The sequence below is a fragment of the Panicum virgatum genome, chromosome 2K, assembly GCF_016808335.1.
Source record: "Panicum virgatum strain AP13 chromosome 2K, P.virgatum_v5, whole genome shotgun sequence".
NCBI lineage: Eukaryota > Viridiplantae > Streptophyta > Magnoliopsida > Poales > Poaceae > Panicum > Panicum virgatum.
This window is the reverse complement of record NC_053137.1, coordinates 53,774,320-53,901,306: the sequence shown is the minus strand read 5'-3', so window position 1 is coordinate 53,901,306 and position 126,987 is coordinate 53,774,320. Positions and strand designations below refer to the sequence as shown.

The window sequence follows — 126,987 nt, the reverse complement described above, 5'->3', positions numbered from 1 at the left end:
TGATGATACCAGTAATGCTGCCGCTTCACAGGATGAACCATGCACTATTCCTTACTGCAACTGCCCTTATCACAAGAAGGGCCCTGCCCCTCCGGCACCACCGCCTGCACCACCTGCAATGGGTGGATACTGCGGATAAGGCTCAACGCAGTTTGCTATGTGGGGGTACGGCTACTAGGACTACCTATTGCTAGTCACATGCTGCATCGTTGTGTTTGTTGTATTTTTCTAAATTACCTAAGGCATGTTAGCTTAGTTTAGAATCTGTTTACCGTAGTTGCAACGGGTTCTGCCATGCCACTGCATGTCTGATGTGTATTTCATTAACGTTGCTGCATGTCTGATGTGTATTTCATTAACGTTGTATTATGATATAATTCCTATGGTTTATATTGTGTAATGCAGTTTTTAGTTATTAATTCTTACCGTTATATTTGATGTGTGGTTCACAATATTCTAGTCTCCTGAAAATATCCGAAAATATTAAAGGCAAGTTCGAAGACTCACTAAATTGCTTGTGCGTGCGTGGCACCTAGGCGCCGTGATCTGTGGCGCCAAGACGTGTTATCTCGGTGCCACATATTACAGCGCCCACCCAGGGTCTATTTCTGCAAAAAGTTACAAAAATGGCATATATGTGAAATTATTTCGCGAAAATGGCTAAATTGCAAAAAAAATGCCGGCCGCCCCACAGCCGGGCGGCCGGTTCCCAGGGACCTGTCTGCACTTTGTTTTCGTCTTTTTTTTCATGTAAGCCCCTGCCGCCCGGCAGCCGGGCGGCCAGGTCCCGGCCGCCCGGCAGCGGGGCGGCCGGGGTATATTTCTGTAAATTTCCAAATCGAAAATATATTTTTGTAAAAAACGAAAATAAAAAATAAAAAAATAAAAAAACCGCGTGCTAATTTATTATGAGAGAAAAATATTATTGATTGGTTGGTGATTAATGCTAGTTTGGTGTGAGAGAAAAACACTGTTGGCTAGATGCAGCGAACAGAGTAAAGATATCTCCTTACAAAAAAAAAGAGAAAAGCCAAGATTCAAAAGTATTAGTTGTGACGATATGATTGGTCTTTTAATTGTTCTTGAATATTTGGCCAGCGCTGGTTTTGGTGTTTGTACATATCACCAGCACTTCAGCACTATAAGCAGGACTAAGAGTCAGTTTAGTTGGACTGCGACTGCGGAAAAAAGGCGTCGTGAGCTGTGAGTTGTGAAAAAAATTGAAAGCCATTTGATTTAGCACCTGTAGCTTTTTAGAAAAACTCATGTCCACGGATTCCACATGTCATCCGACCCTACCTGTCAATATACTCTCTCTCTCTTCTTCTTCTCCTACATCTTGGTCCTCTCCTCCCACTCCCGCCCGCGCTCCCGGCTGCAGCCCCCTCGCCTCCTCCTGCGTGCCAACGATGGTGGCAACGAGCTTCGACCCCCTCTCCTCCGACGGAGGCACGCGCGCCGGAGACTCGCGCACGCAGCGGGGGCCTGCGCGGCTGCGCTGCTGCAGGCGGGGAGGGGCCACGGTGACAGGCCGCCGGGGACCCGTGCGCCATCGTCGTCGTTCTGTTCGCAAGGGTGGAGGGTGTCGCGAGTGGGAGAGAATGGAAAACAAGCGAATCGGTACCCATAATCATTGGTAGTGGCCAATTTTGCGAACTTACCGATCCCACCGCCAGTCGCAGCACATCCTGGCCTGCTTCGAGCTGCTGCGAGATTTCAACTAGCGAAAAAAAAGGTGCTTCGAGGATAAGTCGGACATGCGAACTGATCTGTTTGGTTTGTCTTTTGGCTTTCATCCGCAGCCAAACACACCCTAACTATACTCGAACTCTCTAATCATGTTCTCTCGTACAGGCTCCAGTTATCCAAAGCAATTGCGTGCCAGTGCCGGCGTGTACAGTAAGAGAGCGAAAGAAAGAGGCCAAGAGAGGTCATGGAAAAGAGTTCCTTTAGATTCATTTAGCGGTCATCTGGTTGCGAAGCCTACACCGGACGTTGGCGCGCCACTGCATCCTGCAGCTGCGCTCGGCCTGGATTTCTATCGTCCAGACAGTTCGGGCCCGACGTCGTTTTCGGAGGCTCGCCCGACGCCCGGCCTTGCCCTGCCGACACCGGACGAACGGACCCAAGACAGTTGCCGCAGTGAGATAGACTGGCGGACAGCGAGACCCAGCTCAGTTCTTGTCTCGCGTGAAACCAATCAAGACACCGGCCAAGCATCCACGCAGCGTGCAGCGGTCAAACGGAGGCGTTAATTCCGTTGGGGGAAAACCTCAGGTCTCGGTTGTCGCTGTGCGCGGGAGGCGACACGCGAGCGCGCTGTCAACTGTGCGTGGCGAATGGCGACGGAGCAACGCCTTGATTTGATTGGAGCGTGGCGGACGAATCATGGAGACATGCGTGGCTGCCAATCCTGTTCGGCATTCGGCAACGCCAAGCCATGCAACACCAGGCACACAACCTTCCTCTCGCAGTCTCGCTCAGGTGAACTGTTGGCCTGTTGCAGCAGCAGCAGCTTCTTGTTCTCGAGTCCGCCGAAAATAGGATGGCTCTGTACGGGAATCTTTCACGGCGTTCGGGTGAATTTTCCGTGGTACTATTCGAATTTGTTTCAGTTTTTTCACTCGCCTCTTTTTTTTTTAAAAAAAAGAGTTTTCACTCGCCTTTTGGCATTCGAACTTGCAGACCATCCTCTTCCTCTCGCTGTCGGTCTCGTGACTCTTGACGCAAGTGGCAGTACGGTACGGGCCACCCGGGCCCCACCCGCTGCTGCCACGTCCAGGAGGAAGAGGAAGCGGACACCGGCCTGGCCCGCGTGTCAGCGTCGCCGGGGACGCGCCCGCTTGCCCGCAGGGCAGTGGCGAGGATCCCCTTCGGGCCCACGCACACTTGTTTAGTGGCCCTTAATTAGGCGCTTGTGCGATCAGAAATAATTAAATTAAATTAGGCGCTTGCTTCGCCCGAAATTATTGCCACCCCTTCCTTGGATCGCGGCCGCCGCGTGCGTGACCGGCAACGTGGGCAGCGGCAGAGACGAACCCCACCCCCTCCTCGGTTCCTGCCACCAAAAACCATTCGATTCCTCCGCCCCCGCCGGCCCAAGTCGAATCCAGCTCCGACAAAAAATTCGCCGCCGCCCGCACCGGAGCCCCGACCCCGACGAGCGTTCCATGGACTCGCCCCCCGAATCCGCGAGGGATTAGCCAGCGTCGCGATCGCCCCGCCCCGCCCAGACACCTCGGTGGTTCGTATTGTCTCTCACTCCCCTCTTCGATTCGGTCCCCCCGACGAGTTCGCGCGATCCAGGTTCTCCGTGGTTCGGAGTTTACGACCTTGATGGGTTCGTAGGATCGACGCTTTTCAGTTTTCGGGGTTCCCTCCCGGCGTTCCTTCCGTGGATTTCTGCAGGTTTGTGGCGAGAACGAGGCGCAGGAGGGGCGACAGATAAAGCGTATTTCCTCGCTTTGGTTCTGCATTTCTGTGCGTTTTCCGGGGAAATTTTGTGATGCGTCGATGTGGTAACACAAACGCGTGGTTCGGATGTTAAGTGATGCAGTTCTCTGCGTTTTTTTTTAATTTTTTTCCAGAGGCGTCGTAACTTCGATTTCAACACAGTGATCGTCATATTTAGCTAGTATAGGCATGAACAAATGTATGCGCTGCATCTGTTTCGTTGTCCGTTTCAGCGAGTTTTTTTAACTGTAATTTTCTTTTTGATGAGTGCATGCAACCTGTTACTCCTGAATTCTTCCATCTTAAAAAGTGGTAACCTGATTCCTGTTTTGGGTCCTTCAACTGGATTGGGTCCAACATTTTTGTTTCGGAAACATACTTAAATTTCAGTTATGCCTTCCATTCTATTGAATTCAACCCTGAACTGTTACACCCCCTTTCTTATATTTTTAGTCCACCAGACCACCACTCTTGATTTGATCCAATCCGAAACCTGCCTCAAAAGCGAAGATTAAAGCACCGAGGCGACCCGCAAGCCAAAACAACATTAAAGATGTCAGAATGCCAGCCTTCACATCTTTTCCTCCACTAGTTGTATTCACCTTTTGTCTTCTCAATCAATATATAATAGCGTACAGTAATGTGCTGCTGCTGCATTATTTTGATACCTGCCTGATCAGCTCGAAAGTTACAAGTATTCTCCTTGCCCCCAAGGTCCCAATAGTCGTGTTGTTGAACTATTCCTATCATCAACAAAGCCTTTTAATCCCAAGCAAGTTGGGGTAGGCTAGAGTTGAAACCCAACAAAGACCATTATTCATGGTTCTGGCACGTGAATCGTGGCTTTCCAAGCACTCCTATCCAAGGACAAATCTCTAGGTATACTCCAGTCTTTCAAGTCTCTTCTAATTGTTTCTTCCCATGTCAACTTCAGGCCGGCCCCTGCCTCTCCTCATATTACCGTCGTGCTTTAGGATATCACTATGCACTGGTGCCTCTGGTGGTCTCCGTTGTACATGTCCAAACCATCTCAGCCGGTGTTGGATAAGCTTTTCTTCAATTGGTGCTATCCCTAGCCTATCCCGTATATCATCATTTCGAACTCGATCCATCCTTGTATGCCCACAAATCCAACGCAACATGCGTATTTCTGCAACACTTAATTGTTGGACGTGCCGTCTTTTTGTAGGCCAACATTCCGCACCATACAACATTGCCGGTCTAATCGCCGTTCTATAAAACTTGCCTTTTAACTTCTGAGGTACCTTCTTGTCACAAAGGACGCCAGATGCTTGGCGCCACTTCATCCATCCCGCTTTGATTCTATGACTAACATCCTCATCAATATTTCCATCTCCCTGTAGCATCGATCCCAAATATCGAAAGGTATCCCTCTTGGGCACTACTTGGCCTTCCAAAGTAACATCTCCCTCCTCATGAGTGACGCCGAAGTCACACCTCATATACTCAGTTTTAGTCCTGCCAAGTCTAAAACCTTTGGACTCTAGCGTTTGCCGCCACAACTCCAGCTTCCTATTCACTCCCGCACTTCTTTCATCAACTAACACGACATCATCAGCGAAAAGCATACACCAAGGAATATCACCTTGTATGTCTCTTGTGACCTCATCCATCACTAGGGCAAAAAGATACGGGCTCTGTTGAACTATTCCTATCGCTCTCACTAAATTTTTATACACTTCAAGTGCTATTCTTGTGTGATTTGGTCTAAAGCATTACTTTCATAGCTGGCGAAAGCCTTGATTACTGGGTCCCTCCAGTTTCTAATGTGGGAAATTGCCTTTTGCTTCTGGGGGAGAATTCATATAAATATGTTTGACTAAGGATGTACGATCTTGGTGTTTGTTTTATCTGGTGTTGTGCAGCATATTGAATAGGATCTTTGCATCGTTAGGAAGTCGGATTAGTCTAGTTGTTCCCTTGCAATTTAGCAGAGTGAAGTGCTTTTGGTTTATTGTTTTTCATGAGTGCAAATTTCAATTGATTATATCCTTTTTTATGTTTGTTTTGCAACTTTTGGTTGAAAGCTGTTTTGTATCTGAAGGTTTTGGACGGAATCCGAGATGGGTGTAATTAGCACAGTGCTTGGTTTCTCTGGATTTGGCTTTGGGTTTTCAGCTGGTATTGTTATTGGGTACTTCCTCTTCATCTACGTCCAGCCAAATGATGTCAAGGTGCGGACTTTCCTTTTGTACTTCATTCATTCTTAGAGTATGATTTCTATTGGCTGTTATATGATGAATAGTTTGATTGTGGAATGTGGATAGCTGCTTTGCCAATGTGCTTCTGGAATAGTTTTAACCAAATGATGTGGGGGTAATTTGAGATCTTGCAGTTAAGATGAAACAAAAAGGCCTGTGGTTGATGTTGAACATATTTGCTTTTTCTGCATATCCCATGTCTATTCTGTCCTTTCTGACTAGCATTGTTGACATAAGCTGTGAGTATTATATTGTTTTTTTATTATATTTTGTTGTGATGTATGCCATCAAACTCTACATTTGCATGTCCAATTTACCTTTGATGCCTTATGAACTGATGAAGTAGCACTGGCAAATGTTGCATCCACCTGCAAAGGGTCATTTCGTGAAGGAGTTGCAAACCTAGAGAAATCATATAATCCATTGTTTGCAGAATCATGTGATCTCAAGTTCATATTGTCCCTTACTCCTTTGTGCAATTTCTAGTGTCCTATTAAATTTGCAGCATTCTGGTTTGAGTAATAATGGCAAGGATGAGTCAAAGTGGTTTAGTCTAATACAACATATGCCTTTTCTCTTGCTTATGCTTGTAAAGGATCTTCAATGTTTGAGGTTGAATTCAATAATATGGGTTCATGGATAAGTTTCATTCTCCCTACTTGCTTGTCAGGATGTCAAAGTTCGTCCGCTTGTGGAATATGATTCAAAATCTTTGGAATCCATCCTTCCCGAAATTCCTTTGTGGGTCAAGAATCCTGACTATGATAGAGTATGCTTCTTCTTCAATAATAAGATAGCAAGAAATAATAATTCTAATTGTACATTTAGATCCTCATTTTCTTCCTCGTCTATAGATTGATTGGCTGAACAGGTTTTTGGAGTTGATGTGGCCCTATCTTAACAAGGTACTGTATCTTCTCGTAATCTCATTTGCTCTCAGCATGAATTTATTATCTCTGATTGACATTGAATGCTTTGTGTTTTTATCCTGTAGGCTATCTGCAAAACTGCACAGGAAATCGCTAAGCCAATTATTGCCGAGAATACTGCAAAATATAAGATAGACTCGGTTGAGTTCGAAACTCTTACTTTGGGTAGCTTACCGCCAACCTTTCAAGGTCAGTGATGTTGCATTCTTATGTTTGAACTAGAATTTTCGTTACGTGCAACATACTGTGCATGACTTTACAGCAAACAATTGCGCATCCTTTATGCTGTTTTTGTATTCTATATCTTGAGTTAGCATTGGGATGTTCACAAGGAGCCAATTAGCCATTTAGCCCTTATTGTAAAATTGTTGTGGCTCAAAATTTTGTATTCTGATGATATGGGATGTGGTCATACGGGGAGACGGTGTTACATCTGTGTTCCAACTGAGTATAACTGAACAATTCATTCACTGGTGATACATGAAAGTTGGCATGTCATCTGGCTGGATATGTAGTACTGGTGACGTTTATACATAAACTTTTCCATGTAGAGCATGTAATAATGTGAGCAACCTCTGTTTACACTGGCTTACATTAGATATGTATGTGATGCTGATTCTCTTACAACTTGTGTTGCAAAAATGAATCTTTAAACAATCCATGTCTTTCCCTCACAGGGATGAAAGTATACGTCACAGAGGAGCAAGAGCTGATAATGGAACCATGTCTTAAATGGGCTGCAAATCCAAATGTCACTGTTGCTGTAAAAGCTTATGGTTTGAAAGCAACTATCCAGGTATAAACTGTACTGTCATCAGTTAGATTCTGTTCAAGCGAACTAACTGAGATCTGTGTTTCCCCTGAGATATTCAGATTGTGGATCTACAAGTCTTTGCTTTACCTCGTATTACTCTGAAGCCATTGGTGCCTACATTTCCTTGCTTTGCTAAAATCCTTGTCTCTCTCATGGAGAAGGTATGACAACTTTTACTCGTGTTTGCATTATTTTGATGCACCACACTTTGCTAATTGGGATTGTTTTTTCAGCCACATGTTGACTTTGGGCTAAAACTTCTTGGAGCAGATGTAATGGCTATTCCTGGTCTTTACAGATTTGTTCAGGTATTCTGGACTCCTGTTCTGAACATTCTCATGTGAAAGTTTTCTTATTTGTCACACTATGTTGCGAACTAAATGCTGAATTTTCATTTTTTTTTTCTTTCTGAAATTGGTAATGGCTAAAGTTTCATGCTGAAGCTGAGTACATCCCTTCTATTTCTCTATATTCACATCAATCTTGTAAAACAATTTTTTGGCTTGTTGCGTTTATTGGCCTGCATGTGTTCAAATGCATTGCTGCATAGGCATTTGTGTAAAGCATCCTTGCTGTAATGTGATGGTTGATCACTTGGATTTAGACTTTAGTGTCATTCTTCTGCAGTATCTAGCTTGCTCTTTGCAGTGGATGTGTAGTGTTGTATCTAATTCACTCCTTTCGGTACAGTTAGCTCATTTTGTTATGCTTTGTTTCCTCTATTTTCAGGAGACCATCAAGAAGCAAGTAGCGAGCATGTATTTGTGGCCGAAGACATTAGAAGTACCTATAATGGATCCCTCAAAGTAAATTTTTATCACCTTTTCAATTTTGGGTTGTTAACTTGTTATACATCACAACAGACCTGATAAGAAATGAGTATTGCTAATGGTTTCCAAAATCCCCAGAGCATCGAAAAAACCTGTTGGAATTCTACTTGTGAAGGTTGTAAGAGCCCAGAATCTGCGGAAGAAGGATCTGCTGGGTAAATCAGACCCATATGTGAAACTTAAGATGTCAGATGACAAGCTTCCATCCAAAAAAACAACTGTAAAGCGCAGCAATCTTAATCCGGAGTGGAATGAAGATTTCAAATTTGTTGTGACAGATCCAGAAACTCAGGCTCTTGAAGTTAATGTCTTTGACTGGGAACAGGTATGGCCGCTTTCTTTTTAAAATCTGCAGTACCTTTTCTGGTGATATACTTTTACCCAAGAATATGCAGTTACTTTTTTGTTTGATATATATAGGTTGGAAAACATGAAAAGATGGGAATGAATAGTGTCCTATTAAAAGACCTCCCAGCAGATGAGACTAAAGTTACTACCCTCGACTTGCTTAAGACCATGGATCCAAATGATGTACAAAATGAGAAGTCTCGTGGCCAGCTTACTCTAGAGCTTACATACAAGCCTTTCAAGGAAGAAGATATGGAGAAAGAAGGCACAGAGGGTGCCGATGTGGTAGAGAAAGCTCCAGATGGTACTCCAGCTGGTGGTGGTCTGCTTCATGTTATTGTTCATGAAGCTCAAGATCTTGAGGGGAAGCACCATACAAACCCATATGCGAAAATAATTTTCAAAGGCGAGGAGAAGAAAACAAAGGTATTAGGGATATAAATTATGCTTTTTCTGTATAACTTCATGGAATGGCTATGCTTGATTGATCTCTCTTTATTTACACCCCTGTGCTAGGTCATCAAGAAGAATAGGGATCCACGATGGGAGGATGAATTCGAGTTTGTGTGTGAGGAACCACCTGTAAATGATAAGCTACATGTTGAAGTCCTAAGTAAAGCCCCGAAGAAAGGGCTGATACATGGCAAGGTACATCCTCTTGATTGGAGAATGGTGTAGTAATGTACATGTTTACCGTTAGCCGCTGCCTCCATTTTAACAATATGACATTCAGGACTAGTGTCGTATATTTTAAAAAGGAGGGAGTATAAAGTCGCTACTAGTTGCATTAGATTTTTTGGGACCTCTGCTTTCCAGTAGTATGTAAAATTCATTGCAAGGTGGATTATGCGATGAGACCAATATTAAATTTCTTGTATCCTGATGCCTGTATTTTCTTGATTCAGGAAACTTTGGGCTACATTGATATCAGCCTTGCAGACGTGATCAGCAACAAGCGGATTAATGAGAAGTACCATCTCATAGACTCAAAAAATGGCCAGATACAGATTGAGATGCAATGGAGAACTTCCTAGACAGCAGAAAGAACTTGAATGCCTGAATGTAGTACAGGAATGAGATATGGATGTCGATGTTCCTATTACTCAGTTTGCGGAATTCTGTAATTGAGCTCTAGTCGATATTTGCTCCGTTTCTAGACATCTGTTGTTGAGATTTTTTTTTTCTTTGGTCTTATGGAACTTATTCTGTGAGTAATACAGATCATACAAGTATACTCAGCATTCTGTCAATGATTTTAGCGTGTTTCCTGTCACAAGTATACTCAGCATTCTGTCACAAGTATACCAAGCATGTTTCCTTTTATTCTTAAATAAATAGCTCAAAATATTTGTTTTGACGGTATGTTTGCACGCCATTTAGCGTGTGGCATGCTTAACGCTGGACGTACAAAGATTTTTTTTTTTTTGAGAGAGAGAACGCTGAACGTACAAAGTTGCAATAGCCAATTAGAATTACCATATCACAAGGCCCAGGAAAACAAGAATCGCGACAGGGCCGGCCCATTTCTGGATTGCAGAGACGGCTGTTCAAAAAAAAACATTTTTTCTTTCGAAACACGCAAATCATCCTAGAAATTCTGGACTAAATTAACAAAAAAATAAATAACCATAGTTGTCCCTATTTAATACCCAAATTTAGCACTTATTGATTCTAGCATATACATACACTTTCTAAATAGTGTATTTTAGGACAATATTTTGAATTCTAGAATGACTTGTTTTTAAGGATAGAGGGAGTATTTTTGAATCCGCCGCAATTCGATTCCTACATCAGAACAAGAACTTATGCTACCAAAAAGAAAGAAAGAACAAAACCTCAAAAGTTCATTCACATCAAGTAAATGAGCTGGACGGCATATTTGCTCCTACTAGTGTGCCATTAGAACCTGATAACAGCCACACAAAGGTTGCAAGGTAAACTCTCTTCCACCCTACTATTGTTACTAGAAGTCTAGAACTGTATACATTTTATACAGTGAGGCAACATCGCTTCAGGTCAGCAGCCTCTTCGCATCGAGGATCCGGTCTGAGCTTCTCTTGAAGTTGTACACCAACTCGAACGCCTCCGTGCAGACACTGGCGAAGCCCGTCATTGCCTGGAAAACATTAGGCAAGCCAGTCTGCAGGTTATTCAAGGTCATTGCTCTTGTGACTCCAATGCTCTTCTCATACTTGCTCTTCTCCTCATCAGCGCGGCTCCTCAGGGCCTCCACCTTTGCCCGCTTGTCAGCTACAGGTGATTTTCGCGACATTTCTCTATAACCTTCAGCACCTATATATGGCCCGTATTTTGACTCCAAGGATCTCAGCTCCTCTGACTTCTTCTCGAATTCTTTGAATGCAGACTCTGACCTTTTCTTCAGCTTCTGTTCCTCAGCTTGTTGAATCACAACAGCGTGGATTACTGTTAGGAAAGTCTTGATCCCTTCTGAGGCCACCTTATCTGGGATTCGATCGATGGCTAGCTGCCATTCCTCACACAAGCCATAAATATCAGAGTTCTGAGCTTTGGTCAGTGGGTCGTGGTGGCAGAACAGTGATAGGCGAAGCCAACCAGTCAGTGAATACACATAATCCCTCTGGGACTTCACAAGGTTACAGAAGGCTGAATACCATCTGTCAACCTCTATTTCAAGCTGAAGAGCTGCTTGCCGGTGGACATTGGAAGTTGGGTTCATATTTCGAGCTTTGAGATACTCAAGCTGTTGCACGATGTGGGTCTGAACTTGATGACACTCGTACATGCCCCTCCACATGCTCATCAAGCTGAAATTCACAAACAGAAGCATGCATAAGTACGGTAAAAACACTAAATTCTGAATAAAGAAAGTGTACTACCAGAAATAACACTGGTTTACAAAAAGAAGTATCCATGAGAATGATGAAAACAAAAAAAATCTATAGAAAGGAGACCTGCTGCCCGAAAATAATAATGGTATTGACATTTTGTGCTAATATTTATTGGGAGCCCCCTTGAAAGTTGAAGCTACCTTTAGCCACAACCAGTTTGAAACAATCGGCCCCGATAAACCAATGGGAAATTTGTCCACAGGACACTGCGAAAGTATGATTTTGTGTAGAACACACCGCCAAAGTCGATTTTGTTTCCAGCACACTGCGAAAGCACCATTTGGTCTACCACACATTACATCCCATAAACTATTCATTTTCAGCTGAGAGGTTAAATAAAAGGACTGTTTTACTCTTTGCTGGAGCCTACTTATCATCTTCATCCCCACATCTCTTCTTCTCTCTTCCACACCGTCCTTTGTCTGCTGGGCATCTCCCATTCCATCTCCTCTCTCCATGATGGTTTGGAGATAATGTGCTTGCATGCAGCATGCTAGCCGGCACCTGGCGCCGCACTAGCACATCTCTTGCAGCACCAGCCGTGAGCAGCTCGCACGGGCAGCACGATGCATCAGCAATCGTGGGGCTTGTGCGGGTAGTGTCGGCGCAGCTCGCGCCGAGGCATAGGCGGGCAGAGACGGCGGGTAGCGCGACACGTAGCGAAGTATATATAGGCAGGTAGCGATGGCATGGAGCTCAAGCGGCACAACTCGCAGCTGCTTGAGCGAGCAGCAGAGGGAACAGAGCAGAAGCTCTGCCAGCTCTTGAGGTTGGGAAACAGGAGATAAACATTAAATATAATGGCTGGGGGGGATGAGAAGATACAGAAGAGAGAAGATAAGGGAGCTGCAGCGAATGCAGCGCAGGGTAAACTTGTCTATTTATCGATCTCCTTATCAGATATAGTTATTTTATTTGATGTTGTGTGTTACAAACCAAATAGCATTTTCACGGTGTGCTGGAAACAAAATTGACTTTGACGATGTGTTCTGCACAAGACCGTGCTTTCGCAGTGTGCTGTGGATAAATTTCCCTAAACCAATAGACAGACAACACAACTAGCAATTGATAGTTCACGTCACCAGTGCCCCCTAGTTGATCAGACAATGAAGCCAAAGATCTCCCGGCCAGGTCTAGTCTGACCATATCAATGATCAGAAGATTCAGTCAGCACAGTCCAAATTCTAAGATCCCACTAGCTCTGCACCACTTCATAGCCTCCAAACTTCACTACTTTAAGGGCGTCCGCAATGAGGCTGAAATCGCTAGCTATTTGCCTACGTGGATGGAGAGAGAAAGAGAATAGCTATGTTGCCAGCGACGAACTCGTCGCCTATCTCGCACGTTCCCCAACGAGCTCACAGTCACTGACTTCTCTTCCACTCCTGTCAGTACTGTCCTGCTGTGCATTATTTTTCTTTTTTAAATTTCTAATCGCTAGCGATTTCCAGCTCCTCATTGCGGACGCCCTAAATGTTAGCTCACTTCAGTAAAAAGTGCCTTGTACAGTGACAAAGTTACTTTTACAAAAGTATAATAGAAAAAAAGCTTCATGGTGTGAGGTAGCAGCTGCAAGCCAGCAAGAACCCAAAAGAGTAAAGAACAAACATCACTACTGTTTTCCATAGCTAGCATACACTTGACTACTTGAGCATGGGTAGAAGGCAGTCCGTGGCCCATACGTCCATCCTTACTCTGATCTCATATGCAATGCAAAACGACAGGTACAAGTGGAAGTAGCGAACATGTGAAGCACCCTACATTAGAATATTACAACTACTAGATGCAGACGGGAAGGATGAAGGGAGCATTTGTACTAACCCAGCAACCAGCTCAAGAAGTTGGGGAAACAGCTCTGATTCTCTGAGCCTGATTATCTCAGAAGTGGTGGTCTCGATGGACTGGTTGGCAACCAGCATTTTGGACTCCAGGCTTTCAATCTCCATCTTATTCTTTTCCATCTTCAAGTAATCCACGCCCTTCACCTCCTGCTTTCTCAACAGACTGACCTTCTTATCATGCTCTTGCTTATACCCCTCATAACTCTGCATGCAGTAAAAGAAAAGGGATAGTCCTATCAAAAGGAGCACGAATATGCCATACTTAAAGCTGCAGAGAAAGCTACAATAACATGATTTTTAACAGATGCGAATACATGATCAAAGGAGTATAAATATCCCACTTTTACAATGACAAAGAAATAAGAAAAGCAGAATTCAGAACTCATCTGATCGAGGATTATGGATAGCAATGGTTTTCACTGCAATATAGTTGAAGATGAAATCAAATATTCTCGGCCCCATTCAGATTTAGCCTAGCATGTTTGTACAGCGAGGTTAAAATAAAGAAGCATGAAGGTGATCTACTGATCTTTCTACTTCGGAGAATCGAGATGCATGCTGAGAATCTTTACAGAAGCTCCTGACAGAGGGGAGAAACAAACTGAAGACAGTGTAAGAAGCAGCATCCATGTGCACTACGCACTACACGTCCTTGTGTCCACTACAACCTTTCTTCAGACGAAGCCAATTGCCACCCCACTGAATGTCTGAATCCTTGTTATATCCATCCCCCAACACAGGTCACAGGACAACAGATCAAACCACGAGCAACAAAACAAAAGGACCCTCAAAAGCACCACGCCACTCCCTTACAGAGTCACACTCGAGATCTGAAGAATCAAGCGGTTTGTTTCGATCATTCTGTATGTTCGCGCTAATACTAAATGAGAAAGCAAAGTGAAACCCACTGTCACTGCTAAAGTTAAAGCGCAAAGAAAGCACTACTCTCACGGTCTCACCTTGACCTCAAGAAACAGCTTCTTCTCCCATGCGTAGAGCTTCTCCACGGTGGATGAATGGCTGAGCATTCCACCGCCTCCGGCACTGCCCAGGACCATCCCCCCGTCACCTCTACCGAACCTTGTGAAGCCATTGCTACCTTTCCCATACCCTCCTGCGCCACCCCAGGTCCATCCCATGGGCGTCAAGTTCTTGCTGTAACTCAATACCTTCCCTGCAGCAGAAGTTAACAAAAGGGAAGGATTCGCATCAATAAGCAAAATGTGGTCAAGAACAAGCAATTGATTAGTGAGCTGATTTATTGGAGTCTTAAGAAATGGCTTACCTGGGAGGCTGCTGTTGGTGGCGCTGGGCTCGGGGGGCTCGCAGATGGGGGCCTCGAGCAGCGCAGCGACACGGGCGCCGGCGTCGGCCGCCTTGAGGAAGTACTCGTCGAGTTCGGTGGCGATCTCGGCGAGGTCCTTGTTCCCCGCGCCGCCGCCGCGGGGCACGGCGACGACGGTGAGCTCGCTAGGTGTGGTCGAGGTGGTGGTTGCGGTGACGATGGACGGGGGCGCGGCCACCGCGGCGGCGGCCGTGACGACGGGAGGCGCGGGCGCGATGGGGGCGTCGACGACGGTGGTGGCGGCGTCGTCCCAGTCGGCGTCCTCGGTGACGGAGCGGGAGGAGGAAGGCGCGAAGGGGTCCCAGAAGTCCCAGCTGGACGTCACTGGCGGCGGCGGCGGCGGCGGGGGCAGGATGGCGGACGCGGAGATCGAGGAGGAGTTCGTCGTCCAGGACCTGGCGGTCGGGGTCGGGCTGAGCGGCGGCGGGGGCGGTGGGGGAGGAGGCGGCGGCGGCGTCGGGGGCGGTGGCGGGGAGGGCGGCGGCGGGTGGTGGCGGTGGTGGTGGCGGGCCGCGGACGAGTGCGGGTGCGGGTGCTCCGCCTCGGCGCTGGAGAAGTGCAGCAGCGAGGCGCCCGTGGCCCGCAGCGCGCGCAGGTAGAGCGCGTGCGCCGCCGCCATGTCGCGCCGCGCCTGCACCAGCTGCTTGGTGTAGCGCCGCCGCGCCTTGCACCGCGACACCGCCTCCAGCCGCTCCAGCCGCGACTGGCAGCAGCCCATCGCCGCTCCGGCGATCGCGCGCGCGCACCACGCCTCGGTACCTCACCAACCTCACTCTCTCTCCCCTAGCTAGTAACCGTTGTGCGGCCCGAGCGAGCGGCTGGCTGGAGCAGCAGTACGCCAGCACCCACTACCCAACAATGCCTCTCTCGGTCTCTCGCCCCCTGCGGCGGCGTCCTCTTCTTCACATCTCACGCAGCCCACACGCCCTCCTCGCCGGCTCGCCCCCTGCTTTGTACGCGTGCTGCCTGCGACAGCAGGTGTGCCGCCCCGCCGCAGCAGAGCCCCCCGGCACGGCACCGCGGCCCACCAGACCAGAGCTAGCAACCGGCTCGGTCGCGTCGCATGCAACCAGAGCGGCGCGGCACGCAGCCAGGGGCCCGAGTGCGTGAGGTCTCGGGCAGCGTGCGCGGCCTTGGTCTTTCTCGGGCTCCCCGAACCACCCCCGCCTGGCCGCCTTTGCGCCGCGCCCGTCGGCCGGCCCGGGGGCAGCGCGGGGAAATCCCCCTCTCCTCTCCAACGGTCGCGCTGCGCCACTGGGGAGAGGGGTTTCGGCTCGGGGGTTTTGGTGCGGAACGGGCCGGCTTGCGTGCCGTAGCCGCGTGTGCTCCCGAGTGTCGTCGGCTCGGCGTGGCGCGGGCGGGCGGGCGGGGAGGCTTTTTGGTGGGCCGCGGAGGCGTTTCGGGGCTCGGTCTCGCTGTTTTTGAGCCGCGCCACGCCACTTTTGCAGAAAGCGTTTTGAAACCGAGCGAGCCGAGGCGAGTGGGTCGGGTTGGGGGTATTCAATGCCCTGCGCGATTGGCAGTTGCTCGCGGCGGGTGCGGGCTCCGGTGTGGCAACGGCATCTGATGATTCGCTCACTCAAACAGACCGCTCCGGTTGGGATTTGAACATGGGGACGGGCTGCTGAGTGCTGACGGCTCGGTGGTTCGAATTCGGGAGGATTTGGCTTTGTGGCGTTGGGCAGAGTGAATGCCTTGCGCTCCGCATGGTAAAGACATGGCCCTAGCCCGGCCCGGCACGGGCTTTTCCTTCTCCTGCTTTTTTTTTCCACCGAAGTGATGCTGAATGCTGCGATCATTTCCAAACTCTTACTACCAAAATTTGCTAAAAACACATTGAAGCTACGGATGGCCGACCCCCAAACATTTCAAGGGAAAAAATTTCTGGGTCGCCCATCTGCAGTGAACAAGTCAAAATAACAGAAGAGTCAAAATAAATAGCTAGGTAGTTCGGCATTACCCACCTATCTTTATATTTTTTTAGTAATGTAAATAATTACAAGCTATTGTAGCGACAAAGCTAGTGGCTACACCAAGTACACAAAGCTAATGGCTACCTAGCTATTTATTCTCTTAAAAATACTGAAATAGCATGCTATGATTATTATTACCAATCCAAAAGTCAAACAAGTCAATTGTTGGTGTAACGACATTGTTTAAAGAACGCCCGCTCACCCATGCTGACTTAGAGAATTGAACGTAAGAGAACATGGACATGTTCTACCGCGAGAAATCTAACCTTACATAGTACTGTTAATGCGTGGACTAAAAAAAAAAGTAATTTCAGATCACAATGATGTTTTAGGACATGAGATCACAAAAACGTGCAAAAGTACCACATGTCCGGCATGAATCATGACACCGACTTTAGATGGAGGTTTTTTTTTTAGAATTTTAGATGGAGTAATTGTGAAGGTTCTCGTAGATCTGCAAAATTTGGTTCTGGGCTAGCGGACTAGAGCTGCAGCCAGTGGGCCTACAAGGGTAAGATAAGCCACATAGCCCACCCCACGACATGAATCATGACACAATTAGCCCACCCCACGTGCAAAAGTACCACATGTCCGGCATGAATCATGGCCTGTTTGGTTGGTAGTAGTACTAGTAGCACAAAAATTTTGACCAATAATTAGGGATACTAAATAAAGTCAATTTGCAAAACTAACTCCACAGCCCTGTTTTACTTCACGAGACGAACCTAATGAGGTCTTTGACCGCGCGATTAGAGGTTGGTTACTATAGCATCACTGTATCCAATCATCGATTAATTACTATAATTAGATTCGTCGTGAAAAGTTACACACATCCGTGAAAAAGTTTTGCAAATAAACTTCGTTTAGTACTTCATGCATGCGAGATTCTTTTTTCGGAAATGGTGTGCTATGATATGTTAAGGGAACCAAACAGGGCCCATGACACCGACTTTAATGGAGTTTTTTTTTTTAGAATTTTAGATGGAGTAATTGTGAAGGTTCTCGTAGATGTGCAAAATTTGGTTCTGGGCTAGCGGACTAGAGCTGCAGCCAGTGGGCCTACAAAGGTAAGATAAGCCACATAGCCCACCCCACGACCGCCGTGTCCGCCCATTAGTACCTGGGCTCTGATCTTAGCCCAAAACTCGACGCTGTCCAAAATCAGGGAGAGTGGGTCATGAACCGAATAGAACGAGCCTGGCATTTTACGATTCTGTGATCTTCAATTTTATTGGCTTCGATCGAATTCGTTTTCTATTGATAAAACGCAATTTTTTTTGAAAACAGCAACTTGCTTCCGTAAATTAACGGACGCAGAAAAATTGCCCTCACAGTCACCATTTGCACATTTGCAGGAAGAATTCAAGTACCCCCTGCATTCACGGTTGCACAGTGAACAAGTCAAAATAACAGAAGAGTCAAAATAAATGAGCTTTGTTATTCAAGTGTTTAACCTAACATAATTAGAACACGATGCGGTCCACTTCTATTACAAGGAGAAGCCTTATGGCAAAGAAGCAGTAAACAGACGCTTCCTGAAGTGCCCAAGCTGAAGAAGCGAACAAAAGAATCATCTGTTATTTTGGTGTGTTAAAATCGAATTGGAAATCAAATTAACTCGAATCGAATCGAAGTCCTGATTAACTTAGTTGCCAGACAGGAGCTTCCCAGGAGAACAAGCCTATCTCCTCCGCGGCGTTCACCACCTCGAGCCTGCCTGTTGTGAGTAGGAAAGTGAAGAAAACCGAAACGAATCAGAAGTTGTTCACTGTCTGTGTGATGTCCTGGAAGATCCTCAGCCTCTTGCCGATCTTCTCCTTCACCACTGGGCTCGTGTCGCAGCTTGCCGGCAGCTTGCCGTGGCCATTCCTCCCTTCGGTGGCTGCTGGCTCGTCGTCGAGCACCGGGGCCAGGACAGCCGCGACGAGTGCCTCGTCGAACGCGCTGTGGTCAGGCAGCTCCGGCCATCTGTCCTCAGCCGAGAGCGACTTCCTCCGGCCGCGGTTCTCGTCGGTGCTGTGCTCCTTGTCCGCCACTGCTCCTGCCTTGTCCATGCAATTTCCGGACCGTGTCCTCTTCAGGTTGCCCAAGGGATCATGGACCGGAGCTGGCTTCTGCTGCGGCTGCTGCTGCTGAAGCAGTGTGTTCTGTGTCTTCTGCTGCGACTGCTGCTGCTGAAGCAGTGTGTTCTGTGGCTTCGCTGCAAGTGACGGCATCCGCAGGGAGTAGAAGGGCTGCGCGTCCACATTGAGCATGTTCGCCTGGAGCGCCGCCAGTTTCTTGCTCATGACGGCGTTTTCATCGGCGAAGTGGTCGCGCCTCGCCGGCGCCGAGACGGGAGCTGGAGCCGGAGGTGGCAGCAAGTGGTCGATGCACGGCTGCGGCTGCCAGATACTTGATGAAGATCCCAGCAGCAGCGCGTCGAAGAGCCAGCTCGTGTCGAGCTGGTCGGCGCGCGGGCGGCCGACGAGCTTGGCCTCGAGGTCCCGCAGCATTTCCTGCGCGCGCTCGTAGGCCTTGAGGTGCGAGTCGGCGCCGCGCAGGCCGTCGACCGCGGCGGGGCGCACCTGCTTGAGCACGTCCTTGGCCTCGAGCATGCGGCCCTGCTTCATGAGGCAGATGCCCAGGTTGCACATCTTGTTGTTGTCCGGCCCGATGAGCAGCGCCCGCCGGTACGCCCCCTCCGCCTCCGTGTAGTTCTCCTTCTGCATCAGCGCCCATCCTAGGTTACCCTGCACAACCACACGATGGCAAGATTGATCAGCGAACAAAGATTTAGCATCTGAGTTGAAGATATGGATTGCGGCTTTGATTTGAATTGAAGAAATCAATTGAAGGTTTGATTTGAGTTTAAGATACTAGTCGAAGGTTTCATTTGAGTTGAAGATAAGTATCAAAGCCTTAATCTGCAAAAAAACCACAAGAAATTCGTGCACTTACAAGGAGCCTGGTGGCTTCTTGCTCGAGGGTGACCTGGAACTTGCGTCCCTGCGACCGCGATGTCTTGGTGCGCTTGCCGTTGAATGCGTGGCCCTGATGAATCAGCTGCAGCTTGTGCTTGAGCAGCGAGATCTGGTCGTCCAGCCGCCCGCATCTCTGCGCATCGCGACAACAGCAAGAACGCACTCAAATTCAGTACCATCTCAGGTGCACAAATCGGATACATACATGCACACACACACACCCACAAGGTTCGATCGAAGAAGAAGGACGCGAACCTTGTAGAGGTCGAGGAGGATGTTGTCAAGCGACTCCTGCGCCTGGTCGGAGCACCGGCTGCGGAGCGACTTGATGGCCTCGATGGCCTCCTCGGCGCGGTTCTGCTGCTTCATCACGATGGCCATGTCCTTGAGCGCGCTGTCCACGCGGTCGCCGGCGTTGATCGCCGACCAGAACAGCGCGATAGCCTTCTCCGGGTCCTTGTCCACTAGCTGCATCACCGACGCCGGCCGGCCGGGGGCACGGCAGAATCCGATCAGATCGAGCCCAATCCGTCCGCGCCACACGGCGTCGTCATCCACCCAAGGAAACTAACCTGGACGCGCTTGGCGCGCACGTAGGGCGTGTCGCCGACGGGCACCTTGTGCGCGACGTGGAAGGAGTCGGAGTGGGTCCGGGCCATGGCCGCCGCCGCCGGCTTGATGGGCGAGCACGGCGCCGACTTGGTCGGCCGGAGGAGCCCCGCGGCGGCGGCGTTCCACGGCTCCTGCTGCATCTGCTGCATCATCGTGGCCTCGGTCTCCTCCTCCTCCTCGCTTGCGATCCGAGGTGATCCAAGAACGGAGCTGAGCGAGAGGAGGGGAAAGCGGAGCGGTGGCAGTAGGCTGGTAGCGGGGACATCGGATTCCGCAGGAGATATATGAATCGGGTCGAGGAGGGGGTCCGACCGTTGGAGGAGCTAGCCGTTTGGGGAACTAGCCGTTGGGAACCTCCTGGGCCTCGGCCCCTTCCGTTCTGACTTCTGATTACAGCTGTCACGGCCCACCAGCTCTTCCTGGGCCTGGCCCCTAATCGAATGGGCCGAGCCATCCATCGAGGAGTGCCCGCGCCCGTCTGTTTCCTCGCCGTCGCCGCCGGCATGGCACGTTGATCCCGTCGTGCTGTCGCTGTCGACGCCGGCCTCGCTTCCTCGTGACGGCGCGGGCGGCCGCCGCTGGGTGTCCGACGAAATGCTGGAGCGCTGCTGGACGAAAGGGATCTAGGGCGAAGCTACGGTGCAGTGGCAGGAGAACGTGTCGTCAGATGGGCAGTGGCGCCGGCCGGAATGGGCTGGTCACGCGATCTGTCCCGGAATTGGGGCGGCGGCGGCCATTGGCGAGAAGGGGCCCCGACACCAGGGCGCTCAACTCACGGCGTTGTGAGTGGTCAAGATCCGAAACCTCGGCGATGCTTACATCTCTCGTTCCGAGAGAGAGAGAGAGAGAGAGAGAGAGAGAGAGAGACCTGTAGTTCTTGTGCTGCTTTCCCGAATATTGTTAACTTGTCAGAATGAATGAGGTGCGGTTGCCTTTGCAAGGTCCACATTGTTTACTTCGATTTACTCTGTTAATTGATCGAATAGGCTGCTGTTGTAATCTGTTGGACAAGTGTGCTGTGGATTCCCATCATGCTCTACCACAGCAATTTATAAGATGAGATTAATCGTCACTTGTCTGTCCACACGTTTTTTATCTGTGTGAAGCAAATTTCTGAGCAGGTTCCATGGGTAGTGATTGTCTTGCAACTGTACGTATCAGCTGAGAGTGGCGTATTTGCAGAAATTACCCCCCCCCCCTCTGGTAATAAACTAGATATGTCAAGTCATTGTTTTTTGTTTTAGTTTGAAGGTAATTCTGTGGGAGACAAACTGAATCAGGGTACATGGTGGAGTCTTTGGTTGTTTCTTTCTTTGCAGAAATCCACTGATTCAGACAGAGTCAAAGGAGCATTGAAAGCATTTTATGTCATCTGTTAGTGGATCCACAGGAAAAAAGGAACTCAAGGGACACGGTACGCATGATATTGTGTTGGATTTAAGCACTGTTGGAGCATTACTTTTGAATATAACAAACTGTTGGAGCATAAAAAGGTTACCACCTTCACCAAACAAATTAAGCCTCTTTCAGATAAACAAATCAAACTTTTGAAATTTGATTTTGAAGGAAAAAAAACCATGTTGGAATGCCAATTTTTAGAACAGTATTTTTCTTTCACGGGTCCAAGTTCATGCAATGCTTTCTCTTTACGTTCTCATTCCAATGAAAAAGTATTATTTCAACACCGACTTCTGATTGACCTCTGATTTGGAATTATGCACATAAGTCTAGGGCATAATCCTCATGTTTGCTTTATCTGCATGAAAGTAGTGAAAGTCTCTGGTTGTCAGGCAGTGTACTAGTGATGAAGGTTTTCTAGTCAATTTCCTAATGAAGTAGGAACAATGCCTGTTGAAGCGGGAATAACACAAATTTGATGTTCTGACGAATTCGGGTTGAAGTCATGGAGTATCACCACACCTAACCCAATAATAGCCAATTGCACAGAAGAATGCGGGGACTGGTAGGTAGAGAGAAGATTAAGAGCATGAAAGGATGATGCCTGCTAGGAGAGCTTTATGCAGGCCTATAGGGGGCATGTAGGCAGGAGGAACAAAGAGGGAGTTAGGACAAAGGAGTTATGTATAAGTACCGTTTGTGTTTGTGCCGTGTGGTAGGGAAGGCAAATTCGCCCATGACTCCCTTGAAGGGACGACAGCAAAAGAGCTCCTTGACCAACCTCTATCCTTACCTTCTTTCTCCTCCCCCCTAACCCAAAACAGCCCAGCTTGCACAAGGAGGCTTGCACAACAAGCGTGTGGCTAAGAAGTGGAAGGTAGAACTAATGCACATAAGCGACACCACATCTCAACTACAAATCATTTCCCTACCTTCTTGCCTGACTTCATGCTTTCTAGAACTGGTGCCTACCATTTAACTACAAAAAGCTGTGATGCTAGTGCGTTTAGTTCAGTGATTGCACTCCTTTTGCTAGTTAGGGTGGTGATTAGGGTACAACCGAAGTGATTTACTAGATATAATTAATTGCACAAAAGGGAGCTATTAAGAATGTATAAAATCAGTAGGTAACAAACTGGCAGGACTTATGCTCGATTTATAGCTTGTTCCTGCTTGGTAATAAGAATTAAATACAAGTTTTTCATATCTAATTAGCTGTGCGACAAAGCAGTTTGGTGTGTAGTCTAACACTCCGACTCATAGCTGCTGCCTGCACTTTATTGAAATGCTTGGTTTTCAAATACACCTCTTGTCATAGATGTTCTGTAAACCTGTACTGCCAAACGATATATATGAACTGTTTATACATCTGTTATGAAATGCTCAATTTTTCATTGATATTTGCTTGAATAAACCCATATCCGCATGTATCAAACTAGTAAGAAATCTCAGATACAAAATCAAGTTGGCCTGCCCGTCAGCTAAAAAGAACAAAATTTAGAGTTAGATCTGGAGCTATGCTAACTCAATGACAACAAGAAAGAAATAAGGGGAGACACCAGAAACATAAACAGTGCAGACCATTGTGGAGTGTGGAGTCCCAATCATTCTGGCCCCAACCAAAACTAATGGTTAGGGATATTTCCTCTCCTTGCACCCAACCAACTATGGTCCATAGTTTGGTAACCACCCCGAAACGAATATGTTAGGTAGACAAAAATAATGTAGCCCGTCTGGATTTTGTCACAGATATGTAAGTTCCTCCTAACAAGTAACAATTAATGGTCCACCTCGCGAACTCATAATTTCATCTGCTTCCCATCTTCCGCACAATGCAATGCCCACAGCCTTTACTAATGCAGAAAAGGTCCTAATTTTGTAGGAAATTCAATGCCTTGATAAATTCAGTATTCAGAAATAGCTGATGAGCAATAGATGTAACACTCAGGTGTTAATCCACTAGTTAATTAGATTAATCTCCGGCCATTAGTTTCCAAACCACGCGACAAAGCACCAAAATCATTTCTGTCAGCCTGGGCCAGTTCAGCCCGGACCGGTCTGACCGGTATGGACGACCGGTCTGACCCGAGCTGGGTGTTTTGGGTCCCACAGTATTTAAATCTCACTCTCTCTTCTCTCCACCCTCTCCCTCACACTCCCCGTGCCCAGCCCGAGCTCGGGCTCTCTTTTCCTCCTTCCCTCTCCCCAAACCCTAGAACCCAAATCCTTTCTCTCCATCGGATTCCAAGGCCGGGGAAGGATCAAATCAGCGTGGGGGATCATCTTCTCCTTGATTCCATCCTTGGGGAGCAAGAGATTCAAGTTCTTCACGGGAAAGGGACTCATTCAAGGTAATTTAGGAATTTGGATCGATCTCTTGTTCTAGAAGGTTTTAGGTGGTTTCGTCTGGTCAAAAGCGCCCCCATGAACCCTTGAACTAGATCCTAGAAGGTATTTGGAGTTGGTGGGCGATTTTCGCCGCGCCAAGGAATACTAGGTTTTCACTAGGTAGGACCGGTCTGACCGGTCGGAGGGACCGGTCTGACTGGTGTCACGGTAGATTCAGTAGGACCGGTCTGACCGGTCTGATGGACCGGTCTGACCGGTGGGGTGTGGGCTGAGAAGGTGAAAGTCGGGGTAGTTGGTACAATTGGTTAGAAATTATTATGGCTATTAGTTACTTATTATTTTTATAACTCATGCATGCATTTTCATGTCATATGCATATGCATACGAGGTGGTTGCGGAGCCACAGGAGCCCCAGGGGCAAGCCCCACAGCAGGAGGGTCGCGAGGAGTCGGCCCAAGGCCCAACTCACCCCAGTCAGCAGACGCAAGGCAAGCCCCGGTGCATGTCCTATGATTTTAAATTATGATTCACTATGCATATGTTTTATCTATTACTTGCGCATTACGTATTAGGAGTTGATTGGAACCCTAGCTGCATGATCCCTAGGTTTCCATGAGTTTTTACTAGTATGTATAGGTCGATAGCGGTGCCAGGTTAAATAAGTCCGGTAGAAGTCGGGTGACTTTGTGTCACTCGCGAGACACAGGAAACTTTAGAAGCCAAGTAATTTCCGGTTACTCGCGAGATACATTATTATCTTTAAATACTTCAGTATTTGAGAAATGGTTTGAAATGGATATGGAGATGTGAGACCGGGGGGGATGATGATATTAGGTTTGACAGCAGGACAGGGTTCCTGGGTGCCTTAGCCCCGCCCGTGTCGATTAAGGACCGGTCGTTGTGGCAGTGCTGATCGGGGATTGAATTGTACTAACCGCATGCCGGGAGTAGGAGGTAATCGAAACCGGTAAGCCTAGTACTGCTTTACTTCGAAAGTACAGGACTTCAACTCACCTCCTGGGGTAGTCGAGTAGTCGCGGTGAAATGGGGATGCATGTTTACTTTTGGTGGTCTCACGTTGAGCTCGGCTGACCATATGATGGTGGGGCGATCCTGTAGTTCGAGGTGGGGAGGGGAATGGTTGATGCGTGGGGTCCGACGGGGCCTATACGTGCCGTGTTGGTTAGGTCCACCTTGCAAGGTTAAATCGGATCGATTCGCCGTGTCTCGCGGATATGAGGACCTTGATCTCTTTGTCACCTCGTAGCAAATGAGTTAGGATATTAGAGATATAAAAATGGATACAAATTTGAATCTTAATTGGATGCTTCACAGGTGTGTGTAGATAGGCAAACATTAGTGAGAGTCTAGCTATATAAAATATGTGGCTAAAATATTGAAAGTAAGGATATACCTCTAGATGCTATTTCTGCAAAATAACCACCAGTCAAATGTCGTGCATGTCTAGGTAGGTGGGCTATGTTATACCCACTGGTCGGGTAAGCCTTGCTGACTATTAGAATAATTAGGGTTTGTTGCCACATTTATTATTACAGTACACCCGGACGTCGATTTCTGCCCCTGTTGTGTCAAGTTCATCCGCCGGGATGTAGAGGGGTGGCAGGTCGAGGAGCGGGACCCTTAGGTTAGGGCGCTGTCGAGTTGTACACTTGTGGGCTGAGTGTGCAGCCTTTCTGTTTTGCGTAGACAGGTCTGACCGGTCCGTGGGACCGGTCTGACCGGTGGAGTCGGCAGCATGGAGCCGACCGGTCCGACCGGTTGGGTGAACCGGTCCGACCGGCCGAGAAGGATCAAAACTGGTGATAGTTAGAATAGATGTAGGATCTTTTGATTTCGAACTTCAGACCATCTATTGTAAAGTTTTTGTAAATTAATTGTATATATTTGAACTCGGTTTGTAAAATTTGTTGTTTCGTTTTCATTGAGTTTATATTTTTAAGTTTTATGCCGTGCTTGTACCATCTGCGCCCACCTTCGCGTGGGACTACCAGTGATGTTTCGATCGGGCCGTGGGTTGAGAAAGGATCGCCAAATTAAGCCGTTAAACTAATGCGCCCGATGTGTTCAAATGACGGCCATTACGCTTAATTAGAGTTTTAATTTGGCGGTTCTGTTACAATAGACTACACATATGTTTGAATTGGAAGAGGTCCTAATCATAGTTGATGTATTACCAAGGATCACAGATAGTGTTTAATTATTGCCATACAACTGGCTTCATACTATCGAGTCCAAATTCACCCTGCACCCGTACCATGATGGGGACAAGGCAGGGTTTGCCGCTCAGCAGCTTAGGGGCCCAGCACGCACATGGTGGGACAACCATGTGGCAATGTTCCCTCCGGACACCCGGTTCACTTGGGCACAATTCAAGGAAGCCTTCAGGGCACATCACATTCCAGCGGGGGTGATTAGAAGGAAGCTCACAGAGTTCTTGGCCCTGAAGCAGGGCAATAACAGTGTGCTACAGTATTCCCAGGCCTTCAACACATTGGCACAGTATGCGCGGTACCATGTAGACACCGATGAGAAGAAGCAGGCTTGCTTCAGGCAGGGGCTCAGTAGTAAGCTCCAGGATCGCTTGGCAATGGTCAAGTTTGATAGTTTCAGTGAGCTGGTCAATGGGGCTGTCATACAGGAGGACGCCCACCTAGCTCACAAGGCAGAGAAGAAGAGAAAGGCGCCGGCAGCGGGATCTTCCAGCAATGCCCCTCAGAGGTTTCGTTTGGTGCAGTCGGGCCCACAGCGAGCCCCCTTTCAGCACCAGCCGCCGCAGCAGTGGGGATACAGGCCCCCTCAGTACACTCAGCCACAGGGGACAGTTAGGCCTCATGTTCCTCAGCAGAGTGAGCAGAAGGTGTGGGTGCAGCAGCCGGGGATGCGCCCCAATTTATTTCTGTGTTACAACTGTGGATAGCTTGGTCATTTTGCACGGAACTGCCCAATGGCACCCAAGCAAAGCCAGCAATCGAGCCAGCAGGGTCAGAAGCATCAAGTGGCTCACTTCAAGCCAGGACAGGTGCACTACACCACCCTCGAGGGTATTCCTGAGGGAGCTCCAGTTATGACGGGTATGTTTTCAGTAAATGATCGGCCCGTTAAAGTACTATTTGATTCGGGTGCATCTCAAACATTCATTAGCAAGGAGTGTGCTCTTAAACTTGGGCTGGAGATGGAATGTCTGAAAAGTCATTACAATATTCATTCACCTGGGGGTCAAATAATTACAAATTTGATAGTCAGGCGAGTACCCCTACTAGTGCAAGGGAAAATTTATCCCACCTGTTTCATCGTTTTGCCCACCCAGAAGGTAGATTTTATATTGGGCATGAACTGGATGGAAGAACAAGGGGTTCTCTTGGTCACTCTATCACAGACGGTGCACATCAATTCTGCCCTTCATGGCCCTGTGACCGTGTATCTTAGGAATTGTACTTCTTTAGCCCAAACATTGAATCAGGTCGAGGGCAAAAATGTGGCTGATATACCAGTGGTGCGTGAATACCCGGATGTTTATCCGGATGATCTGCCTGGAATGCCGCCGGATCGTGACGTGGAGTTTACCATTGAATTGCAACCGGGTACGGCACCGATTTCTAGGAGGCCTTACCGGATGCCACCTAATGAGCTGGCGGAGTTAAAGAAACAATTGCAGGAATTGCTTGATAAGGGCTATATCCGTCCTAGCAAGTCACCTTGGGGCTGTCCTGCACTCTTTGTGAAAAAGAAAGATGAAAGCCTCAGGTTGTGTGTGGACTACAGACTTCTGAATGCCGTCACAATCAAAAATAAATATCCCCTTCCTTGGATTGATATTCTGTTTGATCAGCTATTCGGGGCCAAAGTATTTTCCAAGATTGATTTCCGCTCTGGCTATTATCAGATAATGATTAGAGCTGAGGATATTCCCAAGACGGTTTTTTCCACCAGATACGGACTTTTTGAATATCTGGTCATGTCTTTCGGTCTAACAAATGCACCTGCTCATTTTATGTATCTCATGAACTCGGTATTCGTGCCTGAGCTGGATAAGTTCGTCATGATTTTCATTGACGACATTCTGATATTTTCCAAGAATGAGGAAGAGCATGCAGAGCATCTCCGCATTGTGCTTCAGCGCCTGCGGGAGCACAAGCTGTATGCCAAATTTAGCAAATGTGATTTCTGGCTCAAGGAAGTCCAGTTCTTGGGCCACATCATCTCAGACAAGGGGATTTCTGTTGATCCTAGCAAGATTCAGGATGTCCTGAATTGGAAGACTCCAGAGTCTGTTTCAGAGATCCGGAGTTTCCTTGGGCTAGCAGGCTATTATCGCCGGTTTGTACCGGAGTTCTCAAAAATTTCTAGGCCCATGACTGAGTTACTCAAGAAAGGAGTGAGATTCATTTGGGATGACAAATGTGAGCAGGCCTTTCAGACTTTGAGAAAGCTTCTGACGTCTGCCCCTGTCCTCGCTCAGCCAGATATTACCCGACCTTTTGATGTGTATTGTGATGCATCAGGTACGGGCCTAGGCTGCGTCCTTATGCAGGATCAATGAGTGATTGCCTATGCCTCCAGAGCCCTCAGATGACATGAAGATAATTATGCTACTCATGATCTGGAGCTGGCAGCAGTCGTGCATGCATTAAAGATCTGGCGCCATTATCTTCTGGGTAATCCTATTCACATATACTCAGACCACAAGAGTCTTAAGTATATCTTCACCCAGAGCGAGCCGAATTTGCGCCAGAGACAGTGGTTAGAACTCATCAAGGATTATGACCTGGAGATTCATTATCATTCGGGCAAGGCTAATGTTGTGGCCGATGCGTTGAGTCGCAAAGCCAGTTGCAGTTGTATCTCAGCCACAGCGGTGCATGCAACCTTATGTCAAGAAATGGAGAAATTAAATCTGGCCATTTTATCTGAAGGCACACTTGCTAATATCACTCTCACACCTACACTCCGGGATCGAATTGTGGAGGCTCAGAAAAATAATGCTGGCATGGAGAAGATTAAGCAGAGGCTTATGGAAAATGATCATAAGGCTGCATGTTTTCATCAAAATGGTGAGGGTGTGTTATGGTTTAGTAGTCGCCTGGTGGTACCTAAGGACTTGGAGTTACGGAAGCAGATTCTTGATGAAGCCCATCTCTCGAGGTATTCAATCCATCCAGGCAGTAATAAAATGTACCAAGATTTGAAGTAGCGTTTCTGGTGGACCAGAATGAAGCGGGAAATTGCCAGATATGTGTCAGAATGTGACACTTGTCAGAGGGTTAAAGCGAGCCATTTGAGATCAGCCGGCCCTTTACAGCCCTTAAGCATTCCATCCTGAAAGTGGGAAGACATCAGTATGGATTTCATTGTGGGCTTACCCAAAACTTCCAAGGGACATGATTCCATATGGGTTATTGTGGATCGCCTTACCAAGTCGGCTCATTTTTTGCCGGTAAAGACAACACATACGGCAAAACAATATGCACAATTGTATATGGACCGTATTATGAGTCTCCATGGAATTTCAAAGACAATCATTTCGGACCGGGGTACTCAATTCATAGCCCGGTTTTGGGAACATTTTCATGCCGCTCTTGGTACACAGCTGATCCGCAGTTCAGCCTATCATCCCCAGATAGATGGCCAGACAGAGAGATTCAATCAGATTCTGGAGGATATGCTCAGAGCGTGTGCACTCACCTACAATCAGAAATGGGATGAATGCCTACCTTTAGTCGAGTTCGCTTATAACAATAGATATCAGGAGAGCATTATAATGGCTCCATTTGAGGCATTATATGGACGGAAGTGCAGGACGCCATTAAATTGGTCAGAAGCTGGGGAAATGACTTTTTTTGGGCCGGACATGGTGAACGAAGCAGAAGAACAGGTTCGGGTCATTCAGAAAAATTTAAAGATAGCAAAATCCCGACAAAAGAGTTACGCGGATAAGAAACGTCGATCTGTCATGTTTCAAGTGGGAGATCATGTTTACTTGCGGGTCTCTCCAATGAAAGGGGTTCAGCGATTCGGCGTAAAAGGAAAACTTGCACCTCGCTACGTTGGGCCTTTTCCTATTATTGAGCAATGTGGGCCGGTAGCATATCGCCTGGAGCTTCCTGTCCAATTATCCGCGGTTCATAATATTTTCTATGTCTCCCAGCTCCGGAAGTGCCTCCGTGTTCCAGAAAAGGTGATTGACATCGAGAAATTGCAACTGGAACCTGATCTTGTCTATCCGGAGCAACCAATAAAAATTGTTAATTTCAAGACTCGGGTTACTCGGAATCAAACCAGCAATTTTTATAAGGTTCAGTGGAGCAATCACTCCGAGCAAGAAGCTACGTGGGAAACTGAAGAGTTTCGTAAATCCAAATATCCGGAGTTGTTACAAACTCATCAAGGTACCTAACCTTCCATGCATTTCCATGTTTCTTGAAATTTAACACATCCGTTAAATCTCGGGACGAGATTTCTTTTAGGGGGTAGGATTGTAACACTCAGGTGTTAATCAACTAGTTAATTGGATTAATCTCCGGTCATTAGTTTCCAAACCACGCAACAAAGTACCAAAATCGTTTCTGTCAGCCTGGGCCAGTTCAGCCCGGACCGGTCTGACCGGTATGGACGACCGGTCTGACCGGTCTGACCCGAGCTGGGTGTTTTGGGTCCCACAGCATTTAAATCTCACTCTCTCTTCTCTCCACCCTCTCCCTCACACTCCCCGTGCCCAGCCCGAGCTCGGGCTCTCTTTTCCTCCTTCCCTCTCCCCAAACCCTAGAACCAAAATCCTTCCTCTCCATCGGATTCCAAGGCCGGGGAAGGATCAAATCAGCGTGGGGGTCATCTTCTCCTTGATTCCATCCTTGGGGAGCAAGAGATTCAATTTCTTCACGGGAAAGGGACTTATTCAAGGTAATTTAGGGATTTGGATCGATCTCTTGTTCTAGAAGGTTTTAGGTGGTTTCGTCTGGTCAAAAGCGCCCCCATGAACCCTTGAACTAGATCCTAGAAGGTATTTGGAGTTGGTGGGCGATTTTTGCCGCGCCAAGGAATACTAGGTTTTCACTGGGTAGGACCGGTCTGACCGGTCGGAGGGACCGGTCTGACTGGTGTCACGGTAGATTCAGCAGGACCGGTCTGACCGGTCTGATGGACCGGTCTGACCGGTGGGGTGTGGGCTGAGAAGGTGAAAGTCGGGGTAGTTGGTACAATTGGTTAGAAATTATTATGGCTATTAGTTACTTATTATTTTTATAACTCATGCATGCATTTTCATGTCATATACATATGCATACGAGGTGGTTGCGGAGCCATAGGAGCCCCAGTGGAGTCGACCCAAGGCCCAACTCACCCCAGTCAGCAGACGCAAGGCAAGCCCCGGTGCATGTCCTATGATTTTAAATTATGATTCACTATGCATATGTTTTATCTATTACTTGCGCATTACGTATTAGGAGTTGATTGGAACCCTAGCTGCATGATCCCTAGGTTTCCATGAGTTTTTACTAGTATGTATAGGTCGATAGCGGTGCCAGGCTAAATAAGTCCGGTAGAAGTCGGGTGACTTCGTGTCACTCGCGAGACACAGGAAAATTTAGAAGCCGAGTAATTTCCGGTTACTCGCGAGATACATTATTATCTTTAAATACTTCAGTATTTGAGAAATGGTTTGAAATGGATATGGAGATGTGAGACCGTGCGGGGATGATGATATTTGGTTTGGTAGCAGGACAGGGTTCCTGGGTGCCTTAGCCCTGCCCGTGTCGATTAAGGACCAGTCGTTGTGGAAGTGCTGATCGGAGATTGAATTGTACTAACCGTATGCCGGGAGTAGGAGATAGTCGAAACCGGTAAGCCTAGTACTGCTTTACTTCGAAAGTACAGGACTTCAACTCACCTCCTGGGGTAGTCGAGTAGTCGCGGAGAAATGGAGATGCATGTTTACTTTTGGTGGTCTCACGTTGAGCTCGGCTGACCATATGATGGTGGGGCGGTCCTGTAGTTCGAGGTGGGGAGGGGAATGGTTGGTGCGTGGGGTCCGACGGGGCCTATACGTGCCGTGTTGGTTAGGTCCACCTTGCAAGGTTAAATCGGATCGATTCGCCGTGTCTCGCGGATATGAGGACCTTGATCTCTTTGGCACCTCGTAGCAAATGAGTTAGGACATTAGAGATATAAAAATGGATACAAATTTGAATCTTAATTGGATGCTTCACAGGTGTTTGTAGATAGGCAAATATTAGTGAGAGTCTAGCTATATAAAATATGCGGCTAAAACATTGAAAGTAAGGATATACCTCTAGATGCTATTTCTGCAAAATAACCGCCAGTCAAATGCCGTGCATGTCTAGGTAGGTGGGCTATGTTATACCCACTGGTCGGGTAAGCCTTGCTGAGTATTAGAATAATCAGGGTTTGTTGCCCCATTTATTATTACAGTACACCCGGACGTCGATTTCTGCCCCTGTTGTGTCAAGTTCATCCGCCGGGATGCAGAGGGGTGGCAGGTCGAGGAGCGGGACCCTTAGGTTAGGGCGCTGTCGAGTTGTACACTTGTGGGCTGAGTGTGCAGCCTTTCTGTTTTGCGTAGACCGGTCTGACCTGTCTGTGGGACCGGTCTGACCGGTGGAGTCGGCAGCATGGAGCCGACCGGTCCGACCGGTCGAGAAGGATCAGAACTGGTGATAGTTAGAATAGATGTAGGATCTTTTGATTTCGAACTTCAGACCATCTATTGTAAAGTTTTTGTAAATTAATTGTATATATTTGAACTCGGTTTGTAAAATTAGTTGTTTCGTTTTCATTGAGTTTATATTTTTAAGTTTTATGCCGTGCTTGTACCATCTGCGCCCACCTTCGCGTGGGACTACCGGTGATGTTTCGATCGGGCCGTGGGTTGAGAAAGAATCGCCAAATTAAGCCGTTAAGCTAATGCGCCCGATGTGTTCAAATGACGGTCATTACGCTTAATTAGAGTTTTAATTTGGCGGTTCTGTTACAATAGACTAGACAGATGTTTGAATTGGAAGAGGTCCTAATCATAGTTGATGTATTAGCAAGGATCACAGATAGTGTTTAATTATTGCCATGTCGATTTGACTATATAAATACGGTATCCCCATGATCTGCCTTGTTGCGGAAAGATAAACGATATATACAAGATGCTGGAGTAATGCGTTTGGTGAATTTTTAATTTATGGTTGACCAAACAAATGAACTAACCTAGATGAGAGTACTATAAAACAAAAGTTCCACGCGAAAGTAGGTTGATCGGAGTGTGACAATATCTATGATTGTGGAAACAAAATTATTCTAGACAGAATAAACTAAACAATACGGTGGGTGGCCAATAACATTCATTTAGGCAGTACCAGATGCCAATTCTGATTGGCTCTATTTTATTCAGGAATAAACAACGAAAACGTCCATGATTAGGGGGTTCTTTAGTTTTGGACTCCCGTCCTGTTTTTTTTTTAGTGCAGGTATCAGCATATGGGTTCGAAGGTACAACAAAAACATTTGCCTTGTTAAATAAAGAGGTGCCAAGGTGACAGGTGCGTAGAGCTGGTGAGATCAGGCTGTTTTTTTTTGAACAAACCGCACAAGATAGTGCAAGTTTCATTGATATAACAGAAAAATACAAGACTACAGTCTTGGGAGACCATAGGCAGGAAAAAGAAAAGAAAAACGAAAAAAGACTCCCCCGGTTGGATTGGGACGTCAACGCGGGAAACACCGCAACTCAACTCTCCACACCTCAACCCTCACCCTGTTGGATTGAGGCATCAACACAGGTAAAACTCAAAAACTGCAGCGGCTCAGTGGCCGAGCAAGCCAAGATGACGCGACTACCAACCTTCTCCTGCCCAAAAATTCGCCGTCGAAACACGATTCCGCGTCGATAAGAAGTCGAGAAAACCGGACCGCACCACACCGGGTAGGTCACCGCCATGCGGGACCTGTCGCCGTAGTGCCGCTGCCCCACCATACACCATCCAACAGAGTGAAAACCACTGAATCCGCACCTCTCGCACGCTATCTCGGCGTCACAACCGCGATGACACAACGCGCAGGGGCCTCGCCACACCCGCCGTTGGACCTCCTCCTCGCTCTCGTCACCTCGCAGAAGACACCACACGCGGGGGCCTCGCCACGTCCGCCATAGTACTCCATTCGCGGATCTGTTCCTAACATCGCCGTCAGAATGATTAATAGGGTTGCTCCGTGTTCCAAGATCCCTCACAAACTGCCGAACCGCACTCGCTGGACGACCGCATCACATTGCGCCACCCACGCAATGGCCACCGCCACCATACTAGCAGACCAAGTTGTTGCTTGCGCCGTCTTTCGACGATGTACCACACTGGAGTCGCTAAGCAAGGCTGAGCAACCCGCCGCAATCTGCTGCAAGCCAAGCCGCCCCCACGATGTTGGTGCTGCAAGCGCCGCCCTCCGCCGTAGTCCCACGCCGCACTGACAGTTGCCAAGCAACGCCAGCCACCGCAGTCCGCTGCAAGCAGCCAAAACCAACATCCATATGATGACCCCCGGCCGCCAACAAGATTTTGATCACCGCCGCATGAGCTCGGCAACCCCCTTCGAGCTCACCACTTGCAGTGAGCCACCCTGCCAAGCCACCGGCAAGCCTTCCACCATCTGGTCGAGATGGGTCTCTACCAGCGACGCCTCCAAGAAGGTAACGACGCCAAAGGTGCCGCCGTCGCCCGTCCAACAAGTGGACAAGGTTTTCATCTAGGGGAATCCGCACAGAAGGGATGAGCTCCAAGATGACGCCCCCAACAGAGAGAACGACACCCTCGAATGCCATCGTCATCGCCACCAGCATGAAGCCGGCGAGACTTTCGCCTGAAGAATTCCGTCCCTAGCTGCACGCCCACAGTCCGGCCAAACCACAGAAGTCTTCCCGGGTCCGGCGGGGCCACCAAGCCGCCACGCATCACGTCCAACTTGCACCACCTCGCTGCACCACCCGCAGTCGCAAAGGCCAAAACACCGACGCCCCGCAGCCCGCCGCACATCGCCATTGGCCGCCCCGTCGGCAGCCCAACACCCGCGCAGCAGGTTCTCCCAGCAGGCGCAACTCCACCGCGGCCACGAGCTGGCCGAGCGTCAGGGCAGCATAGCCCTCGCAGAGGCCCTCCACATCCAAGCAAGCATACCTCGCCGCCGCGCAGGTCCGCGGACGCAAGGCCAGCCGGAGACCGCGAAGGGCGATAGCCCCGTGGACGCCGCGTTGGATCACCACCGCGCCACGCCTCCAGTCCGCCGCCGGCCCGCCGATGCAAGGATGCTGCGCAGCCGGCCCGCATCGTGCAGACGCCGCGACGCCGGCGCGCCTCTTGTCGTAGACCCGCAGTCACCAAGAGCGCTGGCCGACGCCCCCACCTCCCGTGGACGGATTCGGCCGCGGGGACACCGGATCCGCGCTTGCCGGTGCCGGATCCGGCCATCCATGCCGGCGCCGCCGCGAGCCGCCCACACCGGCCGTGGTCCCAGGACGCCGTCCCGCCCCGGCGATGGAGACCCACAAGCCGATTTGCCCTGCCGTCGCCTTCCTCGCCGGCCACCGGACTTCCGAGGGCCTTCTCGGGCGACGGCGAGGGTGCTGGGAGGAGGGGGGGTGCTGGGAGCGGCGGCGTGAAGGCCCCCTCGGTCGCCTAGCGGGGGCGACGCGAGGGGCGAGGGGCTTTTTGATCAGGCTGTTTTTTTATAAACACACGGATGGATAACCCTTTACACAACTATTACTCTGTCCTAGCGTACAGAATAAATCATTTTCATGTCGACACAAATCGTGATGGACTCCACGATCAATTTGCACTGAATGTGCCTCATGTATCACGGTTCACTTTTTTTATTTAAAGATATTACGGTTTACTTTGACAGAGGTGAGCCAGATGACACCCCCTCATGTCTGTAGTCCTCATGTTTACCTCCTGTGCAGGGCATCTGTGTTTCACGGGGTTGCGGTGGGGGCCGCCCCCCGGCAAATCGGCATCAGCAGCAGGGAAAGGGAGATGAACCTAATCCGCCCATCACCCTAACCAAATCAGGGACAGGTTTGCGTCAGGGAGGGGTGGTGGCGGTGCGGTTAGTTAGCTGTTTAAACCCCCCGCGCGCTCCCCATCCATCCATCCATGAGGTGAGGCCAACGCCACACACGGTTGGCGCGCGCGTCGCTTGCCTCACTTTACACCTACCTGCCCGAGGTTCCGCTCCACGGCCGTGGCGCGGTGGCCGGCCGCGGCGCCCCCCGTGGCGTCTCGCGATGAAACTGGTAGCAAACCAGTGGCAGCGGTGAGCAGGGTTTTCAATTTCGTTTTTGCAAAAATTTCGGCCACCACCGAAATTACCGAAATTCGCGAAATTTCGCCGAATTTTTGCCGAATTTTTTTTGAGACTAGCACATAAAGTATGTTTTTTCTAAAAAAAATTAGATCTAAACAACTATTAGTGTGATTTATGAATACACATTATGGAATAGAAAAATATGCAATATGAACAATAGAAAACATGAGTCTAAAGTTATATAGCACATGTATTAGTGTATTACAAAATTTCGGATTTTTCTTTCGGCCACCACCGGAATTACCAAAATTCGCGAAATTTCGGCGAAATTTTGAACCCTGGCGATGAGGTCATGGAGGCCTACCGGCCTAACCTTTTTCCCACCAACTCAGCCAGCCCTCCCTCTAGAAGACCTCCTCCTCCCCGATCCAGTCAAGTGTGCCTATAAAATCCAGGCCCCCCCTCCACCCACCCTTGGGGCTCGCAAGCACCGCAGCAGCAACCTCCACTGCCGCAAGGCCACCGCAACGAAGAAAGCGGCGGCAAAAGGATACTCGGGAAAGCGGCAAGCAACATCGGCGGTCAGTCTGGTCTTGGCTCGCCGGCCGCCATGGGGAGGTCGCCGTGCTGCGAGAAGGCGCACACCAACAAGGGCGCGTGGACCAAGGAGGAGGACGACCGGCTCGTGGCGTACATCAAGGCGCACGGCGAGGGGTGCTGGCGCTCGCTGCCCAAGGCCGCCGGCCTGCTCCGCTGCGGCAAGAGCTGCCGCCTCCGGTGGATCAACTACCTCCGGCCCGACCTCAAGCGCGGCAACTTCACGGAGGAGGAGGACGAGCTCATCATCAAGCTCCACAGCCTCCTCGGCAACAAGTACGTTCAATTCGCGCCATGCATCCAATCCATCCCTCTCCCGCACCTCATCACCCCACCATTTCCTGACATGCTCTCTGCTTCGTCCCTGCTCGGTGCAGATGGTCCCTGATCGCCGGGAGGCTGCCGGGGAGGACGGACAACGAGATCAAGAACTACTGGAACACGCACATCCGGAGGAAGCTGCTGAGCCGGGGGATCGACCCGGTGTCCCACCGGCCGATCAACGAGCACGCGTCCAACATAACCATATCCTTCGAGGCGGCGGCGGCGGCGCGCGAGGAGAAGGGCGCCGTGTTCCGGCTTGAGGAGCCGAAGGCGGCAGCGGCGATCGGCCGCGACCAGAACCCCGGCGGCGACTGGGGCCACGGGAAGCCGCTCAAGTGCCCCGACCTGAACCTGGACCTCTGCATCAGCCCGCCGTGCCAGGAGGAGCCCCTGAAGCCGGTGAAGCGGGAGGCCGGGCTCTGCTTCAGCTGCAGCCTGGGGCTCCCCAAGAGCGCCGAGTGCAAGTGCAGCAGCTTCCTGGGGCTCCGGACCGCCATGCTCGACTTCAGAAGCCTCGAGATGAAATGAAATGAGCCTATCTGTTCCTCCCTCTAATCCCCCTCCCGTTTTGTCACCCCTGGATATTTGGTTAGCTCTCGTAGGTGAAAATACTGGTAGCGAGTGAAAAGAGAAAAGAGAGACAAGAAAAAGAAAGTGAGGATTTGAGCCCTGGATCTTCCCTGCTCTCTCCCTCTCTCGTTGCTCCGTTTTGCGTCTCCTGATGATCATGGGCAAATAATATCTGCTGCTAGGCCTAGGTCTCTGTAACTTGGCAACAATCCCGTCTCCAGGAGACCAGGTTGAGTGGCCCGTGCCCGGGTTCGTCCGTGCGGGTTGCCTCAAGGACACTGGACTCCCACGTGTCGAGGCGTGAGCCGGATCTTACGTTTACCGAACCACTAAACCCGGCACGTGACCGTCGCCTAATCCCGCAGGCTCGATAAAGCGCCTCGTGAGTTAGACCACCACGCCTTCCCCCCTTTTTTTCCCGTTCCAATAATCTGACCCTGCTTTGCACGCACGGCACACAGGGCCGGCCGCATACGTGTGTGCCTCTTTCTACCGGTATGTACCACTGCAGCAGTAGCCCACAAAAAGAGAAAAAGCGACGCCCCGGCTCTTTTTTAATCTCGCTTTTGCTGCTGCTGCTAATTCTTCTTCTTTTTTCGTGACTGTGTAGCATGTTTTTCATTAAGAGGAGAGATGCTTCTTCTTCTTCTCCTGTCTCATCAAAAGGGTGTTTAATTTTACCTTGCCACTGCTGGTAATGGAGGAGTAACCAAGCGTAGAAGGCAGGCAGGCCGTGACGTCATGCGGGGGAGGGCACCGGAAACCACTTGTTTAGAGGGCTTGTTAGGTAAGAGGCGGCCGGCCGCACCTTTCCTAACCCGTCTCGCCCGGTCGCCACCCCGGCGACGCGATGGCCGACGGCGGACGGCGGGCCCTGGCACGGCCTGCGGAAAAGGGCAGAAGCGGGTCTTGGACGAACGCCCAACTTGCCCGTGCGCGGCGCCATGAATGCCATCGGCGGCGGGCGGCGGTGGCTCTCGGTTGGGTTGGTGCTGGTCGCGGCCTCGCGGGGAACCAACGGGACGGCCGCCTGCTGGGCGATGGCATGAGAGCGGGCCGGCCGGTGACGACCGTGCCGTGTTTTCTCGCGCGGGGTTGCGGCGGCCGGCTGTTGCTTGCGCTGCTCGGTGCGCGTGGCGTCTGACGGCAAAAGCCCGCCGCGCGTAACGGCATCGTCGGGAGGGAGAGACGTAGGAGGAGAACGCCGGTTTCCGGAAACACCCGGCACGTACGCGTCCACGGAGAATAGCAGCCGTGGTCCGTGGAGGACGGCGGAGAACTCTTCATACGGCCGCTGCCGGCCGGAGCTACGAAACAAGGTGCTGCTGATGCAGTAGATTAGCTTCTGGCCTGTGCGTGATGATCGAAGCTCACGCGTACAATCGGTTCAACCGTTCAAGTACGGTTGGGTTTGTTGCTGCAGAGGAGAAGAAAAGATTAGCGCCGCACCGGTTCCGGTCTAGCTAGCCTCACGACCTCACGTATTGGGTAGCGGTTTGGAAGCGTGTACCAAGGTCCAAACACTGACCTATCATATGATGATCCGGCGCCCATACATGGACGGCTAAAATTTTCTTTTTCTTCTGCGAGGGGTGGCCATTGTAAAACATTTAGTGTCGCCATGTTTAGTTACCGCACCGGTTAGTTTACTCATCAACCCTGATGTAAAGCGACGCTGTTTTGTCAGGTTCCCCGGATGCGAGCGTCCACTGATCGAGATAACAATATCACACGTCACGGTCCAAGCCGAGTAGCCGACTACAAAAAAAAATATCGAGTTTACCTTGGTGACAAAAAGAAAGGAAAGGCCGGGAGGGGTTTCTATCTCCCCCACCACCTTATCTGTCGTCGCTGCTCGATCGCTAGCATCTAATCGCTCTCACTTTCGACCGAAAGCAAACCGCCAATGCCTATCCGAGATAACACTCTCGCTAGTTTATTGGGGTTATTATTATTACTGTGGTCGCGCTCTTGTTCTCGTGCAGGTTACGAGCTGCAGAGCTGCTACTGCCTGACAAGCAAGATTAAACAACGCAACTAATTCTCTTGCATTATTAGAAACACACAGGCCGGTTCCTAATGTAAGTTTCTCGTTTCTCTGTTTTATCTTTTTTTTCCCCTTTCATTTTGCGAAAGGAATAGTAATTTTGCTATTGATACGGGCTCTGAAGGGGATAAAAACATATAAGGCTCAAACTAAGACGGCGGTAATGCTACAGTATGATGTCCGGAAATTTAAAAAAATTGGATGCTCTAACATATGTTGCAATAGTTAAGCATCAGTACTGCAACTATTGTTTCTACATATTTAACGGTGGATGCTGCATGAGACATATATAGTGTTCATATTGTGACGGAAATTTTCTATCCTAGAGTCGAACGACAGTCATTTCTAATATATCATTTTTTTAATATTACAAATAGTGATATTGCACTAGTTAATTTTCAATATTACTCCTACGTCGGAGCACTAGCAGCCCGGACATGCAAATCCTGCGGATGATCTGGCGCAGAAAATCTGAACAGCCACGGAGAGGGACGTCCCAGCAACGATTGGCTGACTCGGACAGTACTTCCATGCAAGTGCCAGCACTGTCAGAAGTCAGAACACGCTTTCACTAGACCCAGGCAGCAGCATCAGGCGCACAGGCGAGGGCGAACGTATCATGGCCCTGTGGGCCGGCCGGCCTGGCGTACGGGCGGATCCGATCGGGTCGGGGGGGGGGGGGGGGGGGGGGGGGGGATGGATGATGCACGGGCGCGGCGCGGGTAGGTGGCCATGCCCATTAATTAACTGCCGACATGGATGCATCCTCCTGGCCGCTCGCTAGCCGGCTACAGCTACAGGAGGGCGGCATCAGGGCCGGCGGCATGACCCCGCCCGTCCCACTGCTGCTAATCAATTAAACAAGGACTTCTCGTGCTGGGGCTGGGTTGGGCTGATGGAAAGCAGTGGCGATTCGGCAGCTCCCCATCATCAATCAGCTGATGGGGGTTCCTGTTTAACGGTAAGCTAGCTGTTCATGAGCTCCACTGCTGAGGAGGGCCTGTTTGAAGGAAAGAGATGGATTATGAAAAGTCTCTAGAGCGATTGGTTTCCCTTTTAAAAAGGCCTTGATAGTAGCATTGCACAAACCTCCCCTAGGAAAAAATGTATATGATTTTTTTATTATGGTGCCCTGTAGTGTAAAATGTTGGTAGATTAATAGTACCAACTACTACAGAGAGGTCACGGTTGTGTACTCGCACTACTCCAGAATAGGCCTTTGTTCCAGGTCATTTGTCCCGGTTACCTTTGGACCCGGGACAAAAGGTGGCTTTTGTCCCGGGTCCAAAGGAGCGGGGGGGGGGGGGGGGGGACAGGGGCCTTTTGTCCCGGGTGGAGCCACCAACCGGGACAAAAGGCCCCCCTTTTGTCCCGGTTGGTGGCTCCACCCGGGACAAAAAGCCCAACCCTTTTTTATCCCTGTTGGTAACACCAACCCGGACAAAAGGGTGACTCTTTTATCCCGGTTGGTGGTACCAACCGGGACAAAAGGCCCTTTTTGTCCCGGGTGGAGCCACCAACCGGGACAAAAGGCCCCTCCACGTGATAGTTCAAAAGGGAGTTATTCTTTACTGAGTCACATGTACTACTTAGGTGAGTTGGCAAACAGGCCATGCGCTAGGCAATAGGTCTTGGGTTCCAATCCCGCAGGGCGCAAATATTTTTTAGCGCGAGGGACATTTTGTCCCGGTTCTACCACCCGGGACAAAAGCCTCCAGCGCTTTTGTCCCGGCGGCCGAATCCCGGTTCCAAAACCGGGACAAATGGCCATATGGAACCGGGACAAAAGGCTGTTTTTGTAGTAGTGTCGTGCACTCCGCCAGAATCCGTTTCTGGTCAATATCAACATTAATTCTCATCCATCAAATCATAATCCTATATGACCTTGCAACAGTATAGGTCACGATATCAACATTAACTTGATCTGCTTCGTGACCTATACTAAGTTATGAACAAATGAAAAAGAAAGCGGAATTTCACACCGATTGAGTTAATTTGAGAGGATCTTGCATACAGATCAAGTTGAAAGTGACTGGCAAGCACACCAATGCAACTAAAACATTATTTCACTACTTGCATCGAGTCTTAGTTTGTGTACTGTTGGATCATCACAGCATTTCCCGGTTGTGCTGTTTTTGGGTCATTTGTTTGATCCAAATCATGTCATTGGTATCCCTGCAGATATGCTGAATACAAGGTGCAGTACACACGTGAAGACGTGCACCCTACTCCTACAAATTTTGACTAATTTCTAATCGACCCTACCATCCAAAATTCTTTGGAAAGTGTAAATTCCTCTTGAGTAGGGGCGGATGCACACCCCGGGCCACCCGGGCCATGGCCCGGGGTTCGGCCTAAATTTTTTTCATTTTGCAGTAGCTTCTACCTCTGGATTTGGATCAATTGCTGAAGAAGGACTTGGATCAATTGCTGAAGAAGAATAAATATATTACTTCGCGATGGCGCTTTTTGTATGTTATCTATCTTTCTGTTTATATTTTCATGTATCTTTTGAACTGTGAGTTTGTGGACGTCTATACTTAAAACTCGGCCCGGGGTTCAACTCAATCCTGGTTCCGCCACTGCTCTTGAGTAAGACAGAGTATGGTTTCAGAAAGGCATTGACTCGATGATAAGTCACCCCCCCCCTATATTTCTTGACTCGTGTATAGTTGTTGGTGTTTACTGGACTGAAGCCACCTCCAAATAATGGCATTGATCCTCCTTTGATAAGACGATATCATTCCCCAGGGTAATACAAATGGTCATTATCTCTGTGTGCTAAGGATATTCAAATTAAACTGATGCTATAGCATCCATGAGCCCGTTTAGTTCCCAAAAATTTTCATGTGCTACAGTAACTTGCAGCATTTGACCACTAATTTAGAGTATTAAATGTGGATAACTGACAAAATCCATTCCAGAACCCCCGGGTAAAATCGCGAGACGAATCTAATGAACCTAATTGTGCAATGATTAGACAATACTGTGCTACAGTAACTAATCTCTAATGACGGATTAATTAGACTTAATAGATTCGTCTCGCGATTTCCCGTCCATCCGTGTAATTAGTTTTATAATTAGATCATGTTTAGTTCTCCTAATCTTGGATTGAAAAAGTGCTACAGTAACTTCCCAAAAAAATTTGGGAACTAAACGCGCCCCATATACCTGCTACAATAATGTACAGTCAAGCAGATAAGCAACACACACACACTAGTGTTCATACTACCGGGGCAAAAAAAAAATGATGGTGTTCATACCAAACAAAAACTATTGAAGGTGAGTACAAGGCAGTATTTGTATCGAAGGAAAAAAATACAAATAATGTACAAGCGACGACAAGTCATTTTCTTGTGGCTAGCTACCTACCAATACATCACGCCGACTCGTCAATTTTGGGCAAGTTCAATTGATCAATTCGGTAGGTAGCGGATCAGAGCAAACCCCACGTTGCCTCGCGCTCTTTTAATTTCATTCTTTTCCACGTCGTCGTCGTCGTCTCCTGGTCCCTTGTTTATGTTCTTTCCCCAGCAGTGCTCGCAATGCAAATGAGCTATGGAATACGCGCGCGCGTACGCACGCGTCACAGCTTCCCTGGTAGTTGATCCGTATGAAACTATTATACTACTACATGGACAAGCAAGGAGAGAAAAGATATAAAAAGATACATCATACAGCATAGCCGTCGGAGTCGCTGTCATGACATACTAACGGTGGAATTATATAGAAGTGTTGATCCCCGCCTTCGTGTAAAGTGCATACTCATGACTCATGCACGTTGTCAAGGCGATGATAAACAAATGGTTTAATTTAGAGGTACACGATCATTTGATTTGGAGGCTAATTTTATTCCGTTTTCCTATACTAGACGTGCCTTTGTGATGTGTGGCGTGCGTTGCATTTCGGTGGTTGAAGAAATTCGATTGGAGAGGAAATAATTCCGTGGGCCGACCTGATCGACCTGCGTGATGAGCTAAGTGTGGCGATGGTGACGGCAGGCCACCTTGGTTCCTCGCTCCTTTGGTAGGGGCCAACAAAGCTAGCTAGCTCCCAACTGTTAAGACTACCATGCGGCTTTATTGCTGATTTGCTGTGCTTGGTATTTGGTGTTTGTTGCGGCTGTACTACGTGTGTTTCTTGGAGTTATTCCTCTATTCTCCCAGTCATCCATCGCCTGTGTATGCATGATTTGTTGAAATGTTCAGTCATGTGCTTTAAGGTGTGAACAGTTATCCAACCACGGATAATCCAAACCCATTGGACCATTGATATGTTTCTTTTTTTTCTGATGAATGTGAACAATTAGCTAGCCGACTGATAGATAGATAATAATCCACCCGTGCGAGACTGCACCTCTCTTTTTAAAATGCTAACAGTTCCGAGTCCCACTTAGCAGCAGACAATTTTATGCGGGACAAAACAATATACAAAGTAAGTTTTAGCAGAAATAATATGAAAAATGCTCGTTGTGACGGTACACCAACCAACCGTGTGAGAGTTGAAGTGACCAGGCAAGGGCGCCGCTGCATTTAAAATGCGCAGGGGTGGACCCAGGACGGGCATCCGCCCTGGCCTTGGATGCAGCTGTTTCAGAAAAGCAAAAATCCATGTCAAATGCCCTGTCAATTTGTTTTTCCTTCTTCGTCGGAACGGGGGGAGGGACATTCTTCACGCTACTCCGTTCCGTCGCATGCAGAGGTTTTAAAATTTAGTCTAGATAATTTAAAATGTTTTTTTAGATGTTGATCCTGTGATTCAGATTAGAAGTTTGCACGGTTGCACGAAGATATTGGTTTGCAACGTTGCCTAATTTAAAAATCAAACTCTTATTTTATACAGTTTTAAGCTAACTATATTCATATGGGCTTTGCTACGGTACTCCTTGCTACGGACGGAGAAACGAGGACATGGATGACTGGATGGCTGGCGGGATGCACGGTGGACGCGGCAGATTCTGGAGACCGAGGGAGAAGAGAAGATCGGGCTGCTGCTCCGTTGCTTGCCAATCATTCGGCCACCCATCAACTCCAGCTTCTTGGGTGGATCCGGGAGGGTGTGTGCGTTTCGATCCTATGCTCCTTTTTTTTAAAGGAAAACTACGGCATCCCAAGGTCCTATGCTTCTTGGATCTTGGGGATGCTGAAATGTTGCACATGTTCACACCGAGTTCATTTTGTGATGAGGAGCAGCAACATCATCATCGGCTCCACACGAGATGAGATTGTCCAGGGTGAAAGTTGCTTGCAGAGAGATACTTTCAGTGTTTTCAGACAGGTGGGGAAAAAAAAACGCTGCGACCTGACTTTCCGAGCAACAAGCTAAGTCCAGTACTGTACTGGCCTACCGGGTGACAATCGACTAGTGAAAACCGACGGATCACTTCGCCCGCGGTGAAGTTTTCCACGCACGAGACGTCCAGACCAGGGCCGATGCCGACTGCCAACCTTCAGCTAGGGGTGTTGAGCGACGCTAACACCCTTGGCCGTCCGGAGCACCCTACGGAGCACCCATCAAGAAGGTCCGTCCGGCCCCCGTCCGCTGTTCATGCCGTCATCGGCCGGCCTACCCCAGGAACCGGAGAACCAGCAGATCGAGGTGCCGGTACAGATCCGCCGCATCGATCACGACCGCTCCGGCTGCTGCGTGAGCGAACGTGAGTGCCCATCTGCGTCGCGGGAGGATCGGAAGAGGCGACGCCGGTGGCGAGAAGCTAATTCTACAATCGTGCGCTACCACGCCTCCTAGCGCGCGGCGCGACAGCCACATGCAGCTGTCTCCACGCACCCACATGACTACTGACTACCCATGTATTCCGTTGTTTTCCTTTTTTTATTTCTATTTTTTCCCTGTTACACGGTGCAAGTGCTATCAATTTTTTTCTTTTCAAGTTTTCTCTTTTTACGTTCTATTATGTGATGAAGTTCTCTTGATAATTTTTTTATAAAAATCATACTAAAGAAGTATACTGAGAATCGTACTCAAAATTTTTATGATGAATTTTGTGTGTAAAAAGTTATATGATGAACTTGTGTGTAAAAAAAATTGTACGAGAAATCTTCCCAATATAGATAACATCCTACAAGTTATGCTAAAATATTATGCTCCATAATTATCTGAAAAAATTTATGCATTAAAATTGTATATATCGTAAAAGTTGTGCTAAAAAAATATTTTTCAAAGAGTCGTTAAGAAAGAATTATATGCCAAAGTTGTATGTATCGTAAAGTTATGATGCAAATTTATCTTTTAGAAGATGTGTGTAAAAAGTTATACGCGAAAGTTGTATTTAGAAATTATAACTTTGTAGAAAAAAATGTGGAGAAAAAATCTTTCCAAAAAGGGAAATTACCCTGCTGTCCGAAATCGCGCGCTGCAAACCCTCCTAACGCGCGCGCTCTGATTAGCTGGCCCCCGGCACGGCAAAAGTATCTGGCGTGCAGTGCGGTCGGCACCAGTTGGATCGTGCTCGCTTGGCGAAAGCGCAGGTGCATGACATGCCACTCGCAAATATCTGGCCCGATGATCCACGCAGCCGCTTGGTGCGCGCGGTCTCGCCAGCAGCACCAGCAGCAGGAGCAGCACCGGAACCACCACCACCTCCTCTCTCGGTGCTGCGCGCGCAAAAGCACTGGATCCCGGCCGGCAGGGGAGAACGCGATCGCGCGGCGTCACCCACTCGATCGACCACTCAAGCCAACTTACGTGCGCCGCGCACACGGCGGCGGCGGCGCTGGCCTCGCCGCGAGCTTATCCCTTGCTACATGGGACGGCCAGGCCGCGGCGGAAAACGACCCGTCGTGGCGCGCGGGTTGCTGCCGCGCGCGGCGCCGAGCTTATCTGCTCGGCCTCCTCCTGGTCAGACTCGAACGCACGGCCGGCCGTAAAGGCGCCCGTGGTCGCTGGTTAGCTGTTACTCCCGTGCTTTTCCCGGCCCGTCCCGCTTCCGCGGGGCGGCCTGACTGCGGCTCGGCTTGGCCGCCGGTCTGTTCGGAATCTTGACGAAATCCGTTGTGACATTTTGCCTCATGGAACGGAAGTCCCTTCCTTTTCATGACTTTCTCGGTACCACCCTTTATCATCTGTAGTAGCTAGGAGAGAGTAGGAGCTCGATCGATGGAGGGGCACACAGTAGCATCCAGCTTTTGACTACTGCCGATGGTGATCCAACAGATGGGGCTCCAGATTCCTCTCACGCATAATTAACGCCTGACTTTACTTCACGTATTGCACTTGCATGTCGTCTACTACTACTACCACTAGCAGTCTAGCACAGCCCAAGGTTACGAGAGCTACAGCCTACAGGTCCAGCAGTGCGACGAGCATGGCCTCTGCTCGCCAGTCTCGTCTCGGTTGGCAAGCGTAACCACCCATGATCACCCAGCCGCATCGCTGTCGTGTCCAGGACTCCAGGTAGGCGCCATTGGAGGCGCGCGCGCCTAGATTAGATTAGGTGGTTGGTACTTGGTACCGCCCGCAACTTTCCCTTTCCGTCCCCGTCCTGTCCCGGCGCCGGCGGGGCCCGCCGTGGCATGGAGGCGAGCAAGGCGGTGGTTGGTTGGCCGCATGGGGCCCCGCCGCCCCCCCGTCGCTCGCCGGAGCTCTCTCTTACCTTCCTCCTCGTCCTCGGTCTTATCCGAAACCACGAGCTCCTCGCTTTTCCTGATTTGGCAAAACTGTCAATCGCTTTGCTAATCTAATCGCCACGGGATTAACCTGAGGAGATTATAAAAGTTGACAGGGTTAGCGCCTACTTGCATGTAATGGGGCACACCTCCTTGCCCACTGCTTCCGATCGAGCCCAATACTAGAAGAGAAGCCTTCTTGGTGTTGGTGGTCAACTCTAGCTAGTTGGCTTTGGCTCCAACGTTGAGAGTGATCGATCTCTTTTCAGACTGCTTTACCGGCCCATTGGCCAGGCTAAGAATGTTGCGTTTGTGTGTGATGTCACAAATGGCAAAAAGGGCAGCCAAGGCATCCAATCGGTGCTGGTATTTGTTCACCTGTTTCTAGAAAAGCGGTTGCAGGGGTTAAAATCGTGCATGGTCATAGTGCAGAGAGGGAGCCGGTGCCGGTCGTGTCGATATGATGGTGTTGAGGCGGGAGGGCCCAACGGACAGCTACGTCCCAACCTCGCCAACTGGTACAGGGGGTGCAATCATGGCATGGTGCTCCATTGTGCACATGTGCTAATCCAGTCGCTAGCAACCGAAGCTTTCATGACGAGAGCTTTTCTAGAACGCAGGGGTGTTTCGCAAGAAGGGCCAGGTCCTGCAGTGAAATCTGCAGAGGTCCCTTCATTCCAAACAGGATCGTTACTATCTGTTTTTTTTTCCTTCTAATTTATGAAACAGGAGGAGCAAGTCCCTAACTCTCAACGAAGCATATTTCTTGTTGAACAAGCGTTCTTCATCTCCGGAGATCAGAAATTTAGAGCGTATATGCGTATACAGACTCCAGAGATCATAAGCCTCTCTGCTGATTCAGAGATTTGACAGCCGCTTTCTGCTCTTGGAACTTTGAGCAACCAATAACTCGCACACATCAAAGAGTTCCAGGTCTTCTTCTGCTCATCGTGGACTGGATGATTGAACAGGTGACACTTGAAGCGTGTGTCCAGCCCACGGAAACGAGGCTAGAAACATGCGTGCAATGGCACATGGCTGACGCCTGACGACGCTCTGTAGTGTTTGTGTGCACGCCTGGTGTACATAACATGGGCGCCTACGTTGACGCCGTTTTATTCTGTATCGGAAACAGTTAGCCGCTCATGTATTTGGGCACGTCACAGGTTGGTGCTCTTCATCTTTAAAAACTACCGGCCATATTTGACAGCAAAAAAAAAAATGGCAGCCGGCGTGCTCGATGAAGAAAGAGAGGTCCGCCGCCTGACGGAGCACATCAGCTCTGAACCCGTGGCTTCCTTCGTGCATCAGAACAGGTTAGCAAATCCATTCTTTTTGTTGTTTCTGGAACCAGCAACGATGTAAACTGAAAGAATAATGCAAATTTATCCTTTTTTCATTGGAGTTTCTGGAACCAACAATGATGTAAACCGGAGGAGAATAGGGTGCCCTGACGTGTTACCAGAGCAACTTATCCAGTGAATTCTCTGCATCAGGTTTTGCTCGTGCTGTATGAGAGCAGCAACGAGACTACAGCCCGCAACTTGTTGATTGGCACAAGTGGGCAAATCGAGAGGTAGAAAGCAGCAGTGCTATTATATTAGTAAAAAAAGAAATCGTCAGCCAACGTGACATTACCAAGAGAGCACCATCGTTATCATCTGATATTATCATGAACCCTAATGACACACCCAGGACGACTAGAGAAACCATTGTATGTCAACATGTTTAAACATTTGCCATATGCGTAAGGCTCAGCTAGACAAACCTGCTCCAATGATCCAATCCATGGAATCACAGCACCGCTGAAAAGGCACAAAGAAATAATGCCCAGCCCACAAGACACCAAGGCAAGATAATCCATTTACAAGACCTGGCTGCCCTTTCTTCTTTTCTGTGAACCAATAAGGCAATAAGGAACAGGCAAACAATCTCCCACAGGCCCAGTAAAGTCATTAGGAGCAACATAATCAGGTGTATGACGATAAGGTGTGAACTGTTCAGCAGATATAGCAAATGAAATTGAAGCATTCGGAAGAAGGTATGTCGATGAGCACATTGCACAGCATGCGAGTCCACGGGCATAGAAGCATACAGTTTGACTAACAATCTAGCATTCCTCTAAAACAGTTAAGATAGTGTATGGAACATTAAAAAAAAAGACACACAGTGTTGATCGAAGGCACAGCAGAAGCCAGAATTAGGTGTCCTTCGGGGCACCCTTCTTTGCAGCCTCAGCTGCAGCCTTCTCTGCCTCAATCTCGGCAACGTATTCATCAATCTCAGCCTCCTCAAGTTCACGGAGACCATCCTTCTTTGTCATCACTGCAACCTCGATGTTCTTCCCACCACTTTCAACAACCTGAAGGATTATCAGTACGTTAATAGTTGTTAAACAGAAACTGAATTGAGAAGCTGAAAGAAGATACAAGTTGTTACAAAGCAACGAGAGCTTAACAAACGATGAAGGGGGGAAAACCAAGCAGTTCCCTTTGGAGTTTGATATCCAAGTATAAAAATAAAACTGGATGCAAACAAGCAAGCCGCCAAAAATAAATAAAAAACCTAGGTAAAGAATATAGGGGTGAATGTAATCGACATCTACTCGTTGAATGTTAAAACAATGATGCTGACTTGGTGCATCTATCAATCTACAACTACTCATTGAACACTTAATACAATGATGATGAATTCATGAACAACAGATCTTGCACCTGGTACTGGCAGTCTGGCACTAGTATCATTACTTGACTGATTACATTTATCAAGCTTCATTTCTAAAGGCTGAGGAAGTACATTAATCTCTTTCTAAACCTACCTATTGGCATTATATGGAGAATTCAGGTCTGCCTTCTTTGCTGTACCATGTATATGGTGTAAAACTAACAGACAATTGCATATTTGCATCTACTTTATGCCCGTGACTGGAATTTGGCACTAAAAAAAACCTGCAAATTTGCCACCCTTATTTTACTAATATGTTATCCTGGCTAGAATAGCTAAATTTAGTGAACAAAAATTATTTATGAAACGAAAACAAAAATAGCGTAGTGATGCACAATGCCCGCACCCTTAGCTACATCTACACCCTTATCTACATCTACACTTTCTTCGTTAGTATTCCCTTCATTCTTGAATCTCTCTCGACCTCTGCTCATGCATGAGTCAGGATTCCCGATCTCCCCTTCAAATTGGTCGCAGTGGAAGAGGGGGCAGTGACAAGGTCTGCAGTGATGGATTTTGGCTGCGGGGGAGCGGCTTCAGCTAAGGATTTAGGGATGACGGGCGGCAGTGTAGGGCGTGTGGGGATGCCGCAGCTCAGGCGCAACAAGCTTTTCGACAGAATGGGCGAATGCGCTGCTGCTGTTTGGGCAGGATGGCATGGGCAAAACAAACAGCGACAATGTGATGCATGGCCCTGCGCAGTTAGGACGCCACATGTGGCCATGGCCCTGATGACGTATGGTACGTCATGCGGCAACACTTGGGGCCAATGTGGAGGGGTTGGTGCGGGTGGCCTGGGATGGCAATTCGCATGGAGCGGGTGGCCAGTGACAGTGGATCATTGGGTAGCACTGCAGCAGCAACACACAGCGGCAGCGGTCTCTGGGATCAGCAGTTTGGGAGGAAGAAACTATGTCGATGGAATGGAAGCCTCGTGTTTCTTGGATCATTTGTGTCTGAAGATCCGCTGCCCATCCTTATTAGTCAAAGCTCTCAGTTCAGTGGCAGGTTAGGTCTGTTTCAAGCCATGTGGCAACTCTACAATTAGGACTCTTTTTTGGTGCCCAGCATGCAATATTGAAGCCAACCAGTGGCAAATGTGCAATTGGCCAAAATTATAAATTAGTTCAGGTATTTTGGCATAGGTTCTGAATTAAGGTTTTCATTCAACACGCAAGGAATGAAACAATTATGAAATAATTCATCCTTGTCCTACGAAAGGGAAAACTTCATAGATTTTCCAATCAAAGCTAGAACTTTGGTGTACTCCTAATTAACCAAGCTGTCAAATAGAGCCAAGTAATTCAAGAAAATTCTTTCAGAAGATAGGGAGCTGGATTTTCTCACAGGGGCAAGGTAGTGATTAGGAAGATGCTCAAATAGCATTAGGACACACCCGTCGCTTCTCGATTAACATTGCTGAGTCATCAATCATATGCTAGATTGTCATTAGAATTGAATACCATATTACAAAAAATTGTGAAAAGAGGCTTTGAAAGATAAACAAAAGTTGGCACAAAAGAAATCCAGTTTCGTTACACTAGAGAGAAAAACTGTGATGGATAACTCTTGTGTCCTCTTGGTCTTTGTGGGGCTGCAGTCCTTGCATGGACCATAGCAGCACTCTTTAGCATCTTGGACTAGCTTTAGTGTCCTCTCTAGGACAGCAGTTAGTGTCCTCCCCAGGACAGCAGTTAGACTAGCTTTAGACTAGCATTATTGGCTCAGTCGTTGGCTGCCCAACAGCCTGCTGTATAAATAAGTGACCACCTCTCCTATGGAGAGCATGGCTGTGTGTTTGTGAATGAGAAAAAACCCCCAGAAAATTGCCCCATTCTCCACTGTCATCCTCTCAGCTCAATAAGAGTAAAAATTGAGCTTCTAACTAGTATCAGAGCCGTACTTTCCTGTAGGTTGGATATCTCTTGCTCCTTCCCTTCCCAAGCGCTGGTAGCAGCCCAGCCACCACCACCACCAGCAGCAGCTGCACCAGCCGCTGCAGCAGCAGCACCGGTTGCTTCCCCCTTCCCTTCCCCTTCTCCACGCAGCAGCCCCTTGGAGGCGCGCCATGTCCGACGCATCGTCTCAGCGCTCGGTCGCCTCGACCGCACGGCGTCAGCGAGACGCCGAGCTCGCCGCGGCAGAGGAACGCAGGCGAGCGACGGATCAAGCCGCTACAGCAGTGGCGAGGGCGGCCAGGCTGGCTGCAGCGGAGCTGGAACCGACCAAGGCGGAGGTGGAAGCAGAGGAGGCGGAAGATGCAGCGCGTGCGGCGGAGGTTGAAGTTGAGACCTTGCGCGGCAGCCTCAGCGGCTCCATCGCCGGCGACACCACCGCCGACAGGGAACTTGAGGAGTTGGCGAGGGAGAGGGCGCGGGAGCGGACCGCGCGGTGGGCAGCAGCCCACACCCACGGCGACGGCCCGGAGGCCGACGCGCCCGGCGGCGGCGTGCAGGCTGGCGGCCGGGCCCCTGGCAGCGGCCCGCAGGCTGGCGGCGGCCCTGGAGGCGGCGCGCTGGAGGGCGGCGGCGCTCCTAGCTGGGGCGCGCACGGCGGCGGCCCCGGCTACCACGGCCTCCAGGCGGTGGTCAGGGACGTCAGTCCTGGCGGTGGGTGGCCCACCCTCACCAAGACCAACTACGTCGAGTGGGCTGCGGTCATGGAGGTGAAGCTCCAGGTGCGGCATATGTGGGAGGCAGTCCGGTACGGCGACGTCGACTACGATGAGGATCGACAGGCGCTGGATGCTCTCATCGCAGCAGCCCCGCCCGAGATGCAGTTCACGCTTTCCAAAAAGCGAACTGCCAAGGAGGCCTGAGACTCCATCACTGCGGCACGTATCGGCAGCGACCACGTCCGCAAGACCACTCTACAGGCACTTCGCAAGGAGTGGGCCTCCGTCTCAACACTCTGCTGCAGAAGATGGTGCAGTTCGGCGACGACACCTACGACGAGAGAGCGGTCGAGAAGCTCTTCCGCTGTGTCCCCGAGAGGTACAGGCAGACCGCTCGCTCAATCGAGTCTCTGCTGGACCTCTCCACCATGACGATCGAGGAGGCGATAGGTCGCCTCAAGGTCGTCAACAGCGACGAGCCACAGCCTCCCTCGGGAGGCATCTCCATCGGTGGGAAGCTCCACCTCACTCAGGAGCAGTGGGAGGCCCGACGCGGTGACAGGAAGAGGGGGGAGCCCTCTTCCTCGACTGGTGGCCGCAAGCGCGGCAAGCCGCGAAAGGGGCGCGGAGGTGCACAAGCCGGGGCAGGAGGGCGCGCCGAGGGTGGCGCCTGCGGAGATGCTCAGGGCAGCGCCGCCGATAGGCCCAAGGCGGCACGAGACGATGCCTGCCACAACTGTGGCAGGCCCGGCCACTGGGCCAGGGACTGCCCGCAGCGGAGGCGTGGGGGCCAAGCCCACGTCGCGGAGGCCCAGCCGGATGACGAGCCGGCTCTGTTCCTACTCCACGGGGACATGGAGCCGTATCCGGCGGCACTGCCTGCCACCGCTCTACTCCACCTCGACGAGCCGTGTGCCCGAGTCCTCCTCGACAACGGCTCCGACGACGACAGGGTCGACGGCTGGTACCTCGACTCCGGCGCCACACACCACATGACCGGGCGGCGGGAGTTCTTCTCCAACCTGGACGTCAACGTAGGTGGCTCCGTCAGGTTTGGGGACTCCTCCACGGTGGAGATCAAGGGCGTGGGCTCCGTGATCTTCACCGCCAAGTCCGGAGAGCACCGGATGCTCACCGGAGTCTACTACATCCCGGTGCTGCGGAACTCCATCATCAGCCTTGGGCAGCTCGATGAGAGCGGCTCACTCGTGGTGATCGACAGCGGGGTCCTCCGCATCTGGGACCAACGTCGCCAGCTTCTCGCCAGGGTGGTTCGAGGGAAGAACCGCCACTACATCCTCCACATCGGGGTGGCCCAGCCTCTTTGTCTTGCAGCTCGCAGGGACGACGAGGCATGGCAGTGGCACGAGCGCTTTGGGCACCTCCACTTTGAGGCCCTGAAGCGGCTCAGCGCCAAGGAGATGGTGCGAGGCCTCCCGAGCCTCGACCACGTGGAGCAGCTCTGCGACGCCTGCGTGCTGACGAAGCAGAGGCGGCACTCCTTCCCCCAACAGGCGAGCTTCCGAGCCAGGGAGCGGCTCGAGCTCGTACACAGGGACTTGTGTGGCCCGATGACACCGGTCACACCAGGAGGACGGCGCTACTTCCTGCTGCTCATCGACGATCTCTCCCGCTACATGTGGGTGATGATCCTCGGCAGCAAGGGAGAGGCTGCGGAGGCGGAGAGCGGCCGCAAGTTGCGCGTGCTGCGCACCGACAACGGCGGCGAGTTCATGGCGGCCGAGATCGCGGCGTATTGCGCGGATGAGGGCATTCAGCGCCACTACTCTGCACCATAAAGCCCGCAGCAGAACGGCGTCGTCGAGCGGCGCAACCAGACGGTTGTGGGGATGGCTCGGGCCCTCCTCAAGCAGAGGGGGGTGCCGGCCTTGTATTGGGGAGAGGCGGTGGTGACGGCCGTCTACATCCTCAATCGCTCGCCCACCAAGGCGCTCGACGGCATGACGCCGTATGAGGCTTGGCACGGGCGCAAGCCAGCGGTCTCCCACCTGAGGGTCTTCGGCTGCCTCGCGTTCGCCAAGGAGCTTGGCCACATCGGCAAGCTTGACGACAGGAGCACTCCGGGAGTGTTCATCGGCTACGCGGAGGGCTCGAAGGCCTACCGCATTCTCGACCCGGAGACAGCGTGTGCGCACGGCGCGCGACGTTGTGTTCGACGAAGGGCGAGGATGGCCGTGGGACAAGGCGGTGGACGATGGCTCGGCTCCGACGTACAACGACTTCACCATCGAGTACGTTCACTTCAAGGGAGCTGGGGGAGTAGGCAGCTCCTCTTCGACGAGCGTGCCTACCCCAGTCCCCGAGCCTCCACCGACTCCGGCACTCGCTCCACCGGCATCACCACGCTCTCCAGCCGCAACTCCGGCTGCGACGAGTTCCTCGCCTACACCACCACAGCCGGCGACGCCATGCACTCCAGTACCGACAGCCACTCCTCCGGGCACGTCTACTCCGACACCTGCTCGTGCTGAGCACAGCCCGGTGGAGTTCGCTACTCTGCTCTCCCACGACGAGGAGCGCGTCGACACGTACCACGACGGTGAGAGCCGTTGCGGTACCGTACGATGAAGGACCTTCTCGGCAATAAGCCGGTGCCGGGTCTGGTGCCTCACGACCTGGAGGCGCAGCTGCACCTCGCGTGCGACGATGGCGAGCCTCGATTTTTCGCAGAGGCCGAGGGACACGCGGCATGTCATGCCGCGATGCAGTCGGAGATGGACGCGGTTGAGAAGAACCGCACTTGGGAGCTTGCTGACCTCCCTCGTGGTCACCGCGCGATCACCCTTAAGTGGGTGTTCAAGCTGAAGAGGAATGAAGCTGGCACCGTCGTCAAGCACAAGGCCCGCCTGGTGGCACGAGGTTTCGTGCAGCAGGAGGGGGTCGACTTCGACGATGCCTTCGCTCCCGTGGCACGGATGGAGTCCGTGCGACTTCTCCTTGCGCTGGCTGCCCAGGAGGGCTGGCGCGTCCATCACATGGACGTCAAGTCGGCGTTTCTCAACGGCGACTTGAGGGAGGAGGTCTACGTGCACCAGCCGCTGGGATTTGCGATCCCCGGCAAGGAGGGCAAGGTGCTACGCCTGCGCAAGGCCCTCTATGGCTTGCGGCAGGCCCCGAGGGCGTGGAACGCCAAGCTGGACTCCACGCTCAAGGGGATGGGCTTCAAGCAAAGCCCGCACGAGGCGGCCATCTACCTGCGGGGCAATGGCGGAAATGCCCTGCTGGTGGGTGTCTACGTCGACGACTTGGTGATCACCGGCGTCAAGGATGCGGAGGTGGCGGCGTTCAAGGATGAGATGAAGGCCACTTTCCAGATGAGCGACTTGGGGCCTCTCTCCTTCTACTTGGGGATCGAGGTGCACCAGGATGACTCCGAGATCACGCTTCGACAGACCGCCTACGCCAAGCGCGTCGTTGAGCTAGCGGGGCTCACCGATTGCAACCCAGCTCTCACTCCGATGGAGGAGAGGCTGAAGCTGAGCCGTGACAGCACGGCGGAGGAGGTGGACGCTACCCAATACCGGCGCCTTGTGGGGAACCTTCGCAACCTCGCCCACACACGGCCGGACTTGGTGTTCTCCGTCGGCTGCGTTAGTCGGTTCATGCAGCGACCGACGACGGAGCACCAGCAGGCTGTGAAGAGGATCATCCGCTACGTTGCGGGGACTCTCGACCACGGCCTCCACTATCCGAGGTGCCCTGGGGCGGCACACTTCATCGGGTTCAGCGACAGGACCACGCCGGCGACATCGACACTAGCAAGAGCACAAGCGGGATCCTCTTCTTCCTCGGCGAGTGCCTCGTTAGCTGGCAGTCGGTCAAGCAGCAGGTGGTGGCTCTGTCCAGCTGCGAGGCTGAGTACATAGCGGCCTCCACCGCTTCGACTCAGGCGTCTGGCTCGCTCGATTGCTTGGTGATCTCCTCGGCAGAGACACTGAAGCGGTGGAGCTCAGAGTGGACAGCAAGTCCGCTCTGGCCCTAGCGAAGAACCCCGTTTTCCACGAACGGAGCAAGCACATCCAGGTGAGGTATCACTTCATCCGAGGCTGCTTGGAGGAAGGAAGCATCAAGGCAAGCTACATCAACACCAAGGATCAGCTTGCGGATCTGCTCACCAAGCCTCATGGGAGGATCAAGTTCCTTGAGCTCTGCTCCAGGACCAGGATGGTCCAACCTTCCCACAAGACGATGCACAAGACTTAGGGGGAGAATGATGGACAACTCTTGTGTCCTCTTGGTCTTTGTGGGGCTGCAGTCCTTGCATGGACCATAGCAGCACTCTTTAGCATCTTGGACTAGCTTTAGTGTCCTCTTTAGGACAGCAGTTAGTGTCCTCCCCAGGACAGCAGTTAGACTAGCTTTAGACTAGCATTATTGGCTCAGTCGTTGACTGCCCAACAGCCTGCTGTATAAATAAGTGACCACCTCTCCTATGGAGAGCATGGCTGTGTGTTTGTGAATGAAAAAAAAACCCCAGAAAATTGCCCCATTCTCCACTGTCATCCTCTCAGCTCAATGAGAGTAAAAATTGAGCAAACATCTTGGCAAAACATAAAGAATGCTATGCATGCCAGCACAAATGACAAATCTGGTACAACATTATTCAGCTCCTTCACATTTCGACCCAAGTTTTCAGAGAGGTGCTACTGGATATGATTGTTGTGTTATGTTAGACTACCGTTCATACAACTCAATGAGAACATAATCTACCAGACAGACTCCTCCACTTTTTGAAAAAGGAAATCACTCCGATAACTTATTAGATGAGATAACATCTGCCATTAAAACCTATTTGGGTCCCTCTAATCTTTGGTGGAAAGGTAGCACCACCGGTATATTATTGACCATGTTAATTCTGTTCTACAGTTGTCTTATAGCAGTCATCCTTAAACAGAGAATACTTGCAATAAATCAAGGAATTGGCATAACCTCAATTTAATCGGGTCTGTAGGCTGTTCGTAAATTGCAGAGAAAGTAAAGACAACATAGACAATATACCTCTAGAAGTGCACGGATGGCGAGCTTGATAGTCTCCTTGCCAGAGGTCTCCTTGTAGTTCTTCTCGAGGAACTCCCTCATGGAGTTGGAGTTCCTCCCCGTGGCGTTGGCCTTCCAGGCAGAAAAGGTACCGGATGGGTCGGTCTGGTACAGGGCCGGCTTGTCGGTGTAGGGGTCGAAGCCGACGATGAGAGTGGAGAGCCCGAAGGGGCGCACTCCACCACTCTGCGTGTACTTCTGCTGCAGGCCGGAGATGTAGCGGGTGATGTACTCGACGGTGACGGGGTCCTCGACGGTGAGCCGGTGGCTCTGGCACTCGACCCGCGCGCGGTTGATGAGCACGCGCGCGTCCGCCTTGAGCCCCGCGCACGCCAGCGCGATGTGGGTGTCGAGGCTGGCGATCTTGCGCACGGACCTGGGGAGGCGAAGAGATTCGGGCGGGTGGAGGATTGCGTTTGAGTGCGGGGACCGCAAGATCCGGTGGGAGAATCGATGCGGGAGGGAGGGTAAGCTACCTGGAGTCCTGGAGCTTTGGGGTGGACTTCTTCTCGACGCCGAGGACGACGGTGTCGGTGCCGCGGACGCCGACGGCGGCGTTCCCCTTGCGGACGGCCTCGAGGGCGTACTCGACCTGGAAGAGGTGGCCGTCGGGGGAGAAGACGGTGATCGCGCGGTCGTAGCGGGCCATCGTGCAGGCGTCGCCGGCGGTTAGGGTTTGAGCTTGCTTCCCGGCCGCGGCGGTGGTGGTCGTGCTCGTGCCTTCGCTGGTTCTTCTGTCAGCAGTAGTTCAGGACTTCAGGGGGGCCGGCGGCGTCTGGGGGAAGAGGGCTGCCTTGGGCTTCGTGTGGGTTTCGGGTTCGCAAACTTCTGGGCCTTGGTGGGCCTAAAGGAGTAGATTCCAAAGGAAAATGAAGAGGAGAGGGGGTGAACGGGCCAGCCCAAAACCTCGAGTTGCCTTGAGAAGCCCATGGGGGGCCCAGCACTGTGCCCGCGACAACGAGTGTGAGCTGTGAGGCCCATGGGAATCACGCGCCGTCCTCGGGCGGCTTTTTTATTTTTTAAAAATGTTTTTTACAGAAATATATTTTTAGTTTCATAATTTACAGTTTTATATCTCTACCGTCCGGCTGCGGGGCGGCAGTTATGTAAATAAAATTTAACTTTTCTTACATGAATATCCTTGGCCCGAGCCGGCCGCCTGCTGGCCGGGCGGCAGGCACCGGCCGCCCGGTGGCGGGGCGGCAGGCTGCCACAAATATAAAAATCGTGGCCATGGACACATGGTGTGTGTTCATATCACCTGTCACCATCTCGCCCCTCTTTCCCACGTCTTGATGTGCATGTAATTGTGCACATCTCGATAGTTTTTTTTGGTACTCTACTGCTCTCACCCATGGACCGGTGGTAAATTAATCCAGCCGGCATATCTTTTGAAGCAAAGAATTCTAGAGAAGAAGCTAGCAACAAATATTGATCGCAACAGCGAGATTACCAAGATTGTCTTTAGTTTCTCCTCCAAAATTTTTTTAAATAGAATCTTACTATTTAGAAGTATTAAATAAAATTTGTTTACAAAATTTTTTGCACTAATGGATTGTAAAATCGCAAGATAAATCTAATAAACTTCATTAATACTTCTAAATAATAAATTCTCTTTGATGTTAAAATTTTTGAGGAAGGATAGACGGGAAAACCAACTATAACAACAGAACCGAACAGTGCTCCCTGGCCAGTTCCAGTTTGTCCATGGGAGCAAGGCGAGTCCTTGTGGTCGTAGGCTCATAGGCGGGAGCCGTGCATGTGAGCGTGTGAGATGTGGACTCCATTTATTGCAAGCAGGGCAGAGGGCAGAAACAAGGCAAGCCGAAAGTTGTCAGGAGACGTGGGAAAGAGGGACGAGATAGTGACAGGTGATATAAACACACACAACGTGTCTATGGCCACAGCTTTTATATTTGTGGCAGCCTGCCGCCCCGCCACCAGGCGGCCGGTTCCTGCCGCCCGCTTCATGTAAGAAAAGTTAAATTTTATTTACATATAGGTCTCTACCGTCCGGCTGCGGGGCGGTAGGGGGCCGGCCGCCCCCTGCCGGGTGGTAGGGGTATAAAACTGTAAATTATGAAACTAAAAATATATTTCTGTAAAAAATGTTTTTAAAAAATAAAATAAATAAAAAAGCCGCCCGTCCTCGGCAGGACGATGAATGAATGGACGCGGCGGGCTGTGGGCCGGGCCAGTCGCGTCGTTCGGCGCACGTTTCATTATTGGTGTGGTGCCAGTGCCACGTCCTCCTCCCGTCGCGACGTGGACGTTTACACGGCGCTACTGTGGTGGTTGGGGCCCTGGGTTTTGGCCGTGAAGGAAGGAGACGAGTGGCTCACGAAGCGTCGCGCTCAGGCGCTAGCTGCTAGCTGCAAGTGCAGCATACGCTATGTTTACTTCGCGAAAAAATTTAAATTTTGGTACTATAGCATATTTTATTGTTATTTGACAATTAATATTTCATTATAGACTAATTAAGTTTAAAAAATTCATCTTGTATGAATAAGTTATACTATGTAATTAATTATTTTTTAAATTATATTTAATACTCCATGTATGTGTCCGAAAATTTGATAAGACGGATACTGTAGGACTTTTTTTGCCAAGGCCATAGTGTGCGGAGTGTGCTCCAACGCCGCTTGACTTTTACCTATAAATTATTTTTTTGAGCAGGTGGAAAGTATTTTTTATAAGATCGTGTGGAAAGTATCTTCAGACGCACCAGCACATTAACCTGAGCTGATTAGCTGAAGTGGTCAGTAGGTGTTGTCATCATTAGGAGACCAAGGGGTGTTGGATGTGCTAAAACAATGATGCTAGGTTTAGCCTTAAATATTAATAGCACTAAACATGAGCTAATAGGAGCTAATCAAGAGTAAATGGGTTATAACGATCAATTAGCTATCATATGTGTAATTAGATCAACAATTGGCTCATATTTAATCCTACTATTTGACATGCAAACAAGTGGGCTAAAGTTAGTCTTTTGATACAAGCACCATCTAAACAAAACAGTGATGGGCCAATTCCTCGATTGAAAAGAAATTCACATTACACATTGCACCGAACTGTTCACTAGTCCAGCGCCCCATCACTGTCAGATTAAAAAGGCATCATTAAATATTGCTGGTTTTGAGAGGTGTTGGATTTAAATCGACGGTGGTAGAGGGACCATCACTACTGCTGCTTGCTAGTTTCAGAATCCATCGGTTTGTGTCTCAAACCGACGATGATGGTGTTCTCAACATCGTCATTTCATACACAAAGCGATGATGATGGGGCACCAAACCGGCGGTGATGAGGGGCATCACTAGTTCCAACGGCTGCTTCAGCCACCAACTTTAGAAACCGGTGGTGAAACCCTATTTGCAAATATCAATTCTGTAGAAGTGGTTATTTTCATTCCATTCCACTATTATTTTTAGCCTTATAAGGGTCATTATTATTACTCATTACTGAACAATAAGCTTGATTTTTTTCGTCAATATTTTCCCCTTTTTGCAAGGAAGCTTTCGTCAATCATTGTACTGTACCGCACGCTGGCACGTGCAGCGGATGGGAGGAGCACAATTCAAGTATATACCAACAAATTAAATGGAAAAATGCATGACCAAGAAAAAAATGAGGGTTCTTTGTTCAAAAAGAAAAAGAAAAGGAAATGAGGGCTCGTGGGGATTGGTCGTCCGCCTATAAGTACCCACCGTGAGGCCTTGCATGCTCGACCAAAGAGCCACTCGCCATTGAGGCGATCAGTGATCGAGTTCCTCTTGTGTTGGTGTCCAGAGAATCGTAGTGTAGCGTGACAGCTAGCGAGGTTTCGATATGGCTTCCAGGATGGCACTCCTGTGCCTTCTTGGCTTGCTGGTAGCGTCACCTGCCATTGCTGACTCCGGCATCTACTACCAGCTTGCTCTTATGGTATGGACATGCATGGAGCTATTTTCTTCGTTCACTAGTACCATTTTATATTACAGTCATCATATCAATTAGGTTTAATACTCTTCTCGTTCACTGAGTACAAAGTATTCCCTCAGTCTCATGAAAAGTGCAATTCTGAGTTTGAAAAAAATTCTCAAAGAGTGCAATTCTAGATATTGAATCTCAATTACCTGTCTAATTAAGTGGTAAGATTTGAATTGCATGCCAAAACTAATCATATGCGGCAAACTATTGAGGGCATAAGAGTCTTTTTACGCCACCACTAATCTTTCTGAAAAAACCTAAAATTGCACTCTTTATGGGACGGAGGGAGTAACTAAGAGCAATATTATTATATAATTACATCATATATATTACATCTACAAGAGTGTACAGGAAATGGACGATATATAGATCCTTCCTAAAACTTGTGTCCTGCTAATAACTAAGAAATGGAAACCTGCATTATGGATCTAGATGGACGTTCTCTAGTTAGTTAATACACATATGTAGATCGAGCTTCTGTAATACGTAATATGTAACAAAGTGAAATAGTAATGAACAATAATTCAGGAGATGTGAGGGTACTGATGATCGATCCAGTATACTGCCATGGACCACCGTACCAGCACACGTTTAATTTGTCCGATCCGGAGACGGTATGATTGAGATTGCATTGATAGACGACATGCATGGACGTGAGACGTACGAGATACGATCTATCGGTCTTTAATTTCTTGTAGGAACTGGTCTGTATTACTCTCGTCGTTCGATCACCGGCTAATAAACGATGATTAGAGATGATCATCATGAGCGAGGAGGTGTACTAGCAAGCTAGTGATTTCCTGACCAGCTCTTGTGCATGCATGCATGGCGGTGTTCATGGGCTCGCAGTGGCCCGGAGCGTACTGCCAGCAGACCAACGCCGGGTGCTGCAAGCCGACGACCGGCGTGTCGCCGGCGAGGGACTTCTACGTCTCCGGCTTCACCGTCTACAACGCGACGACCGACGCTCCGGTGACCGGCTGCAACAACGCCGCTCCTTTCGACCCTAACAAGGTAGAGTATGTAGTCATTACACGTCAGCATGCAGCAGTAGCCATGCCTTCGATCATACAGTATGTAATAATAATCCATGTATATTATTACTGTATGTACGTGTGCTAATTAATTAACATGTACGCCGACGACAGATTACCGGCGTCCAGGGCCTGTACCAGTACTGGAGCAGCATCAAGTGCCCCAGCAACAACGGCAGGAGCAACTGGAAGAACGCCTGGAAGAAGTCCGGCGCCTGCTCCGGCCTCGAGGAGAAGGACTACTTCGAGGCCGCCCTCTCCTTCCGCAGCCGGATCAACCCGCTGGTCCGCCTCAAGGCCCAGCACATCGAGCCGGACTTCGGGCTGTACGGCGTGAAGACGATCAAGAATGTGTTCAAGGCGGGCATCAACGCGGCGCCGGTGGTCCAGTGCAGCAAGGGCCCCTTCGGCAAGTTCCAGCTGTTCCAGCTCTACTTCTGCGCGTCGGCGAGCGGCAAGTTCATCGACTGCCCGGCGCCGGAGCAGTACACCTGCTCCAAGGAGATCCTCTTCCACCCCTTCCAGAAGTGGATGCTCAAGCAGCAGCTCAACGAGTCCACCGCCGCCAACCCCTTCGTGCTCCCCGGCGTCGCCGTGGAAATGTAACTGATCGATCTGCGGCGGCGGCGCTGCGCGCTTACCGTTTGGTTCGTGATGATGAGTTTGCGCGTTGCGGTGACGCGCGCATGGAAATTAAATAATGTTCCCCTGCTTTGTTGGATGCTTGCTAGCTCCTCGCGGAGCAATGATGTACTTGTGTAGTAATGCTCGACGAATAAACTAGTGCGGCTACCTTTGTGGCTTCAGCTTCGCCTTCGTCTGTCAAAATAAACCATGAGACGTACTCGGGCCGGGTCATCCTTTCAAGGGGAAAGAAGAGACGCTTGACGTCTTCTCTTCCATCTTAAACTCTGATTCCTTCGTTTATTCCGAACTACTAGAACTGTGCAAAACTTCCCCCGCCCGAGCCCGACGAGCTATATGCCCAGGCCCGTCCATGATTTAGGCCAGGCATGGCTGTAAATTTGAAACTTTATGGGCAGAGTTCGGCTCAACTTCGAGGGCTACTATTATTCTAATTAAAATCCAGCTGCACTACTGTGTTCCTTGCGACGAATTCAAAACAAGCTCATACTTAGATGATTTTTTTGGAATATTTTTTGAATGTGGAACAGTTTTTTTGAAGTTGGAACAATTGTTCGAATAATAAAAAAAATATTTTTTATATAATGGTTTAACTACCAGTCACACGTGTGACTCCTAATATCGGCAACTTTATTTGCACCTGATAGAGTTAATGAGACCCCCTTAAAAAGTAGAGTTAATGAGCGGACTTGGACGGTGTAATTTAGGCTTGAAATAAATCGTGCCCAGTCGGCCCGCAAAATTCTCAGATCTAAGCACGCAGGTCAAAATAAAGCTGAGAGTTTGTGGCAGGTAATTAAACTCTTCATCCACTTTTGAAAAGAAAAAAAAAACATGGCATCCTTATAAATTATTTTTGGAGTAGTGATATGAGGCCATATCACAAAGGGGAATAGAGCAAGTGATTAGGGAAAGACTACTCGTGTCCACTAAATTCAATTGTCATCTTCAACTGCTCCCTACAAGAATCAACGATCACAAGTGATTCCATTTTTTCTCTAGAGGCGTGGAGCAGAGTGATGGTTCGACTAATTTGGTGCTTCTACTAATAAGGAGAGTGATTCTTGTAGCAAGGAACCGAACCCAGAGTAGTCCCCCAAGTCCCGGCCTGTCCAAATTGAGAGCCTTGGTGGCATGTGAAAACTCCAACAACCGCGCGTACCCAGAAAATCGTCGTACGCGGCTACGCGCCAACGTCTTTGTCTGCTAGTCACCTTCTCCGGCCAGCCCAGCATCGGCTCCGAATCTCCTAGAGACCCCGATCGACGACGACGATGTGCGTACGCGACGACGACACGATCCATTTCCATGGCGCGTCGTCGTCTGCCCCAGACGTTCCCGGCCCCACACATAGAATTATTGTCCTTCCTCCCGTCGGGTTCCTTTGCGACGGCGACGGCGATGACGACAACGACGACCGCGCACCTCGCTCTCACCGCTTCGCCTTCGCACGTCGTCCTACCCCCGCTAGCCTCGTGGCCGGCCGGGCTACCTCCTCGGCCGCGCCTGTTTGTGCCGCCAAATTAAACGTGCGAGCGACCACCTGCGGTCCCCGCCGGCCGCGCCGCGGCTTGTTATCATCAGCAGGCAGCAGCGCGCTCGCCGCGCCACACAACAATACCAAGAGGAGCGGAAGACGACGCGCGGCCAACGCTGTCAAGACTCGACTCGATCGAGAACTCCAATAATGCACTGGCAGCAGGAGACGAGGGGACTGTGGACCGGAGAGAGGTAGCTAGCTAGGCGCACGATCTCTAGTCTGGGCGTCTGGCCCCGCTAGCTCGTGTGTGGGCTCTACGTACACGCCGGCGTCGGGTCGCTGCTGGGTGTATGTACGTGTCCACTATGAGATACGCGTGCAATCACTGCACGTCCCGGAAAACCCGTACGTCCGTCCGACGCGCACATGCATGCGAACGTAGCTAGCTTGCGGTTGCAGGGGGGAAATATTTGGTGGAAACAGATGCACGTCCCATGATGTATTTACAGATGCTGAGATCACTTTATTATAGTAAAAGTCCAGATGCAAACCCGGCCCGTTTTCTAAAAATTCGTACAGAAATGGCAAATTTCATCAGGTGCATGCAAGTGCACTATAAGACGAACTCCTAGGTTATTTCTGTATGAATTTTTCTAGATGGAGCTTGCTGCATCGCAACTTAACTTTCGTGACAGAATACACCTACAGATGGGCTATGGGATTCTTCTGAAGTTTTTGAAAACTTGAGTGTGCATTTTATGGGATTTTTCACGTTTTGACCGAGAAATAAGTTGTTTGCGCCAAATATGTTTTTAAACAAAATTAAACCGACCTTAGACTACCCTATCAACCCCACCTGGCTGTAAAACGCCGACAGGCATCCATGCAAGATTTCAAATATATAGAAGCGGACGGATATTGTCAGTTTCTCGGCACATTCACACGTAGTACACCTTATCAGCTAGAGAGATTAACTCGACCATATATATCGCAATCCATGTATATGGACGCTTGCAAGAAAAATATAATGCGCGCCAGGGCATGCAACAACGCATGCATGAAAGAAAATGCAGAGCAAGCTGAGCCGTGCATCTTGTATATATATATATATATATATATATATATATATATATATATATATATATATATATATATATATATATATATATATATATATATATAGAGAGAGAGAGAGAGAGAGAGAGAGAGAGAGAGAGAGAGAGAGAGTATACCATCTCAATTCACAATCGGCCTCAATTACACAGGATGAGAAATTGGATCACTGGAAGGTCCTCATTGGTGACTCTCTCTTTTTCCCAAATGATGCCAGATTTGCGTCCAAACCCATCACGTGATAAGCAGGTAATCGATCATCCTATATATATTCATGCCACCTTGTTGTATGTCTAAATGTTCTGCTGCAATAATGGACGACCCTCCACATCATGGGAACATATGTATTCTCCTACGACGCCAATGCTTTACTAATAATGCAAGATCTTTTCCTCTCCACCATCTAGTTTTGTTCACTCTATCCCCCACTGCACGCCCCTTTTTGCATTGTCCAGCCTCACGTGTACCCTTCCACCACACTACACACTCACTTATGACTCTATGAGGTATGTCATTCTTTTGTATTAACTCTAAAATCGATTTGTATAAGTAGGTGACACCACCACCCGCCCTTAAAAGTGCTTTTCTATTTTATTCTAAAGTTTGTTTAAATCTTAGAATATAGCTAAATAAATCAAAAAAATGTGAAACTTCTACACTATGGTTATTGTAAATTATAGATATAGAAAAAATATACCAAGCATATTTCAATGTATACAAAGATTAAAAATTGTGGAAACCTCGAATTCTAACTTAAGTTGTATATGTATGAGATACTTCATAGTTCCTACTATAGAGTACAACGATTCAATCCTGGGTATCCTAAACGATCATAAGTGAATAATTTATAATCTATAAAATTTTAGATCTTACCACAACTTAGATATGGAGCTACTCTACATCCAAGGTTGTTTGTTGAAAAAAAATTCAAGATTTTACAATTAGAAAACATATAATAACTTTTTGAAATACTAAATAGCCTTAAATTAAAAAATTATCAACTATAAAATTTCAACCTCTACAATTTTGATATAAAGTTTGGCTTCATCCGAGATCATATGAAAAAGTTATGAATTTATTTGTGTTGGATCATTATTTGTAAGGGCGGGTGATACCATCATCCGCCCCTGAAAATGCATTTTTAGGATGACAAGGTATGTTTGTCCAGATATTTGGGGCATGTGGTTACTGTTGGAAATATGCCCTAGAGGCAATTATATTTCCTTGTATTCATGATTAATAAAGTGTTCCTTGAATATCCATGGATGACAACTTGTATTGATTAATGCTTATGTGAAGTATTTGTGAAACTCTTTACCTGTATGGATATTCTAAAATGTTCCTAGTCGGAGTTCATGTGAGAACACACATGAATATTAGACTAGCACATGTATTAGTTGATTGACTACGTTTCACAAGTCATGGAGATGGGGATGTCAAACTAATAATGTGGGCTCGTGTGAGACATGAGACTGAACTGACCCAACACAAGATGATGACTTCTCATTACATAATATGTACGCTGTGTCCTAAGACCTAAGATCGTCGTATGTACTTAAAATGTGAACCGACTTACTTAGGAGCCATCAAATGCTACACCGTAACTGGATAGTTATAAAGGTGGCTTTCGGGTCTGTCAAGAAGCATACTGTGAGACATAGTCGGTCAAGATGGGATTTGCCCCTCTCTGCAAGAGAGAGGTATCTCTGGGCCCCTCGAGTGATTCAGATCAAGAAGTGCATGGCCATGCGAAGGTTAAGAGTTAACCAATGATCTGAATCACGGCATCGAGAAAGAGAGGTCAGCTTAGAGCAAGACCAAATATCGTGAGGCAAAAGGAACAATATGTATATGACATTGTGACGGCTCGTCTGATATGATCTTTGCGTGCGTATAGGAGTTGACATGTCTTGCTAGAGGCCACTGTCTGCTATTGGGCCGAGTAAGAGTACTCGGGCCATATCTATTTGCATGTGAGCATATAGGGTCACACACTTAAGGGTAAGAAGCCTGATAAGGATGAGATCCAAATTAGATTGGGCTTAGGTGCACTAATGGGCCTCTCAGGCCTAAGAAGGGCGTCCAAGGTGGGGCCCAAGAGGAGCCCACCTAGGGGGCACCCCAGGGGCTATAAAAGCAAAAGGGGGCGCCAAAGGCTAACCCTAATCCGCGCTACAGTACCGCCCCTCCTGTGCGTCAAGCCCTAGGTCGCTCTCGCGGACCTAACAATCCGTATCGCGACGCTTCTTCCCGTACGTGTGGATACCTTGGAGGTGCCACATCTGCTGCACAAGGACGAGCTGCACGTGAGGTGGATCTCGCAACTGCACTGCCGGCTTCCATCTGCACTACACCGACGCGCTTCAGAAGTTCCGCACCCGCGCATCTAGTGGTAATAATCCTGTGATCTATAACAGCAGTCATTCCTGGTTATGGGTAGAAAAATTTTATTTTTCGCTGCCCGTTTCCCTACAGTTACAGTATAGTCCTAGAATTTATTTCTCACTAACATATTTTGGACTATGCTAGCTAGCACCGGTTGACAGTATAGTTTCTCCCTACCTCCATTATTTTAGGACTATGCTAGCTAGGGGACAAACATATCTTGTGATGTAATGGAACAAATCCAATATTTGTGTATGAGTATGCTCGATTATATTGGAGGAAGATAAACAAAGAGAAAATTTTATTGGAGGGTTCCATCTTCCATAGTTACATATGAGATCGACTTCTATGGAGGATGTTGCTCTTCTCCGCCCGGTGGCACTCGACCTCTTGTCTCTTGACTATAAATACCTCCAACAGGATCATTGGGCAAACGCAACCACAGCAGCAAACAGAAATTTTGCAGTTGCAAAAATATAGGCCCTGTTTGGTTCCAGGGACTAAAAAAAAGTCTCTGGGATTTTTTAGTATTTAGAAGTATTAAATAAATGTTAATTATAAAACTAACTGCAGAACCCTGGGGCTAAACTGCGAGACGAATCTAATGAGGTATAGTAATCTATGATTAGCGAATGGTTACTGTAGCATCACTGTAGCAATTATGCATTAATTAGACTCATTAGATTCGTCTCGCGAAAAAGCACTCAGCTGTCAAAAAATATTTATAAACAGATTTTATTTAATACTATAAAATAGTAAAATTCCTTTTGATGTGATAGGGACTTCTGAAAAAAGTTTGGTTCCAAAACACCCCCATAGTGTAGTGTAGCACCAGAGACGATGGCACGTAGACCAATTGTGTTGGGCCTCATCCTTGGCCTACTGGCTGCTGCCAATGCGGTGCCCTTTGATTTCTATTACCTTATCCTCATGGTATGAACCTTTTCAAATAATGCTTATTAGTTCCTGCACATGCATGGTTTACAATCTATACTGATATTGCTAATCTGATGACTGTGCATGACACACGTGCTGTATGCATGGAACTATGAAAGTTTGTCTTCCATAATAGTTCTTGTCAGAATAATTTTCTGCAATCACAGTATTATGTATCTTACTAGTTTTTTTTGTATTTTTCTTGCGGTTACAAGGTGACGCATACCTCACCTCTAAAATTTTATTCTTTTGTTTTTTTATAAGGAAAATTTTATTGGTTTTCAAGTGTTTTCATCCAGATGATACATGCAAGACCTTGAAAAACATCATTATGAATATTCATAGTGTCACAAAGCTGAATTATCAGTTTGGAAGCTACGTTTGAGCTAGCCAAAGAAGAAAGCTTCGATCGATTAATAAGTCGAACAAGTTCTAAATCTTAAGATCAGAATATCAGATCGACCAGAACAACACAATGACCGTGTGTCATGGAAGAAAAACAATAAGCATGTACATGTGTACATTTCAACATAATCATGATCCCGAACAAAATCTAAGCAAGCTTTAAACCTACCGGCCTTCACTGAATCACAGTTATTGCCCGACCAACTTCGTCAGGCCAAATTGAACGTATAGATCATTCCAAAATACAGGTATTTTGACTTTTTTAGGCTCGCCGCTTATAAATCTTTCTATGTTGCTAGACATACATTAGTAAACACTATGGATGTAGAAAAGCTAAAATAATGTACATTATAGCTGGAATGAAGGAGGTACCAGCAAGCTATGAACCAGGAATTCTCTCCAGCGGCCTCGTGGGGCCAGGGGCGTGAATGACGGATCGATTTATGACACCTGAAAGAAACTGTGGGTTCTACTAACAATTGAATTTTCAGGCCAAATTGAACTTAGAAAATAGACGGAGCAAGCTAGCTGCGCCAGTGAAACCATATGCGTTAGAATCGATGATGGATGATGGTTTGCTGTGTGCATGCAGTGGCCTGGAGCTTACTGCCAGGACAGCGACTACGGCTGCTGCGTACCCAAGTACGGCTACCCGGCGGAGGATTTCTTCGTCGAGAGCTTCCAGACCTTCGACCTGTCCATCAACAAGCCCATCGTCAGGTGCAGTAACGGCAAACCCTTCGATGCTAACAAGGTTAGCAGCTCATCGATCACCTCTCCAAACAACCGTGCTTGCAAGTTGCAACTCCTCTAGGCCATGATGAATTGATGATGATGATTCAATTCAATTCTCATCCCTGCGTCGGCTGATCGATCGATCGGTCAGCTGGAGAAGATCGAGAACAACATCAACCACTACTGGAGCAACCTCAAGTGCCCGCCCACCGACGGCGTGAACACCTGGAGGAGCGCGTGGAACAGCTACGGCGTCTGCTCGGGCCTGGAGCAGCTGGACTACTTCAAGGCCGCCCTCAACATGCGGAAGCAGGCGGACATCCTCGGCGCGCTGGCGGAGCAGGGCATCAGCCCCGACTACAAGCTCTACGCCACGGAGAGGATCAGGCGGGCGGTGGAGCAGAAGCTGGGCGTCGCGCCGGGGCTGCAGTGCCGGGACGGGCCCTTCGGCAAGAAGCAGCTGTACCAGGTCTACCTCTGCGTGGACACGGACGCCAAGACCTTCATCAAGTGCCCCAAGCTGCCGGCGACGCTCAGCTGCCCCGCGTCGGTCGTCTTCCACCCGTTCTACACCTGGATGCTCAACTCCACCGCCACCGCCGCCTCTGGCTTCGAATCCAAGCTCCTGCTCCTCACAGAGACCATGCTCAAGTGAGCGGACCGGATCGATTGGTCGATTCCAAGAGCTAGCTTGCTTGCTTGCTTGGCAAGCGCGCAGGTGGTCGTGGAAAATAAATCATATCCTACTTCCTGTCCTGAGGAAGAAGCTTATTAATCTATCTACTACTTTTTTTTCAAATATAAACCAGTCGACGGAGAGCACACCGTACACCTACAGCTCTCGCTCGCTGAGAATAAAATCACTCGCTTCTTTTTGTTGTTGTTGCCCTAAATAATCCATCATGTACGTATGGTATGGCACATAAATAAGATAAGTAAAATTCGTGGTGGATCTCTAAACTTGTGATTTGTGAAGTGGTACTGATATGGTGCATCACTGCGTCTGATAGTAACTGTACAAGAGTGTTATATGCTACGATGGGTCGTGTTGTTGTACTCCGTATTTGATACATACGAGGTACTGATGTGGTGATTACAAAATAGTAACTTTTTTTTTTGGCTGCAGCATACGTGTGTTACATTTCCACCCCCTCAAAATCTTGCTTGTCCTCAAGCAAGAGTGTCAGCCCAGTAACATTCTTTTTTCTTTGGTGTGGCCAGAACAGAGGGGTTGGTCACATGTCTTTGTAGCCCATCCTCCATCAGACAAGCATCCAACCAATAATGCAGATTTGAAAACCTAATCACCGATCGAGCTAAATGTCAGAATATGCACTTACAGACCTTTTCTCACATCACCAGGGACTAAAACTACCTCGATTATTCTATGAAGATATTTTGTCAAAAACTTAATGAGCAACTTTCATATCACACTTTCCTGGGTTTAAAACATTTCAGGCCCATTGTAGCATTTCATCTCCCTTTTTCAGCCATGCACCCTACAGAGGACATCACCGCACCAAAACCATCTCCATGATATTCCAGCTGCAAATTACCATTGCCTCCGAAGATCTTTTCATTGTATAATTTGTCACCTACCACCTCACGGAGTTCAGGCATCAGATACATGGAGATATCGAGAAGAAACCTAATTTGCATCCAATTAGGAGGTTTTTCCAATTTCAGTGGTAACTGAATGAAGGATTGAGTTACCAAGTGGTCATTCATTTGTATCCCATCAGGAAAACTTTGCTACATTAGTGAAGAAAAATTGTGCACAATATCACTGGTTGTTCTGCACAGCTATTAATGTCAATACAGCTGCACCATAAAAAATGCAATACAACTTGGACCTCCATAACCAGAGAGCACAACATTTCATCAAGACAGTGAACTGATGCGTGCTGACTGATGATGGTGGAGGAGCGCCGGAACGGCCTGCCGGCCGACGTGTACAGCGCTGAGCTAGGATTTGCATCGTTGATATACATACATACAAACGCCTTAAACTGGGTAAAAACTCAAGTCACCAAAAACGTAACTCCTCTGTAACAGCAGAACAGCCCATCAAGGTTACACAGCTGGCTAAAACAATTTTTTGGAAGACTTGTGCGTGTTAACGTTGCAACATCACAAACTAAGCCATATAAATATAATCAGTGTTAATGGGAGTGGCTATAAACTGGCTACAATATACACCATTCTCGACGCCCCGACTGGACTGTGGCACAAGACGACAGATCAAAACTCAAAAGGCAGCTTGTCATGGTTCAGTACATGCAACAGAGCAGGCAGAGAGAGTCTACGTCTCCTGATCACCCCATTTCTCCTTGGGTATCTCACCCGAGTCAGTAATCACAGCCTTCTTCCTCGGCTTGCCAGTGTAAGTGCCAGCACCCCCTTCAATGGCATACACCGTATCCATTCCCTGGATCACCCTGCCGAAGACAACATGCTCTCCATCCAACCTACAAATTCACCATTTTATGAGTTATAGCTAATAGGTTATAATCACGGGTGAGATGTGGTGCAATGGAAATTACCAGCTTGTCTTGATTGTAGTTATGTAAAACTGGGACCCATTGGAGTCAAGTCCAGAATTAGCCATAGCAACAACACCTGCAAGACCCCGTGGCAGGGATACAGTTAGATTTGACCATTCAGAAGACTTCTAAGACAGATGCTTGTCAGAAGCTCAAACAATACTCAAACTTTGGCCAAACTTAGAAACTGGCAGCTATACAAGTGCCCCTACGGATCAGGTGAAAGAAACATAACAAGTAAAACAACAGGAACAACACTGGAATAGTAGCACTCAGTGATGACAAATAGCTCCATATATGTTAGCTATATAATATTTTTGAGCTACTGTATACCTACATGTTAACTCCGCCTATGCTGACTGGAAGACTCTCTCTCCGGAGTCGTCTCAACATAGCCGGTCCCAAGCCCGGGTAAAGGAGGAGGGTTGCGTTAGGTTTTGGCAAACCAGCATAAAAAATGCCACTCTAATGGATTTGAAACCTATAAGAAACTCGTTGGGGCGTAACCCTCTTAGCGACGCGCTACATCGGAACCCGGATGTGGTGATAAATGGGCAAGGGCCGGGTCGCCATCCCCCAAGGGCGCGTCATATCATGACCTGGGTACGATGATAAGTGAGCAAGGGTCGGGTCGTCACTTGAATGGCGCGCTACATCTACGCCCGGGTGTAGTGAAAAATGAGCAAGGGTCTTTGCACTTCCCTCGACGGGTGCGAAGGGTAAGGAAGCTAGCCGAGCCAACTAGGATTCATATAGGTAGCTGGAACGTAGGGTCCCTAACGGGTAAGTTGCGAGAGCTAGTTGATGTAGCATTTAGGAGGCGCGTAAATATTCTATGCGTTCAGGAGACTAAATGGAAGGGCCAGAAGGCGAAGGAGGTTGAGGATACTGGCTTCAAGCTTTGGTACACGGGAGCAACTCCGGGTAGGAATGGTGTAGGCATCTTGATTGATAGGAGCCTTAAGGATGGAGTCGTAGAGGTTAGAAGGCAAGGCGACCGGATTATCCTAATCCGGTTGGTAGTTGGAGATTCGGTTTTGAATGTGATCAGTGTCTATGCCCCTCAGGTAGGCCTTAGTGAGAGCACCAAGATGCAGTTCTGGGAAGATCTAGATAGCATGGTTAGTACCGTGCCTACCGGCGAGAAACTCTTCATAGGAGGAGATCTCAACGGCCATGTGGGTGCGACTAATGTAGGGTTCGAGCGAGTGCACGGGGGTTTTGGGTATGGTAGCAGGAGTCAAGAGGGGGAGGATGTGTTGAACTTCGCGTTAGCCTACGACTTGTTGATAGCAAATACAGTGTTTAAGAAGAGAGAATCCCATCTTGTGACGTTTCGTAGTGGACAACACTCGAGCCAGATCGACTTTATCCTTACTAGGAGGGAGGATAGACGTGATTGCTTAGATTGTAAGGTGGTACCTGGGGAGTGTGTTGTCCCTCAACACAAGCTTGTGGTGGCGGACTTTCGTCTTCGGGTACGTGTCCACCGGGACAAATGTGCCAAGATTGCGAGAACAAAGTGGTGGAAGCTTAGAGGGGAAGCGGCACAAGCGTTTAAGGAAAGGATGCTAGGTGAGGGGCCTTGGGAAGAAGGAGAAGACGCAGATGACATGTGGCTAAAGATGGCAACATGTGTTCGGAAGGTGGCCTCAGAGGTGTTTGGCGTGAGTAGGGGAGGCAAACAGGAGGGGAAAGACACCTGGTGGTGGAACGACGAGGTGCAAAGGGCTATTAAGGAGAAGAAGGAGTGTTTCAAGCGCCTCTACCTTGACAAGAGTGCAGCCAACATCGAGGGCTATAAATTAGCGAAGAGGGTTGCAAAGCGAGCTGTGAGTGTAGCAAAGGGTAAGGCGTATGATGACCTGTATCAGCGGCTAGGCACGAAAGAAGGGGAGAAGGACATTTATAGGATGGCTAGGATCCGCGAGCGGAAGACAAGGGACATCAACCAAATCAAATGCATTAAGGATGGGACAGATCGACTGCTAGTGAAGGATGAGGAGATCATGGATAGATGGAGAGTATTTTGACAAGTTGTTTAATGGGGAGAGTGAGAGCCCTACCATTGACTTAGATGACTCTTTTGACGATACAAACAGACGTTTTGTGAGGAGAATTCAAGAGGTAGAGATCGGGGAGGCTTTGAAAAGAATGAAGAGAGGTAAAGCGATGGGTCCTGATGGTATTCCCATTGAGGTGTGGAGATGCCTAGGAGATAGAGCAATAGTATGGTTAACTAAGCTTTTTAATCTCATTTTTCGGTCAAACAAGATGCCGGAAGAATGGAGGAGAAGTATATTAGTACCTATCTTCAAAAACAAGGGCGATGTTCAAAGTTGTACTAACTACCGTGGGATTAAGCTGATGAGCCATACGATGAAGCTTTGGGAGAGGGTTATCGAGCATCGCCTAAGAAGAGTGACAAGTGTGACCCAAAACCAATTTGGGTTCATGCCTGGAAGGTCAACCATGGAGGCGATTTTCTTAATACGACAATTGATGGAGAGATATAGGGAGCAGAAGAAGGACTTGCACATGGTCTTCATTGACCTTGAGAAGGCATATGACAAAGTACCGAGACATGTCATGTGGTGGGCTTTGGAGAAGCACAAAGTCCCAACTAAGTACATTACCCTCATTAAGGATATGTACAAGGATGCGACGACGTTTGTCCGGACATGTGATGGCAACACCACTGACTTTCCTATTAACATAGGCCTACACCAGGGGTCAGCATTGAGCCCTTATTTATTTGCTTTAGTGATGGATGAGGTCACAAGAGATATACAAGGTGAGATCCCTTGGTGTATGCTCTTTGCTGATGATGTGGTGATAGTTGACGAGAGTAGGACAGGGGTTAATAGGAAGTTAGAGCTGTGGAGACGCACGTTAGAGTCGAAAGGGTTCAGACTTAGTAGGACCAAGACCGAGTACATGATGTGCGATTTCAGCGCGATTAGGCATGAGGGGGGAGACGTTAGTCTAAATGGGCAAGTGGTGGTCCAGAAGGATACTTTTCGGTATTTAGGATCGGTACTACAAAAGGATGGCGACATTGATGAAGATGTTAGGCATAGAATTTCAGCTGGCTGGTTGAAATGGCGGCAAGCTTCTGGCATCTTTTGTGACAAGATGGTGCCACAAAAGCTAAAAGGCAAATTCTATAGGACAGCAATTCGTCCGGCGATGTTATACGGTGCTGAATGTTGGCCTACAAAAAGGCGACATGTGCAGCAACTGAGTGTAGCAGAGATGCGGATGTTGCGGTGGTTTTGCGGGCACACAAGGAGGGATAGAGTCCGGAACGAAGTTATTCGGGATAGGGTCGGGGTGGCACCAAGTGAGGAGAAACTTACTCAGCATCGGCTGAGATGGTTTGGACATGTCCAACGAAGGCCTCCTGAGGCGCCGGTGCGTATTGGGGTTCTTGAGCGGGTCGATAATGTAAAGAGGGGTAGAGGTAGACCTAAACTGACGTGGGATGAGTTGGTTAAGAGAGACCTTAAGGATTGGAATATCTCTAAAGAGATAGCTTTGGATAGGAGCGCTTGGAGACTAGCTATCAATGTGTCTGAACCTTGAACTTATTTCTTTCGGGTTTCATCTCTAGCCTACCCCAACTTGCTTGGGAAAAAAAGCTATGTTGTTGTTGTTGTACTGTATACCTACATGTTGAACCAAACCACTGAGTCTCTGCTGTAATCCAAATTGTCATTTAACTTATTCTTCCAAATCAGATCAGCACTGGAGAAAATAGTGGTGGTTTTCCTTGAAAATAGAAGTGGAATTTAAACTGATAAATAAAGGCTTTGTGAAAACTGGACAATGCAAATATTAGACAAACAATCTGACCTGGATGAGTATGTTTTACGCTGAAGTTCTCATCTGGGAAGATGCCTCCATATATAGACTCACTTCCTTTCCCATCACCTCTAACTATGTCACCACCTTGAATCATGAAACCAGGGATGATACGATGGAATGGGGTTCCTTTATAATGAAGAGGTTTGCCATTGGACCCAACACCTTTTTCACCTGAAACGATGAACAGATGGATATGAACAATCAGCTCAGGTGGGACTTTGATGGCAACAAGAGAGTAATGGAAAGAGAGTACCTGTGCAAAGCGCCCTAAAGTTTTCTGCAAAATGTAGAAAAAAAATTAGTTGCCAATCAAAAACTAATAAGTTCACTTTGACAAGATAATTAGAAGATGAAACAGTGACGTCATCCTTAGCACAAGAGATCCTTACTGGATCTTCCTTAACAACTATGCATCCATAAACTTAACTTTTTGGAATGATGTACCATGGTAACAAACATAAATGGCAATATGAGATATGTCGGTATGCTATATGTCAGCAGTCCACAAGAACCCTCGATGTGCAACTAAGCATACATATCTTTAAAAATTGAGATCAATAAATGAGCGTGATGGAAAAGGAGAAAGAGCATAAGAATACCAACTGTTTTAGGAACAACCTCCCCATAAAGACCAATAACAATTCTGCCTGCAACAAAGGGCAAATCAAGCATTAGAGCAACAAGAACAAGGTAATTTAAGTTAAGCTGAGTGACAAATGAAGCAACAACACAAGTAAACAGATTGTTGTTGACGAAAAGTTTCCATTGTCATATCCCAAAGAACGGTGAATTAATTGAGACATACCTATGTGCTGTCTGTCAATTTCCACATCTAGGTAGACCCTGTGAGTAACAGCTGGTAAGTGAACCTCTGCAATGCCCTGTGCAGTGACAACGGTAAATCTTTTGCAATCCCAAAAAATCATCACATCACTATCACTGTATTACCCACAATACAGATACGTTTTTCATCATTCGAAATCTGACAAAACCTGAACATGAGCTTCACTGACTAGGTACCACAATATCAATAAATGATGGATCAATATACATTATTGTTCCAAATTCCAACCTTGGAAGCTGCAATTTGTGTATGAAGTCACTAGCAGAGCTGAAGTTTCACAAGATTCAGCGATAGTGCTAATGAAATAAGAAAATTGAGCATGGACACGAGCACTACACATAACACTTCACAACAACATTTGATGGGGAACCGTGCTGCATAACTCTACTCAGTAAGATGGTCCAGCCAGCACAAGATCACCAACAAGGCAGCAAGCACACTAATTGCAGAAATGAGTCAGCAAAATGCTACTACTATGAGCTGCTAAATTTCGAATCCCTACAGAACAAATCCACCCTGCCACAGAGATCCACTACTCAACCCCATTGCAACAATTCCACTATAGCTCAGCACAACAATCAATCCGAACCAACTTCGAAATCCAGGAATGCTCGCACAAGTGTTAGACTAATTAACGGCTCAACCCGACCAGACAGGAAAGGATAAGAGCGGAAAGCCACACCTGGCGACGGTAGTAGGCGAAGAAGGAGAAATAGAGTGCGGCGCAGACGAGGAGGGCGACAACCACCGTCCGCAGCATAGCAAGGTCTTGGCTGGCGTAGGCGTCTATCTCATCAAAATCGTCGCGAGCTCCGTGCAAATCCGGATGAGGCTGCCCGCGATTTGGGGGATCCACGGCGGAGACGAGCAAGATCGGCGACGAAGACGACGCCCCGATTTCTTCCGCTTTCTATTTTTTTTTTCCAGACTAATGGGCCTCGACGATGCCGGGCTTGGGGCAGGGGACTGAGTGGGAAATGTTTGGGCTCCCAGTTAGGACCAAAACTTAGAGAGATCAGAGATGCATACGGGCCGAGAGCGCATACCAGATTCGTCATTCGTATCAGCACATCATATTAGGCATTGTTATACGCGTCTACTATCTATTCAATTCAAAACCATTTCAAATTATAAGTCACTCAAATTTCTTAAAAATTTAAAACATTTCAGGTTTAACCAGATTTATTATACAGTAAAATATTAATAGTTATAATACCAAATAAGTATCATTAGATTCTTCATTAAATATATTTTCATAAATATATTTTTATAGTATATCTATTTGGTGCTATAAGTCTTTGTATTTTTTATTATTTTAATCAAACATAAAAATAGTTTGACTCTCCGAGTGAAAAATGTTTGTGGCCCCAATACTTTATTTAGGACCAAAACTTAGAGAGATGAATACGGGCCGAGAGACATACCCGATTGCTTTCTCTCGCTCAGTCGCTCGTATATATATCTCAGGCTCTCAGCACATTATATTAGGTCTTATTATACACGTCTACTGTCTACTCCATAGTCCATACGTAAAGTAAAGAGGCTAAGTCTAATGAGTTATATACCATACAGTCTTTAGTTAGCTATAACATAATTTTTTTGCTTATGTGGCAGAGTATTTTAGTATTAGAAATTTCTGCTGATGTATCATCCTATTTAATAGGAGAGAGAGAGATTAAAGTTGCATTACTACCTTTGACCCTACATTTGATGTTCTGACACGAAAACCTAAGGTCAACTCTCATGGACACACCATTTAATTGTCTTAGATATTGCAGTATGATATTATATGCTTTGTTGATGGTGTTTCTTTATGGAGTAACAGTATCATATTTCCATATGCTTGCTCCAATTCTTGGGCGCAGCGGCAGCAACCAGGATTCTTTCTTCTTCTTCTTTTCTTTTTTTCGGCGACGCCTTTACCAAGCTCGACCACCTTGGTAGTCGTTTGACGACCGATGGATACATTCGCCTGGTGGTCAACGATGCAATAAAAAAAGGTGCTCGGATGTACTTAGCGGTATAAGAGCGTCTCCAGCAAATTATTTATCTCTCATATTTTATATATTTTTTTCTCAACACCAATAATATTTTTCTTATATTTTTGTAGCCAGTGCGTAGCGGATTACTCAGAGTATAGGATGGAGGGGGGAATTCCCTACATTTAAGCAAGAGGGAGGTATATTTTAGCGATCACTAAAAAATATTTTAGTATTGATGCTAGAGCACCTTTCATTACAAAAAAATAAATTTTTAGTATCGAGAAGAAGAGTGAGTACTTTGCTGGAGATACTCTAATATCATCCATCGACCACACGAGGTACGAGTGGAAGTTGTAGGCTGCCCAATGCTGCAAGCATTGGCTCTGTTCTGCTGGCTGCTTTTCCAGCCAACCAACAGTATTTTTCTCTCACACCAAACCAACACCAGCCACCAGTCACCAGCCAGCCAGCAGTAATTTTCTCTCACAACAAACCAGCACCAGCCACCAGTCGCAGCCAGCAGAACAGATTGATTCTACACACACACATCGTGCGGTGTAGAACGCATTTTGCACGTCCAAACGACCAAACTCAGGGTGTGTTTAGTTGGTGAAAAGGTTTGGATTTTGATATTATAGCACATTTCGTTGTTACTTGATAAATGATGTCCAATCATAGACTAATTAGACTTAAAAGATTCATCTCATGCTAATCAGTTAGACTGTATAATTAGTTATATTTTGCAATTGTATTTAATGCTCCATGCATGTGTCTAAAAATTCGATGTAACAGGTACTATAGGAATTTTTTGGAAACTAAACAGGGCCTCAATGCTGTGGTGGAAAATCAAGGAGCGGTCAAAGATGGCACGTAAATGCACCGCGCGAACGAGCGCGTTTTTCCAATTCAGGAAAAATCCATCGCTGCATTTTATGGACCATCTTGTGCGGCCAGGACTGTGTGCGGCTGCCTCCTTGGGATACAGACAGCAAGAGATTCCTGCGGTTCCAGCAGCACCACGCACCATGGTCCTGCCTAATGAAAACGTGCGCAAAAAGGTCACAACAGCACTTGAAGCACCGGGCAGCTGGTCACGCCCGGCTTCAGCAGATAAGATCGACGCGTAAAGAGAGTATGGCAGAGACCTGCCGGGCCTGTTCCGACGAACCATTTCCTAATGCCCATCCTGTGCCCATCTCATGCAGTTTATTCCTTGTTCGGCCCCGGCCAGATGGTGATCATGCCAAGCCGCGGGCTCTGCAGCTTGCACGGCTACCCGATCAAACCGTCACGCGATCCTGCATTGTTTCCGGACGCAAGAACAGTGCCCTCACTCCGTGAGCGACCAAGCGCGCGACCCTGCAGTTTCGGACGCAAAACCCTTTCTATTTTTTCTGAAGAACAATGTCCCAAATTCCTGAACTGCTGAAGATAGATGGCGAGACAACACGGCCGCAGCCCGCTGAGGGCAGGGCACTCGCCACTCGGCAAGACGTCAAGTCGGCGATGGCAGCAGCGTGCCTGTCGGTAGCACAACGCCATTTTCCCATCGAGGTCACGACGGAGACGCGCCTCAATTTCGAGCGCCAGCCGTGTCGGGATTGCCCTCGCCGCCGACAACACGTACGGAGTAGGAGCAGCACCACAGGCAGCGGAGGAAAACGGGAGGGGAAATGCACGGCGAAAACGAATGCAGGCGGCCTATGCTTATCAGCAGCAGCAGCAACTCACATGTCAGTGTCCCGAGCCGGCCGATCTGATAAGGAGAGCAACAGGACAGCTAGCTGCAGCTCAGCCGCCGCCGATGATGCCGATAGCCGATCGCGCACCGGCCTGGAGTCCGGGACCATGTGCACCGTACGTATCTGCAGCTGTCAAACGCGGCGGCGCCCTGCAGCAATCAGAAGAGTATCACGCCGGCGGATTCAGAAAAACCGCTGTGGCAGGATGCAGACGTACAACGCACTCTGGTTTTCTTTTCTCTTTTTTTTTTGATTTGATCGTAATGCCGTGCGCAACTTCCCCCCGTCTGACGGTCGACAGCAAGGAAATGCTTACCCGTACATCTTACGAGATGGAGACTAGCGAGTAGCGATGCATCGTCAAATGAAAAATGCTTGGCTTCACCGTACCTAACACCGCGACCGTCTGGTTAGTGCATAATAACAGCAAGTGCAGAGATGGCGGCGATTAACCAGACGGTCGCGGCGGCCGTTCGAACACCGAACGGGCGCCCGGCCGGTCCGGCCCGGGACGAGATTGAGGTTTTGGCGGCGCGCGCTTTCACCACGAAACGACACGACGGTCGCTGTCGTGTACGGCCGACGCGATCTTTGGAGTATCGGGTTCTGGTCCCGTCCGCCTGATTCCCCGTCCGGCTTCTTCCGGCGGGCCAGCCCAGGCACTGCCACTCTTGTCTCTCCCGTCAGTCTTCGTGGAAACGGGAGCCTGAACCTGACCGACTCTCTCTGTGTGTGTGTGTTCAAGATAACGCTCATTGCAGGCTGCGACTTTTTGCGCGGATGGCGTCAAGATTTGACGCCCCAACAGCGATCCACCACAGCACACGCTGTAGCACGACAGTCACAGCCTCGGATGGTTATGGTAGTACCACTTTTTGGCCGCGCCTGGATGTGAGCTACCGCGAGCAAAAGATTCTCGCATAACCCTCCGATCGGATCTACCTCAGCCCTCAGCGTCACGCCCAGATCGATGCCATGCCACCGTGACTACAGCGTATTTTCACCTGAGCAGCTTGAGTTGCTGCGCGCCTGTTCGAAGGATCAAAGTCATCTGAGTGCCTGGCAATGCAATTTCCAGTCTGACAAGCTGTCCGAAAACGACCGACCTGAAATCTGGTCTCTCTTTTTTTTGTCGCTACCTGGAATCTGTCCTTGCGAACCAGGGAAGGTGCCGCCGCAGCCCGCAGCGGTCAGTATCCGTGTTCTCCATCCAGGCCATCCCGTCGGCATGGGCGCGAAACAGCCCATCGCTTCGGCAACGCAACCGCGGCCGCGCGGTAGGCGCCGCCGGTCGGCCGGCGCGCGAACTCCGACCGCGCTTTGCTTCCTCCGGAAACCGGCGCCCGCGCGCGGCAAACGAAGGTCACGGTCAGCACCAGCGTGGCAGCGTGTCACGCCACGCCGGCTCGCCGAGAGCGAGGCATGGACGACGGGTTTTGAACGATCGAGCTGGCGTGCTCGACCCACGCCGGAGGCGAAGGAGACAGCGGGGTGGGGGCGCTAGCGAAGTTGGCTTCCTCGGCCGGCGGCCCGGGCCCTACGTGCATCGCGGCGCGGCGAAGCAAAGCACATGCGGAAGCGGAACTGAAAAACTTGGGCGGCATGCGTGACGCCTCGTGTCCAGTTTCCTCGATCGTCTGCCTTCTCCCTGGCTCGCCGCGCCGCGCGTCGGCCGCCCGGCGCCCGGGGAAAGAAAACCGGCGGCACAGGGGGACAACGAGGCGCGCGCACGTGCCGCAGGCTTCGGAGTTCCAAGTCCCACCACCTCAGCAGATCACACGTCGCGTCCCGTGCCTGCCCCCCGCTTTCTCAGCGCCGGCGCCGAGCCAGCAGCCCGTCCCGTGGCAGGGGGCGGTCGCGGTGAAAAGTTCAAGCGGTGGGGTCCCTCCTATTTTCCGAGAGAGGAATTAGAAAGACCCACCTTTGCATGTTAACAGATCTGAGAACCTGAGATCCCCCACTAGACCAAAAGGTACTCGTTTCCGTTGAAGGAAGATGCCGTACACAAATTCAGTTTCATGTGTTTATCAATTTGTTGCTGCCAATATAGTCTCTATGGTAGTTAAGACTTATAAAAATTATCAATTTTCATAAAAAAATCTCAATGAGAGACAAACTTTTTTTGCAAAAAAAAAACAAAAATTCTCTTAGGACATGATGAATAAGCCTAATCCAGCCATTTAAATAAACTTGTCTCGGAAGCCTAGACATGTACAGTTCAGCTCCAACTGACTAAAACGGGCAAAATCCGCCGAGATTGGTAGTATTTGGTAGTGACTAGTGAGGTGTTTCACCCAATAAAGCTAGACCAAGAGGTCTTGCAACACGACAATGGATCGGGAACATCTTAAACCCCACATGTGGCGTACAGTACGGGTGGTTTTACAAGTTTACCTTTCGTTTTTGAGCATCGAAGAGACGAAGACGCACCGTCGCTACTCGCAATACAAGCCGTGCTCCAAGAGAACAAGACAAAGGTGGCAGGAAAAATAATAAAAAAAGTGATAATAAAATAATAATAAAGAAGAAAAGTTTGATTGTACACCTTCGGCGCCACGTCCGAAACATGCTCGTCGTCTTGCGGATGCTCACGGGGGCGGGCACCCGCAAGCAACCATGTAGTCCTGCTATTTTCATGATGCGATGCGTGGTTTCAGAAGATTTCACGCGCCGCCGGAACAGCTATACGTGGACAGACAGGCAGCCCGCAGGCGTTTGTGCGTCTTGCTTTGCGTGCGGATGATTGGTTGCGACGAGCTCTTTTGTTCCGAAGATTCATCCGGTTTTGGGTTCGGACAGCACGCTTCGTTCGCTAGCTGTGCGTGTTCCGAATGGTTGGAGCGGAGTGCAAGCGAGAGGAAGCCGGAGCGGTTTCCTGGCAGTTAAAGCGAGAGGGGTGTGGCGGTCCCTGGCACCCTGCCGCTGCCGTTGCGGAACCAGGGAATGCACGAGGCGGCTGGAGTAATTTGCAAGAGACGACGAAACGAGTTGGACGCCGTAATCGTTACCTTGTCCAGTCGCGTGCTAAGTTGCTAAGCTAAACGAGTTTTCATTTTCAAACTGAGCTATAGATAGTGCATGCTATCAAATCCACGGTTGCGTCACTGGCCGGCTACAAAAGTGAAAACTGATAACCCATTACCATTTACTCCATTTTTTTCTAAGCCCAATTTTTGCGTGGTGGATTATTACATGCATGCATTATTCATCTACAATTTCAATATAAAGATTATATGCTTTGATTTGTGCATTTGATAGCTGATACTCCAGCAGTAACACCAGAAGATACTGCCGACCAGGACAAAATATCATACTACAAACCATACGCGCAGTAATCTGAACCTAATCAATGGAAACAAATTGTCCTCTTCGGCACACAATCATCGCAAAACCATCTTCTCGCAGAAAATTAGGAAAACACGACCAAACCATCAAACATCCCATCACACCTCTACTGATCCGGACTAAATTAACCCCGGTACCGCCCAAAATCCCAGCAGCCTTTCAGGCTCTATAAAAAAGCGACCCCCATGCGGCCATGCCCGGCTCACCTAGCTCCTGCTTACTACTCACATAGTCACATTTCCCACTAAACCCCGACGGTGCCGAGACGCACGCATCGCGACGCCTCCCCGCACGCAGGCACGGACCCCTGTCTATCTCATCTCACGCACGCAGCAGCAGGCGCGGAAAGCGACGCGCCTTCACCGCCCCTGCTTGCCGCCTCCCTCCCCTCCCCGTATCGTCGTCCTCCTGCCCCGGACGCGGCCAAGCAGCAAGCGCCCAAACCCCCCAAACCCAAGCCTCTGGCGGCGCCCGCGCCACCTTGAAGCAAGCGCCCGTGCGCGATTGGCGGGTCGGAGCGTTTGAAGCGGCGCGAGGAGTGGAGATGGTGGCGGCGGCGCTGGACGCAATGGCGGGGACGCGGTGGGGGCGGTGGCTCGGCCTGGTGACGGCGGTGTGGGTGCAGTGCATCTCCGGCAACAACTACACCTTCTCCAACTACTCGGACGCGCTCAAGACGCTCATGGGCCTCACCCAGCTGCAGCTCAACGGCCTCTCCGTCGCCAAGGACGTCGGCAAGGCGTTCGGCCTCCTCGCGGGGCTCGCCTCCGACCGCGTCCCCACCTGGCTCCTCCTCGCCATCGGCTCCCTCGAGGGCCTCCTCGGCTACGGCGCGCAGTGGATGGTCGTGTCCGGGACCGTCGCGCCACTCCCCTACTGGCAGATGTGCGTCTTCCTCTGCCTCGGCGGCAACAGCACCACCTGGATGAACACCGCCGTGCTCGTCACCTGCATCCGCAACTTCCGCCGCAGCAGGGGGCCCGTGTCCGGCCTGCTCAAGGGATACGTCGGCCTCAGCACCGCCGTCTTCACCGACATCTGCTCCGCGCTCTTCGCCGACAACCCGGCCTCGTTCCTCGTCATGCTCGCCGTCGTGCCGGCCGCGGTCTGCGCGCTCGCCATGGTGTTCCTCCGCGAGGGCCCCGCCGGCGGCGCCGCGGGCGCTACCGCGGACGAGGCGGAAGACGGGCGCTGCTTCGCCGCGATCAACTCGCTCGCCGTGGCCATCGCTCTGTACCTCCTCGCCGCGGACCTCACGGGCGTCGGCGGCGGCGGCGGGGTCGTCTCGGGCGTCTTCGTGGCCGTGCTCCTGGTCCTCATCGCGTCCCCCGGCGCCGTGCCGGCGCTCCTGGCGTGGAAATCGTGGATGAAGGCTCGCAAGGCCGCGAACGCCGACCTCGAGGAGGCGGAGTCCCTGGACGCCGCGGCCGCTCCGCTCCTCGTCGCGGCGAAGGCGGCGGGGATGAGCGAGGAGGACAAGGCGCGGGCGCCTGGTGAGCGGCCGCGGCTCGGGGAGGAGCACACGATCGCGGAGGCGCTGACGTCGCTGGACTTCTGGCTGATGTTCGCGTCCTTCCTGATGGGCGTTGGCACGGGGCTGGCCGTGATGAACAACCTGGGGCAGATGGGCGTGGCCATGGGCTACGACGACGTTTCCCTCTTCGTCTCCATGACCAGCATCTGGGGATTCTTCGGCCGCATCGCATCCGGCACCATCTCCGAGCACTTCATCAGGTACGTTACGCTCCTCCCCAGCCTCCCAATCCCATGCATTTCCTCCGGCACCATCTGCGCTGAAGTTGACATGGAATCGAGAATCATGGAACTCGAGATCCTCCGAACCGAAATGAGACTAGATCACGATCATAGAACTGGAACTGGAAATAGAAATTCCCCACGCCTCTGTTCGTCATTGGACCGTCCGTCCGTAGTGGTTCGGAGTCGGTGGTGGATAGTGGGCTCCGCCTGGAAAAATCAATGCCGCGCCTCGCTTAGAAAAAATCGGCATGGTCAGTTTTTTTTTAAAAAAAAATTAACATGGTCGTTTTGTTACTTCATACCGGAGTAGGGAGTACTTTCTATGACTGAGAGAACAAGGAATAATTTAGGCACTTCGATTAAGATTAGGTGGTGCACCATTTGTGGGCAACTAAGCATCTGTTGCTTTGTTTACCTCCAAGGTGGTGTGATTTATTTACATTTAGGCAGTTGAACGACCATGGTGCGGTGCGATTAGTATTATATATGCCGCGTTAACAGCCAATTGGGAATATATTAACTGTACACGTTAGGCGCATCATGGTAAAAACAAGGATGAGTAAAGTAGCTGACGGATGTAGGGGGTGGGTAAGGAATAAAGCAACTGACTACCGTAAGTTTTAAGTGCATGTCCTTTTCCTGTGATAGTGGCGCCGTGCCTCTTTGTATCGACTTGTATCGAATGTGCCCTTTTCTTATCGGATACTTCTTGGCAAGCCATTCCCTTCAAAGCCAGTTCCAGCTTTCTTTAAGCCTGGTAGCGCAGTCGACTTGTCAGATTCAGTATTAGGTGATGTTTGATGTTTCACATAGATAATGCGCCATCACCTCTGTTTTGTTTCATGATACGCAACTGTCATGGTTATGAGAAAACGAGAAGATCAGATTCACTTTTAGAAGCTTTTGCAACTTGACATTGCTATAGCACTGTCGATGTCTTTTGGGATTTCTGGACCTCTTTGAATAATGTGACAGTCGATGCATGCTTGATGATTGCAACTGGCTTGTTATTGTTAACCATTTTGCTCGCCTGATTCTGATATAGTTCTGACCTCCTGAATGCTCAATGTCTGAATTATTCAGGACAAGGGCGATACCACGCCCGCTGTGGAACGCGGCCTCGCAGGTCCTCATGGCCGTGGGCTACATCGTGATGGCCCTGGCCATGCCGGGCTCCCTCTTCATCGGCTCGGTGGTCGTCGGCGCCTGCTACGGCGTCCGGCTGGCGGTCACGGTGCCGACGGCGTCCGAGCTGTTCGGGCTCAAGTACTACGGCCTCATCTACAACATCCTCATCCTCAACCTGCCCCTGGGCTCCTTCCTCTTCTCGGGCCTGCTGGCGGGCCTCCTGTACGACGCGGAGGCCACCGCGGTGCCCGGCGGCGGCAACACCTGCGTCGGCGCGCACTGCTACCGCCTCGTGTTCCTGATCATGGCCGTCGCCTGCGTAGTCGGGGTCGGCCTCGACGTCCTGCTCTGCGTCAGGACGAAGCGGGTGTACGCCAAGATCCACGAGAGCAAGAGGGCGAGCAGGTCGGCCGCGGCGCAGAGGGTGAGCTAGCCTCGCTGCTTCCGTGGAAAGCCCGAGGGGTGAGTGGATCGCGCCATCAGCGTTCTGGGGCCGCAGGGCCTGCAAATTTTTGTGTGAATAAGGGCAGGGGATTCATGTCCTGATTCTTTGGACAAGATGGATGGATCGAATTCGATTGCTTGGCACCGCCATATGGAAGCGTCGGCTGGTTACACTGGAGTACTGGCTGGGGGCTGCAAAATTTTGTTGGTTCCCCTTACAGTTCGTAGTGGTCTGTATACGGTGTACTGTTCCTGAATACACGTGTAAAACTGTTTTTTTATCGTAGTATGTACTGTGGCACACGTGTTCTGATAATTCCAATTTCCAAATACATTTTCGAGAAAAAAATCGATTTGATCTTCTGAGCCAGACTGCAGAGCAGTACAAATGTACAATGCATAAATCTCTTTGGTTTTTCTTACCTTCCTTCTCTTCCTCTTCTTCTGGCTGCCACTCTAATCAAATCAACGCCTGTATTACCGTGTAATAAGTTTGACGCTTAATCAATAAAGTTTAGGTAGCCCAAGGGCTGCCGTAGTTTTCCTCAAAATAATAAAAAAAAACACAAAGTGGGGGCGCGCATAAGGGGTAAGGTTTTCTTTGCGTGTAATTTCTGCACTTCTGTCTTGCACTCATGGTCAACAAGGACATGGGATGGATCAGCTGGTAGTGTGACTCTATGTCTCTTTCTTTTCACATTTTCAAGCATGAAATGAGCCGTTCCTGATTTCTCGGACGAAGTAGTAACATTTTTATGGCGTCATCGTGTGGCTCGTGGCCTTGTGGGCTCGCAGCGGTACGCGCAAAGAAGACGCGGAGGCAAGTTATATCTCACAGTGTAATCAGGAATGTTGATTCAGTGTTCCTGAAGCAATAAGTTATCTCTATCAGATATAAGCTGCTATTTTATTTACCTAGATGCTCCCTGTGCTTTCCAAAGGACTGATCATATATCAAGAAACTTGAAAGATGCCTCTATGACAGTGTCAGGTTTCACTGAAGTTCGCATCAGCTTAAGCTTGAGAGAGACACGCTCCTTCTCATTATATCTCTTTCTGTCCTTTGGGTTCAGCTTTAAGCACCTGCAAATGAATCAAGATACAGCACTGAGGATCTGTTCATGAGACGGATGCCTGCCTGCCGGCAATGTTCTCTCTTTTGAAAGGTCCCCACACAATCCCCCCCCCCCGCGTCGCCCACCCCCGCTCGGGCGACTCGGGCGGCAGCAAACCCTAGCCGCCGCCCCACACCACCTCTCCCTCCCCCTCGCCGCTACCAGAGGGCGCTGCCAGGAAGCCCCGCGTGGCCCTGGTGACGGCGGCGGCGAGGCTCTTCCCCTTGTTGGTCGCGAGCGCGCAGTGCGGGGCTGGTGCTCGCCGCCCAGGTCGTCCCCTGCCACACCCCCTCCAGCTCTCCTTCTCCGGCAAGGTTTCTCAGCCGCCCGACGGCCGGGTCTGTACTCCCGGGGGGCGGATCTGGTGGCCCCACCCCTTTCGTCCTGCACGCCGGTGGCTCGGGGCCCGCCGCCTTCTCCCTACCCTCCTCCTCCTTCTCCGGCGTCCAAGCAAGGCCTGCCGGCCAGATCCGGGGCTCCTTGGGGGCGGATCTGGCGGCTCCACCTCCCCTTCGCCTCGCGGTGCCGGCCGTCGCCGCCCTGGGCCACACGACTGCTGGTCGGGGCTCGGCGTTGTCGGCGCGTGCCTTCCGTCGCCGAGGGCGAGTCCGTCCAGCTCCGCGGCGTGTGAGGGCGACCGGCGCTGTCGGTGCGCGCCTCCCGTCGTCGCGGCGGCCGGTGGCGCTGTCGGTAGCTTCTATTCTGCCTAACGACCGGCGTTGTGCCCACTGCTCGTGCGAGCTGTCCAGGGCTCAAGCAGTTGGTTTCACGCCGCTTGTTGCCTCGTCTTCGGGATCTCTTGCAATGGTTCGGAGCGAAAGCTCTGCTCAGTTTTGACTGGGTCAGCGATGATTGACACTTTCGGTCTTCCCTTGTTGAAGGCATCGTTGAAGAACCTCTTCTTGCATCCTCCCCATGGTCGGTCAGATTGGTGAAGTCGCTCCTTGGCACAAGATTTGGGCGAAAGCCCTGCCGAGCTCTGTCTTGGTTGATGATGATGGCGTTCTGGCGTCATTCTCCTCCCTGGAGGCATCGTCGTTGAAACTCTTGTGCCCGGGTGTTGTAGTCTCCTTGTCCTACCTGCTGTATTTGTGGTTGTGCCACATTTTGCCCTTGTGCTAGGGCCTTTGTTGTTTTTCTTTTTTGTGGACAAGCTACAGTCTCGCCCATGTGCTTGGGCTGCCGTTGTATAGTTTTAGTCCGGTTTCCCATAATTAATTGGACGAAGGGGTTTTGCCTCGTTTTTCCCTAAAAACGGGGCTGTTGATTCATTATCAATATACATTCAGGTGGTGATTCCCTCCCCCTCCCCCCTCCCCCCGTTGACCGTTCGAAAAAAAAAGTTTCCATGGAAATTATGACCAACCCTTAACAAGTTTGGGGAGATTTTACAAAAACCTGGCGTTTCATTGTTGGCTAGACTTCTGAAGCCATTCAGTTTTTCAGGCAGGATTTAAACCAAAGTCAATCTGAGCAGTTCTAGTTGTAGGAACTAAGCAATGCAACAATAGCAGTATCAAAACCGTACCATTTCATGCCCATGAACTCAAACACGCTGGAGCATGTCCATCCTGCACCCTTGTCTAGAAGGGAGGAGAAGCCGTTAATGGTCCACTTGAAGGTTTTATGCTCGGCCGGTGAAAAAACAAGGAGAAAGTAAGAAAGATAAAAAAAAAACAGCAAAAGCCAGTACTGCAATCTAGAGAAACCTTCGGCGCTCTGAATGATGCAAAAATGTTCTGGCGCTCTCAATGATGCAAGCAATAAGCTTAACTAGGTAAAGAATCTGTCAGTACCAGAACCTTTGGCGCATGAGTTGTCCATGGCTCACCCGCTTCCTCTTCACAGGAGCCCTCTGCAATTGATATTAATCTCCATGCCATAAGATAAAAAGATACAGGCTGCGGGATTACTAGCTTAAGAAATCTAGCATATTAGTAGGAAACAAAAACTCAAAGGGTCTCAAATTCAAGAAGAGGTAAGCCAAGTCCACGAACAGAAACACCTCACATCAAAAGCAGCTGTCGAAGACTTATTAACAATCCTTCTTATCAAGAAAGCCAAGAACCCTTTTTTTCTAAAGGACTTAAAGCCAAGAACTTGCATTCTCAAAGCCCGAAACCCCTCTGAAATCCATGGAAAATCCAGGAACTCCGCGATCGTGAGACGCTACAAGATTCTCTAGACCCTTCCCCCTTTCCTTCCGCTCCCCGTCGGCTTTACAGTCCAGGATCGCCGTACACCCATACGTAGAGTAACTAGTAAGGCCCAAGCCTTCGTAGCAACTGGGTGGGCTGAGAAAGTTGGGCCTTGTGCCCGGATTTTTTTCATTTTTGTATTTAAAAAAAATTAAAATTTCAAAAATATATGGCGGTTTCGAAAAATTTCAAAACTATACCCCTGTCGCCCCTTGCCTGGGCGACAGGGGGGCCGTCGCCCTCTTGCTGGGCGACAGGACCTAAATATAAAAAAAATTACATTTAGGTCCTGGCGCCCGGGATGCATTAAACAGCGAACTTGTAAAATAGATCTAAAATCGTAAAAAATCGGAAAAATACAAACTCAACTGTTCTGGATTCTATGAAACAAGATCTATAACTTTTGTTATATAAAGTTTTTCATTTGATCAATGTATCTTGCTCTATTTTAAATACTAGTTTAATGCACTTTTATTTAAATCTCAAGATCCATCCTTTGGATGCATGTCATCTTTGGCCAGAGTGTTGCATATGGTAAGCATAGGCTTGTACAAAATTGGTAGGCCCAGAAAACATTTCTAGAATAAGTTTTTAAATTAAATCTTGCAATATGTCTAGTTTAAATGAGTTATTTATCCATGCTGCTATACTGAGTTTTAGAAGCCATAACTTTTACAGTACCATTATTTTATTTCCTAAGAGCTACAAAAAAAGTTTGGTAAATTTTAGATAAGCAAAACTAGACCAAATGAATTATTTTAAATTTTTTTAGGTACAAGAACTATTTTTCTTGATTTAGTGCATTTACCTTAGTCATAATTCATTTGGTCTAGTTGTGCTTATCTAAAATTTACCAAACTTTTTTATAGCTCTTAGGAAATAAAATAATGGTACTGTAAAAGTTATGGCTTCTAAAACTCAATATAGCAGCATGGATAAATAACCCATTTAAACTAGACATATTGCAAGATTTAATTTAAAAACTTATTCTAGAAATGTTTTCTGGATCTACCAATTTTGTGCAAGCCTATGCTCACCATATGCAACACTCTAGCCAAAGGTGACCTGCATCCAAAGGATGAATCTTGAGATTTAAATAAAAGTGCATTAAACTAGTATTTAAAATAGAGCAAGATACATTGATCAAATGAAAAACTTTATATAACAAACGTTGTAGATATTGTTTCGTAGAATCCAGAACAGTTGAGTTTGTATTTTTCCGATTTTTCTACGATCTTATATCAATTTTACAATTTCGCTGTTTAATGCGTCCCGGGTGCCAGGACCTAAATGTAATTTTTTTTTACATTTAGGTCCTGTCGCCCAGGCAGGGGGCGACAGGCCCCCTGTCGCCCAGGCAGGGGGCGACAGGGGTATAGTTTTGAAATTTTTCGAAACCGCCATATATTTTTGAAATTTTAATTTTTTTAAATTATAAAAATGAAAAAAATCCCTTGTGCCCCGTACAAAATTCCGGGCAGCCCACTCCCCCGCTAATGAGGAGGCCCGTTGCGGCCCGCCGGCGAGATTGCCGGTGCGTGAGGGTAGAGATGAAAACGGATTAGATACAGACAAATATCACTTATATCGTATTTGTTTTTATATTTGTGTTCGAATACGGAGTCAGATATGGATAATGTTAGTTTTTGTCGGATAAGATTGTAATGGATATCGACATTATAAAAATATAACTTTTGAACATTCGGATACGGATCGGTTACGGATAGTAGATACTTGGAGTCGGATATGGATGGATAAAAACCCTTCCAGACCGGATCGAATTCGAATACGGTCGAAAAATATCCGTACCGGTTGCCGCGTCGCGCTCACCGTGTGGACAAGGGTGGGCACACAGAGGCCCTGTGCTGCTCTAAAGGCAGGGGGAAAAGGTCTCCACAAAGAGCTTGGATGAGAGCAAGTATAATGAAAAGTTATAAGCTGGCTAAATTATGAGGTGAAGAAGAGAGAAGAGGAGAGAAAAAAAAAGCAGACTATAAGCTTACACCCAGCTCGGGCACAAGAACCAAGAAATTTTGTCAGTGAGACAAATGAGTTATGTATTAATGGTGAAGAGCTAAACCACTTTACAAATAGACTGAGAGATAGGCTGCAAAGATTCTTATAGCTAGAAGGGGCTAAATCATTAGGCTTACTCTGATGATTGATCGGGACCTCAATCAAGTGGGAATCCATGTGGCTGGTGTTATGCCAATTGTCGTCCGATTTCTCGCGTAGTTGCACTTTCCCTTGTGGTTCACGCGTCGTGATACTGATCTAGTACAAAATATCTGGACTGTTGAGCTCAAAGATCAAAGATAGCTAATAATTAATTTCAATGACGACTTCTCTTGGCAGATCATAATTTTTTTAACCCCATGTCAAACTAGAAAGATTGGCGTGCTACGCTGCGCCTGTAGAGGATGCATGATGTGCTGCTGGTTTCTTTGGTGGGCTTTTTGGTTAGCATTGATATGGTCGTTTGGTTCATGTTGGTGTTGCATGAATGATGGATTTCTAGGGCCATGGCAAAAGATAGTGCTAGCGTCTAGGGGTGGCAAGATTGCCTGTGTGTTTGATAATCCGTATGATCAATCAAGAGTTTGAAGTGCCAGATATCTTGATGCAGATGACATGAAGCATCTATATTATCCCATTTACTAAGAAAAGTGTTCTCAGTGCTTTACTGCTAGCACCACAAATATAACTCTGCACCTTTTGGCTGTGCACTTATTGACAACTACAGGCACTGAATCTAAGAGATAATTGGAAACTAAAGATATTGCAAGAATGGCAGAGAGCCAGAGAGTTTGGTGAAACAAAGAAATTGGTACAGGTGGAATATTGGAATTGGATAGAGGGCCTTGAGAGGACATAGTAGGCTGTAGGGAAAACAATGGTAAGACATAAATGGAATTCAATTGCACGGTACAATCAAGGATAATTTGACCAACATTAACCATGATTTGAAAAGGCACATTGAATTGTCTTTTGGAATTCCCAAAAAAGGTACGCCGCGCCTGCTGAGTACAACATTTTTTTTTGAAGGATACGAATACGTCAAGATCACCATGTCAGTGCCCTAGGTGAAGTTTGCAACTGAATGACCAAGATGTATGTCGTGGGATTTTTAGGGTACCCACAGCCGGGTGGCGGAGCGCACCCGCCTATTCCCGGTGAGGGAGGACTCGGGGAAGTACTAGGCGGTTAGGCTAATCTAGCACGGAGGCAAGCACACATGAACTCACGATCTAGAGTGGTTCGGGCCGCCGGAGCGTAATACCCTACATCCACTGGGAGAAATATTGTTCTTGGTTATGTATGAACCTATCCTCTGCCGGGCCTTGGCCTTTTTCCAGCCTGAGCCCCCTTCTAGCGGACGCCCTCCCTTTTATAGATCAAGGGGTGCGGATACATTGGTCGTTGAGGCCCCGACAGGTGGGCCCAACGTGACTATGTAGTATACTGCGCTGAGTACTTAAATGTCTACAGTAGTTGTGAATCTTTTCTCTGATATGCTTCCATGCCCTGCTGGCGTTCTGACTCAGGGAGGTCTTCTCTTGTCCCGTCAGCAAGGTGCCCGTTGGGGAAATGTAGCTTGCGGCATGGCCTGTTGAGGCTATTATGTAGGCGTCATAATGGGTGAAGCCGAGCCGTCGTGTCCATCTGTCATGGCAGACTGACAGGCGCGGCGTGGGCGGCGCCAGCGGCTCCACTACACGTCTTGGTAATACGCGATCAATAGTGTCCCCTGGTCAAAGACTTGCCTCGGCTTCTGCTATATCAATGCGGACGTCCACCTACCGCAATGAATGCAGTGGAAGGTGAACCTTTAGTATGGAGACCAAGTGGCCTTATATACGTGTCTGTGCTTGCAGACACGTGGCAGCTCCGGACCTCCCCGGGGCGGGGTGTCAATTCCTTCCCTTAGTGAGGGGTCCGGTTACTATACAGGGGGTCTGGGACCCCATGGGGGGTCCGGGACTCCGCGGGGGTCTGGACCTCCACGGAAGGTCCGGAGCTCCCGGCTGTTCGGGCTGAGCGTCTGCTTTTCCCGAAACACGTGGAGCTCCTAGACCCTTCCCAGCCGGGGGACGGGTCCGGGACCGTTGTTGGGTGAACAGGGCTCCGGACCTCGGGGATCCGGCTGTTTGGACGTAGTCAAGGATAACCACAAGGCTCCTGCCTAGACACAGCAAGAGGGGGGTACCCCAGTCTTGGGGTACCGACAGTGGCCCCCGGGCCTACCTCGGGAGAGGTACGAACCCGTGGGTGGGGCCTACTATCGTGATGTGTTTTCACGCAAACTTGATTGCGTCGGTGTGCTCATGCAGAGAGCGGGCACTCCGGACCCCTGAGGCCGATACACCGGTTGCCAGGTTCAGGTACTAGAGCGCTCTCCACAGTGCGACGAAGGTGTAGGCTTAGGGTGCGGAACCAAGCTAAGCGGCTACACAGACCTCGGATCGCCTAGGTAGCAAGCACCACTTCCCGGACCCGGCTCTTGGCGACCGTGGCGAGCGGTCTCCGCCGGAGCGGGCCACCGGAGTGGACTTGAGTCGACTGTGGCGAGCGGTCTCCGCCGGAGCTGGCCACCGGAGCGGACTTGAGTCGACCGTGGCGAGCGGTCTCCGCCGGAGCGGGCCACCGGAGTGGACTTGAGTCGACCGTGGCGAGCGGTCTCCGCCGGAGCGGGCCACCGGAGTGGACTTGAGTTGACCGTGGCGAGCGGTCTCCGCTGGAGCGGGCCACCGGAGTGGACTTGAGACGACCGTGGCGAGCGGTCTCCGCCGGAGCGGGCCACCAGAGTGGACTTGAGACGTTGCTGACGATCCGATGAAATATGCCACCGGTCCTCATAGTAAGGTGCGAGAAACCAAGCCTTATACTAGAAGGGAGCCCGGGACCTCTAAAGACAGCAGTCTCGGATACTAGAGTACTTGTAACAGGGTAGTGAAGTACGTAAACTTAGGGTACATTACCAGGCTAAGCTATGCGGAGCTTCTCTACCCCAGGATACGAATACTACTTCTCCAGATCAGGTCCTTAGGGGTTCGAACTGCCTTCCAGCTAGAAGGGGTGTCCCTATCTAGCCACAAGCCAGCAACTTAACTTGGATTGTTAGCAATAAAAGGAAAATTCTGCTTAAGAGGAAAGAATGGTTAAACCAAGGCGAATAAATGTAATCACGGTGGAGCCTAGATAAAACTGAGAAAGAAAAACCCCTTTATTATTGTGGTTGTCATGGTATACATCAGAGGTCGGGATTACGAGGTCGGACCTCTACCGCTCCGGACCGTTTTTTGCCTGTTTGTGTGATAGGGCCAGAGGTCGGGTTTACAAGGTCGGACCTTGACCGCTCTGGTCTCACACGTAGGCGCCACGTTATTACAAAGGAGAAATTTTCTTAGTCTTATCTTAGGAGTAACCTTCGGCTGCATCCTATACAGCATGTCCTTCTCTGATTGGAAGTGGTACCGCTACTCCTGGATTCTTCATAGTCGTCGGAGGTGAAGGCGCCCTGGATGTGCCTGAACTGCATCATCCAGCATCACCTCGGGAGCTCGGGGGACCACTCCTTGCCTAAGAGCTGTCATATGCTTAGGTAGCATGAGACAAATTCTTTGGCTTTGAATGGGAGAGGCCCCCTGCCGTCGCCGTCTGCCACCGGGAGCCAGCCCGCCTGCCGCTTGCTGTGGCAGAACCTGGTTTTCCGCCCTGGCGCAGCAGGAGAACGGGTGCTCGTATGGACGAGCACGGGGCGTGGAGAAGGGCGGTCGTTCGCCGGCTTGTCCTTGGTGCTAGCGCCAGGGGCCCTCGCGCCTGGTGGCGGGGTCCTGTCTGCAGCAGCACCAAGCACCTCGGGTGGTGCCGGAGATGACACGACGACACAACCAACTTCCTCCGGGATGGCCGTTGGCTCCAGGTTCCATGTTGAGAGAAAGCCTTGAGCCGACGCCATGCCACCGCAGAGGAGGCGTGGCCGTTGCTTGAGAGAAAACCTTGAGCCGACACTGGGATGGCGCGGGGCGATATGCAACAGGCGTCGCCCCCGCGCACCACCGTGCCGGCTCTGAGGCGTCACAGTGGCGACGCACAGCAGGCGCCGCTGCCGTGCACCGCCGCACCGAGGGCGCTGGTGCCTCAGCGTAGTGACATGCAGCGTAGGTGCCACCATGCCTCTCTTCATCTTCTCGCTGCTGTCGCAGAGGATGAGCTTCAGCCTCGAAAGCTTGGAGATCTAGCCAACGCCAGCATCCATCCCCACGGACGGCGCCAAATGTCGTGGGATTTTTAGGGTACCCACAGCCGGGTGGCGGAGCGCACCCGCCTATTCCCGGTGAGGGAGGACTCGGGGAAGTACTAGGCGGTTAGGCTAATCTAGCACGGAGGCAAGCACACATGAACTCACGATCTAGAGTGGTTCGGGCCGCCGGAGCGTAATACCCTACATCCATTGGGAGAAGTATTGTTCTTGGTTGTGTATGAACCTATCCTCTGCCGGGCCTTGGCCTTTTTCCAGCCTGACCCCCCTTCTAGCGGACGCCCTCCCTTTTATAGATCAAGGGGTGCGGATACATTGGTCGTTGAGGCCCCGACAGGTGGGCCCAACGTGACTATGTAGCATACTGCGCTGAGTACTTAAATGTCTACAGTAGTTGTGAATCTTTTCTCTGATATGCTTCCATGCCCTGCTGGCGTTCTGACTCAGGGAGGTCTTCTCTTGTCCCGTCAGCAAGGTGCCCGTTGGGGAAATGTAGCTTGCGGCATGGCCTGTTGAGACTATTATGTAGGCGTCATAATGGGTGAAGCCGAGCCGTCGTGTCCATCTGTCATGGCAGACTAACAGACGCGGCGTGGGCGGCGCCAGCGGCTCCACTACACGTCTTGGTAATACGCGATCAATAGTGTCCCCTGGTCAAAGACTTGCCTCGGCTTCTGCTATATCAATGCGGACGTCCACCTACCGCAATGAATGCAGTGGAAGGTGAACCTTTAGTATGGAGACCAAGTGGCCTTATATACGTGTCTGTGCTTGCAGACACGTGGCAGCTCCGGACCTCCCCGGGGCGGGGTGTCAATTCCTTCCCTTAGTGAGGGGTCCGGTTACTATACAGGGGGTCCGGACCTCCACGGAAGGTCCGGAGCTCCCGGCTGTTCGGGCTGAGCGCCTGCTTTTCCCGAAACACGTGGTGCTCCCAGACCCTTCCCAGCCGGGGGACGGGTCCGGGACCGTTGTTGGGTGAACAGGGCTCCGGACCGCGGGGATCCGGCTGTTTGGACGTAGTCAAGGATAACCACAAGGCTCCTGCCTAGACACAGCAAGAGGGGGTACCCCAGTCCTGGGGTACCGACAATGTAGAACCATGTTATTCAACTGCCTGGTTGACCACATGGGTTTAGGATAGCAGGGTCGATAATAAAGCGAGAAGCAAGTGCATGTACCAATCTATTTCAAATGTGCAATTATAACAACTATTTTAAGATGTATTAAACATGAGAGTGGAAAAATACATATATGAGCCAGTGAGGGAGAAGTTCAAAATAGATTATGCTCTCATATTTGCAACAAAGCAACTTCAACTTATTATCATCTCATCTCCGTTTAAATGCCTACCTTCTGCAGGACATGGATTAAAAGGAAAACAATCAACAGATCTTAATTTTCAAAATGGAAACATGCATTCAAGATGGGCACAACTTGGCAATCAAATCGTGAGCACATAGATGGAATTCTCCTATGTTGATATGCAGTAGTAATGAGATTAATTTAGTGCACCTGATCTATTGGAATAGGAAATTTGGACACCAGTGAGAGAGCTCGAACAATCATATGACTGTACTTGTACCTGTGAGTTGGATGCTGAAACTACCGGGGTTCCTAAGCAATCAGAGGATATGCAGTTGAAACTACCGGAGTTCCTAAGCAATCAGAGGATATGCGGCAGCTCTGCTCAAGATTGGCTTCCATAGGCTCGAGTGCCCAGGCCTGCACGAGCAGCCTTGCACGCGGTGGTCCGAGGCTCCAAGGCACCCAGGTTGGCCTGAGCTGGAGCAGCAGCCTGGAGGAGGCCGGCACCAGTGCAGAAAGCAATGGGGTGAAGGGCTGCGCGCACGGGAAGCGATGGGGAGACGGCGAGGCAGCGGCAGCCAACACCGCAACACGTGACACGGAAATGTTCACGTGGCAAGGACGACGTGTAGACCTGCCGCGTAGGAAAAACGCGACCTGCTGCAGGCAAGACACGCGGGCACTAATGAATGAACGACGTACTGCTAACGCATACTTGCATGCGTCACTTCCCCGTAGGCTAAATGGCGCAGAGGCTCTCGTTGACCTCGGTTTGGTTCAGCAATATGGATTTACATATACCGAGTAAGCTGCTAACCCTTCAACCCTCATCAAATGCTAAATTGTTATGCTACATAAATTAGTGGATGCTGCTCATTCCACCAGAAACTGTCGCCTAATAAAGTCTCTTAATACCCAAAATAACGTAACGAACCGGTATAACCACTGAAAGAGAGAAAGTTCCATCACTGAAGACTAGTGGCATGCATGCACAATTACACTACATAACAGTAATAAGATCACAAGCATTCGTCAGAACAGAGCGAACCCTTTTCTGTTTATTCCTTTGTACATCACGATCTCCCACGAGCAATTCATCAATCATCACTATGCACGATACACGTACGCGCAACTTTAAACTCGAATCGCATGTTTTGTGCTACACGCACACTGGACAAAACACTGCAATGCCCGAATCGCTACACGCAACGTACACGAAGACCTACGCTACGAATACTCTTCACACGACAATACTGTAACGTTCTGATCCACCACTGCTAGTCCAGCGAGGCCACCGGGTTGAGCCTGCCTGCCTGTAATCGCAGCGGCTCCTCTAATTGCTACGAAGCCCGTGCGCACCCGCAGGGTGGTCAGGCGGCGGTGCCGTCGACGCGCGCCTTGGTGACGCCAGCGCAGGCGTCGACGAAGTCGCCGTCGATGAAGTCGGTGGAGAAGACCTGCAGCTTGTCGCCGAGGCCCTTGGCGAAGGCCTCGGCGATGAAGAGGCGCGCGTAGCCGTGGATGCGCTTGGTGACCGGCCACACGCACAGCACCGGGTTGTCGGCCTTGGGCGTCACCGTGTTCTCCACCCGGTAGAAGAAGCGCCGGTCCGCCACCGGCGGCTGCTGCCCCAGAAACTTGAGGTTGCTCTCGAACTTGGTCTCAGGCAGGTCCGTGTCGATCCAGTTGTCCTTGAGGTAGCCCGCGCTCCACAGCGGGCCCCCCGGCTTGGGCGCCGGCGACTTGCGGGGCTTCCACACGCAGATCACCCGCCGCGGGAGCAGCTCCGCGATGGTCTTGTGGAACACCGCCTCGTCCTGCGGGATCAGGTTCTCCTCGCCGAGCTTGTCGACCAGGAACTTGTCGAACTCGGGCGGGTCCTCGTGCCCGAACTCGGTGCGCACCTCCAGGATGAGCACCTCCGACTCGGTCTCGCCCAGGAAGCGCCGCACGTCGTCGAGCACGACGTCGACGGGGTACGTGGCCAGGATGCCGTGGCAGACGCGGCGCTCCTCCTGGACGCGCACGTCGATGACGCGCGTGCCCATGGACAGCTGCTCGTACACGGACATGGACTGGCACTGCGCGAAGGGGCGGGTCACCAGCGGGACGCCGATCTTGTTGGTGGCCGAGTCGTGGGTGCCGGGCCACACCACCTGGTGCACGCGCACCCGGTCCGCGCCCAGCTCCGCCATCCACCGCTTCCGGTCCGCCGGCCGGTGCTCCGACCCCGGGAACGCGTCGCCGGACGCCGACAGCCGCGTGGCCAGCGCCTGCTTCTCGGTGGTCACCAGCTTCCGCCGGTCGACCTGCTTCGAGAAGAAGGCGCCCATGGCCTCCAGCGGGTTGGTGCCGTTCTTGCCAGCGCTGCTGCTATTGGAGGCGGCCATTGTAAATATAGATAGGATCCTCGCTGCCTCGAGCTCTGACCTGGACGACGACGTCGCTGTAAGCTGCAGACCGATTGATTGATAGCAGCTAGCAAGGCAAACAGGGAAGAAAATATCAGCACGCGGCGGGATTAGACAACATGTGGCGATGGATTATTTGAAGGGGGGGCCTTGGCTGATCGAGCCCGATGAGGAACGGGGAGGGAAGCGATGCGTGTGTTCTTGCGAGCTCCGCTCCGCTGCTGTTTCCTCAAAGATTTCGGTTTCGTTGGGTGGTCCGATTGGCGTTAGGTGAATTTTTTTATTTTTAATTTTTTTAATAATATTTTAAGTTTAACTCGTATTGGTTATTATTTGTAGGGCGTAGCCCGTTTGGTTGCGCCAGCCCGCATGGCGCGACAGATAGCCTCTGTCGCGCCAGTGCATGTGGCGCGACAGTGTAGCCACGCTGGCGGCCCGAGCCAGCGCTGCGCCGCGACGGCGATGACGTGGCCCTCGCTGTCGCGCCACATGCACTGGCGCGACAAGCCTGTCGCGCCATGCGGGCTGGCGCGACAAGGCCAATATCCTGGCCCGCGCCGGCCTCTTCTCCCCCACCCTCCCTTTCTTTCTCTCGCTCCTCCCCGACGAGAGCAAGGTCGTCGCCGCCGGCCGCCCCACCCCCCAGATCCCTCCAAATCCGGCCTTTTGGGGGGGGGGGAGTTGGGGGAAATGTTCCCCACCCTTCCCCGAAGGTATTGCTCCTATTTTTCCTTATTTAACTGTGCACATTTGTAGATATTAGGGATTCTTGGTGATTAGGGTTTGGTTCTTGATTTGAAAAATAATGTCGTAGTTGATAGTTTTTTCATGATTAGGGCTTTGGATGATTAATATGATTTCTAGGATTGAGTAGTGGGGATGTTAATATGGCTTTCACTCATGGATACTAGGCACCGTGAAGAATTGTTTTTATAGTTCATCAAGATTGGTGTTACCAAAACCATCTATTAGCATTGCTACGTGGTCCAAATCCTAGTATGAGGACAAGTAGAGTTTTGAGAGAAAAACAATCCTAGTTCGTAAAAATCTAATCATTTTGTTTTATGATTTCAATTACTGAATAATTGCATAACAAAGACAAAGACAAAGCGCTACAAAGACACATTCAAGCACCGTAGGAAGCCCATGACACAATATAGCTGTAAAGTCATATATATTTAAGCATTCCTATGCCATCCAACACAGCTAGGCAAACAAAAGTCAAGATCCAAGATGGAAGATTTAGAGGGTAAATACAAAATAAATAAAATTACTAATCTCTGAGTCGAGATATATTAGAAATTGTCCTTACAGATACGAGGAGGATAAAATACGACAACAAATTAAGAAGATAGAAATGACTATATAGTCCCACAAGCAGGAAGCAAGGTGATACTGAATCACTGAATTTGCTTCCACAAACAAAACCACATATTTAGACTTCATATCACACTGATTCAGAAGAAAGGGGGTGAAACAAACTAGTGAAATACAACAGCATGCTTCAGTATTTAATTTCATATATTTCAAGTGTACAGGTGCTTTACCTAATAGGATTGCTTAGAAATTCGGCTTCTACATGCAGTTCCATTTTTTTTTGAAAACTGTCATGCAGTTCCATTTCTTTTAAAATTGTCATGCAGTTCCATTATACACAACTCCAATAATTAATTTGTGCCAGTTATTCTCCCAACTCAGTTATTTTGTTCTTGGGACTCAGTTATCCTTGTCTGACCACTCAGTTATTCTGGTATGCGGCCTCAGCTATCCCCCCTCCCAGGCGCCTCCTCCAAATCCAAGACCGCGGGGAGACCACCTCCACCACCTCCTCCACATCGGGCGAATCCGGTACCCCAGATCTGTACATGCATTTCTAATCATCGCATTCTACCTACAACAACATCAGCAAACCCAGATCCACAGGTGAAATTTGTCTGTGTTTGCTTTGATGGAGCCATTCAAATATCAAAGTTCTCACTAAATCCTATGACATTACGGAAGAAGTTCTCCAAGATGATTAGTTGGTTAGGTGGGTGTCTGCCCTGTAGCAACTGTGCGACCCATGTCAGCTGCTTCTCCAGCACCAACCACGACAACCCCGTCGTCACTATCAACTACTATGGCAATACTCCAAGGGAAGGAGAAAGTAGTGGTCACGGTAGCCAGCTGGAAGGAGGAAGCCAAGGTCGCGGTAGCCAGCAAGATGATTTTCCGGATCTTATATCGATGTAATTGCTGGAAAGGTCTTGTGAGATGGATTTCTGTTGCCTGATCTGTATGCATGTACATCTAGAGTATCGGTTTGCATGCTACAGAGTATGTAATTTGTTATAGACTTGTTTGGTGATACTTGTGAGTTTGGTGGTGGACTTGGTTTGATTTGTGGATTTGTGATGATATATGTGTACTATATGTGTGATATGTGGACTTGTTTGGTGATATATGTGATATTTGAGACATTTGTGTGATATATGTGATATTTGAGCGATATGTGTGATATATGAGGTGTTTGATTTGCAGGAGCTGAAACTAAAAATAAAAATAAAATTGAATTTTAGACAGCTTTGCCGAGTGTTTTGGCTAAAACACTCGGCAAACAGGCCCTTTGCCGAGTGTTTTGGCCAAAACACTCGGCAAATCTGGGTGCCGAGTGCCATCACTTTGAATTTTTTTTATTTTAAACCTGGGCCCCAACCAGGACTATGCCGTGTGTCAAAATCTAGGCTCACGGCAAACCTCTCCCCTTCGCCGTGTGCTCAGGGCCCGCGGCGCACGGCGAAGTTTCTAATCTTCGCCGTGTGTCACACGGCTAGCACACGGCGATGTTGACCCCGCCGCCGTAAACTCCGGCCGACGCCGTTTGTGACATTTATTTCGCCGTGTGCCACGAATAATACACGTCGAATGTGTTCGCCGTGTGCCCGATATTTGACACACGGCGAACACTCTCTTCGCCGTGGCAGCGGCTGCCGTCGGCGCTTCGCCGTCGGCCACACACGGCGAAGTTTTCTCCGGCGTCCAGCCCCGGTATTTGCACGCAGTCGTTGTGCAGGCACCAGTGCACGCAGTCGTTGTGCAGACAGAGTAGGCTTGTCGCGCCAACACCACTGGCGCGATAGATGCCCGATGTCGCGCCATTGTGTGCCCAAACCCAGTAAGGACTGTATTTTTCACTTGGTGGCGTGGCAGCTCCCTTTGGTCGCGCCACTCCCAATGGCGCGACAGAGTAGCTTTGTAGCGCCACCCGGAGTGGCGCGACAAGCACAGAATTCGGCCAGCTAACTATCTTGCTGCTCTGTCTTGCTGCTCCCTCTCGCTGCATGCTATTTACAACAAGATTTCAAATTCAAAGTATTTTCGTAATTTGTTCGCATAAATGCTTATCGACATCTGTTGCACCTATGTTTCGGACACCGAAACATGTTCTAATTAAAAAACATTGAGCATGGACGTCGCTCAAAACTTCAAAACCAACAAATTCGCAATAGAGCAGTCTTGAACAAATGTTGCTTCAAATTCTGAAATTTATAACTTTCATACACAGCTAACACAATTCAATGCTATTTTCTAATTCTCTTGCATAATTTTTCAAATTTGAACAGAAGATATACTTAAAAAAGTACTCAATATTCAAAAGATCTAAAATATTTCCACTTTCAAATTCAACGTGATTTGTCATTCATTTAAAAAAATTATAAGATTACGGTGCGCAATTGTCAAGTTTACACGCGGGTCATGCCACAACAATTTTTGCATCTGCAGTTGCGATTGTAATCTAAAACAGTTGTTCAATAATGGAGATGACCCATCATTAAATTGCACACGATACAAACTAAATAAATTCCTAATTTCATAACCATACAATATTCGAAACTACAAATAAAGTCTCATACACATACGACAACCACATGAATAGGTAAAACACATAAATAGTCCAGCAATAAAAAAGTCCGTCACACACATAGTCCAATCATATATAGAGTCCATACAATTATAAATAAAACAAGCTAATCAGAGTCGCCCTCAATCAAAAGCTCTCCCCAACCACCATCATCATCATCTCCATCATCTTGGACTACAGCTTTCCCCTTTCTTACCTCAATTTGGGACACTATGACTTCTACTTCATCTGCATTCATTGACCACCACTCGTCATCATCTCCATCATCAGGAACGTGGTCATGCTCAGAAGCACTCTTCCCTTTGTCCTACACTATTCCCTTAGTTATCGACTACATGTGTGTCCACTGCTTTTCCTTTCCTGTCAGACGGGTGATCCTGGGCAGATAAGTCTCCTACAAGTTCCTTCATTGCCTCCATTTGAGTAGCTCTAACACCCAAAACCTCTGTGCTCGCGGATGACACATCCTTCTCAACGTTGGGCACCTTGTGTGGCAGATCGGCAACTAGGGCCTGTATTGCCTCAATCTGAGCCTCCTGAGCTAAATCCTCCATCTTTTCCATTTCTTCCATCCTCTTGTTAGCCTCCAATTTCTGAAAATATTCTACCCATGAACCCTTTGGGTATTTAGCTTCCGGATCAACAGTAAAACCTTTCTTTACTCTTTCCTCCCTTAACCTCTACCTCTCCATCTCCTCTTCATTCTCCTTCTTCTCATAATTTGCCAAAAGCTCCCTATCTGTGAGGGGCCGTGGGTACTTGCTTCGGTTCCTCCTCCAATAAACAATGCAATCCTCAAGAGTCACCTTTTCTGCTGCCTTCTTTCCATACTCACGCCGTAGGTATTGGAGTACAGGCCCTGACAGAAATGACTCAAGGGGCAAAGTAACTTGGTAATCCTTTCTTATCTTTAGTTTTCTATTTAAAGTGTCTCGAGATTTCCAAGGCTCTTTTGTTCTGCCCAATTACAACATTAGCTCATACCGGCCTTCGAACCACTCCCAATCACATATCCTTCCCTCCTGAAAAATTATTGAGAGCCAAACATTCAGAAATGTTAATGTACCAAATACTAGCATAATGACAGAATCATAAGGAGTTTCAACTTTGTGGTTAATATACGAACCCAATACTCTCCGTAGCTATTGCCACAGTAATATCCGTAGCCAAGCTCAGAAGGAATTACGCCTTTTGTGGCCAGAATATCACACTTGCATCGAAGACTAGGAGTAGTTGTACATGGCCATGGCTTCTTCCCACTCTCAAATTCTCGCACCTCCTCTTCTGTCGGCCAATGAGATCTAGGACCATAAATATACTCATTGAAGTCACATACCGGCCATCCATCCTGCATGACACATAACATTAGCGAGCATCTACTCCTGCAAAATTAAAGAATCAATGCTACGCTACATGACACTTACTATAGTCTTTAGCGAGCATCTAAAAAAGGGAGTGAACTTTGGAGGGACACCAATATTAGGCCTTTGAAGTTTGGCACGAACACGGCAATGACATTTGGGAGGATTGTTCACACGATATATAGCAGTTTCTTGCTTCTCTTCCTCTGTCATAGGTGGTGGATTTGGTGGGGGAGGAACCCATCGTCTAAACTCATTGTACGCCCACGACTCTGACCGATAATAAGGGAACAGCCGAATTCTAGGATCGAACTTATCCGGACCATCGATCCACTGAAAGAAAAGGCAGTGGTAAGGATTCAATGAATCATTCCACTTGCATATGTAGAATGCTCTACCGGCCGTCTTGGGATGCCTCGATTGCTTCACCTCTGCCAGCTGATTGCCCGGTTCACAACGACAGAATGGAACTGGAAGGGCAGGAGGGACTGGGGCATCCTCATCACACTCAGATGGGTACTGTCCACCACCAAGCAGCTTGTACCGGGCATCGCTCATTGCCATGTGCAATGTAGATACATAAATTCAATTGCCATGTGAAATAAAAAAATACTTATGGAAACAAAAACAAAATAATTATGGAAACAAAGTATATACTAATTAAGCACGATATACCAGCGCTCAAAATATAATATATACATTCCTAAAACTATGGAATAAAATTACATGTAACTCATATTAACATCCCCACCACTCAATCCTAGAAATCATATTAATCGATGCATGCACGTACTGCCTCACGTCCAAATTGAGAGCAGAGTACCATCTAAGTATCATCTAAAATCCTAATCATGAGAAAACTATCAACAACACCACCATTTCTCATATAAGAACCTAACCCTAATAAAAAAACCACCAATAACTACTAATGCACACGGTTAAACGATGAGATATTAGGGGCAATACCTTTGGGGAAAGGTGGGGAACGATTCCCCGTACTTTTTCCCCTAAAAAATCCGATTTGGGGGGGGATCTGGGGGGTGGCGGCGGCCGGCGGCGACCCTAGACGCGCTGTGGTCGGGGTGGAGCGAGGGAGGGAAAGGGAGGGTGGGGGAGAAGGGGCCGGCGACCCAGGACATTGGCCTTGTCGCGCCAGTGCATGTGGCGCGATAGGGAGGACCACGTCATCAACGTCGCGGCGCAGCGCTGGCTCGGGCCGCCAGCGTGGCCACACTGTCGCGCCACATGCACTGGCGCCACAGAGGCTATCTGTCACGCCATACGGGTTGGCGCGACCAAACGGGCTACGTCCTGCAAATAAAAACCAATACGGGTTAAACTTAAAATATTATTAAAAAAGATAAAAAAAAACCCGCGTTAGGTGCGGGTATGGTGCTGATGGCAGGCCGGCCGATTTTATGTTTCTTTTTTCTTTGGCTTGCAAGTTACAAGAAAGAGGGTTGGTTCGGTGGAGTGCTGGTGTTTTTTTATGGCGAGATGGTGACGAATCGGGGCCACAGGGAAAAGGATTGGGCGATTGGCGCATCATAGACGGGGGGCACGCGCCCTGTGATTGGCGATCTGGAGGCAGAGGTTGCAGGTTGCTCGAATAAGGTCTGTTTGGTTGCTTCTGGTAAAGTTTTTGAAAAAATATTTTTCTACATTTAAAATACTAAATATAAAATAATTATAAAAATAATTATAGAACTCGTCTGTAAATCGCGAGACGAATCTAATAAGTCTAATTAATCCGTCATTAGAGGTTGTTTACTGTAGCAATTTAGTGTCTAATTACAGCCTAATTAGATTCATTAAATTCGTCTCGCGATTTACAGACAGCAGTCGCAATGTGTTTTCTATTTCGTCTAGATTTAAGTCTCCATACAGGTGCCGAAATTTTTTTTTGGAATTTTGATTTTTGGAACTAAACACGGGGTAATTTGTAGGGCAAATGCCGGAGACTTTTGTTGACGGAGTACGATGGCCATGTGATCTATCGGCAGACATGCTTTGGATATTGGGTACACACCAGCAGTAACGCGAGAGCCTCATCGCGTGCGTATGTTACCCAAAAGGGTATCTCGGCATGCAGATTTAACGAACGATTCGTTCGAAACTTCGCGTAGACAGCACATGCAGCCTCACAGCAAGATACTTAGATACTGCCCCGTAGCCCGTAGGCGACGGGAACCTCAATGCGAGCTAGACGCCGACATTAAAACGTGACACTAATAACACCACGTCAGGCGTTCGTGCGTTCCTTGTCCAGCATGGGCCACGAGTGCAAGTTTCTGGTGTAGAGAGCGACACGGCGTGCTGTGTTTAAGGCAAAAATCTAGCCGCATCCCTGAATCGATCTTCTCTTGATTTGTTCTCAAAATATGGCCTTACCTCGGGCCACTTGCAAAGCTAATGTAGGGGGAATTCGGGCGAGCAAGATGGCCCTCCCATCTTTCTTTAGGTGATTCAGTATTTGGGAGATGAGGGGTAGGACAAGCAAGGTTCATCATGCTTAACCCAAAAACAATGTTTAAGCCCACCGCACTACAGAACAAAAAAAAAGATCAAACCAAAACACGGGGCGGAGTACTGGAGTGGCTTTCAAGTTAGCCGGAACTCAGCTTCCCGCTTCCAATTATTTGACTTCCGCGGATTCAAATCACAGCCTGCGCTCCGCGTTCAACTGCTTCCACGAGATACACATTGGAAGTACCTATCCGTCAATCATGTAATGGTAGTTGGTTACTCGGAGTGACACAATTTAGAGTGATCAAGTTCATAATGCTCCCACGTGGGCTCGGCAATACAAACAGTACTCTCAAATTCCAAGGAATTTTAGGGCACTGCCGTATCAACGAGGGAAACGGTTTCTTGCCCAGAATCTCAGCTACATTTACCTGAATCCAGGTCAATGTATGCGAAATAACACAAGGAAAATCTCTTACCCAATTCTCCACTTTCTTTGTGTTATTATTCACCTGACATGCTAGTCTAGACTGAAAAACGTAGAGCTGAATTCACTCCAAACGGTTGTTTGAATAGGCTGTATAAAGGACAGTGTCAGTTCTTTTTTAATATATGCCCTATCCCGTCATTTTTTTTTGAAAAAGGAAAGAAATAAAACCAAATATGGCATGACATCTGGTGGAAATAAATAGTTCTGTTTCATGAGTAAATATTGGAAAGGGAATGTACCAGTCACCCTCATTGCGCAACTGGCACTTCATTTCTTGAGAGAGATAGGTAACAACATTATAAAATACTAGCACGATTTAGTTTTATAATGCCCACAATGGCTGCCATTCGACACATTGCTTACAGGCTAAACTTTGTTTGATTTCGTCAAAATTCTCTACTAATAGTCAGTAGTCTATTAAGAATTTGCATAATTTGGTAGTGAAGATAAGCTAACAAACCAGGAGGGTAAAATATGAAGAGAATGCAAGGTCCCATTTTGTAAAATCTGTAACTGCCAGAGGAGGGGGGGGGGGGGGGGGGGGGGTTACTGCTGATTAAAAGAACAGCTCAGGACAAAGCGATGTACCAGACTTACAGGAAGCAGAATGTCCTGAAAATTGACTGTTAGCAGTTTGCAGAAATGTACATTAAATTGTCCAAGTCTGACAAAAGTATAGACTGAGCGTGAATAAATTCTTTCACCTGAAATGGGGAGAAACGATCATGAATGTTTCTCTTTAGATTTTACAGGTGCCCACTGAAAGTGGCCGCAATTCACTTCTGGATTTGATGCAGGTCCCTTGACAAAATACAACATTTGATGGTCAGGGGAAGATAATAATATTTAAAGACAATTTATATTGTTTACAGCCTATTTGATTGTTCAACTGATGTAATCATGTCTGCTGAGCATAAATGTGAACATATATATGTAGTTATGTACCTGAGCACGAGGACAGACATAGAATAATCGGCCAATATTAGGGCCCTTCTTCACGGACCTTGGAATACATGGTTCGCGATGCCCTTTGCATCGTGGCAGTGTCATCTTCATCTTTTGTTGTATTCTTTGCCACTCTAATGCTGCAGCATTACACTTGTCTGTTGAAAGTGAACAGGATGATACATTTGTTTTATCCTGATCTTCGGCGCCTGAAGTTGTGCACTGCATGCTTTCTGGCAGACTATCATCATTTGGAACACATATTTGATTCATACAATGTATTGTTTCCACTGGAGTAACTAAGGTACTGGTACTGACATTTACTGTCTCTGACCTTGGTGGTTGAAAAAACGACTTGATTGTTGGTTGAGAGGATAAGTTGCGTTTAATCTTCTTGTTTGGCACACCCTTGGTGCCAGATGGTGAATTTTTCTGGCTGTTACGGGAGATGCCACTCAAACCTTCATTTCTCCATTGATCAAGATCTCCCCCCTTACACATCAAACTAGGAAGGTTACCACCTTTTGCAGCTGCCGGTACTTCCTTAGCTATAGTTTTATTTTCCAAGTCATCACTACAGTAGCTACCATTTACTGTATCCTCTGACAGAACCAAACGTCCAGCATCTTGCAGCTCATAAGTTTTCCCTTTATTGAAGAATGACACTGCAGATTGTGTCAACAGAAGTGATCAGTATTATGCACAGCAATGCACAGCATACTTTAACTAGCACTCCTTCACGCAAAAGTGAACCCCAAGTATAATTTTGGAGTAGGTGGTTTATACGACCAGAGCACTTGCCTTACCAAATAACAAACTATGATAAACTCAAACTGAATATTCAAAGAACAGCCCTACAACACCAATTTTATTGCAGAGCAAAGCATGCTACAGGGTTCTTTTTCTTAACTGAGGCAAGCAGAGTGCTAGCATTTTGTTTAGAAAAAGGAAATGTTCCAGTCTCTTTGATATATATGAGATCAACAATGAACATCAGGAAATGTGAAAGATAATCTGCAAATATCAGTCTTCTATTAACATAGTTAACGTATGTGTAAGAAAGCCAAAGTCCTCAAGCAAGTTATGATTTCCTTTAAATGAAAGTGATGAAGTAAGGGAAGTTGCTTTAACCAGAAGTTCAATGAAAAGGAATATTCACATATAAGTTGTGTGACACAGAACAGTTCCATGAACAACTTCAGCTAATTTATCCGCCTACAACCTGGCTGTAGTACATCAACTGAGAGGTGCAAAAGCTAGTAACAATAAAAATCTTACAGAACATTAAAATTCACTCACCAATACTCTGTTGCCGTCCACGGACCTCTGGAAGATATCTTGCAGCTGTTGGTGGGATATTATGAACAGGAAGTTCAGGAATTTCTTTCAGCAAAATATAAACTGGAATATGATCAGATCCTTCTAGCTTACTACTTCTTCCCCCTTTCCACCTGTAGACAATGGATAGAGTAAATCATCTAATTAACACCGCAATCATTTACATTATCCACTTTTCTCATAGAGAAGAACTGATTTTCCACTATTCTTTACTTTGAAATTTTTTCAGAATTCCCTCTTTTGAAATGATTCATTATCTCACATTCTTCTACATGGCAACAGAAAATGCTATGATCCTCCGCAGAATCGCAATGATGGAGACAGGCACCGGAAATGAGAATGTGGTCTATTCTAGAACCATAATTATATTCTTCAGCACCAATTTTTTGATTAAAACAAGTATATGCTCCTTCCCTGCACAAACAAAATACAGCAAAGTTAGAAAAACTAAGTATAGGTTAGATGCTAATTTTGCATGAGGAGTCTATCATAGATTTATATGTCAACCATGGAGAAGAAAAATAGACTAAACTCAAAACTCATTGTCGCAAAGGGGGATCCAACTTAGATCAGTGTGATGGTGTCAGTTTTCCAATGAATTAAATATATAAAAAAATCCCCGGAAACAATTTCACAAATGCTGAATATGAGCAACTAGTAATAACAAATCAAGAGCATAAGCGGTTGGAGTTGCTCAGTAGCACGTTATGTAAATGTGAACTTGGGGGGACACTCCAATACCTTTCAGGGTGTTTTGATCGAAAAGCATCAAAAAAGGGACCTCCATGTTCTTTCAGCATGGATCTCAGCCATTCTCGAAACCTTAAGGAAACGGATAATAAAATAATATTGTTATTATTCCCAAATGCTTCTTAATTGGAACCTAGCAGAAATCACTAAAATTAAGTAAAATGGCTTACATTTGTTTCTCAAAACCAGGAGGCGCATCACACCTATCTATTGAAGCAGGAACAATATTCAAATCACCAACAACGAAGACTCTCTTTCCAAGAGCCAATAGATGTTCCCATCGTTTCTAATAGACATAGACATTGATAAACAGAGGCAAGTATAAGAAGCACGCCATAGGTCAAGCAATAAACATATCCGAAACAAAAGTATATTGTTCAAATATTCCATACTTCCTCCATTCCAAATTTTAGGTCATTTGTTATGCACCTAGATACACACTATGTCTAGATACATACAAAATCTTATGTATCTAGAAAAGCCAAAACAACCTATAATTTGGAAAAGAGGGAGCACTTATTAACAAAGATGCACAAGAAGTACCTGCAGTATCTTATAAAATAGTAGCTTAAAATGAACCCGCTCTTTATCACCTTCTTCAACAGCTGGGCCATATATGTTGAAAAGAACTACACAAATGTCACAATATCATCATTACATACCGAGAAGAAATCAACTATGCAACAAAAAACATTGAAATAATGCACGGCAGTTAGTTGTGTTATTTCCAAGACAATCTAGTACCAAAATGTCCGTGATCGGTGATGATGCACCGCCCCTCATTGTCCACCCTTAGAAGGTCCTCTCTTGTGATTTCACCAAGGCCCTCCACCTCTACAGGAGTTGCAATAACAAAATCCCCAACAATTTCACTGTTTTTTTGCATAGTCCTGAAGTCCAGTAAATCCTTCTTCGGCTGCTACTGGCAAAGCAACCTCCTGGCTGGAAAATGCAGATGTTACTCGGCAAAATGTTGCAACACCTACAATGGAGTTAAGTATGGTAATTAACTGCTTGCAGAAATAATGTGATGAAAGTCAAAGTCACATTGAACCAACACGGCAACACCAACTAAGCAATCAACTATGCATCAGCAGTGTGCAAAACCTACCAAATTGGATACACCTAAATGACAATTGTGGCAGTGGCACATATCAACATACCAGAGTATGCTCCACGCCCTTTAGCAGAGCGATTGCATGAAACAAAAGCCTCGTATCCTTCAGCCATTATAACATCTGCTGACAGGTCCTGTCTTGACAATTTGGTCTCCTACAATGCAGAATGCATTAATACAGTTAGCTCTAATAAACCGCAAACCAAGCCACAGCTCACCCAGCTTTACTCTCTGCATTTTTTTTTGAGGGGTTGCATTTGACTGAACAAACGATGCATCGCATCCCAGGCAGAATCAACACTAAACGAGATATAAAAAAAATGTTCCTGAATTCAAGTGGCAGTTGCAATAAACTTCAAACTCTGCCCATTTGCATCCGTCGCATGTAGTACAGTACATCGCAATCTCAGCGGCGAAACTGGGGTCGAACAGTGAGTGATAAGCACATGCAGGCGAGAGCTAGGGTTCCGCGGGCTCAGTTTGGTGAGCAGGGAATCAGCAATTGGTCGGACCTGGAAGCAGATGATGTCGGCGTCGAGGGCGTCGAGGAGGCGGCGGAGCGAGCCGTGCTGCGCCACCCGCGGCCGCAGCCCGTTAACGTTGTAAGTCACTATCTTCAGCATCTCCCGCCGCCACCCCGAGGCGTCACCCCCGGGACCGGCCACGCCGAGGCTCGAGAGGGAAATGTTTCGCTCTTCTCAGGAGCGGGGGCGGGACGAAGAGAACCGGCGGCCGGTGCCGCCGCCGCGCCGGTGGTGGTGGGGACTGCGTGTGGCCCCGACAAGGCGCGGCGGCGGCAGGCGATTCCGGTGCGGCTCGGGCCTCGCCACAGCCGTCCGATGGGAGTGGTAACTGGTAAGGCTGAGATCTAGTAAACTTCGCTTTAACCCCCTCGTACGTGACGTCGGTACCCAAAACACCCCAATGCTACAGAAATTTGCGTCCCAACTCCAACACTGTAACGAACAAAGTTCAGAGATGCTTGTGGCCAGCTGATGAGCTGAGCACTTTCGCACAAGCAATGGCGCAGATGACAGACCTGTAGCCTCATGTAGTCCATGGATTCGCGAGGTTGCTCGTTGTCTGCAACCAGCTTTGTAGTGGTACAGTGGATTGTGGAAGTTCGGTACAAACTTTCTCCTCGCTCGTATTCAGACTTCCAGAAACACTTCTTATGCCGCCTGTCCGCCTGCTCCGACACCGTTTGTCCAGGACCCTTTTCCCGGGCACGGCTCCTGGCTGGTGTGTCGGTGCCGGCCCTTCCTCCACATCATCATCTATTTTTTTTTCTTGACATAAATCATTATCATCTCTTTGGCCTGCATAGTTTGGTTTGGCAGCTGCCAGGCTGCAGTTTGCACTAGCGACCACCAGCAAGCCGGCAACGAACCGTTGATGTACAGTACATGCGGATGCAACACGATGGCTGCCCACTACGCACTAGTTGACTCTACACACTAGTACTCCACACAGTAGTAGACTACTAGTGCCGCGCGCACCGGCGCCGTCGCCGGTCGCACCTCTCGCCGTCGCGCGGTCAGTGCCAGCGACCCGGCTGGCTGTGCGTGCCAATGCCATCTCTACCACGGCAGGAGGCGCTCGTGCTCGGAGCCGCGGGCGGAGAACCGATCCACCGCTGCGCCGGTCGCCCGCGCGCTCGGTCGTTGCCATGGCAACTTGCCACGCGCGACCTTGAACGGGGCAACCCCTCTGTCTCCCCGTCCTGTCGTCCTGGCGCCACGGATAAGAATCCATTGCTTCGCTTGCATTGACCAGGCCGGCATGGCAATGGCATGCGCTTCGCTTCCCCATTAGTTAGTTCTCGTTCCCTCTCGGGAAAAAAAAGGAATGAAAGAAAGAAAAACAACGCGCTTGACAGCGCAACGCCGGGGCTTTATTTAACGGCGGTGCCGGTGAGCGATCGCGGATCTGCTCGCCGCTGCCCACGCAGTGATCGCTGGTCCGCACGAAGAAAACCTAGCATTTAACAACTGTTTTCTGCACATGCTGCGATAAGCAGCAGTAGGATTGCAGCCGTAATGCCGTATGGGATCTGAAACATGGGCAGCAATAATTTATTTTTCAATTCACGGGGTAAGCTTTAGCCTTTTTCTGCAGTGTCATGCTATGAGACTTGAGGCTTTCTTTTTCTGTGTTTAAATGCCGGAGCTCGAGCTCGACAACTCCTGTTTGGCCGCGTCCGCCGGCGACTTGTTCAGTTTTCTCGGCCTCCTGTCGCCATCGTCGATCCTTCTCTGCGCGGTGCGCTCGTTTGGTGCTCTGGGTGGGGCACGTCGCTTGCATCGTTTTCTTCCCATCTCGCGGCTGAATGAAACGGTTGCGACGGCTGGTGGCCAGCGAGGCTGCTCGTCCTGCGGCCGTTGGTACGTGCCAAACCGCGAGAGTGGCGTCTCGTGGTGTCCATCCGTCCGAACTTCGGGGGTTACAAGAACGGTTGTGCGCTCATCTGTTTCCACTTGGCTTAGTGTAGGTACACGTAACACATTACATTCCACTCCGCTACCTTTGCAGGGTTTGTTCGGTTTGTTCCCTCCACAAGAGGATTGGAAGTATAATTGGAGGGGATTATGGGGGATTTTGACTTGTTGGATTTGATCCCTTCGAATCACATTCAATCCCTTCCAAACTGAACAAGCCCGTAGGAAGAAATAGTTTAGGAGGGTAAAAAATAATAATATTGCCGGTAAAAAAATAATATTTAACTTATCTAAACATAGCTATATTCTGAAACAGAGAGAGTACATTTGAATGTGTTACGATCTGAAAATTTCATGTAAGGTTTGATTAAAAATAATTAAGTTTGATTTATTTTACCATAATTTCATTTTTAATTTGAGAGGGTTCTTGTCTTAAAGAGAATTATCGATTTCGGCACCATTCGTCTTGTTTGATTTATTTTTACTTATAAAATTATAATACAACAGTTTGACAAAATGTTTGCCATGTGTTCTTTGTGCTGAATTAAAATTTTAATATGGCTATTATTAGTCGTTTTCTAAACGCTTCCACCCTAACTGAGAAAGGAGTCTACTGCTATCGTGGATATCACCTACGAGATTTTGACAGCCATGCATCTATCACCTTTTCTTTGTCAATGGACAACAGCTCACGTTACAAAGTTTGTCTTCTGTGTGGCAAATTGATTTCTCCACTTGATTCATTGAAGGCGCAAATGGAATTGTTTCACTCTTGATGGCTAATATTAAATGCCATGTATAATGCTGCAATTCATTATTAGTTGTAAACCATTCAGTAATATAATAGTATATACCTATCCTTTGGATGTCAAAGAAACATGAAAAAAGAGATTAGGCATAGTAATCTACATTGAATAAGTCGAATCGAGCTTTTGCATCAGAATATAGATAAATAAATAAATAAATATTGTTTTGAAAGGAAAATCATATTTCATGAAAGCTGGCGGAACTGAAGGACAGTAATTGGAACGTGACGGGCTCAATCAGCAAAAAAAAACATAAAACTCGTAAACAAACACATCATCATCTAATTACACATCTAGTATAAATATAGACTGAAAATATGGATCGCCGCAGCATCTGAAATTCTGAATCGCAACGGAAGCCGGTCCGCGACCTGCCTAACCTGCATGCCCGCAAATGTGCGACGCAGTACCCACAAAATGGATCCCAACGGGGCAGTGGCAGGACGGCGCCATCCACGTGGTGCGGGCACCTAACAACCAGCCCGGCACGTCGCCGCCGCTACTACCCGCTAGCCAGCCAGCCAGCCCGAGCGCCAGACCCAGCCACGGCCAGCCAGGCAACCACCCCGATGGATTCCATCCCGTTCCTTTCCTCGGCGCGGATCCAGCCAGCCGCATTGACCCCGGACGCAGGCGCGCAGCGGCACCGCAAACCCGACGCGAATATAGCGCAGGGTCACCCGCAAAAACCACGGGGAGGGGCAAGGGCAGGGTGCAGCGCGGCGCGCCGAGACGCCGCTGCTGCCTGGCTGCCGTCCGTCGGGCCCGTGGCCTGCAGCCAGCTCACGCACGCGCGCGCGGCCAACCCGGGCCGTGCCCCAAAAAAACCAAAACCAATGCCAAATTAACTCCCCACCACCACCGCCCCGCGGCTCCCACCCCACCTCTTCTTCCTCCTCCTCCTCCGATTCCCCCCCAATTCCCAACCCTGCGGAGGAGGCAGGGAGGAAAAGGCCGGACCGAGCAGCCCGCCCACGGCACCGCACCGCTGCGGGTTACTGGGACCGGGCCAGTGGCCGGCCGCCATTCGGGAGCCCTGACCGCGGCGAGGGGGGGGAGCGCCGCCGCCGCCGACCGAGGTCCGAGGATGGACGACCTCAAGCAGATCCTGGCGCGGCCGATCCAGCTCGCCGAGCAGGTAATAAAGTGGGCCGACGAGGCCTACACGTTCCGGCAGGAGTGCATGGAGCTCAAGGCCAAGGTCGAGCGCCTCGCCGGCCTCTTCCGCCAGGCCGCGCGCGCCGACCTCTACGAGCGCCCCGCGCGCCGCATCTTCGACGACACCGAGAAGGCGCTCGACAAGGCGCTCGCCCTCGTCGACAAGTGCCGCGCGCACGGCCTCGTCCGCCGCGTCTTAACCATCATCCCCGCGGGCTCCTTCAAGAAGATGACCAACCAGCTCGACAACTCCATCGGGGACCTCTCGTGGCTCCTCCGGGTCTCCTCGTCCGCCAACGACGACGACGACTTCGACGCCCACATCGGCCTCCCGCCCATCGCGCAGAACGAGCCCATCCTCTTCCTCATCTGGGAGCAGATCGCCGTGCTCTACACCGGCAACCTCGACGCCCGCGCCGACGCCGCCGCCAGCCTCGTCTCGCTCGCGCGCGACAATGACAGGTACTCCAAGCTCATCATAGAGGAGGACGGTGTGCCGCCGCTGCTCAAGCTCGTCAAGGAGGGCCGCCTCGAGGGACAGGAGAACGCCGCGCTCGCCGTCGGGCTCCTCGGCCGCGACCCGGAGTGTGTCGAGCAGATGGTGCAGGTCGGGGCCTGCCTGGCCTTCGCCAAGGTGCTCAAGGAGGGCCCCATGAAGGTGCAGGCCATGGTGGCCTGGGCCGTCTCGGAGCTCGCCGCCAACCACCCCAAGTGCCAGGACGCCTTCGCGCAGCACAACGTGATCCGGCTGCTCGTCGGCCACCTCGCCTTCGAGACGGTGCAGGAGCACTCCAAGTACGCCATCACGTCCAAGATGTCCATACATTCCGTGGTGATGGACAAAAAGAACAGCACCAATTCGGTAGAATTGCTGGATGCCGCGGACCACGGTGCCATGAGGTACCCGACTGGACATGGACAAGCTCCCCAGAACAAGAATGAGATGCACAGTTTGGTGCAGTCCACCATGGCTGCCAAGTCTAATGGGGGCAGTGCTAAACACGTAGTTACTAGTGGTGGTGTTGTGGCAACGAAGCAGCACAATGCGTCATTGTCAGGAACGAGTACAAGGGGCAGGGAGTTCGAGGACCCTGAGACAAAGGCATACATGAAAGCCAACGCTGCAAAGGCATTGTGGCAGCTCGCCAAGGGCAATGCGGCTATCTGTAAGAGCATCACAGAGTCAAGGGCTCTGCTCTGCTTTGCCGTTCTCCTTGAGAAAGGTGAAGGTGATGTGCAATATAATTCTGCCATGGCTCTCTTGGAGATCTGCTGTGTCGCCGAGCAGAATTCCGACCTGCGAAGATCAGCATTCAAGCCAACTTCTCCTGCTGCCCGGGCTGTTGTTGACCAGCTCCTACGTGTTGTCGAGAAGGCTGAGTATGATGATCTCCTAATTCCCTGCATTATGTCGCTAGGTTGCTTGTCCAGAACCTTCCGTGCTACAGAGACTCGGATTATTGGACCATTGGTGAAACTTCTTGATGAGAGAGAAGCAGATGTATCCCGAGAAGCAGCAATTGCCCTGACCAAGTTCGCGTGCACAGAAAACTACCTGCATGTTGACCATTCTAAAGCGATCATCAATGCAGGCGGAGCAAAGCACCTAGTTCAGCTTGTGTATTTCAGTGAGCAGGTGGTTCAGATTGCAGCACTCACCCTTGTATGCTACATTGCACATAATGTCCCAGACAGTGAGGAGTTGGCGCACGCAGAAATCCTCACGGTGCTCGAATGGGCCTCCAAGCAAGCTTACATGATGCAAGACCCGGTCATCGAGAACTTGTTGCCAGAGGCAAAGATCAGATTGGAACTGTATCAATCCAGAGGCGCAAAAGGCTACCATTAGATTACCTGCTGTGGAAAGGCATGAAAGAAGAGTTTTAAGTCTTTCTTCTTTGGATTGGCCAAGTACTGTCTGTATATACATCCAGCGGCTTCTATGTATACTCTGGTTAAACCTTTTTGATTCCCAACATGGCAAAAGTTGAAGTTACATCTTTGGTTGGGTTCTCGATACAGGGAAGTAATTTTTGTTTGTAGGCTTGGATGTTCAGAACTCCAGTTCCTCTTGTTGGTGGTATAGTTTTGGGAGATTAGCATCTTATACTCTCTTTGGCCTAATTATGTATCGTGTATATTACATTTCACTCATTAATCTGAAAAAAGTTTCTTAAATCCAAGAGCCTCATAATTTTCTTGCATGTGACCTCACGGTTTGCTTTAGCCTTTTCTTGTAGGTAGCATTTGAATTCAGGAGTTTGCTAATTTTGTTTTTCTGGTCATTTGATTATTATGCACTCCACTCCATTCTTTTGTGCTTAATGTTCAATTGGAGACTCTGATCTTCTGACTAGTTGGCTCATCTATGAGAGAAATTCTTGAAAACTGAGAGTATGACATTTTTCTTGCAGATGACCTCATGGTTTTCTTGACCGCTTCTTACTTTCTTGTAAGTAGCATCTGAACAAAGAATGTTGCAGTTATGTTTGCCATTCAATTCTTGACAATGTGCTCTATTCTATTATGCTTATGTTTTAATTGGAGGATGTAATATTGACATATTGCCACTAGTCAACTGCAGTATAGTTTACTACATGTTCAGTTTTCTAACTCCCGATCTCATGCTTCTATGTACTTATCTGTTTGACTTGCTCCGCATCTGAAATGACATTTATCTGTTTGGCTTGCTCCGCATGTGAAAATTCCATTGTTATTAGCACTACTGTGCTTGCGAATGTTTGTGGCCTCCCATTTCTTTCATATCCCATTTTTCATATTAGTGTATTACTGTACATGTGAGTATGCTTATATTGGGATAATTTTAATGTTGTGGAGGCTATGGCTGGATGGATGTTTGAAATAGTAGCCTTTGGCTCTGATTCTCTGAAGGCTAGCTGTGCCCCTTTTTTCATGTCATGCAGCTAGCTCTATACACAGTACAACAGTCATTCTTCTTCAGGACTTTCATGTGAGACTAATCTGTTGATGTAGGATGTAGCCTGCCTAGCATTCGCTAACTCTTAGGATGCCTCAAGCGCCTTCCGTCCTTATCCTCTCGCTACAGGACACAAGGGCGACAGGGAGGCGATTTGGGTTGCCGGCGGCGATTCGGCCGGTCCCTTCCCTCTCCGGTGACCTGTACGGCGCCGGAGATGGAAGAGGAGCGGCGAATCGTCGTGCGGTTGTGAATAGATTAGGTAGTTTAGTACCTAGGTCTTCGCTTTCCTCGCTGTCGACGTTGACGGTGGTGGAACTAATAAGATCGCCAGGTGTTCCTATGGCCACGGCGGTGTTCGTGCTCCTCCAAGGGGCCTTCTCCGGAGACGGCGCCCTCTGTGGTGTGTGCTCCGGCGACCTCTCGGTGAGGTTTATCTATCTCAGCCTAGGCTTATTGTTTGGGTTGGACATTTCAATCCCCTCTTTTGGGTTTTGTCGATTCCGGGTCGCTTGCTTTGCTGGCGGTGCCGGATTTTCTTCTGGGCCACCGCTGCTTGGTGGCGTGGTGCCAGATTGGGTTTCTTCCCCAGCTGGTGGTGACGGTTGCCGATGGTCGTTCACCGTCTCTTGCGTATGCCGGAGTTTGACAGCCATGAGGCTGTGCTCGTCTGCACACATCTCTTGCGGCTTTCCAATGTTTGGGATCGTTCTGCTAGCTTGGGAAGAGAAGTTGGTTCCTTGCCTCGGTGGTCTCCGGCGCTGGGTGGCGGCCTGGTGCTTCGATTCCGGCGAGCTGCAGTGGGATCCAAGAAGTCAAGTTGAAGACGACGACCCTGGTGTGCGTGCGTGTGTTTTCTTTGTTCTTCAGGGTGTTGTCTGTAATATGGGGTTTGTACTCTTCACTGTTTAATATAATCTCCACTCTTCGCAAAAAAAAAACTCTTAGGATGCCTCTTTGCTAGGTTCAGACAAAAGATGATCAGTTTCCTGTTATGTGATGTGACTTGTTGATCAATTATTGCTGACCAAGAAAGTGTCAACAGGACCAGCTGATTTTTTGTAGTTTCCTAGTCCATGGATCCAAGATAGCATCAACTTTTTCGGTGCATGAAGCCATGAACCATGTTCAGGTGTTATCTTTTTCTATATCTTTTTGGTGCATGCATCCATTTTGGATCTCAGTCTCATTCCATAATCCAGCTTTTCCATCTTTTCCCTTACCATGCAATCCAGGTCCTCCTCTGTTGTCCACAGTTGCAAATGGTCCTGCGGCAGGAACCGGACGTGCATCAGTGCAGGCAGAGAGAGGTAGGTGACCACCATGTGAAGCTCTTCCGTTCTTTGCAGTGCCAATGCCTGGTCTGTTTCATTATTTGGTAGATTCCTACTTTCCTGGACCTGTCACCGCCGACTCGACTATTCCGATCCGTGCGGTGCTGGTCCATCCCATCCCCGATGAGCATGGTTGTGTTGTTGAATGTTTTCTCTTCGTTTTAATCGGAGGCTTGCAGTTTGACGGTTCCATCTCTTTGAGCAAACGGCAAAGACTGTTGATTGTCAAAGTCTGGGCCTCTAATCTTTCAAAAAAAAAGTGTGGGCCTCTGCATCTTTTATGCCTTGGGAATCGTCATATGCAAAGGGCAAATGGCTGTTGCGGCAGGAGTTAAGATGATGCCCCTGCGAACCATGGATTAGTTGGCGTGGTTGTTCGGCGGGTGACGCTGATTGTTGTATGTCTTGATCTGTCATTTGATTGTTCAGTGTGTTGAATATAGTGGAAATGGTGGCAGGCCGGCAGCCAGCTAAAATGCCGACGTGCGTGCCACTATAGCGGATCAGATGCTACGTTTTCACATCTGCTCGTTATGGTACCTTTGTAGTATTGTGCTGTGCTTGTGCCAACGTTCTGCTTTAAAATGGCTGCACAATTTTCCTTCAAAAAAAAATGGCTGCGCAACCTGTAAGCCTTGGTCCATGTTCTTGGAGGTAGCAACGCGGTTTCGATCGTACTATACATCTTGTAACCAGATGAGTCGTGCTTACAGCTAGGGGTGCAAATTGATGACCCCTAGATGCGCCTTCAACTCTCTTTGCAAAATTTTGTACTATTCTAAAATGATCCTTGATCCTATTTTGTATGTTTCTGTCGTCACCTGTTGAAATCGCAGCACGATTCAGAGGGAGACAGGGAGTATACTTCAACGAGATGAGGTTTCGGCCTGAGATGTTCCAGGTCCACAATTTTGCATCCTTGTGCTGCCAGGTGTGGCCACTGGCCACACAGGACAGGATGCTCGGCGCGACGGTATTAGTGGGCCGAACTTTGATTGGGCCAATGCAGCCTGGGCTGAGCGCGACATGAGTGGTGTTCGTTTCGAATGTTGTTGGTGTGTTTTTTGGCGGGCCGTGGACCCTGGCGAGAGTGGGTGGACACGCAGCCCAGTAAAGAAAATTCTTGGAATAGCAGGAGAATCTCGCAATTCTCTAGGATTAGTTAATCCTGTCAGGGAGTGGTTAGAACAATACAGCATAACGCCGATAAAATTGTACTAGTAGATTCTTTTTGCCGAAAATGTGAGTTCTACGGTCGCTCTATTTTGTCTCCGGCACATATATTTACATCTCCGTTCATGCATATATCCCTCGTAAACAGGGCAGCCGTCCACCTGAACTCGAGGCAACCAAACATTTTTACCATTAAACAAGTACTAATCAGAGTAATCATTGCTGGTTATTTACAACAAAGAGATTCGCAGAGTAATCAGAGTAGATAATATTCGTAATGGGAACTGGGAAAATATGTTTGATTTGCTTGCATAGCTGATAGCTGAGTTGATTAAGAAAACGGCGAGAACATTTAAAGGAAAATCTAGGTATGTGCTACCGCGATAATTGTGGTAAATATATTTCTATTCTCTTATAAATATTTAGAATTGTGTCATAAAACGGCATAAATGCAGGCAAATGTCATTACTTCGACTACCGTACCATTGCTAGTGTCAAAACTTGTTGTTTCACGCCACGCAAATGTAACATCCCAAAATCTCACACAAATAAAAATTGTTTGAATTCAAAATTTATTTTCAAAAATCTAATTCGAAGATTGTTGAGTCATCTTTCTTTGCATGAAAAATTCCTCACAAGTTTAAGTTATCTAATTTCTTTCTAACAACCATCATCAAATCATTTTTTATTCTCTCTTTAAATATCTTTCCTCTCTCCATCTTCATGTTGTGTTCGCACACACGAGCAACAACACCACCTCTAACTATTTCTCTCTCCGTCGGTGCAACACATGCAGCTCTCTCACTCTCTCTCTGTCGTGGGAAAAAAAAGAAAGCACACGAGGCGGCAGCAGCAGCACAGCACACATGCATGCACACATTTAACACTCTCTTCTCTCTCACTCGTTGCACACTCAGCACACACTGACACACAGCAAGCACCACTGCAGCCCCTCTTCAATCATGCATGCCACCTCTCTCACTCTCACACGTCTCTTTCAGCTCTCCCTCTCACTCTGATTTTTTTCCCCACCGCAAGCACCACGAGCTCACTCTCCACTCGATCTCTCTCCTTTGATTTCCCTGTCGCAAGAACCAGCAAATCCCTGCTCCCCTGCTTTTCTCGGCCAGCAAGGAAACTGAGCAGCCAGCTCGCCATCAAACCCAGCAGCCGCAACGCATGGCGCCTCCCTTTCCTTCTTTAATTTCTTCCACGAACACGCTAGCAGCTGCAAGCCGCCACCCCTGCTGCTCTCTCATCTCCAATCAGAGCCGAGCAAGCGAACCAGAGCTGCACCACGTCGACGTCGAGCGGAGCAAGGAGGAGGACACGGAGGAGCCGCTGCCAGGAGCTGCGCTGCGACGCCGCTGCATCGACGACCACGTCGAGCCGGAGCAGACGCGAGGAGGAGTCGAATGTGGAGGAGCCACTGCGGGGAGCTGCGCCGCTGCCGACACCACACCGATGATCCATCCAAGCTGCTGCCCGCCTCGTCTGCAACTTGTTCGACAAAAAGCTGGAGCCGACCGGAACCGCGAGTCCACACCACGCCGACCACGCCTACACCGTCGACCCACGGTGAGCGCCGGCCGAATCTTATCCTTGCCAACCACCATGCGCTGTCGGCTGATGGCCGACGAACCCATCCTAGTTGGCCCTAGGAATCCCTTGTCCCATCGTCCTTATGCAGGAGCCGAACGCCGTCGCCGTTCCGATCACTGCCGGTCGTGTCGCGGCCCTGGCTTCCCAGGTGCCCGCGCACGCATCCATGCCCCGTCAGGCCGAGCTCAAAGGCCATGCCTTTGGCTCGAGCTTGGCCTCGCCAACCTGCGCCGCCGCGGTCCGGCCACGCCGGAGCGCTGCGTGTGCACAGCAACCACATCGCGTCTCGGCTTCTCGAGTGCTCGCGCGTGCACAAACCCTGCCACCGCGCATGCCACGCCACGGCCAAGGCCCAACCTCTGCGCCACTCTAACCTTGCCGAGCTGAAGCCGCTGCCGGGAGCAACCACGACGTCAACGGCCACGAGCACGAGGAAGCTGAGCCTGTCCTTGCAGCACACTAACATACCGCAGCCACGGACGCAGGTCCGCCACGACCGAGCACGGAACACGCCCTGACCCGGGCCAAACAGGCACACCCGTTCCATCGTCGCTGATGTTGCGATGCGAGCTAGCTGTAGCTAGTCACAGCGAACGCGAACCCACGATTGGCCTTGCCAAGCCTACCTACGGTACCACGGCCGCTTTGCTCCGCGCTTTCGCTGCGGGCGGGCATGTCACGAACCAGCCATGCCGGGCACCGTGCGCATGCATGCCGCCGGAGGCCGTCGCGCTAGCCACTGTCCTCGCACGCCCCCGGCATGAGCCAAGTCGCCGTGGACCAGTCTTCGCTGGACAACGCGAGCGCAAGCATGCACAAACGTTCTTTTTCCGTAAATAATCTAAAATTACAATCTATCCAACCGTTCACGTGGCACGCTTTTGTTCGGTAGAACGGACGCCGAGCCATTCGCCGGACGAAACGTTACCGACTCATTGCCACGCGCCAACCTCCTGCTCAGGGTGCCCCTCGCGGTGCCATCCTCTCTCGCTGAGCACAAGACACGTGCGAACTGCACTCACACGCGTCGCGACACTCTGGCCCCACGATGAGACCGCACGTCACTGTTCGGCAGCTTTCGACGCCGCTCTGCACTGTGGCACCATGATGCTTTGCCACCCACGCCGGCTTTCCGTCTCGTCGCGTGTGTGACGACAACGCCGCTCCTCGCTACATCGTTGTCTCTGTTCTCGCGCCAGTACCCCATCACACCGCTGTCGGCTACTGCCTCCTCTTGGTCTATAAAAGGCGCATTCGCGTAGCTCCTCCATCACTCCCAACTCATTTTCAACCAACCCGGCTACCTTCCCAACCCCAGCTCACTCGCCCTATCTTTTCCGCCAGAGCAAGGATTTGCTCGTCGCTCTTTCATCCTGACGAGCTCAACGTGCTCTTGGTAAGCTGTGTGCTATCTGGCCCGATTCTTCTTCCCAAATTTATCTAAAATCAAGCTTTAACTGTCTTTGTTAGTGTTATAAATTAAGAAGTGCAGTTTGTATTTATGGATGCTTTGGTTATTTGATTTGTGTCGCGTAATAGTCGCTGAGAGTTCGCGAACGACGACGACAAGAAGAAACCTGGAGGCCGGTGCCGCGAGATAGGAGATTCGTACCGCAAGCAGAAGCCTGGAGTACATACCGCGAGCACGAGAACTAGTACAGTGAGCTGGAGAACGAAACGTGTACCGCGAGTTGTACTACCCG

At 49.1% G+C, this 126,987-nt stretch overlaps 13 protein-coding genes and 1 pseudogene across 15 annotated transcripts in view; 7 read left to right on the top strand and 7 right to left on the bottom strand.

Moving 5' to 3' along the window:
* Positions 1–2,937: 2,937 nt before the first annotated feature.
* Positions 2,938–9,875, top strand: LOC120685602 (synaptotagmin-1-like). The gene is made up of 13 exons (XM_039967621.1): positions 2,938–3,244; positions 5,519–5,648; positions 6,346–6,444; positions 6,530–6,580; positions 6,670–6,793; positions 7,282–7,400; positions 7,478–7,579; positions 7,652–7,726; positions 8,148–8,224; positions 8,327–8,573; positions 8,669–9,022; positions 9,113–9,244; positions 9,502–9,875. Exons 2-13 carry the CDS (start codon positions 5,538–5,540, stop codon positions 9,628–9,630), a joined length of 1,620 nt encoding a protein of 539 aa, XP_039823555.1. The 5' UTR covers positions 2,938–3,244; positions 5,519–5,537; the 3' UTR covers positions 9,631–9,875.
* A 507-nt stretch (positions 9,876–10,382) lies between these two features.
* On the bottom strand, positions 10,383–15,370 carry LOC120685597 (protein ALTERED PHOSPHATE STARVATION RESPONSE 1-like). Its single transcript, XM_039967606.1, has 4 exons — positions 14,593–15,370; positions 14,267–14,481; positions 13,288–13,511; positions 10,383–11,382 (listed from the first exon to the last, which is right to left on the bottom strand). Exons 1-4 carry the CDS (start codon positions 15,368–15,370, stop codon positions 10,608–10,610), a joined length of 1,992 nt encoding a protein of 663 aa, XP_039823540.1. The 3' UTR covers positions 10,383–10,607.
* Positions 15,371–18,032: 2,662 nt separating this feature from the next.
* LOC120685587 (protein POLLENLESS 3-LIKE 2-like) lies at positions 18,033–20,463 on the bottom strand. The gene is made up of 4 exons (XM_039967596.1): positions 20,161–20,463; positions 19,844–20,056; positions 19,566–19,721; positions 18,033–19,357 (listed from the first exon to the last, which is right to left on the bottom strand). Exons 1-4 carry the CDS (start codon positions 20,350–20,352, stop codon positions 18,380–18,382), a joined length of 1,539 nt encoding a protein of 512 aa, XP_039823530.1. The 5' UTR covers positions 20,353–20,463; the 3' UTR covers positions 18,033–18,379.
* Positions 20,464–36,676: 16,213 nt separating this feature from the next.
* On the top strand, positions 36,677–37,946 carry LOC120685578 (myb-related protein Hv1-like). The gene is made up of 2 exons (XM_039967591.1): positions 36,677–37,135; positions 37,237–37,946. Exons 1-2 carry the CDS (start codon positions 36,873–36,875, stop codon positions 37,709–37,711), a joined length of 738 nt encoding a protein of 245 aa, XP_039823525.1. The 5' UTR covers positions 36,677–36,872; the 3' UTR covers positions 37,712–37,946.
* Positions 37,947–49,404: 11,458 nt separating this feature from the next.
* LOC120685574 (proteasome subunit alpha type-7-B-like) lies at positions 49,405–58,601 on the bottom strand. Its single transcript, XM_039967580.1, has 3 exons — positions 58,298–58,601; positions 57,783–58,197; positions 49,405–49,787 (listed from the first exon to the last, which is right to left on the bottom strand). The coding sequence occupies exons 1-3, from the start codon at positions 58,468–58,470 to the stop codon at positions 49,626–49,628; spliced, it is 750 nt and encodes a 249-aa protein (XP_039823514.1). The 5' UTR covers positions 58,471–58,601; the 3' UTR covers positions 49,405–49,625.
* A 2,890-nt stretch (positions 58,602–61,491) lies between these two features.
* Positions 61,492–63,631, top strand: LOC120685567 (ribonuclease 3-like). Its single transcript, XM_039967569.1, has 3 exons — positions 61,492–61,742; positions 62,637–62,801; positions 62,936–63,631. The coding sequence occupies exons 1-3, from the start codon at positions 61,647–61,649 to the stop codon at positions 63,425–63,427; spliced, it is 753 nt and encodes a 250-aa protein (XP_039823503.1). The 5' UTR covers positions 61,492–61,646; the 3' UTR covers positions 63,428–63,631.
* Positions 63,632–68,777: 5,146 nt separating this feature from the next.
* On the top strand, positions 68,778–71,480 carry LOC120685548 (ribonuclease 3-like). Its single transcript, XM_039967544.1, has 4 exons — positions 68,778–68,924; positions 69,264–69,377; positions 70,378–70,539; positions 70,672–71,480. The coding sequence occupies exons 2-4, from the start codon at positions 69,285–69,287 to the stop codon at positions 71,173–71,175; spliced, it is 759 nt and encodes a 252-aa protein (XP_039823478.1). The 5' UTR covers positions 68,778–68,924; positions 69,264–69,284; the 3' UTR covers positions 71,176–71,480.
* A 1,066-nt stretch (positions 71,481–72,546) lies between these two features.
* Positions 72,547–78,738, bottom strand: LOC120685557 (peptidyl-prolyl cis-trans isomerase CYP21-1-like). 2 transcript variants are annotated; one of them, XR_005679634.1, is made up of 8 exons: positions 78,457–78,738; positions 77,736–77,811; positions 77,530–77,577; positions 77,184–77,207; positions 76,732–77,101; positions 73,233–73,396; positions 73,064–73,139; positions 72,547–72,988 (listed from the first exon to the last, which is right to left on the bottom strand). XR_005679634.1 is itself a non-coding variant. In XM_039967554.1 (7 exons), the coding sequence occupies exons 1-7, from the start codon at positions 78,532–78,534 to the stop codon at positions 72,823–72,825; spliced, it is 651 nt and encodes a 216-aa protein (XP_039823488.1). In that variant the 5' UTR covers positions 78,535–78,730; the 3' UTR covers positions 72,547–72,822. The 2 variants fall into 2 exon arrangements, 1 of the variants encoding a protein (XP_039823488.1); XM_039967554.1 differs by lacking the exon at positions 73,233–73,396 and having other exon boundaries at positions 76,919–77,101; positions 78,457–78,730.
* Positions 78,739–85,038: 6,300 nt separating this feature from the next.
* On the top strand, positions 85,039–88,543 carry LOC120685540 (protein NUCLEAR FUSION DEFECTIVE 4-like). The gene is made up of 2 exons (XM_039967532.1): positions 85,039–86,577; positions 87,685–88,543. Exons 1-2 carry the CDS (start codon positions 85,388–85,390, stop codon positions 88,160–88,162), a joined length of 1,668 nt encoding a protein of 555 aa, XP_039823466.1. The 5' UTR covers positions 85,039–85,387; the 3' UTR covers positions 88,163–88,543.
* Positions 88,544–100,064: 11,521 nt separating this feature from the next.
* LOC120685529 lies at positions 100,065–101,735 on the bottom strand. Its single transcript, XM_039967513.1, has one exon. The coding sequence runs from the start codon at positions 101,444–101,446 to the stop codon at positions 100,427–100,429; it is 1,020 nt and encodes a 339-aa protein (XP_039823447.1). The 5' UTR covers positions 101,447–101,735; the 3' UTR covers positions 100,065–100,426.
* A 3,558-nt stretch (positions 101,736–105,293) lies between these two features.
* LOC120685536 lies at positions 105,294–108,072 on the bottom strand. Its single transcript, XM_039967526.1, has 4 exons — positions 107,159–108,072; positions 106,793–107,062; positions 106,495–106,716; positions 105,294–106,390 (listed from the first exon to the last, which is right to left on the bottom strand). The coding sequence occupies exons 1-4, from the start codon at positions 107,291–107,293 to the stop codon at positions 106,334–106,336; spliced, it is 684 nt and encodes a 227-aa protein (XP_039823460.1). The 5' UTR covers positions 107,294–108,072; the 3' UTR covers positions 105,294–106,333.
* Positions 108,073–109,144: 1,072 nt separating this feature from the next.
* On the bottom strand, positions 109,145–114,713 carry LOC120685519 (annotated as a pseudogene).
* Positions 114,714–117,846: 3,133 nt separating this feature from the next.
* LOC120685510 lies at positions 117,847–122,116 on the top strand. The gene has a single exon (XM_039967495.1). It carries the CDS (start codon positions 118,167–118,169, stop codon positions 120,084–120,086), a length of 1,920 nt encoding a protein of 639 aa, XP_039823429.1. The 5' UTR covers positions 117,847–118,166; the 3' UTR covers positions 120,087–122,116.
* Positions 122,117–124,555: 2,439 nt separating this feature from the next.
* The window catches only part of LOC120685501 (thaumatin-like protein 1), a 7,709-nt gene continuing 5,277 nt past the window's right edge, over positions 124,556–126,987 (top strand). Inside the window, exons 1-2 of one of the 2 annotated variants that reach the window (XR_005679608.1) lie at positions 124,556–125,260; positions 126,824–126,987. The exon at positions 126,824–126,987 is cut by the window's right edge and continues 1,265 nt beyond it. Coding sequence is in view for 1 of the 2 variants with exons in the window: in XM_039967468.1 (XP_039823402.1) it covers positions 125,098–125,260 (163 nt within the window). In the remaining variant the exon portion in view is untranslated. The remainder of the gene's footprint in view (positions 125,261–126,823) is intronic. The other variant, XM_039967468.1, reaches the window with a different exon arrangement.

What these genes read in the sequence shown, in the direction of transcription:
- LOC120685602 (XM_039967621.1), top strand. Translation starts at nt 5,538, where the DNA reads ATGGGTGTAATTAGCACAGTGCTTGGTTTCTCTGGATTTGGCTTTGGG. An exon ending in TCCAGCCAAATGATGTCAAG is followed by an intron (nt 5,649 to 6,345) that starts GTGCGGACTTTC and finishes CTTGCTTGTCAG; the next exon opens with GATGTCAAAGTTCGTCCGCT. An exon ending in AAGGGCTGATACATGGCAAG is followed by an intron (nt 9,245 to 9,501) that starts GTACATCCTCTT and finishes TTCTTGATTCAG; the next exon opens with GAAACTTTGGGCTACATTGA.
- LOC120685597 (XM_039967606.1), bottom strand. Translation starts at nt 15,370, where the DNA reads ATGGGCTGCTGCCAGTCGCGGCTGGAGCGGCTGGAGGCGGTGTCGCGG. An exon ending in CACCAACAGCAGCCTCCCAG is followed by an intron (nt 14,482 to 14,592) that starts GTAAGCCATTTC and finishes CTTCTGCTGCAG; the next exon opens with GGAAGGTATTGAGTTACAGC. An exon ending in AGCTGTTTCTTGAGGTCAAG is followed by an intron (nt 13,512 to 14,266) that starts GTGAGACCGTGA and finishes TACTGCATGCAG; the next exon opens with AGTTATGAGGGGTATAAGCA.
- LOC120685587 (XM_039967596.1), bottom strand. Translation starts at nt 20,352, where the DNA reads ATGATGCAGCAGATGCAGCAGGAGCCGTGGAACGCCGCCGCCGCGGGG. An exon ending in TCCTCCTCGACCTCTACAAG is followed by an intron (nt 19,722 to 19,843) that starts GTTCGCGTCCTT and finishes CGCGATGCGCAG; the next exon opens with AGATGCGGGCGGCTGGACGA. An exon ending in AAGAAGCCACCAGGCTCCTT is followed by an intron (nt 19,358 to 19,565) that starts GTAAGTGCACGA and finishes GTGGTTGTGCAG; the next exon opens with GGTAACCTAGGATGGGCGCT.
- LOC120685578 (XM_039967591.1), top strand. Translation starts at nt 36,873, where the DNA reads ATGGGGAGGTCGCCGTGCTGCGAGAAGGCGCACACCAACAAGGGCGCG. An exon ending in CACAGCCTCCTCGGCAACAA is followed by an intron (nt 37,136 to 37,236) that starts GTACGTTCAATT and finishes TGCTCGGTGCAG; the next exon opens with ATGGTCCCTGATCGCCGGGA.
- LOC120685574 (XM_039967580.1), bottom strand. Translation starts at nt 58,470, where the DNA reads ATGGCCCGCTACGACCGCGCGATCACCGTCTTCTCCCCCGACGGCCAC. An exon ending in CCAAAGCTCCAGGACTCCAG is followed by an intron (nt 58,198 to 58,297) that starts GTAGCTTACCCT and finishes TCGCCTCCCCAG; the next exon opens with GTCCGTGCGCAAGATCGCCA. An exon ending in CCATCCGTGCACTTCTAGAG is followed by an intron (nt 49,788 to 57,782) that starts GTATATTGTCTA and finishes ATAATCCTTCAG; the next exon opens with GTTGTTGAAAGTGGTGGGAA.
- LOC120685567 (XM_039967569.1), top strand. Translation starts at nt 61,647, where the DNA reads ATGGCTTCCAGGATGGCACTCCTGTGCCTTCTTGGCTTGCTGGTAGCG. An exon ending in ACTACCAGCTTGCTCTTATG is followed by an intron (nt 61,743 to 62,636) that starts GTATGGACATGC and finishes ATGGGCTCGCAG; the next exon opens with TGGCCCGGAGCGTACTGCCA. An exon ending in CTCCTTTCGACCCTAACAAG is followed by an intron (nt 62,802 to 62,935) that starts GTAGAGTATGTA and finishes CGCCGACGACAG; the next exon opens with ATTACCGGCGTCCAGGGCCT.
- LOC120685548 (XM_039967544.1), top strand. Translation starts at nt 69,285, where the DNA reads ATGGCACGTAGACCAATTGTGTTGGGCCTCATCCTTGGCCTACTGGCT. An exon ending in TCTATTACCTTATCCTCATG is followed by an intron (nt 69,378 to 70,377) that starts GTATGAACCTTT and finishes GTGTGCATGCAG; the next exon opens with TGGCCTGGAGCTTACTGCCA. An exon ending in AACCCTTCGATGCTAACAAG is followed by an intron (nt 70,540 to 70,671) that starts GTTAGCAGCTCA and finishes TCGATCGGTCAG; the next exon opens with CTGGAGAAGATCGAGAACAA.
- LOC120685557 (XM_039967554.1), bottom strand. Translation starts at nt 78,534, where the DNA reads ATGCTGCGGACGGTGGTTGTCGCCCTCCTCGTCTGCGCCGCACTCTAT. An exon ending in TCGCCTACTACCGTCGCCAG is followed by an intron (nt 77,812 to 78,456) that starts GTGTGGCTTTCC and finishes GTCACTGCACAG; the next exon opens with GGCATTGCAGAGGTTCACTT. An exon ending in GGTTGTTCCTAAAACAGTTG is followed by an intron (nt 77,208 to 77,529) that starts GTATTCTTATGC and finishes TACATTTTGCAG; the next exon opens with AAAACTTTAGGGCGCTTTGC.
- LOC120685540 (XM_039967532.1), top strand. Translation starts at nt 85,388, where the DNA reads ATGGTGGCGGCGGCGCTGGACGCAATGGCGGGGACGCGGTGGGGGCGG. An exon ending in ATCTCCGAGCACTTCATCAG is followed by an intron (nt 86,578 to 87,684) that starts GTACGTTACGCT and finishes TGAATTATTCAG; the next exon opens with GACAAGGGCGATACCACGCC.
- LOC120685529 (XM_039967513.1), bottom strand. Translation starts at nt 101,446, where the DNA reads ATGGCCGCCTCCAATAGCAGCAGCGCTGGCAAGAACGGCACCAACCCG.
- LOC120685536 (XM_039967526.1), bottom strand. Translation starts at nt 107,293, where the DNA reads ATGGCAATGAGCGATGCCCGGTACAAGCTGCTTGGTGGTGGACAGTAC. An exon ending in CGGGCAATCAGCTGGCAGAG is followed by an intron (nt 107,063 to 107,158) that starts GTGAAGCAATCG and finishes CTTTTCTTTCAG; the next exon opens with TGGATCGATGGTCCGGATAA. An exon ending in GATGCTCGCTAAAGACTATA is followed by an intron (nt 106,717 to 106,792) that starts GTAAGTGTCATG and finishes TGTGTCATGCAG; the next exon opens with GATGGATGGCCGGTATGTGA.
- LOC120685510 (XM_039967495.1), top strand. Translation starts at nt 118,167, where the DNA reads ATGGACGACCTCAAGCAGATCCTGGCGCGGCCGATCCAGCTCGCCGAG.